This window comes from Balaenoptera borealis (genome assembly GCF_965194805.1).
Source record: "Balaenoptera borealis genome assembly, chromosome: 6".
NCBI classification, from domain to species: domain Eukaryota; kingdom Metazoa; phylum Chordata; class Mammalia; order Artiodactyla; family Balaenopteridae; genus Balaenoptera; species Balaenoptera borealis.
This window is the reverse complement of record NC_138863.1, coordinates 8,146,201-8,249,683: the sequence shown is the minus strand read 5'-3', so window position 1 is coordinate 8,249,683 and position 103,483 is coordinate 8,146,201. Positions and strand designations below refer to the sequence as shown.

At 46.3% G+C, this 103,483-nt stretch overlaps 3 protein-coding genes and 1 long non-coding RNA gene across 26 annotated transcripts; 1 reads left to right on the top strand and 3 right to left on the bottom strand.

Moving 5' to 3' along the window:
- Positions 1-5,776: 5,776 nt before the first annotated feature.
- Positions 5,777-15,276, bottom strand: LOC309630375 (nucleolin). 6 transcript variants are annotated; one of them, XM_082395549.1, is made up of 14 exons: positions 15,104-15,276; positions 13,897-14,013; positions 12,205-12,682; positions 11,629-11,835; positions 11,433-11,519; positions 11,107-11,248; positions 10,335-10,459; positions 9,292-9,415; positions 8,621-8,778; positions 8,002-8,125; positions 7,681-7,814; positions 7,024-7,150; positions 6,471-6,694; positions 5,777-6,289 (listed from the first exon to the last, which is right to left on the bottom strand). In XM_082395549.1, the coding sequence occupies exons 1-14, from the start codon at positions 15,119-15,121 to the stop codon at positions 6,213-6,215; spliced, it is 2,142 nt and encodes a 713-aa protein (XP_082251675.1). In that variant the 5' UTR covers positions 15,122-15,276; the 3' UTR covers positions 5,777-6,212. The 6 variants fall into 6 exon arrangements, with proteins under 6 accessions (XP_082251675.1, XP_082251676.1, XP_082251677.1 ...); XM_082395550.1 differs by having other exon boundaries at positions 12,205-12,667; positions 15,104-15,275; XM_082395551.1 differs by having other exon boundaries at positions 15,119-15,275.
- A 324-nt stretch (positions 15,277-15,600) lies between these two features.
- LOC309630403 lies at positions 15,601-21,585 on the top strand. Its single transcript, XR_014245644.1, has 2 exons — positions 15,601-15,995; positions 16,520-21,585. It is a non-coding gene; the product is annotated as an uncharacterized lncRNA (long non-coding RNA).
- A 10,787-nt stretch (positions 21,586-32,372) lies between these two features.
- On the bottom strand, positions 32,373-55,782 carry LOC309630384 (general transcription factor II-I repeat domain-containing protein 2-like). Of its 18 annotated transcripts, none has more exons than XM_082395584.1 (9): positions 55,400-55,782; positions 54,866-54,974; positions 52,344-52,440; positions 52,012-52,222; positions 51,840-51,920; positions 50,356-50,442; positions 46,175-46,298; positions 38,097-38,254; positions 32,373-36,880 (listed from the first exon to the last, which is right to left on the bottom strand). In XM_082395584.1, the coding sequence occupies exons 5-9, from the start codon at positions 51,886-51,888 to the stop codon at positions 35,982-35,984; spliced, it is 1,317 nt and encodes a 438-aa protein (XP_082251710.1). In that variant the 5' UTR covers positions 51,889-51,920; positions 52,012-52,222; positions 52,344-52,440; positions 54,866-54,974; positions 55,400-55,782; the 3' UTR covers positions 32,373-35,981. The 18 variants fall into 18 exon arrangements, 17 of the variants coding, with proteins under 17 accessions (XP_082251710.1, XP_082251714.1, XP_082251722.1 ...); XM_082395588.1 differs by lacking the exons at positions 52,344-52,440; positions 55,400-55,782 and adding an exon at positions 55,197-55,389 and having other exon boundaries at positions 32,373-36,355; positions 36,807-36,880; positions 52,012-52,033; XM_082395596.1 differs by lacking the exon at positions 52,344-52,440 and having other exon boundaries at positions 52,012-52,033; positions 55,396-55,782.
- Positions 55,783-60,495: 4,713 nt separating this feature from the next.
- On the bottom strand, positions 60,496-70,987 carry NMUR1 (neuromedin U receptor 1). Its single transcript, XM_082395602.1, is given in 4 exon segments — positions 60,496-63,983; positions 63,985-64,364; positions 67,016-67,901; positions 70,140-70,987. Coding segments are annotated over 4 exon segments (1,299 nt in total). The 5' UTR covers positions 70,143-70,987; the 3' UTR covers positions 60,496-63,953.
- Positions 70,988-103,483: the final 32,496 nt, after the last annotated feature.

Here is a 103,483-nt window from a genome sequence, read left to right as displayed (position 1 = left end):
TTCGGCATGAAAACCTTTCTTTAGCATTTTTTGAAATGCAAGTGTACTTACTGGTGATGAGTTCTCTCAGCTTCATTTGTTTGAAAATGACTTATTTCTCCTTTATTTTTGAAGAACACCTTATAGATTTAGAATTCTAGATTGATATTTTTCCTTTAGCACTCTAAAGATATCATCCATTGTCTTATAATTTTCCTGATGAGACTTAGCTATCATTTTTCTTTTTTTTTAAAGTATTTGCTTATTTATTTATTTATGGCTGTGTTGGGTCTTTGTTTCTGTGCGAGGGCTTTCTCTAGTTGTGGCAAGCGGGGGCCACTCCTCACCGCGGTGCGCGGGCCTCTTACTATCGCGGCCTCTCTTGTTGCGGAGCACAGGCTCCAGACGTGCAGGCTCAGTAATTGTGGCTCACGGGCCCAGCTGCCCCGCGGCACGTGGGATCTTCCCAGACCAGGGCTCGAACCCGTGTCCCCTGCATTGGCAGGCAGATTCTCAACCACGGCGCCACCAGGGACGCCCCCATCATTCTTACAGATGTTCCTTTGCACATAATGGGTCTTTCTTGCCTGGCTTTATCTTTGTTGTTCAGCAATTCAGTTATGATGTGCTGAGGTGTGTATGACTTTCTTCTTGGGTCTGTAGGTTGTTTTTCATCAATTTAGGTATTTTTAAGCCATTACTTTTCTAAGAGATTTATTTCTGCCCACTCATTCTTTCCTCTCCTTCTTGGACTCAATTACACATGATGGACAGTTTGGTATTGTCATTGAGGTTCTGTTCATTTTTCTCCCAACTTTTTCTCTTTGAGCTTCAGTTTGGATCATGTAGGGGAGGAAAAATATCTTTTCCCTCTACTCTTCTAAGTTCTTGGCTGGAGCTCTGTAACAAAAGACAGATTAAAAAGAGAGAAGCATACAAATTTATTTAATATAAGTCTTACATGACGTGGGAGCCTTCATAAGGAAATGAAGACCTGAAGAAGTGGCTGAACCTTAGTATTTTTATGTTAGATTTGAAGGGTGGAGAGTTGTGGAAAAATATGATAGAACCCCCAAAAAAGGGTATAAACTGAGTGTAGTAAACTGGGGGAAACAGCAAGGCCTGCTCCTTCAAATTCCCTCTTGGTGTCCCTCTGTCTTCAGAGATAAGGTCGATCCTTTCCTCCGGGTATAAGGTGGGCACCTCTCATATGAGGGTTCTATGACTTGCTTCAGGGGAAGCTCTGTAAGTCCTTCGTGCACCTGCTGTTTCTCAAATTCCTTCCACTTGAAATATTTAATATGCTATATCATATTTGGGGGTAGCATGTTTTGACCTCTATATTACTATTGGTCTATCTTCTAGTTTACTGATACTTCCTCCTGCTGCTAAGCCTTTCTAGTGAATTTTTTAATATATTGTTTTCAGTTCTAGGATTTCCATTTGGTTCTTAGAGTCTCCATTTCTCTCCAGAAATTCCCCATTTCTTCATTTATCTTTTCCTATAAATTCTTTAACATATTTACGACGATTAAAGTCCTTGCTTACAAATTTCAACATGAGTTGTTTGCTTTTTTTCTCAATCGTGGACATTTTCATACTTCATTGCACGTATAGTTAGTTACCTTTTTCTTACTGGACATTATGTATGACATATTGCAGTCTAGATTGTTACCTTCCCCGGAACACTGTTGGATTTTGTTCTAGCAGGCAATTAAATTCCCAACAGATTCCCCCATTGATTACATGGGGGCTTAGTTTTAGGCTTTAGGTTGTGTTAGGGTGAGTCTATTTTAGTTTTGCATTTTGCCCTTAGTCCTAGGGCTTAATCCATGGGCCTGGAACGTGCTGTTACTTCTAAAGTATGATTCTTCCGAGTTTCAAAGAAAAGTTTGGTGTTTATCAAACACCTCTAACTGGGCAGAACTTGAACTCCAAACTTCTCTCCAGCACCAGGTATTTGCTAGAATCTGTAGCCAGCTATTTCACCTTTCCATTGTTTTCCCCTGTGCTCATGAGACTCTTGCCCTGCTTATCAATTTAGGATTCAGCCAAGAATTTGAAGGCAACTAGTATGCATATTTTATGGCTTTCTCTTCTGTCTCCCTCATCTTCAGGAAAGTTTCCAGACTCAAACTCCAACCTGACTTCTCAGTTTAGCAAGACTCCCTTTCTGCTTAAACTCTATGCCCAAAAGTTCATGCTAATCGGGGTGCAGGGTGGGGTACCCTCGAGGGGAAAGCTGGTTAAACATGTATCTCCTCCCATGTCCTTACCTTCTTTCAAGGATGGGCTCTGCTCCAGTTTCTATCTGGTATTGTTTGGTCTTCAACACCTTCAAAAGTTGATTCTTGTATTTTGTCGAGTTTATAATTATCAACAGGAGGGTTAGCCTGTTATAAGCCAATCCATCATTACCAGAACCAAACTCCCTAACTGTATTTTAAATGTAAATACATCTTGTGGAGGGGGAGGTCCAAGAGGGAGGGGATATATGTATACATATAGCTGATTCACTTCATTGTACAATTGTAAAGCAACTACAAATTTTAAAAATGTAAATACATCTTACCTAATGTATTAGTGAACACATACACAATTCTATCACAAATAATGTACTTTAATATTTTAAAAACTTTTTTCAATATACTTGATTTCCCTTACGCTTTAAAAAAAAAAAAAGTATTTGAAAACATTACTCTGAAAAGGTTTCAGAAGCTTTACCAGACTCGAAAAGAACTCCCAACACAAAAATGTTAAGAACTTGAAAAATGTATGTTAAGAACTCCTGGCCTTAGAGTCCCTCCTGCTGCTGCCATAGGTTTCCTGCAGTTGGGGGAAGGAGTTTCTCCAGGATTCATTACCTACTGAATACCTACTGTGTGTCAGGGACTGTCCTAGGCCCATGGGACAGAACAGTAAATAAAACCAACACCCTCCACTCAGAGGTTGGCAGGAACACAAGTGTTCTTTTCACATTTCCATGTAGAAGGACCAGCAGGAGAGTCTTTCTCCTCCAATGACAGGGTTACCTGATGTGGAGGAACAGCCACTGGCTCATATAGATTAATTGGATAAAATCCTGTTGAGAGGCTCTACTCCAGCTTTATTCGTTCTCATCCCTCTTCATCCCGGCCTACTGTCACAGACCCTCCACCCCTTTCCTGTGGCAGAAGAGGACGTTGCAGGCGGGCAGGAGGAATGTCAGGTGCTGCGGGGAAGCCATAAACTAGGGGAAGACCAACGACTGGATTTGCAGCCTTTGGTCACCGGCACCCGTAACGAACTCAGTGCTGAGGTGGGGACAGAAGCCACGCTGCTGGAGGCAAAGTGGGAGGCAGGAGTGTGGTCCTTCTCGAAGTCTGGCAATAAAGGCTAGAGGGAACGGCTAGGCAGGGAGGTAGGCTCCGCAGACAAGCTCTTTTGGGATGAGAAAAGCTTTGGCACTTTTTAAGGCTGAGGGCAGACAAAGAGTGAGTTACAATGAAGTAATTAGTGGGCCAAGTATGGGTAAATGGGACAGCACTGAGATAAGAGCACGGGACAAGCATTCAACAAACTGTGGTTCTTGTACCCAACCGGAATCCACTTTTTTGGCGGGGAGTCCACACCATCTCTGTGTGCTGAGTGCACTTCCTGCAGAGTCCCAGACCCTATCACTACTTAAACTGAGTTTGGAGTTGAAGACCCATTGGCCTGAAACAATCTTCGGCTTCCTTCTTGACGCCTCTGTCAGGTGTCCACATCCTTGTGGATGTGCTGCCACCTGCTGGAAGAATGATGGAAGTGGCGACAACCATTTGCCGTAGGGAGCTGCTTTTCTAAAATGGCTGCAAAACCCTCACCCAATCCAAACCAGAAACCAGAGGAAGCAGGGAGGCCTAGGATTAAGAAGTCTGCAGGACTCCCTACGTGCAAGTCCTAGAGCTCCTCTGCCATCCGAAAGGGTAACCACTCTCCATCCTCATCTTCCTTCCACTGGAAGTCAGCATAATACCCCTGGCTGGAATAACTAGTAATACACAGGGCTGGACTGTTTCCTTCACTTGAGAGGAAAGAAAAACAGCAGTTCGGAAGAAAGAATCCTGTTTTTCTGCTCTTGTCTTGCCCCACAGCAAGTTACAGAGAGGCTGAGATAAAAGCCTGGCACACTATGGGTACAGTATCAGCACTGTTAGCTGCCAGTGCGTTTGCAAGGTGGGTTCAGACTTCTATCTCAATGCAGGCCCTACCCTAGGAGGCAAGAACTCCTGCAACTGCGCTGCTAGCAGGGTTAGGTTCAGCGCCCCCTGCCAAAGGGAACCCACCAACACCCCACTACCACAGGGTCTTAAAAGTTAATACAAGTACTGAATAAGCACTGGCTCTGCCAAGCTGGCAAATGCTAATTCATGTTCCTAGATGGCCAAAGAGTCTACTAGGCTTTCAGGTTTAAACCCAGAAAACAGCTGCAGCGTAATGAAGAAGGCCCTGCAGACCCAAAGACCAATCTCACAGGCCCCTTCTTCAAATTCCAGTTTGGGACAGACTGAGTTGCCATTAATGACATAACTTTTCACTTGCTCAGCTAATACTCTACTCAGCGTTGCTTTAAGACGTAACATACTTTAACTCATGAGTAGCCCTAATGGGCTCCAACTAATTAAACTTTTAATTCTAGAAAAATATAGGATGCCAAGGGTTCATTTTATTATTTTTTTAATTTTTATCAGAGTATAGTTGCTTTACAATGTTGTTAGTTTCTACTGTACAGCAAAGTGAATCAGCTATACGTATACATACATCCCCCCTTTTTTGGATTTCCTTCCCATTTAGGTCACCACAGAGCACTGAGTAGAGTTCCCTGAGCTATACAGTAGGCTCTCCAATGGTTCATTTTAGTTTTTAGGTTTGCCTGACCAGAGGATGTCCCTCTGCTGGCTTGATTTTTCTTCCCAGCAGCACCCAAACTTCCAATCTTCCCCCCCTTCAAACCAGGTTATCTGTCCTGGTCTGCGCCTTTAGTACTTACAACGGACTTGACTTGGTGAGTGGTGCATGATATGCGCAAGGTTTAGATTCCCTCATCCTGCCAGCAGCTCATAACCAGGACAAAACTAATTCAAATCCTTTAGTTTGCCCTCTAGTCTACCAGTACCATACTCTTGAGTTGGCACTTTCATTCTGTACCATCTTGCGCATCATTTTTCCACTAAATATATCATGTTAATCGCTTGACCTAGGCCTTTCATATGACCTTCAATTGGAAGTGGGGGGTGGGCAGGGAATGCTTAATAAGCCAGAATGTCTGCGTTCTCATCACAGTGCAAAACCAAAGGCCTTTCTTGTTGGTTTAACCCGAGGGTGCTGGGGGAATTACGAAAGATAGTAGGTCCACTGGCTAGACTGGTAGTTTCCTCTCCAGCCTCACAGTCCCAAAGCCTCCATTGTGGCCCATTCGTCCAGCAGGAATTACACTCATCAGTCATTGCTCTCGCATGCATATCTATAGGAGGCCAGACCAAAGTGCTCCTGGCCCTCTTTCCAAAGCACTTTTTCAGGACACCTGACCCCTCACGCCTGTTTCTAAGTGGGATAAGGCCACAGCGGATTTCCAATGAGCCTTTCACGTGACATACACAGGGCTGCAGAAAGTTGGTCACCTCACCAGCCATTTCACCAAAACTTATGGCTGGGATACTTGAAACCAAAGCGTAAGCATTTTCACAGGGGGGTGGAGGAGATCTGGAGCGACACAACTGATTTGCCATGCTCCACTCTCAGTGATATTCCAGGAGAAACTCTCTAGGACAGGAAGTACAAGTCTGGCACCAGAGTTTAGGACTTTTAATTTGTCCCAAAGTTGCTAAAGCAAAAATCATGATAAAACATTCTGCTTTCCTTTATAACCCACCAACGCAAAAAAAACAAAAACAAAAACAAAAAACCAAAACCAAAAAACTCCGTAGGAAAAAAATGGTTTTGTACATGGGAGGAAACAATATAAATTCAAAACTTACAGATAAGGGTTAGCTCTATCACTCATCTCTTTAAAAAGTTTTTACGAATATCCAGTCAACACCAACAGGGTTATCTCCCTTGAAATGTTATCTATACGGATTTCCAAGTAGACCACAGGGCTGTATACTGTCTTGGAATGTCCTCAGAAGGCTCCGTCATTGAGCAGGTAACAGAGTAAAAACCTCAGAGTCCTTTCTTTCAAATGGAAGAGGGAAAGACAGGGATAGAAGAAACTATTCAAATTTCGTCTTCTTTCCTTGTGGCTTGTGGTCTCCGCCTCCTCCTCTGCCTCCTCGGAAGCCTCCTCGCCCTGCAGGAAGGCAAGCCATCATTGAAGAGTGGCTGCAAAGCCGCCAGTTATCCCCTCCCCAGCAAGATGAGTGAGGACGTGGGGACTGATGCAGGAACCTGGACCTGCAGGCTCAGGCTCCGAAGTGCACAGCCACGTGCTACCCAGTGTACACAGCTGGGCAGGCCACCCTGCTCCTTACCTCCAAAGCCTCCCCGGCCTCTGCCACCAAATCCACCTCGGCCACCTCTGCCACCACCTCTGCCACCGAAGCCACCTCTGCCTCCTCCTCGGCCACCGAAGCCACCTTCACCCTTAGGCTTGGCCCAGTCCAAAGTAACTTTGTTTCCATCAATTTCACCATCTTCCATGGCCTCCTTGGCAGCTTTGGCCTCTTCCTCACTGTTGAAGTCTACAAAACCAAACCTAAAAACACCAAACGAAATTGCTCATTATAAAGCCAACACATGGAACAAATGCCAAGTTACTCTCACATGTTGGATGGTGATACTTAACTGGGAAAAGACCCAGGTGAGGGCAGTTCCCTATGGAAAACTGAAACAGAATGTCCCACAAAACAGCTGAATATACCTCTGTGAAAACAGAAGGCAACAATGCTAGCTCTGTGAATTGTCTCTTCTTCTCGTGCGAATCCTAAACTGTCACCGATCGACAGAAAGGAGCTCAAAGAGAAGACGTCTTAGGTGGGAGCTCTCCACCTGGTGGACGCCACACGTCCCCTGCATCTTACTTACCCCTTGGAGGATCCAGTCTCCCGGTCAGTGACTATCCTTGCACGAATAGAGCCATCAAACGACTCCTTTAATGTCTCTTCTGTAGTATCCTCAGACAGACCTTTGACAAACAGAGTTTTGGATGGCTCTGGGAAAGAAAAAATAAAAATTGTACTTTTTATTAAAGTCACAATTCATAACAACATGCTGGACTTGCATGTTGCAGTCTAGTATCTGACTACTGGCTAAGAATGCTCATCTTAGCAAAAGGTAGCCTTTCACCTTGAGTGTCTGAGGAAAAGCAGGTAAAAGCAACTTGGTCAACTAACGTTTAAAGCAAAGGGCTTAGACCAAATGCCATGTCAAGTTTACACTGATCACCAGAGCAGTTGAGAATCTTTTATGGAAAACAGGAGAAGCAGCAACCCAAGCAAGTGAAAGTAGTTCTAAACCAGGCAGCTACAAACACCATGTAAGACAGTAAACCCCTGGCAAATATGCTGCTCAGTGTTGACTTAGCTGGATCAGAACTTGACTATCTAGAGGACTTTTCTTGAGATTTCATCAGTTATTTCTCAGATAATCAATCATCATATCCAGTATCATTTACTCAGCAGCAACGGAAACGTTCTAGATCTGAGGACGCAACCACAGCATCTTGTTAATGAAGTAACTTACGGCTTCTTGCATTAGGTGATCCCCTGGGTCCTTGCAACTCCAGCCTGATGGCTCTGCCCTCAATTTCCCTTTTATTACATGAATTTAAAGCTTCTTTAGCATCTTCAAATGACGCAAATTCTATAAATGCATACCTGAGGATAAAGAGTCAACATTTAGAGTAAGTTACCAAGCGCACAGCTCCTCTGATGCCACCAAGCCTTTTTCTTGAAATACTTAAACGGTGCAGCTTCTACTAATGGCCAGGAGAACATGATTTTACCTCCACAAGATACTCTTAAAAGCCTGTAACTGACAACATAAAGATACTAATTATTTTACCCTTTAGATTTGCCATTCTGGTTCTGGGGCACTTTGATAAACGTTGCCTTCTCAAATACTTCCTGAAGAGTTTCTTCCGTTGCACTATAGGAGAGATTGCTTAAAACCAGGGTTTTTGATTCACCTACAAATAAAGACATGTCAAATTAAGACTGAAGCAGTAGTTCCCAACTACAGTCACAGCTATACATTGTTCTTAAAGAATTTCTGAGCTTGGGAGAGTTAACACACCAATGTTGATATAAGTGGAACCCTACCTGGTATTCAACATATCAAGTACCTACTATGTACTGTTAACATGCTGCTTCCTCCCACTCCTACTGTTCAGATGTAAGCTGACTGCAGCCCTGTGTCTTCCTAGCATATTCTAATTTTTAAATGCACACGATCTAAGTCCTTTACAGTATAAAACGTGCAAAGGAAGCTAGATTTATCTGTGTTCTAGTACAAAGATTTCATATAGCTCTCATTCAAGACACTCAATTACAAATACAGGTATAACTTGCTGATCTACATCTATATCCAATTTATCAGTCAACTTTATAAAGTACAAAGATGCAAAGGATTTCTTTTCCCTCCATCAATTCCAGAACCCCGCAGGAAGCCTATAAATTCTTACCACTCCAAGTGCTATTCTTTCCACCTCTATAGTCTTGACTTTGACCTTTCTCTCCGGTATAGTACAGGGAAATGGATCGCCCATCTATCTCTGTTCCCTGCTTTTCTTCCAAGGTTTTCTCTGCATCAGCTTCTGTCTTAAATTCAATATAAGCAATCCTACAAAAGGAAAAAACGTTAAGAACTCACTTGATTTTTAAAACCATATTAATTCTCTAACACAAATGTTTTTAATTTCAGCAATATGCCCCTAATTTCAGATGAGTACAATAAAAATGTCCTTTGTTTTATAGTAATTGAAATGTTCAAGGTTTCTGCCATCTTCCACTTTTCAATTTAAACTTTCCTCCCACTACAGAAAGTTTGCCAAACACTTCTAGAAAATTTGTTCACAGTAAGTCCACCTCACTACAATTAATTATTTCCAAAACATTTACTGTAAGCTAGGCACATACGTAGTATTTTATACATTAGCTCATCTTATAACAAAATCACTCTATTTTATCACTTAAAGTACATCATCCCCACTGTACAGATGGGTGACTGACGTAGGTTACAGAATAATTAATTTGCCCAAAATCACGAACACAGGAACATTAAATCAGCATTTCTTTTATAAATTAGTAAAGTTCATTGATTTTAACGAAACACTGCAGTAGACACGAAACATACCCTTTACTCTTCCCATCCTTGCTGACTAATCTGATCTCCACAGCATCTTCAAACACTTCTTTTAATTCTTCCTGAGTAACTTTATAAGGAAGATTTTTAGCCAAAAGTGTTCTCGCATCTCGATCTAGATTAAAAAACAAAAACACAAAAATGAACTGGATGGCTTAAAAGACCATTTTCCCCACAAAGATCACCAAAGACTGACCAATGTAAAAGTTCTGTTTAAGAAATAATTTTGAGGGACTTCCCTGGCCGTCCAGTGGATAAGACTGCGCTCCCAATGTAGGGGGCACGGGTTGGATCCCTGGTCAGGGAACTAAGATCCTGCGTGCCACACAGCACAGCCAAAGAAATAAAAATAAAAAGGTTAAAAATAAAAAAAAAGAGATTCTACAATGTAGGAGGCACTCTGCTATTATGGAGATATAGCAGTGGCAAAACAAATTGCTGTCACAGCTGACAACAAACTATGCACTGAATATTTAAAATACAGCTAAATATTATGTAGTATATAGAGAGGAGATGTTCAGTATTTTCCAGTTAAAAAGATCATAAAAAAAAAAAGTGTTGGGAATTCCCTGGCGGTCCAGTGGTTGGGACTCCGAGCTCCCACTGCAGGGGGCATACTTCGATCCCTGGTCGCAGAACTAGCATCCCGCAAGCTGCACGGCACGGCCAAAAAATTTTTTTTTACTTTAAAAAATTAAAAAATAAAAAGATCATAAAAACACACACTTGAAATGTGACAAGTGCATACAGAGAAGGGTAAAAGATGCAAAAGGAGTAGTTAGGGATCTGCTCTAGGTCCAGTGAGGAAAGGACTCTGTATTAATTTAGGTACATCTAACCAATTATTTTTTGATTAAGTCTAGCAAGCAGTGCCAGGCCCTGTTGTAAACATTTAACATTCTAATTCATTTAATCCTCACAACATTATGAGGAAGCCAAAGGAAAAAAAGTTAAACTACTTACCCTGGCTTGTCTACATTAGATTAAATACATAACCATTAACAAGTATCACCACTACCTAAAGCTTTACATACCTTTCTTACTGTCTTTTCCCTTTGGTTTTTCTAGTTTAATCTCATTGCCAAAGACTTTTAAACCAGTGAGTTCCAAGGCTTTTTCCAGATCTTCAGCAGATTCAAAATCCACATAGCCAAACTTCCTTTAAGGCAAAGAGGACAAAAAAAAGAAAAAAAGAAAAAAAAAAAAAGTTACAGGTGGGGGGAAAAAACAAAAAACAAAAAAACCCACCAAACAAGAGCCACGTAACACATATTCTGGGCAACAGTAACACTAATATGACAGTGCAAGCAACGATTAAAAAGCACCTATACAATTAACAAAATTGAGTCAGGCTCTTTTAAGCTGAGGCTACAGGGCAGGATCTAAGTACCAAGACCTGATGCAAGTTCACCTCTGAGATCTTCATTAGTTACACTGGCCTTAACAACTGATAGCAGATGACAAAAAAACCTGTTTAAGCACTAAGATAGGAAAATCCTGTCTGATTAAAAGCATTCACTATTATGGCTTCTCAGGTCTAATAGATACTTCTAGGATAAGCATCAAATCTCATTATTAGAAACTAGACCGTGCTATATCAAAAGTTAAGGAAGACTAGGGAAATTTCAATTTGGGGGTTTTACAATTTGATAGTCCAATGATTTAATTCATTAATGTCTAATCTTTGAAGACTTTAACATACTCACATTTAAGGATAATGGGCTATGGTTCTAAAAGGGGAAGGAAAAAGCATTAGCAGACCCACGAGTATCATGCAGAACTACGGCGTAGCTCCCCCATACTTACCTAGACACACCAATTCTGACATCAACAACTGCAAGATCATTTTTAGCAAAAAGGTCACTGATACCCGTTTTCAATTCAGGAGCAGATTTACTGAAGTTCAGGTTTCCAACAAAAAGATTGAAAGATGTAGTTGGTTCTGTGGCTGTACAAAAAATTTACTCAAATTAGTCTATTTTCCAGTATATTTGACTATTAGTCAAATTATTTCTGTACATAGCACATCAGCACATTGCAATATAACATCAGGTTTCAGTATTAAGTCCCTTTGTTGTTCATCACTTGTGCTATTACATGTTATTTCCCAACCTCCCAATTCTCTAAGTTACCTTCCACTTTCTGTTTCTTGGCTTCAGGAGCTGCTTTTTGTTTGGTCATTTCCTTCTTTCGTTTTCCAGGTGCTTCTTTGACAAGTTCTGGTCAAGATTGCAAACAATCTATGTCATCCACAAGTAGCCACACATACCCAAGCATCTCCTTTAAACAAAACTCATGCCAATGTACTTCAGAATCTAACTTGATTACCTTCCTCCTCCTCCTCCTCCTCTTCCTCCTCCTCCTCGTCATCCTCTTCCTCCTCCTCGTCTTCATCCTCCTCCTCCTCGTCATCCTCCTCATCCTCATCGTCATCCTCTTCATCTTCATCAGTGCTCTTTGCCTTCACAGGAGCAGCTTTTGCTGGAGCTTTCTTTCCTTTGGCTGGTGCAGTCTCCGTAGCTTCTTCTTCAGAGTCTGAAAGAGAAGCCACCTAGTCAAAAACTCAGAATTATCCCAGTTCTATTCCTAGTCCTAGGAAAAGCCAAAAGAAAATAAATGTAATCTTGTCCATGCCAGTGTGCTTAGTTAGTTGCTATAGGAAGAATTAACAAATCACTTGGAAGCAAAATTCTACACTGTGAAAAATACAGGATGAGCTGTTTGAAGCATGTTACTCAGGAGCAGGCAATCATGCATGGGTACCACACAGGCACCACTAGTGCACCACAATCAGCCCAGAGAATCCCTGGGATGATTCGTCAGGAGTATCGCATTACCACCCACAGCTCGCCCCTAATGTATCTTGCAAACAGGAGCCCAAGGACTCCCAATACAATGCCTTACCATCCTCGTCGTCCTCATCCTCCTCCTCGTCGTCTTCATCGTCATCTTCGTCCTCGTCATCCTCATCATCTGAGGCAGGAGCAGCAGCTGCTTTCATCACCGCTGGCTCGAATTCATCCTCCTCCTCCTCTTCATCATCCTCATCCTCCTCTTCACTGTCGTCTTCATCTTCCTCATCACTGTCTTCCTTCTTGGCATTCTTGCCGTTCTTTGCTCCCTTGGCTGGAGCGGCTGCTCCCTTCTTACCAGGGGTTGCTACCAATGCTTTGCCTGGTGTGGCTCCCTTTTTGCCAGGTGTTGCTACTGCTTTGGCAGGTGTAACCGTCTTCTTGGCTGGCGTAGCGGCTGTCTTTTTGCCAGGGGTGACAACTGCTTTCTTTGCCGGTGTGGCAACTGCAACCTTTTTTGTTGGGGAAACCATCATCTTCTTTGCTGGAGTTGTGGTAGCCTTTTTGCCTTTTTTCTGAGGAATAACAACCTTAAGAATAAATAAAAACCAACATAGGCCTGTTTCCAAACTCAGAGAGCCTTGGTCCCATAAATGAATGCTAAATTCTAGCACTGCCTCTAGTTGAAGACCACATGCACTAGAGGTTAGCAAGTTAAGCTACAGGGTCAAATAACATGTCCTTCTGTACGCTTGAAGCCACAGTCCTCATCCTGCAGCACACCCTAACACGGACTCTGAAAATAGACTGTCTGGATGCCACTGCGTGGGCTTAGGCAAAGTTTTAAAACTTAATCTTAAGCCTCAATAGTTTTCCCATCTGAAAATAACTCAACCTTATACATTGCTTTACGGATTGAGTTGATGTATGTAATTAAAAGCCTTACACATAGAAAGAACTACCTGTTAAGTATTATTAAGTTATTTGGGACTCTCACAGTGGGTGGAGGAATAAAGTTCACTGAATGCTCCTTCTTAGGACCAAAGAGAAAATGAACATCAAATAGTCAAGCTGTACAGTCAATCGCTGCAAAATTAATACAAAGAGTGAACACATTAGCTTGATAAAAAACTGTCATTTATCTACATTTAAGTCACACTCAAAACCACATTTTGTTGACTATTGGTTTTATCAGGTTATGTGTGTCAAAATAAAATCTTTATTAAATTCTAAATAAGAAATATGAGCAAATACAGCAATTAGTTGTCTTTACAGCGAGCCAACAGTAGCTGGGAGTGCTAACACAATGGGAGGTGGCAACCCTCAATCCACACATTGTAACAGTGTTTAGTATTATCAAGCCCATATAGGATAACAGAGACCAATTAATCCTACCTAGAGACTAGAAGACTCTGTTAAGGCTAACCTCAGACCTAAATATAATGCTCAGAGCTGCCACTCGCAGGACAGTTAACTGTCCAGGCTGTTTCTCCAGCTGGTACATGGGGCTAATGTGTTCAAAGTGGAAAACTAATAATATATTATTGCATTATATCACACCAAGCCCTGCAGAGGGCACATGAAAACTCCACACCTTTCCTCTCAAGTTCATTCAAACACTTACTCTTATGGTATCTTGACAGGTCAATAAAAACTTTGTGAAACGCTGGACCATTACAACAGGTCATATATGAATAAATATAATCCTATTTTTTGCCAGTATTTTCAGACATCCAATATCACGTGCTTTTAACTCTCCATTTTGTAGTTTAACACAATTCTGCGTTAAACTATATACCATTACCTCTTCTCCACTGCTATCATCCTCTTCATCTTCTGACATTTCCTCATCTTCACTATCTTCTTCTACCTCCTTTGGGGGAGGAGCCATTTTCTTGGGGTCACCTTGATTTTTACCGGCCTAAAACGGACACATTACACATTACACTTCCCACATTTCAGGCCATTCTTCAGAGTAAAACTGCAGTCATCTCCCTCAGAACCCGCTCTTCATACTGTTAAGTACAATTTACATAAAAACTACTCTTCATACCAATGTTAACACAGGTGAATTCTCAACTTCCCACATATTTCCTGTCAAGTTCTTCAAAAACCAACCTTACGATAAAAACGCAACTTCAAGAAAACGGTCTCTCTCTTCTTGCTACCTCCTTTAAGCACATCCATTTTAAAAACTATACATCCAGCCAGAATCGAACCTTGCATCGCGGCACAATTTTTCAATAGAGCCTACAATCGGACCACTGTAACAGCTAACAATCCACGGCCCTTCACCCAGGGAAAACCACCTTAAAAAAGCCTTTGGGGTAAGTTGTGGTACCTAATCCCACCACCCTCGTCTGAATTTGAATTAAGGCAATCTTAAAAAAAAAAAAAAAAATCCACGTCTTAACCTTTAGTCTTCCATTAAGTTTTCCTTTCCCAGGTTATCAACCCCGCCCCTTTCATCCCCGGCAGGGCCACGTGGGGGTAAGTCGCAGGCCACCATGTGCGCGCAGCCCGGCGCAAAAAGCACGCGGCAGGGCCTCCTTCCGGAGCCCACCTGCCGTCCGCCCGCCCGCCCGGAGCTGAGACCCCGTGGGCCGCCGCTCTCCGCCCCAGGGCCCTCAGCAGGCACCAGGACCCACGCGGCGCGGCCCACGTGGCGGGCCGCGAGCCGGGGCACGTGCGTCAGGAGGCGGGGCTCCGCTCGGGCCCGTCGCAGGAGTTTGGCCTCATCCGTGCGGGGCCCAGCGCCCCCTTCCCGCGCTCAGCCCCCAAGCCCTTCCCCGCCGCATCCACCATCCGCGGCACCTGCCGAAGCTCTTCACGTCGCTACCACACAGCCAAAACCCGCGAGACCTCCCAGCTAATCGCGCGAGACTTCGCGCACTATGGCGCCCTCGAAGGCGCCCGGGACGGCGCGCAGGCCCTCCTCCTGGCGGCGCCGCGCGCGCGCTCCTCGAAAAACAGGCCTTGACGTCCGTGCTCGCGCGGGCAAGGCCTCTTACCTTTGCAAGCTTTACCATGATAGCTGCTATGACTGCGGAGTGTGTGGCGAGCGAGTGGCGCAGATGAGCCCAGAGGAAACGAAGCAACGTCGATGGCGGCCGCTGATCGCAGAGCTCGTACGCTTGGCTGCCAGCTAGAGCTCGAGACTGAGGCGAAAGACTGAGCCTGCCCAGTAATCGCCTCTGGAAAGGCGACGACGGCGCCCTCGTGACTCCGCTGCGACCAACCAGAGTTCGCGTCCCTCCCATAAGCCAATCGCGAGCCTCTACCTGAGAACGGCGTGGGGCGGGGCACGGGCAGGAGTGGGCGGGCAGAGGAGGCCAGAGAAGGGGGGAGGGGATTCGTGGCGGCGGCCTGGGGGCGGGACTCGCTTTGTGCAAGGCCAGCGCTGATTGGGCCGTGGGCGCGCGGTTCCCGGAGTGCCCATCCACAGCCCGCGCTCGCGGCGCCTGCGCCTTGGGACGGACATTTTTGGCGCCGCGTGTTCCTAATTCCCGGGCGGTGGGTAGCGGTGGTTTCCGGCTCCCCAGTGTGTCCGGGTCTTGTCGACTGTGGAGGTCTTGAGTTTCCTGGGCGGCTTCACGCGCGACCCCGGCCCGCACTCCACGCAGAGCCTCCTGGAGGCAAGAAAGATAAGAGTTTGCCCCGTTTTCTAAGTAGCCCGAGACCGTCGGGAATTCAGGGTCCACCGCGTTGAGGGCCCACTTTCGTCCCGCCCGCTAACGAACCAGGAGCCAGAAAGTCCCCCTGTCTGCCGGTGACTCCCCCCGGGCCACGTGCCTGACGCTGCCTTCTGAGAGCTGCTGATATAGACAGTCGCGTATGTTTGTGAAGTTTACCGTGAGCAGCGCACAAACATAATATTTAATCTCAAGAAACCTCATGCACTAGGTAATTTTACCAGTGGGAAACACCCTGGTGGTCACTGGATGTTACAGCTGCGGGGTGGGGAGAAGAACTTGGTCAGGCCAACCACAGTGCAGGGCCTTTGACCCCTCAAAAGTTCCCTCTTTGTTATTTGGGACTAAAGCATCTATTTAAAAATGGCTGCTAAATCAATGTCACCAGATGGTCTAGGAGTCAATCAAAAGAGTGAAAGGAAGGTTTCCTTGTTGGCGGAAGCACAGAAAATTGCCTTTGCGTTGTGTTTTTGCCAATTATTCAGATGGGTCACTGTGGCAAAACTTAATTGGTGTCAAACTTAACCTAGAGCACTTTCTTCAGTTTTGAGCCTGCCCAGGTAGGATGGTTACATCATGGGCACCTGGTGCCTGGTACAAAACCAAGATACCTTTAGCTGTGATGATATTTCCCTAACTGAACTAATGTTCAGAATCACCTCTGGAGTTTCTAATTAAAGAGATGTGGGGGCTTCCCTGGTGGTGCAGTGGTTGACAATCTGCCTGCCAATGCAGGGGACACGGGTTCGAGCCCTGGTCTGGGAAGATCCCACATGCCACGGAGCGGCTGGGCCCGTGAGCCACAATTACTGAGCCTGCGCGTCTGGAGCCTGTGCTCCGCAACAAGAGAGGCCGCGATGGAGAGAGGCCCGCGCACCGCGATGAAGAGTGGTCCCCACTTGCCGCAACTAGAGAGAGCCCTCGCACAGAAACGAAGACTCAACACAGTCATAAATAAATAAATAAATAAATAAAAGAACGTGAATTTCTTTAAAAAAAAAAAAATGATGTGGCATTGGGCCCAGGATTTTGTATTTTAACAAGGGCTGGTGGGGATTCTGTGAGCAATCAAGTTATTTTGCAATTCTTCCTAGAAGGCTCCTGTGACTGAGTGAATAGGAAACTCACAGCTACCCACTGGGGCTCTCTGATCAGGGAGGAAGCTGGGGCCAGTTCTCTGGTCTGCACCCTGCTTTCTGATGATCTGTGGAGAGCACCCTGAGGAGGTTCTCATTTTGAACTCTGGGATGGGGACCAAGGGGACACTTACTGGGTGACGGGGGACAGAAAGAACAGCATAAGCCAAGGCATGGTGGTATAAGACCCCCGTGTTTGCAAGCAGTTTGGCACAGAGCAAGCTTGGGGCACTCATGGGAAGAGGCTGGAGAGAGCAGTGCATGATCAAGTGACAGGGATGAGTTACAGAAATACTGGCGTGGCTGGCTTGTCATTCAGATCTCAGTTTATATCACCTCTTAAGAGGCCTTTCCCCAACCCTCCAATGAAAAGTGCCACCCAGAGGCTCCTTAGCACATCACCCTAACTGAGTCCTCTGCAGGTACTTACACTACCTGGCATTTTTCTTGTCTGTTTACTGTCTGTTTGCTCCTTCCCCAGCCACGAGAACACAGACTTTGTTCTTTGCTATATTCCTGGCGCCTCAAGCATTGCCTGACATAAGTAGTGGTGAAAATTATTTGTTGAGTGAATGAAGTACTTAGGTAAAAGGAGCAGTGGAGAAAGCCAGTATAGCTTAGTGGTCAAGTGCCTTGCTTTGGAGTCAGCCTGGGATAGAAAAACAGTAATAGCTAATACCTATATAATACTTATGAAGTTCCAAGCACTATTCCAGTTCTTTATAGATAATATATATATAAATTCATTTACTCTTACAAAAAAGTTATCACTATTTTATAGAAACTGGGGCATAGATAAGTTAACTTATCTAGGGTCACATAGCTAGGAACTAGGATTTAAATTGAGACCCTGTTCTGTCATCCCAGTTTCTTTATAAAATGCGTATAATAATAGTACCTGACATTTGGGTTGTTCTGAGTATTAAGTGAGATGTGTAATAAGCCCTCAGTATTAGCTATTGTTATTATTGACAGACTTCGTGACTTGAATAGAGAGGGAGAACAGATCATTTATTTCCATTATCTGTTGAGTGTGTGTATGTACGTGGAGTGACACCAGCAGGGCTGCGGGTCTGGGGGTAAGCTCCTGAGTTCAATGTTGGACATGATACATGCATAAGAAATACCCATCGCTTTAGGCCAGGTGTCCCCAACCCGCAGGGGACCGATACTGGTCTGCGGCCTGTTGGGAACTGGGCCGCACAGCAGGAGGTGAGCGGCGGGTGAGTGAGCGAAGCTTCATCTGCCGCTGCCCGTCGCTTGCATCACCTCCTGAACCATCCCTTCTCCCCACCGCACCACCCATCAGTGGAAAAACTGTCTTCCACAAAGCCAGTGCCTGGTGCCAAAAAGGTTGGGGACCGCTGCTTTAGGCAGCTGGCTCTATGGAGGTGGTCACACAGCTGCAGACACAGATGGCATGAGGGACCAGCCTAGCACAGCAGCCAGAGTGAGGAGAGGAGAAGGCTGGGCAGACCCAGACCCAGTGGTGGGAGACATCTAGGGTGGGAGAAGGCCCAGAGGCAGAAGCCAAGCTAGAAAAGGGGAGTTTTGGAAGCCAAGGGAAGAAAGGGTTTCAAGAAAAAAGGAAGAAAACAGTATCCACTGCCACAAAAAAGTCAAATAAGGTGAGGCCTGAGAGGGTCTACTGGATTTGGTATTAAAAGATGTTGGAGATTTTGGCAAGTGTGATGGGGTAGAAGCCACACTGCTGCAGATGGAGAAGTGGCAGTGCTAAGTGTAGGGCCCCTGTAGGAAGCACTCCTGGGAGAGAGAGTGGTCGCAGCTCAAGCTTCCCCATACCTTATAGCCTATGGGGAAGGACCCAGTAGAGGGAGAGCTGGAAGCTTAGAAAAGAAACAAGAGGACAAGATTAAGTGAGTGAGAATTCCCAAATGAAGGGGCTACCCCTTGGTCCACACCGATTTGAGACTAAAGGTAAGCGTACCTGTATAACTAACACAGAAGAGTAAGCCAGAATGTAGGCTCTGGGGGGCGGAGCTTGCTGCCAGGATGGCTTAGTGCCTCTTAAGTGCCCAGACAGTGCCTGGTGCATAAAAGATGCTTAGGAAATGTCCATTCAATGAATGGAGTATCGTGTGACAATTACGATAATTCCTGTCTGCTGCTGTCTTCTTTTGGAAGAATAGGGCCCCCCGTGGCCTCAACTCCCTTCTGTACATAACCCCACCTCCTGCCCCTCTGCTTGGGGTACCCTCTCTGGTTTTGGTTCCACCTCCCGGGGACGACTGTCCTCTGACAGCGCCCAAATCAGGGTCTCTGCGCGAGCCTCTTTCCTCCAGGGCTCCAGGCAGCTCCCTTTGGTGTCCTATAGATCTTCAAATTCCAGGCGTCACAAACTGAATTCAGCTTCTTCCTCCGCTCTGAACCGCCATCTTTCATACCTTCGTAAACAAGACACAGCAACCGGCCCTCCCAGCCCAGGGCCGGACACAGTCTTAGACCCGACCGTCCCCCTCAGCCCCCACGGCAGGGGCTTCCCACAGCCTGGCCCTTGGGAGTCTTTGGAATCGCTCCCCTACTTTCCCCACAGCTTCCTTCTTCGAGCTTCGTCATGCTGCCTAGATTAAGGCAGCAATTCTGAATTGGCCTCCCTGACACCAGTCTTGCCCCTTATGTGTAGCCACATCAGTTTTTTTGTTTGTTTTTTTGGCTGCGCCACGCAGCTTGCAGGATCTTAGTTCCCTGATCAGGGATTGAACCCACACCCTCGGCAATGAAAGCACGGAGTCCTAACCACTGGACTGCCGGGGAATTCCTGCCACATCAGTTTGTTTTATCAACAGATACAAACACATTCTAATAAATAAAAGATTTCAATGACTTCTCCTACCTGGCAGGGTGAACCCCCAGTGCCGCAGCCCACCAATGAAAGCCCACTTCCTGCTGCAGAGAAGGGGACTAAGGTGAGGCGAGCGAGGCATTTGTCTCAGGAACAAGATCTAAGGGGCACCAGAAACTGAGTGATCAAGATGAGTAGTATTTCAGTGCAGTATTTATTCATTAACATGAAAAATACACAATGAACACAAAATCGAACTTTAAAAACCCACAGGATGAGAATTACTGATATTTCTTTGGCCTCAGGCTCCACTATGGCTTACACAACACTATTATTGATGCTGTGTTCATTTAAAACTTGATATTTGGGGCTTCCCTGGTGGTGCAATGGTTGAGAATCCGCCTGCCAATGCAGGGGACACGGGTTCGAGCCCTGGTCTGGGAAGATCCCACATGCCGCGGAGCAACTGGGCCCATGAGCCACAACTACTGAGCCTGCGCGTCTGGAGCCTGTGCTCCGCAACAGGAGAGGCCACGATAGTGAGAGGCCCACGCACCGCGATGAAGAGTGGCCCCCGCTCGCTGCAACTAGAGAAAGCCCTAGCACAGAAATGAAGACCCAACACAGCCAAAAATAAATAAATTAATTAATTTTAAAAAAAACAACTTGATATTTTGTTCATCATGAATTTCCTTGCACTACTTTTGGAAAGACTGACATTCTTACAATATTCAGTTTTCTCTACCGGAACATGTGTTTCATGTCTTGCATTAAAACATTGTATTGATTACTGAGTTTGTGGCCTTCAACTTTGTATACAAGTCAACTGCCTCACTTGTCTCACCCTAGTCCTGGTTCTGTGCCCAGCTGTGACCTCCAAGCTTCAGGCAACTGAACCACTGGCCTTCCCCCAATGGGCCCTCTGGCCTCTGTCCCACCTGCACCCTCTCCTGTGCTCCTTCCCCTGACTGAGACAACCTCCCCCCACCCCTGGCCTCCTGGTTGACCTTCCGACTCAGCCACCTCTTCCTGGAGACCCCCGTCATCTGCAGACTGGGTTGGAAACTCATTTCTACTGGTAAAGCACCAGCTGTCACAGTGCCTGTGGGTGAGTATGCTTCCATGTCTATTTTCCTACTCTGCAGTGAGCTTCCTGAGGTCATGTGGAATTCGTTCTTTTAATCCTGGGCTCTGCACAGTGTCAGCAAACAGGTGGTGCTCAATAAATGTTGATTCAGGGACTTCCCTGGTGGTCCAGTGGTTAAGAATATGCCTTCCAATGCAGGGGACGTGGGTTTGATCTCTGGTCAGGGAACTAAGATCCCACATGCCACGGGGCAACTAAGCCCACGCACCCTCAACTAATGAGCACTCGGGCCACAACTAGAGAGCCCATGTGCCACAACTACAGAGCTCACACACCACAACTACAGAGCACACATGCCACAACTAGAGAAGCCTGCACGCCACAGCAGAGGATCCTGTATGCCACAACTAAGACCCGGCACAGCCAAAAATAAAATAAATATTAAAAAGACATTTGCAGGCTTCCCTGGTGGCGCAGTGGTTGAGAATCTGCCTGCCAATGCAGGGGACACGGGTTCGAGCCCTGGTCTGGGAAGATCCCACATGCCGTGGAGCAACTAGGCCCGTGAGCCACAATTACTGAGCCTGCGCGTCTGGAGCCTGTGCTCCGCAACAAGAGAGGCTGCGATAGTGAGAGGTCTGCGCACCGCGATGAAGAGTGGCCCCCGCTTGCCGCAACTAGAGGAAGCCCTCGCACAGAAACGAAGACCCAACACAGCCATAAGATAAAAATAAATAAAATAAATAAGCAAATATGGTTAAGAAAAATATATTTTTTTTAAAAATTTGCATTTTATAAATAAATAAATAAATAAATTCTGATTCTGTGACTGATGCCCACGTGACTTACAGCTGTTGGAGGAACCCAGAATTAGCCACAGAGAGCTCAGGAATTCTGATGGGTTTCCAGAGACTGTGGAGAACAAGGCAGCCGCTTCCAGGTCCCCCAGTCTAACCCCAGCCCATGGCCACCTTGCCTGAGCTGGGACACCCTGCCTTTCATGAATCCCCACTGTCCCCCACTGGACCTCCTTCTCTGTTCCTGTCCATCCCTCCAGTTGTCCTCCTGGGTCTAGGAGGGTCAAAGCTGGGTCTAGGGCCCTGCCTTCATGGAATATTGAAAGAAGGTAAGATTAAAAGTAGTTGAGGGTCTGGACTTCAGCTCTGTAGATTCAGAAACCTGAACTTTTAAAAGATAATTTATACCTCACACCTATCAGGATGGCTGCTATTTAAAAAAAGCCAGGTGTTGGTAAGGATGTGGAGAAATTTAGAACCCTGTGCACTGCTGGTATAAATGCAAAATGGTGCAGCTATTATGGAAAACACTATAGTGGTTCCTCAAAAAATTAAAAACAGAACTACTGTACGATCCAGAAATACTTCTGGGTATATATCCAAAAGAATTGAAAGCAGGGTCTGAAAGACATTGCACACCCTTGTTCAACAGCCGTGTTTGGCTATTATTCACAATAGCCAAAGGTCCCAGATATCCATCAATGACTGAATGGATAAACACAGGAAAGGAAATTTTAACGCATGCTACGACATGGATGAACATTTAAGATATTATGCTAAGTGAAATAAGTGAGTCACAAAAAGACACATATTGTATGATTTCACTATATGAGGCACTTAAGAGTAGTCAAATGCATAGAGACAGGAAGTAGAATGGTGGTTGCTAGGGGCTGGGAGGAGGGGCAATGCGGAGTTGTTGTTTAATGGGTATAGAGTTTCAGTTTTGCAAGATGAAAAAGTTCTGGAGATTGCACAGCAATGTGAATATACTTAACACTACTGAGCTGTATGCTTAAAAATGTTTAATATGGTAAATTTTATATTATGCTTATGTTGCCACAATTTTCTAAAAGATAATTTCATTTTTGAATAAATACATCCAAGAAACCAAAAAATATAAAAGAATATACAGTAAAAAGTCTCTCTTGCACTCCTGTCTCCCATTCTCCTGGTTCCTATTCCTCTACCTGCACAGGTAACTGCTTTTAAAAATGTGTTAACTGGGGCTTCCCTTGTGGCACAGTGCTTAAGAATCCACCTGCCAATGCAGGCGACACGGGTTCGAGCCCTGGTCCGGGAGGATCCCACATGCTGCGGAGTAGCTAAGCCCGTGGGCCACGGCTGCTGAGCCTGCGCTCTAGAGCCCACAAGTCACTACTGAAGCCTGTGCGCCTAGAGCCCATGCTCCGCAACAGCAGAGGCCACCGCAATGAGAAGCCCGTGCACCGCAAGGAAGAGTGGCCCCCGCTCGCCTCAACTAGAGAAGGCCCGCACGCAGCAACGAAGACCCAACGCAGCCAAAAATGAAAGAAAAAAAAAAAAACATAGGCGGAAATCTTCCTGATCTTAGGGTAGGCAATGGTTTCCTAGATATAACACCACAGGCGTAAGCAACAAAAGAAAAAAGAGATACACTGGACTTCAGGAAAATAAAAAAACTTTTGTGTTGCAAAGTACACTATCAAGAAAGTGAAAAGATAATAATGTATAATGGGAGAAAGTATTTGTTAATTATACATCTGATAAGGGGTTAATATCCAGAATACACAAAGAACTCCTATAGCTCAACAACAAAAACAAAAACAAAACACCCAATTAAAAAATGGGCAAAGGATTTGAATAAACATTCTCCAAAGAAGATATAACAAATACTGAATAATGAAAAGATGCTCAACATCATTAGCCAACAAGGTAATGCAAATCAAAACCACAACGAGATACATCTTCACAACCCCTAGGATGGCAATAATCAAAAAGTCAGATAATAACAAGTGTTGGTGAGGATGTGGAGAAATTGGAAGCCTTGCACACTACTGGTGGGAGTGTAAAATGGGGCAGCTGCTTTGGAAAATTGTCTGGCAGTTCCTCAAAGGGTTAAACATAGAGTTACCATGTAATCCAACAAATCCACTCTTAGGTATACAGCCAAGAGAGATGAGAGCGTACGTCCATACAAAAACTCACACATGACAAAAAAACGTGCACATGAGTGTTCACAGTAGCATTATTCACAGTAGACAAAAAAGTGAAACAACCTAAATGTCTAACAACTGATGAATGGATAAACAAAATGTGGTCTCTCCATGCAATGCAGTATTATTCAACAATAAAAGGAAAGTACTTATCTGTGCTACATGGATGAACTTTGAAAATATGTTCAGTGAAGGAAGACAGATCCAAAATATCACGTATTTTATAATTCCAACATTAGCAAATCTTTAGAGACAGAAAGGAGATTAGTAGTTTCCAGGGACTAGGGGAAGAGGGAAATGGGGAGTGACTGCTGATGGGCGTAGGGTCTCTTTCTGAGGTCATGAAAATGTTCTAGAATTAGACAGCTGTGATGGTCGCACAACTTTGTGAAGATACCAAAAAAAAACCCCAAAACCCAGAATTGTACATTTTTTTTTTTTGTACATTTTAAAAGAGTATATATTATGGTATGTGAATTGTATCACAATTTTAAAATCCATATAAAAATATATTAACCTTCAGGGACAAATACAGCTCTCACTGGACCAGCACCAGCTTATTTGCAGACCTACAATGGAAGCTGAATCAGAAGGTAGCTTGGCAAACATGGAAGGCCAGTTGACTACCTTCACAATGTATCTAGCACCCTAACCCTCCTCACCACCTCCGTGCTCCTACGACAGAAAGATCCACTCCCAACTCCCTGACCCTGCTTTCCAGTCTCACTCGCTTTCTTTGAAATCCCCAGGTCATCCAGCCACACTCTCACTTCCAGGCCCAGGTCTCTTCTCTTCGTCTGAGGACATGAGTGTGACCCTTTGATTCATGTTGCTGCATCTCCAGAGCTCCCCATGAGGGGCGGGGGGGTGGGGGGGTAGAGGTGGGCCTGGCCTGGTGCCTGGCAGAGCAGGAGCTCAGCAAATGTTTCTGGAGCGAACCGGAATTAGGAAGAGCCTCGTTGAGGAGATGCCATCTAGGCTGAGACCATAATGGCCCATGGGATCTGTCAGCTAGATGGGGGAGGGGAGAGTGCCCTGGGCAGGCGCAACAGCCTGTGCAAAGGCCCTGGAGAGAGAGGCCTGGTGCCTTTGAACACTCAAGGGAGACTGAAGGGCTTGAGGACTTGTGATCATAACAGATGGGGCTAGAGACAGATGGAGGTTTGAGGAACTTTTGCATTAGACACCTTTCATCGCAAGCAGCTGCTCAAAACTATTTAAATACACAAAGGGATTCACTGGCTCTCAGCACTGCAAAGTGCTGGGTACCCTGACTCTCAGCTCTTCAGGGCTGGCTTGATCCAGCAGCTCAAAGATGTCATCCAGTACTTGCTTTTTTGTCTTTCTTTCCCCATTTCCCCATGTCAGTTTCATGCTCAGACCAGCTTTCATCCTGGTGGCAAAACCTCTTGCAGTTCAAGCAATGACCCTCATGTCTACACATCTTAGTGTCCAGAGGGAGCTAGAAAACGTCTTTTCCAGCAGCCCCAGCCAAAAAGAAGTCCCCTCCACTGTCCTTGGGTTATGGGCCCACTCTGCGGCCAGGTAATGAGGTTATGCTGCCTCTCCCAGCCCCAGGCCCAGGTGGGTCAGCACTTGGGCTAGTGGGTACCCAAAGAATCATCAGCGGAGTGCCTAGACAAGAGAAGGGTCATGGGAGGCAACCACAATAGCCAGAAAACTCGAATTGTTACTTTCCTTTCCTCATCTACATGGGAGTATCATCTCTACTTTGTGAGGTTGTAAAGAACAGAGAGGTTCAAGCGCGACAGTTATGGCCAGTGTGACCTCGGACAGAATGCCCCTTCAGGGGCTGTTTTCTCTTCAGTGAAAGGAAGGGTTGGGTCACCTGCAGATCACCAAGCCGCTTTTCGTGCTCCACCCAAGGTCCTTCTCTCCGAAGCGAGGTGCAGCGGCCTGACATGGCCAGCAGGTGGCAGCCCTGAGGCATGTCCTGGTTCTGGCGAAGCCTGGGAGTCCTAGTGGCAGAGAAGGAGGCTGGGCCTCCCCAGCGAGATCCTGTGGTCTACTGTGCTTTCTTGGGAACCCAACTCTCAGGTGGCAGCAGGGCCAGCTTCATAGGCATGCCATCCACACTTAGAAGGGCCCTGGGATTGGTTTAATGCTCTACTGTTGCCATCTTGAAACCTTAATAACTTGAACAGGAGCCCTGCATTTTCACTTTGCAGTCGGCCCTAAATTATGGTGCTGGTGGCAGGACTCACATTGCCTCGGGGATCCCCATCACTGCTATTTCCCAGAAATGTGCTGGGCCCTTCCCTTCACTGTGCTTTCGCTCAGCCTTCCTGGGGCTCCTTATCATGCTTGTCTCCTCAGCTCACTGTCTGCTGGGAAGCCTGGAAAGGATGGGGCCCTACATAGTGAGGGGGGGGAAGATGGGGACCCTAAATGGGGGAAAAAATCTGCTCTGGTCAAGGTCATCGGTGGCCTGGTTGTCACATCCAAGGGAAACCTTCCCTCACCAACAAATTGTTGGTGAGTAAACCTTCTAGGTCCCACCTTACTTGACCCCTTTGGTATTTGACACTCAATTCCTCTGTTCCAGAGCGTCTCAGGACTCAGCTCAGGGGCCCTCATTCTCCTCTGGACTCGCTCCTCACTGCCCCACAGCCATCAGTGTCCCCTAGGCTGCCTTCCATTTTTTTAAAGTCCCTTATTGAGGTGTAATTTACATACAGTAAAACTCACTACTTTTAGGTATACAGTTCAATGAGTTTTAGTAAACGTATGCAGTCATGATATAATCCAGAGTATTTCCACCCCTCCCAAAATTTCCCGCACGCCCTCTGTAGTCAGTTCCCTCCCTCCCTCCCCCAACACCCGCACCCTACTAACCACTGATCCACTTCCTGTCTCTCTGGTTTTGCCCTTTCCAGAGTGTCACATAAGTGGAATCATATAGCAGGTGGGCTTCGGAGTCTGGCGGCTTTCGCTTAACATCATGCCACACCCTTTTTTTTCATTTCTGGTCACGAGGCATGCGGGATCTTAGTTCCCCGAGAGCAGGGATCGAACCCGCATCCCCTGCGCATTGTCTTAACCACTGGACCACGAGGGAAATCCGCACACCCATTTTTGAATCTCATTTTTTGGCATTCCCTGCACAGCCATCATTTAAAGCACCATTCAGGAATTCCCTGGGAGTCCAGTGGTTAGGACTCTGCGCTTTCACTGCTGAGGGCCGGGTTCAATCCCTGGTGGGGAAACTGGGATCCCACAAGCCACATGGCGTGGCGAAAGAGAGGGAGGGAAGGAGGAAGGAAGGCAGGAAGGCAGGCAGGCAGGAAGGAAGGAAGGGAGGGAGGGAGGGCACCACCCTCTGCTGACGGCACACACCCCCTACTCCGGCCCTCTACTAAGCTCTGCCTGAAACTCAACCACTCACTCAGGTTCCCTCAGACCAGCTCCTCTGCCTTCATTCTCTCCCTCGGTCACCAAGCTAGAAATCTGGGAGGCATCTTTGCCTCTTTGTCTGCTGTCCCCCAGCTCCAGATGTTGCCCTCCCCAATCAGTCCCCTTCCCTCCAGCTCCTCTGTCCCTGCCTTGGTCCAGGCCGACGCCACGGCAGGCTCTCCTGGCCAGTCTCCCTGTCTCCTCACCCTGGCCTCATCCCCACCCATCCTGTACCAGTTCACTAGTGCAGCAAGCAATGGCCTTGGCCAAGATCTGACCTCTGCCTGCCTCTCCAGCCTGACCTCTCTCCACATCCCCTTCTAAGATGGGGACACTGTTGAAACAAACCGTTGGTGAGTAAGCACGGCCATAACATAATAGCCCAAAATGTTTACTAATGATTTCCAAGGAACTGTGAAGTGAAAAAAGCAAAGTGCAAAAGCTTTTCTAGCAGGCTACTTACCACGTAAACGAGAGGAACTAGAAAATACACACCGTGCAAAAGGAAAAAGAGTAATAAATACAGACAAACCAGAAACTAGTGAGACTGCTTACTTGCCGGGAGAGGCAGGGTGTGAAGGACAGGAGCGGGTAGAAGGCGTAGGGGACGTGACACTCCTCTGAGTATCTCTGTGTAGTTCCGACTTTTAGAATCATTACTGTTTCATAAAGTTTTTAAAAATTTTAATCAACAAGGAATTGGGAAAGGGGGAGTGGAGACAACCCAAAGTGGAATATAAACAGAAACAAATGAACCCAACTGTACTACAAATGAAGAGCATCACAACACTGAGGATGCCGGGGGACGCTCAGCTAAGTGACTTCAGGAAAGGGTATCTGACCATCTACTCTAAGACTAAAGAGAGGGCTTCCCTGGTGGCGCAGTGGTTGAGAATCCGCCTGCCAATGCGGGGGACACGGGTTCGAGCCCTGGTCCGGGAAGATCCCACATGCCGCGGAGCAACTAAGCCCGTGCGCCACAACTACTGAGCCTGTGCGTCTGGAGCCTGTGCTCCGCAACAAGAGAGGCCGCGATAGTGAGAGGCCCGCGCACCGCGATGAAGAGTGGCCCCCACTTGCCGCAACTAGAGAAAGCCCTCGCACAGAAACGAAGACCCAACACAGCCATAAATAAATAAGTAAATAAATAAAAATTAAAAAAAAAAAAGACTAAAGGGAAAAAACTGCACAGTATTGTACTCCAAGTAGTAGGTTTGTTTTTCAGAGCTGTGAGTTAGAAATTCAGAAACTGCTTATGTGTATTTTAGCACTAAGCAAATAAATATATGGTGACTAATGAGAGCCAGCTTTCTCACTGTCAGAAAAATGAATTAGAAATAAGGAAGGGGGGCTTCCCTGGTGGCGCAGTGGCTAAGAATCCACCTGCTGGGGTGGGATAGGGAGGATGGGAGGGAGACACAAGAGGGAGGAGATATGTGGATATATGTATATGTATAGCTGATTCACTTTGTTATAAAGCAGAAACTAACACACCATTGTAAAGCAATTATACTCCAATAAAGATGTTAAAAAAAAAAAAAAAAGAATCCGCCTGCCAATGCAGGGGACACAGGTTCGAGCCCTGGTCCGGGAAGATCCCACATGCCATGGAGCAACTAAGCCTGTGAGCCACAACTACTGAGCCCATGTGCCACAACTACTGAAGCCTGCATGCCTAGAGCCCGTGCTCCACAAGAGAAGCCACCGCAATGAGAAGCCTGTGCACTGCAACAAAGAGTAGTCCCCGCTCACCGCAACTAGAGAAAGCACACGTGCAGCAACAAAGACCCAACGCAGCCAAAATAAATAAATTAAAAAAAAAAAAAAAGAAAGAAGGAAGGGGGTAGGCCAAAATAAACACTGTGGTGTTGAACTGGAACTAGGGGCATCAGTGTGAACTCATGGTTTTCAAAATACGTATCAATAGATATAGAAATAGCTTTGGATGTGCATGTGTGTGCACATACGCTTCCTAACTGTCCACTGAGAGGGCCTGGAAGTTGTAATGCCCAACACCAGTGAACTCACCCAGCTCCTGGATCTTGGTATCCAAACCCATTCTCCAATAAAGGGCACCAAGACTCCTTGGAGAAATGGCTATTTCCAGGGCTGCAGCAAGGAAAGTATGAGGGGAGCCTCCAACATTTTATGGTGCCAAAAGGGAAGGAAGAGCTCAAACAGTAATGGGGACATATTGGGACATGTCAATAGATACAGGAGGCAATCTGAATGTCCCCATGCCAAATCAGGGACAATCTGACAGACAAAATAAGTAATGACAGTAATGGATGACAGTTCATAGAATAAGAACCTATAGAATAAAATAAGAATCTGTGAGTCCATATCAATATAAATACTTGAATGAATGAAGAAATAAAGGAGGAGGAATTCACTGGTAGTCCAGTGGTTAGGACTCCGTGCTTTCACTGCGAGGGCCCAGTTTCAATCCCTGGTTGGGGAACTAAGATTCCCACAAGCCACACAGTGCAGCCAAATAAATAAATAAATAAATAAGTAGGGGCTTCCCTGGTGGCGCAGTGCTTGAGAATCTGCCTGCCAATGCAGGGGACACGGGTTCGAGCCCTGGTCTGGGAAGATCCCACATGCCGCAGAGCAACTAGGCCCGTGAGCCACAACTACTGAGCCTGCGCGTCTGGAGCTTGTGCTCCGCAACAAGAGAGGCCGCGATAGTGAAAGGCCCGCGCACCGCGATGAAGAGTGGCCCCCGCTTGCCGCAAATAGAGAAAGCCCTCGCACAGAAACGAAGACCCAACACAGCCAAAATAAATAAATAGCGTTCCCTTAAAAAAAAAAAAAAAGGTTCCAGTTTCTCCACGTCCTCACCAACACTTGTTATTTTGTTTGTTGTTGTTGTTATAGTAGCCATCCTAATGAGTGTGGGGTGGTATCTCGTTGTAGTTTCGATTTGCATTTCCCTAATGATGAGTGATGTTGAGCATCTTTTCTTATGTTTATTGGCCATTTGGTACATCTTCTTTGGAGAAATGTCTATTGATGTCCTTTGCCCATTTTTGTTTTGTTGTTGTTGTTGCTGTTAAGAAGAGATTGGGTTTTATTATAAATGATTGAAGGAATCACTGGAGAATGTTAAGCAGCGGGGTAATGTGAGCTAATTTGGGTTTATTTTTTGATCACTCTGTTGGGTGGAGAATGTTTTGAAGGCAGAAAGATTAGAGATGGAGAGGCAGGGAGACCAGTTAGGGGGCTTTTGCAGAGAAGTTCAAGCAAGAGATGATGATGGTCCCAACAAGAGTGGTACTGTTCACTACCGATGAGATTGTAGAGAAGTGAAAGATTCAAAAGCTTAGTTAAGTAGTACAGTCAACAGGATTTAGCAACTAGATAGAAATGGGAAATGAGTAAGTAGAAGGAAGTACAAGACAACTCCCAAGATTCTGACTTGAGCCAGAAACTGGATGGATGGTGGTACCATTCACTAAAATAAAGCAAGCCAGGGGAGAATTGGTTTAGAAGCTGGGGAGAGAAATGATGAATTCAATTATCAACACCATACAGTGGCAGGGCCTGGAGGATCTCCTAATGGAGAGGTCCAGCACTTACAGGCTGGCATTTAGAAGGAAGTGCTTGGCTGGAGAGTCTACTCTGGAAGCCTCTGCACACAACGGAAGCTGTGGGAGTAGACAGAATCACCCAGGGGACACACAGAATAGAGGTTCTTAACCTGGATATCAAGGTAGGCTTCTGGGATCTGGGGACCTCCTGAAAGTGTAACAAAAACACACATGTAGGTGCACATGTGCATAATTCTTGGAAGAGGGTTGACATCTTTTAACTGATGCTCCAAGAGATCCCTGACTGCCCTCCCTTCTCCCCTTCCCCCAAAAGGTTAAAAGCCACTGATACGTTGTGAGAGGGAAAAGTCATCTGAGGAACATCAACATTTAAGGGACAGAGGAAGGGGACAGCCTGAGAAGAAGCATTCAGAGAGGAGGAGAAAAATGAAAAGAATGAGATTTCAAAGGGGGAGGAAGGGGTGGTCAGTGGTGTCAAACATTGCAGGGAGTAAGATATGAACCAAAAAGCATCTAGGAGCCTTTGCCGCAGAGGTCCTTGGTGTCCTTGGGAAGAGTCTCAGCACCATCACAGGTGCATGGAGGAATCAGAGAAGAACTGCAGGCAGCAAATTGGGAGACACTTTCAAGATACATTTAGCTGTAAAAGGAAGGAGAGCAGGACTTCGAAGGCAGATGTGGGATGAGGGAAAGGCTTTGTCTTGGATTCTGTGGAAACGAAGGCAGCATCAGCAGAAGACTAGTGGCAGCAGACTGGTGAGCTGCTCGCCCAACCCATTCCTTCTTCCTGGATGTGTAGCTGTGGTCCAGCTTTCCCTACCTCCCTTGGGACTAGAGGTACGGTCATTTGACCAAGATCTAGCCAAAGGTAGTGGTGAACACACACCTAGGCCCGCCATAAAAAGTCCCCACACTGGACCCTCCTTGTTCTTTCCTATCCACTTGCTGAATGAAGAGATTTCCAACGGCCCAGAACCAGGACAGAGGCACAAAGTGGAAGTAGCCTAGGTCCTTAAATGATCACATGGAAGGCCATGTGACCAAGAATACTCACTCCCTACTGTGTCATGAGTGAGAAATAAACGATTACTCTGTTGAGTTACTAAGAATTTGGAGTCCATCTGTTACGGGAGTGGAGCTAGAGTTAACCTAATACACTGGCAAATAAATCCTTGTACATCCATACAACACTAAAACTGTAAAAACAAACAATGCATCTCTTTGTTATTGATATGATCTCCAAGATACTTTAAATGAAAAAACAAAAGCAAGGTACTAATAGGTTACACTTGTATAACCTATTATACACCTGTATAACCTATCAGTTTTTTGTGTAAAAAAAAAAAAATAGGTGGGAAAAATAACGTAAACATGATTCCTTGACCATGCACAACAGTGGAAGGACACAAGAAACCAATAATGCTGGTTACTTCCATACAAAGGAGCTAGGTGGCTAAGGGATGGGGGAGAAGGCCTTTCAATTTACACCTGTTAAATTTTGAACTAGTAAATGTGTGTCCTAATTTTAACATTTTAATTAGAAAATTAAAAAGAGTGTGCCAGAGACATGGGCATGTTTAAATATTGGTGGAAACAGGGAGATCAGCTCGGTGCTTTGTGACCACCTAGAGGGGTGGGATAGGGAGGGTGGGAAGGAGGGAGAAGCAAGAGGGAAGAGATATGGGGATATATGTACATGTACAGCTGATTCACTTTGTTATAAAGCAGAAACTAACACACCATTGTAGAGCAATTATACTCCGATAAAGATGTTAAAAAAAAAAAAAGATAACACAAGAAACTAGTAAGATGGAGGACAGGTGAAGGGTGAACATGAGTGTGGGCTGGAAAGGAAGCAATAATTTTCACCATATACTTTTTTGTATTATTTTCAACTATGTGAATATTCAAAAATTATTCAATGTTTAAAAAATTCAGAAAACTAAAAATATATATATATATATATTGGTGAAAGAAGCCAGTACAAACAAAAATCCCAGAAGTACAGAAAGGTAGAGGATGGAGGAAAGCCCTACAGAGGCAGGGGATGGAGACGGGAGCACAGGGGGAGGGACTGGCCATGGGCAGGGAGAAGGCACCTTAGGAACGGAGGAGGCTGCAGATCCTGGCAAGCGTGTAAAGGTGAACAGGAGAGGAGGGGGTCCTTCTCAAATGGCTTTTATTTAGGAGGTGAAGTTACCGAATGAGAAGGAGAGAAGAGCGGTAAATTTGGTTTGACTTGTAGGAAGAAGAGGGGGTCATATGGACAATGGGACAAGGGAAACGGAAGACTTTCAGGAAGCACTGATGGCTCAGCCAAGACTGGAGCCATGGGTGAGACCCCGTCCTAAAGCCCCCATCTCCCTCTTTGCTCTGCTGTGGCTGTTCAGCTAAGCTTCTCCTCAGCAGTGGTCCCAGGACCTCTGCTAGAAGGCTGTCTTCAGGGTCAGCAGGTGGCATCTGCCTCTGCCTCCCTAGACAACAGCGTAGCTCTCTGGCCTTCGCAGAGCCTGGCAGAATGCAAGAGGAATCCCACCCCTGGAAATCAACCTTGTGGCTCACATGATGCTCAGAGAACTCACTCTGGCTGGCGAAGGCCCATCAGTGCACACCTGACACAATCAAATAAACTCAACCGTGAGCTTGGAAGAACTGACGTATGTTTAGAATTTACGAAGTGAGGGAGTGAGGGGGAAGGCAGCAGAATACATGATGTACTCAACCATATAAAATAATGCACAGAAAGTTGACAGAGAAAACATACCTAAATATTTATAGGCGTTACCTCTGGTTGTTGAGATTATAGGTTTTTCCCTTTATTTCTTTTCATTTATTTATTATTTTTGGCTGCGTTGGGTCTTCGTTGCTGCACGCGGGCTTTCTCTAGTTACAGCGAGTGGGGGCTACTCTTTGTTGCGGTGCGGTAGTTTCTCTTGTTGCGGAGCACGGGCACTAGGCACGCGGGCTTCAGCAGTTGTGGCACGCGGGCTCAGTAGTTGTGGCTCGCAGGCTATAGAGTGCAGGCTCAGTAGTCATGGTGCACAGGCTTAGTTGCTCTGCAGCATGTGGGATCTTCCCGGACCAGGGCTCGAACCCGTGTCCCCTGCATTGGCAGGCGGATTCTTAACCACTGTGCCACCAGGGAAGCCCTCCCTTTATTTCTTTAGAGTTTCCAAATGTTCTACAGTAAGTACATATCATTTCTATAATATGACTAATTTTTCAAGATATAGTTTCTGCAACAGTGAGCCGTCCTGTCCCAATTTCACAGTAGAAAAACACCTTTTGGATCACAGACCTCTTTAAGACTCTGAAGGCAGCTATGGGCCTTCTCCCTGGAATAATGCTCATAAGCTCTTAGACGTGTTGACACCCCATTCTGCATCCCCTTGGGGTGACCAGGATGCCAAAGGAATGCCCATCCCTGTCTGTAAGAGGTAGAATGGCTCCCAGGTCCAGACACAACTGACTGTGAGCTGACCAACAATATTGAAATTTCAAAAGAAATGTGTTTAAATGCAAAATGGAAGCACCAAAAAAGCAGCCCAGAGGCCAGAATTGGCTATGCTGCCCCAGCTCTGTCTAAGGAAGCGGGTTACTCTGGCCTGAGCCCCACGATCACTGTGGCACATCTGTCATCCTAGGCGACAGGGTTGCATGAGGCATCTAAACATTCCGTTCATCCAGCTGACTCCCTGGTTCACATCGCTGGCTCACAAGTGCCTTTTGGGAAAATGTGCTGCTTTTAGGGCACAGGTTTATAAACTTGAATAACCTAAGCGCCAGAAAAGCAAAGTATAGGAAAAATAAGCTGCCAGGATATAATCAAACATTATTTTATATGTTATAAGGTACAAACATACGACGTCAGAGATTATACTTTAAATCTGACATTGAAAAAAACATAATTTGGAAATAGAAATAATTATTCAAAGTTCCATAATTTATTACTCCTCAAATTTGAAATTCAAAATCTGACACACCTTTCTTATGCCCCAAGATGTCAATCAACGTCAGGCTGTGAATCCTGTGTTGCAACATTCATCTTTGAATCCTTTAACTGGGAGCAACATTTAGTTTTCTTTAGTTTCATAGCAGAAAATAGCTGCTCACAAACATAAATACTTCCAAACATGGACAGAATCTTTGCACAATGGTTTTTATATTTAGGGTAACCATTCCCAAGATATCTGTAGAATTCTGGGATCCAAACATCACCATATTTGGCTTTCAGTATAGTATTACACTGCAATTCAATAACTTCCATTTGTAGCTCTTCATTCACACTATTAATACTAATTGAGAAAGGGGAGCTGAACAAATATTAGTTCATTCTCATAAAGTTTTAATCAGAGAACCTTTTTTGGAATTCAGCGTTCAACTCTTTAATTTGGTGAATGTACTTCAGGCTGTCATTTTCATTTTCAGAAACTAATTTCAGTGTAGCAAAGTGGGCCAGATTGTTCCTTGCCAAACGAGTCTCCCAAAGACACAATTTCACTAGGAATGAGCCAACTGAATCATACGTTTGTGTCACCACTTGAGAACGCCTTTGCAGAGAAATATCCAACATGTTTAGATATGTCATAATGTCAACCAAAAAGGCTAAGTCTCTGACCCAATCTTTGCTTGTAAGCTGGGGCACAAATTTTCCTCTAGAAGACAGAAAGAAGTCAATTTCCTCCAACAATTCAAAAAACTGCCTTAGGACCACACCACGACTCAGCCACTTAAGTTCCATGGAGCAGAACATGCTTCCATATGGTGCATCTAACTCATTAAACAAAGCACCGAACTTTCTGTGGTCTGAGCCATGGGAGCGTATCTAGATTATGGTATAAACTACTATGTCCATGACACGGTAGTTTTTTAACTACCATTTTTAACCTTTTAGCACAAAGTGATTCCTGGAGAATGAGGCCGTGCACAGACTTAAGTTCTGTGTCTTGGCAAAGCTCTGACACTTTATTTTTTTATTTTTTATTTTTTTAATAAATTTATTTATTTTATTTATTTTTGGCTGCATTGGGTCTTCGTTGCTGCATGCGGGCTTTCTCTAGTTGCAGTGAGCGGGGGCTACTCTTCATTGCGGTGTGCAGGCTTCTCATTGCACTGGCTTCTCTTGTTGTGAAGCATGGGCTCTAAGCGTGCGTGCTTCAGTAGTTGTGGCACGCGGGCTCTAGAGCGCAGGCTCAGTAGTTGTGGCGCACGGGCTTAGTTGCTCCACGGCACATGGAATCTTCCTGGACCAGTGCTCGAACCCGTGTCCCCTGCATCGGCAGGCGGATTCTTAACCACTGTGCCACCAGGGAAGCCCAGCCCTGATACTTTAGATTTCAGTTTTGCAACTAGTTCTTTAACACCAACCATCGCAGAGTCACCATCTGTGCTAATACTCACCAATTTTGACCAGTCCACGTTAAATGTTTTAAGACTTTTCTCAACATGTAAAACTAATTCATTTCCTGATGTTGTGCCTGTTATGGGGACCATGTCCAGAAGAGCTTCGGTCACATCAAAAGTTTCATTGCCACCACGAATAAATACACCTACGTGGGGGTCGTTATTTCCATCCACTCCTTCCTGAGCTGCAATGGAAAAAGCCACAAATGATTCAGCTTTTTCTTGCAACTTGTCCTGCAAGTTCTCAGTCATGTTGTCAACATGCTGGGCAACAACACTACCAGTTAGTCTTATGTTGGCAAACGCTTGTCTCTGTTCAGGGCACATGATTTCTGCTGCACTCAACAGACAGCCCTTGATAAACTCACCACCTGCAAAAGGTTTGGCTGCCTGGGCAATTTTCTCACTTAATATGTAACTACATTTCATAGCAGCATCACTTATTTTATTCACATTCAAAAGCAAATCATGTTGAAATTTCAGTCTTTTTTTCAGTTCGTTGAATTTTCTATCACACATCTTTTCTGTAAATCCATCATGGTTCCTACGATGGTTGCTTTCATAACGGTGTCTTAGGTCACATTCTCTTGACACAGACAGACTTTGCATATTAAACATGCAGGAACGTTCTTTTACCTCCACAAAGAAATAAGCTCTCTCCCATTTTTCTTCAAGTGCATGGTTTTCTTGTTCTAACTTTCGTTTTCCCACTTTTGAAAGAGACAAATGCATAAGACATATAAAAATATCTTTACCAAGAAGACAAAAGTATGGCTTTGTGATAAAAAAAAAAAAAAGTATTAACTATTTTTTCAAAGTGTCAGCATGATGTTCACTCCTTCAGGGTTGGTAAGAACTTCCAGCCAGTAGAGCAAATGCCACAGCTGAGAGGAAGCAGCTGCCTCTCTCCAGACGCCTGTGGACGTGTAGGGACGCAGCCCCAGCGCCACCAGACTTTCTGATGTAGCAAAAGAAGCTGGAAATCCAGTTTTTTATGTGAAATCTCTTGATTTTTAAAAATATTCATGGTAAATTCTATTGTTTTATTTTTTTTTTCTGTATAAGCCACCACATCTAGAAATCAGATTAGGCAGATTAGGTTTGCGGTCTTTAAACCTGAGGAAGTTCCCTGGTGGTCTAGTGGTTAGGATTCGGCACTTTCACTGCCGTGGTCCGCAAGCCACGCAACAGAGCCAAAATTTTTTTAAAAACCAAAAAACAAAAAACACAACTTGAAGAGAATTAAATATCTAACTCTGAAACCACAGGTTTAAGAGCTTGTTGAAACAGAATCCTAGAAGATACCCCAAAAGGGGGAACTAAACTGATGTCTCTCAAAGTGCCATGCCTTCTGCAGTCATCAAGGTTACAGTTAACTAGGACAATACTTATTAGCTTGACAGAATTATGAGGATGACTTACACATTTTTGATAGAGTGAGAAACTGTATTTAAAAGTGCCAAGTGGGACTTCCCTGGTGGTGCAGTGGTTAAGAATCCACCTGCCAATGCAGGGGACATGGGTTCGAACCCTGGTCCAGGAAGATCCCACATGCCACAGAGCAAGTAAGCCCGCGCGCCACCACTACTGAGCCTGCACTCTACAGCCCACTAGCCACAACTACTGAGCCCACACGCTGCAACTACTGAAGCCCGCACATTCTAGGGCCCATGTGCTGCAACTACTGAAGCCCGTGCACCTAGAGCATGCTCTGCAGCAAGAGAAGACACCACAATGAGAAGCCCGCACACCGCAACAAAGAGAAGCCCCCGTCCGCCACAACTAGAAAAAGCCCGCGTGCAGCAGCGAAGACCCAACGCAGCCAAGAAAAACAAAAAAACAAAACAGTGCCAAGTGCCCCTAACCTCATACTAGCCCCTCCCTGGGAAACCTGGGTCTCCAGCTACAGAGCTGTCACACCCTTACTTCTCCAGTTGCACTTTTTTCTGTCTCTCTCATCTTGGCCTTGGATTTTTGCTCTGACAAGGTTCAGAACTACAGCAAGCCCACCAATCTCTGTTCCTTGCTTCTCTTCCAAGGCTCTCTCTGCATCGGCCTGTGACTTGAAGTCAATAGAGGCAATCCTGCAATTGTGGGGATAGGGTAGGGGAGAGAAGAAAGAAGAGTCAACATTTAGTACTCTTCTGTATTGTCTTTCGAATTAGTAATGCACATACAAGATTCGAAATGTAAAAGGTAGAAAGGATATAGTGAAGTCTTCCTTCTGCCCAATTTCTATCCTTAGAGGCAACATGCTGTATAAATAAAAGCAAACGTACACACATACACACACTGGTTTTTTTTTAAAAAGGTCTACTGAGATATAATTTCCAAATCATAAAATTCACCCATTTAAAGTGTACAAGGGTATATTTACAGAATTCTACAACCATCACCATAATCTAATTTTAGGACAATTAAGCACCCAGCCGCAGTCACTCCTCATCCCCCCCAACTCACTCCCATCCCCCAGCTGCAGGCAATCACTATGCTACATTCTGTCTCTGTAGATCTGTCTATTCTGGACATTTCACATAACTGGGATTATACAAATATGCCATCTTTTGTGTCTGGCTTCTTTCACTTAGCCTAATATTTTTGATATTCATCTGTGTTGTAGCATGTATCAGTACTTCATTCCTTTTCATGGCTGAGTAACATTACATTGCATGAAAATACTACATTTTGTTTATCCATTCATCAGCTGTTAAGACATTTTGGGTTGTTACCGGTTTGGGCTATTATGAATAAAGCTGATACAAACATTTGTAGAAATGTGTGGATATACGTTTTCACTGCTTTTGGATACATAACCTAATAGTAGAATTGCTGGACCGTACAGCAACTCTATGTTTAACATTTTGAGAAACTACCAAACCGTTTTCCAAAGCAACTGTGCTATTTTACATTCCCACCAGCAATGAATCAGGGTTCTGATTTCTCCACATCCTTGTCAACAATTGTTATTGTCTTTTTTATTACAGCCAATCTAACAAGTGTGCAGTGGTATCACATCATGGTTTTGTCTTGTTTTGGTTTTTTTAAATATCTTTATTGGAGTATAATTGCTTTACAATGTTGTGTTAGTTTCTGCTGTATAACAAAGTGAATCAGCTATATGCATACATATATCCCTATATACGCTCCCTCTTGCGTCTCCCTCCCACCCTCCCTATCCCACCCCTCTAGATGGTCACAAAGCACCAAGCTGATCTCCCTGTGCTATGCAGCTGCTTCCCACTAGCTATCTATGTTACATTTGGTAGTGTGTATATGTCAATGCTACTCTCTCACTTCATCCCAGCTTACCCTTCCCCCTCCCCACGTCCTCAAGTCCATCCTCTACATCTGCGTCTTTATTCCTGTTCTGTCCCTAGGTTCATCAGAACCATTTTTTTTTTAGATTCCATATATATGTGTTAGCATACGGTATTTGTTTATCTCTTTCTGACTTACTTCACTCTGCATGACAGACTCTAGGTCCATCCACCTCACTACAAATAACTCAATTTCGTTTCTTTTTATGGCTGAATAATATTCCATTGTATATATGTGCCACATCTTCTTTATCCATTCATCTGTCGATGGACATTTAGGTTGCTTCCATGTCCTGGCTATTGTAAATAGTGCTGCAATGAACATTGTGGTACATGACTCTTTCTGAATTATGGTTTTCTCACGGTATATGCCCAGTAGTGGGATTGTTGGGTCATATGGTAGTTCTATTTTTAGTTTTTTAAGGAACCTCCATACTGTTCTCCATAGTGGCTGTATCAATTTACATTCCCACCAACAGTGCAAGAGGGTTCCCTTTTCTCCACACCCTCTCCAGCATTTATTATTTGTAGATTTTTTGATGATGGCCATTCTGACTGGTATGAGGTGATACTTCATTGTAGTTTTTTTTTAATAAATTTATTTATTTAATGTATTTCATTTTTAGTTGCGTTGGGTCTTCGTTGCTGCACACGGGCATTTCTCTGGTTGTGGTGAGCGGGGGGCTACTCTTCGTTGTAGTGCGCAGGCTTCTCATTGTGGTGGCTTCTCTTGTTGGGAGCACTGGCTCTAGGCGCGTGGGCTTCAGTAGTTGTGGCTCGCAGGCTCTAGAGCGCAGCCTCAATAGTTGCGACACACGGGCTTAGTTGCTCCGCGGCATGTGGGATCTTCCTAGACCAGGTCTCGAACCTGTGTCCCCTGCATTGGCAGGCAGATTCTTAACCACTGCGCAACCAGGGAAGCCCCCTCGTTGTAGTTTTGATTTACATTTCTCTAATGATTAGTGATGTTGAGCATCCTTTCATGTGTTTGTTGGCAATCTGTATATCTTCTTTGGAGAAATGTCTATTTAGGTCTTCTCCCCATTATTGCATTGGATTGTTTGTTTTTTTTATATTGAGCTGCATAAGCTGCTTGTATATTTTGGAGATTAATTCTTCAATCAGTTGCTTCGTTTGCAAATATTTTCTCCCATTCTGAGAGTTGTCTTTTCGTCTTGTTTATGGTTTCCTTTGCTGTGCAAAAGCTTTTAAGTTTCATTAGGTCCCATTTGTTTATTTTTGTTTTCATTTCCATTTCTCTAGGAGATGGGTCAAAAAGGATCTTGCTGTGATTTATGTCATAGAGTGCTCTGCCTATGTTTTCCTCTAAGAGTTTTATAGTGTCTGGCCTTACTTTTAGGTCTTTAATGCATTTTGACTTTATTTTTGTGAATGGTGTTAGGAAGTGTTCTAATTTCATTCTTTTACATGTAGTTGTCCAGTTTTTCCAGCACCACTTATTGAAGAGGCTGTCTTTTCTCCACTGCATATTCTTGCCTCGTTTATCAAAGATAAGGTAACCATATGTGCATGGGTTTATCTCTGGGCTTTCTATCCTGTTCCATTGATCTACATTTCTGTTTCTGTGCCAGTACCATACTGTCTTGATTACTGTAGCTTTGTAGTATGGGAGTACATACTTCCATACTACAAAGTCAGGAAGCCTGATTCCTCCAGTTCCGGTTTTCTTTCTCAAGGTTGCTTTGGCTATTCGGGGTCTTTTGTGTTTCCATACAAATTGTGCAGTTTTTTTTTCTAGTTCTGTGAAAAATGCCATTGGTAGTTTGATAGGGATTGCACCGAATCTGTAGACTGCTTTGGGTAGCACAGTCATTTTCACAATGTTGATTCTTCCAATCCAAGAACATGGTATATCTCTCCATCTGTTTGTATCATCTTTAATTTCTTTCATCAGTGTCTTACAGTTTTCTGCATACAGGTCTTTTGTCTCCTTAGGTAGGTTTATTCCTAGGAATTTTATTCTTTTTATTGCAATGGTAAATAGGAGTGTTTCCTTAATTTCACTTTCAGACTTTTAATCATTAGTGTATAGGAATGCAAGAGATTTCTGTACATTAATTTTATAGCCTCCTACTCTACCAAGTTCATTGATTAGCTCTAGTAGTTTGCTGCTAGGATTCTCTATGTATAGTATCATGTCATCTGCAAACAGTGACAGTTTTACCTCTTCTTTTCCGATTTGGATTCCTTTTATTTCTTTTTCTTCTCTAACTGCTGTGGCTAAAACATCCAAAACTATGTTGAATAATAGTGGCTAGAGTGGGCACCCTTGTCTTGTTTCTGATCTTAGAGGAAATGGTTTGTTTTTCACCACTGAGAACGATGTTGGCTGTGGGTTTGTCATATATGGCCTTTATTAGGTTGAGGTAGGTTCCCTCTATGCCTACTTTCTAGAGAGTTTTTATCATAAATGGGTACTGAATTTTGTCAAAAGCTTTTTCTGCATCTACTGAGGTTATCATATGTTTTTTATCCTTCAGTTTCTTAATATGGTGTATCACATTGATTGATTTGCGTATATTGAAGAATCCTTGCATTCCTGGGATAAACCCCACTTGATCATGGTGTATGATCCTTTTAATGTGCTGTTGGATTCTGTTTGCTAGTATTTTGTTGAGGATTTTTACATCTATGTTCATCAGTGATATTGGCCTGTAGTTTTCTTTTTTTGTGACCTCTTTGTCTGATTTTGGTATCAGGATGATGGTGGCCTCATAGAATGAGTTTGGGAGTGTTCCTCCCTCTGCTATGCTTTGGAAGAGTTTGAGAAGGATAGGTGTTAGCTCTTCTCTAAATGTTTGAGAGAATTCGCCTGTGAAGCCATCTGGTCCTGGGCTTTTGTTTGTTGGAAGATTTTTAATCACAGTCTCAATTTCACTGTTTGTGATTGGTCTGTTTATATTCTCTATTTCTTCCTGGTTCTGTCTCAGAAGGCTGTGCTTTTCTAAGAATTTGTCCATTTCTTCCAAGTTGTCCATTTTATTGGCATATAGTTGCTTGTAGTAATATCTCATGATCCTTTGTATTTCTGCAGTGTCAGTTGTTACTTCTCCTTTTTCATTTCTAATTCTGTTGATTTGAGTCTTCTCCCTTTTTTTCTTGATGAGTCTGGCTAATGGTTTATCAATTTTGTTTACCTTCTCAAAGAACCAGCTTTTAGTTTTATTGATCTTTGCTATTGTTTCCTTCATTTCCTTTTCATTTATTTCTGATCTGATCTTTATGATTCCTTTCCTTCTGCTAACTTTGGGGTTTTTTTTGTTCCTTCTCTAGTTGCTTTAGGTGTAAGGTTAGGTTGTTTATTTGAGATTTTCTTGTTTCTTGAGGTAGGATTGTATTGCTATAAACTTCCCTCTTACAACTGCTTTTGCTGCATCCCATAGGATCGTCGTGTTTTGGGTCGTCGTGTTCTGTCATTTGTTTCTAGGTATTTTTTGATTTCCTCTTTGATTTCTTCAGTGACCTCTTGGTTATTTAGTAGCATATTGTTTAGCCTCCATGTGTTTGTATTTTTTTACAGTTTTTTTCCCGTAATTGATATCTAGTCTCATAGCATTGTGATCAGAAAAGATACTTGATATGATTTCAATTTTCTTAAATTTACCAAGCCTTGATTTGTGACCCAAGATATGGTCTATCCTGCAGAATGTTCCATGAGCACTTGAGAAGAAAGTGTATTCTGTTGTTTTTGGATGGAATGTCCTATAAATATCAATTAAGTCCATCTTGTTTAATGTGTCATTTAAAGCTTGTGTTTCCTTATTTATTTTCATTTTGGATGATCTGTCCATTGGTGTTAAAGTCCCCTGCTATTATTGTGTTACTGTCAATTTCCCATTTTATGGCTGTTAGCATTTTCCTTATGTATTGAGGTGCTCCTGTGTTGGGTGCATAAACATTTACAATTGTTGTATCTTCTGGATTGATCCCTTGATCATTATGTAGTGTCCTTCTTTGTCTCCTGTAATAGTCTTTATTTTAAAGTCTATTTTATCTGATATGAGAATTGCAACTCCAGCTTTGATTTCCATTTGCATGGAATATCTTTTTCAGTCTGTATACGTCCCTAGGTCTGAAGTGGGTCTCTTGTAGACAGCATATATATGGGTCTTGTTTTTGTATCCATTCAGCGAGCCTGTGCCTTTTGGTTGGAGCATTTAATCCATTTACATTTAAGGTAACTATCGATATGTATGTTCCTATTACCATTTTCTTAATTGTTTTGGGTTTGTTTTGTAGGTCTTTTCCTTCTCTTGTGTTCCCTGCCTAGAGAAGTTCCTTTAGCATTTGTTGTAAAGCTGGTTTGGTGGTGCTGAATTCTCTTAACTATGCTTGTCTGTAAAGGTTTTAATTTCTCCGTTCAATCTGAATGAGATCCTTGCTGGGTAGAGTAATCTTGGTTTTAAGTTTTTCCCTTTCATCACTTTAAATATGTCCTGCCACTCCCTTCTGGCTTGCAGAGTTTCTGCTCAAAGATCAGCTGTTAACCTTATGGGGATTCCCTTATATGTTATTTGTTGCTTTTAATATTTTTTCTTTGTATTTAATTTTTGATAGTTTGATTAATATGTGTCTCGGCGTGTTTCTCTTTGGGTTTATCCTGTATGGGACTCTCTGTGCTTCCTGGACTTGACTATTTCCTTTCTCATGTTAGGGAAGTTTTCGACTATAACCTCTTCAAATATTTTCTCATACCCTTTCTTTCTTCTTCTTCTGGGACCCCTATAATTCGAATGTTGGTGCGTTTAGTGTTGTCCCAGAGGTCTCTGAGACTGTCCTCAATTCTTGTCATTTTTTTTTCTTTATTCTGCTCCCTGGCAGTTATTTCCACCATTTTATCTTCCAGCTCACTTATCCATTCTTCTGCCTCAGTTATTCTGCTATTGATTCCTTCCAGGGTATTTTTAATTTCAGTTATTGTGTTGTTCATCACTGTTTGTTTGCTCTTTAGTTCTTCTAGATCCTTGTTAACTGTTTATTTTCTCCATTCTGTTTCTGAAATTTTGGATCATCTTTACTATCAGTACTCTGAATTCTTTTTCAGGTAGGTTGCCTATTTCATCTTCATTTATTTGGTTTTGTAGGTTTTTATCTTGCTCCTTCGTCTGTAACATATTTTTGTCGTTTCTTTTTTTCTTTTTTTTTTTTTTTTTTTGATGGGTGGGGCTGTATTCCTGTCTTGCTGGTTGTTTGGCCTGAGGCGTCCAGCACTGGAGTTTGCAAGCAGTTGGATAGAGCCAGGTCTTGGTGCTGAGATTAGGACCTATGGGAGGCCTCACTCCCGTTAATACTCCCTGGGGTCTGAGGTTCTCTGTTAGTCCAGCAGTTTGGACTCGGAGCTCCCACTACAGGAGCTCAGGCCCAACCTCCAGCCTGGGAACCAAGATCCCACAGGCCGGCTGCTAGTGGTTCCTCCCATCCCCTTAGGTGTCCATGATCCCCCAACGGTGCCTGGTAGGTTCCCTAGCTGTGCAGAGATGCGAATTCCACGTCCTCCTAGTCCACCATCTTGACTCAGCCTTCCTTCACATCATGGTTTTGATTTGCACTTCCTCAGTGACTAATGTTGAGCATCTTTCTACATGTTTACTGGCCATTTGTACACCTTGTTTGGAGAAACGGTCATTCAAGTCCTTTCCCCATTTTTTAATTGGGTTGTCTTTTAATTATTGAGCTGTGAGAGTTCTTTATGTATCTTTTATATATACAGGTCTCTTTCATATATACGATTTGCAATATTTTCTCCCAGGATGTAGAGTTTCTTTTGACTTTTTAGATAGTGTCCTTTGAAGTACAAATGTTTTTAATTTTGATAAAGCCCAACTTCTCAATCTTCTCTTTCATTGCTTGTGCAAGACTTTAATCCAAGGTCACAAAGATTTACTCCTGTGTTTTCTTCATAGTTTTCTATTTTAGCTCTTACATTTAGGTCTTTGATCTATTTTGAGTTAATTTTTGGGTATAGTATGCAAGCCCAGCAGAGTGCCCCCAAACCTCCTCACAGTAAACACTGCTAAAAATTTGGAATTTATCTTTTCAGACTTGTTTTCTAAATCTGTGGGATTCTTTTCCAGAGATTATGTTCATCAGAATACACTGGGATAGATTATTTTAGAGTTCACCTACACCAACAAATTTAGCTCAAATGTATCTGTAATCCTGATACCCAATTTTTACCACATTGTGAATCCCTTCAAAATACATTCTCTTCCACCCTTTCTAATTTCACCATATTCACCCTCTTAGGCTACCAAAGCCCAGATACATAGTGACAGTGTTTCATTAACTGGCTACAACATAATTCTAACAGACCAAGTTAATGTTCTCTTTTGGTATCTGTCCAGACAAGTCACCAAGGGTGTTATTTTCCTGTAGTCAGCCCTGGAGAGATAGGATGAAGATAACCTATGAGTGGATTATTCCAATCTTCAATCTTGTACTTGATAGAATAAAGTCTTCATTTCTCTGTGACAGCCCTACAGTCTTCTAGAAGCCTTTGGCTATCCATTTATGATGCTTTTTATGCCTGCTGGTAGAAAGGCTGGATAACTACTTTTTCCTTCTCTAAAATCCGGCATGAGTGATTTGGGAGAATACAATGAAATTCTGTTATGTTTGAATCCAGTAGACATATATTCTTTTTCAGTACAAGGTACAAAGACATACCTTTCACTCATCCCATCCTTGCTCACCAATCTGATTTGAAAAGTATCCTCAAACACTTCTATTAATTCATGCTGAGTGACTCTGTCAGGCAAGTTCTTGATCAAAAGTGTTTTGGCATTTCCATCTTCATAAACACAAAAGAGTATTTTTAGTCTGAGTTTAGATCTCATAAGCATCAAGAGTTCTCTAAAAGAGAAAAAATACTTCTCAAAGAGTTGGAGAGTAGTACATATTCCTTCATTTAACAATATCTGAGGACTTCCCTGGTGGTCCAGTGGTAAAGAATCCGCTTTCCAATGCAGGGGACGCAGGTTCAATCCCTGGTAGGGGGAACTAAGATCCCACATGCTGCAGGGCAACTAAGCCCACGCGCTGCAAACTACAGAGCCCACACGCCCTGGAGCCTGCACGCTGCAAGCAGAGAGAGAAAACCGGCACGCCACAACTAGAGAGAAGCCCGTGCGCGCCATGACAAAAAGATCTCGCATGCCTCAACAAAGATCCCATGTGCCATAACTAAGACCCGACGCAGCCAAAAAAATAATAATAATAAATAAGGAAGATAAATAAATATAATATTTTAAAAAAACCAAACATTTGCACACAGCGTCTGGGTGATGACGGCCTGTGCTACGTGCGGGCTGTGAAAATACAGACTTGGCCTCCACTCTTGAGAATGTAGTCTTGTTGGGGAAAAGGCTAGTAAACAAATAGTCACATAATTACAAACTGTGGTAAGTGCCAGGAAGGAAAAGTAAAAAGGGAAATGAGAACATCAAGTAGAGAAGACTTAACCTAGTCTGGGGGTAAGGGAAAATTTTTCTGATCTGTAGAGGTGACCTTTAAGCTGAGACTCTTGGATGGGTTGTCAGTAGCCAGGGGATGAGTCATGAACATTAGGACAGAGAAGGTGAGCCATGCGGCTAGAGCAGAAGGAGTGAGAGCACGGCAGAGAGAGTCTGTGCTGTGGAAGTAGGCAACTTGCTAGAAACTGAGGAGTGCTTGCACGGAGTAAGAAAGAATACGATATTCCTGCCTGATGCAGAGTCTTCTAGGTTCGCAGGTATCTCTGAACAAGTTACCCTGCTTGCACACCTTTCTTTGTTCCCTTTCCCTTTTCGGTTTCTTCCATTTAATTTCATATCCAAGGACGTTTGTCTCACTAAGTTCCAGGGCTTTTTCCTGGTCGTCAGCAGATTTAAAATTCACATAACCAAATCTCCTACAGAGATGCAGCCGAAAAGGAAAGAAGAACACAAGTAGAGTCAAAAGGCATATGCCTTCCAGCTGGCTACTTACACTGGTTGTGAGAGTGGAAATTAGCAATGAGTCAAACGCAGCTGTCAAATTTTACAAATTAAAACCAAGGCTCCAGGGCTTCCCTGGTGGCGCAGTGGTTGAGAATCTGCCTGCCAATGCAGGGGACACGGGTTCGAGCCCTAGTCTGGGAAGATCCCACATGCCGTGGAGTAACTGGGCCCGTGAGCCACAACTACTGAGCCTGCGCGTCTGAAGCCTGTGCTCCGCAACAGGAGAGGCCGCGATAGTGAGAGGCCCGCGCATCGTAATGAAGAGTGGCCCCCGCTTGCCGCAACTAGAGAAAGCCCTCGCACAGAAACGAAGACCCAACACAGCCAATAAATAAATAAATAAATTTTTAAAAATTTAAAAAATTAAAAAAATAAAAAAACCAAGGCTCCACCAACTGGCAATATCAGTGCCATGAAGTAACCGGAGAGCAGCAGTTCTCACCTGGGGTCAGTCTGACAATATCTGAAGACATCTTTGGCCGTCACAACTGGGGGACTACTTCTAGCATCTAGTGGGTAGAATCCAGGGATGCTGTTGAACAGCACCCCCCCACAACAAGGAATTAGCTGGTCCCAAATTTTAATAGTGCAAGAGTCGAGAAGCCCTCCTCTGGGGCAAGGACTGAGAGTCAGGGCAAACTCACCCACTGAAATCATTATTAGTTTTCTAACTGCTAGCCAGATTTAACCAAAAGCTATAAAAAATGAAACTTGAAATGACACGTTTTTGAATTTCTGTTTTAAGAAACAGCCATTGCACTTGTGAATTGAAACAAAAATATCTTTTTTTTTTCTTTTGGCCATGCCATGCGGCTTGTGGGATCTTTTTTTAAATAAATTTATTTATTTATTTATTTTTGGCTGCGTTGGGTCTTCATTGCTCTGTGCGGGCTTTCTCTAGTTGCGGCGAGCGGGGGCTACTCTTCGTTGCAGTGCACAGGCTTCTCATTGCGGTGGCTTCTCTTGCTGTGGAGCATGGACTCTAGGCACGCAGTCTTCAGGAGTTGTGGCACATGGGCTCAGTAGTTATGGCTCGCGGGCTTGCACAGGGTCAGTAGTTGTGACGCACTGCCTTAGTTGCTCTGCGGCACGTGGGATCTTCCCGGACCAGGCCTTGAACCTGTGTCCCCTGCATTGGCAGGCGGATTCTTAACCACTGCGCCACCAGGGAAGCTCTGGCTTGTGGGATCTTAGTTCCCTGACCAGGGATTGAACTCGTGCCCACGGCAGTGAAAGCACGGAGTCCTAACCACTGGAGCACCAGGGAATTCCCAAAAATATCATTCTTAAAATAGAACGTGTTGGCAAACTCAAAGGCTATTAGAGTAAGATTTTTTTTTTTTTTGGCTGTGCTGGGTCTTCGTTGCTGCCTGCGGGCATTCTTCTAGTTGCAGTGAGCGGGGACTACTCTTCGTTGCAGTGCGCAGACTTTTCATCGTGGTGGCTTCTCTTGTTGAGGAGCACGGGCTCTAGGTGCACAGGCTTCAGTAGCTGTGGCACACGGGCTCAGCAGTTGTGGCTTGTGGGCTCTAAAGTGCAGGCTCAGTAGTTGTGGCGCACTGCTTAGTTGCTCCGCAGCATGTGGGATCCTCCAGGACCAGGGCTCGAACCCGTGTCCCCTGCATTGGCGGGTGGATTCTTAACCACTGCGCCACCAGGGAAGTCCCAAGAATTTTTTTTTAATGCAAAAGGAATCTTTACTTACTACAAACACAACAATATTTCACGATATAGTTAATAAAAAGTGTAAGCAGAGCAATGTGTCAAAAGTTGTGGCATTACCTCTGGAGCCAGAATGCTGGGCTCAAATCCTGACCCTGCCACTTTCTAACTGTGTGATATTGGGTACATCACTTAACTTCTCTGTGCCTCAATTTCCTCCTTTGTAAAATGGGGATAATGACAATAATTACTGATGAGGATTGTCTTATGGATTCAATGAGTTAAATAAACAAGGAACAATGCCTGGTACAGTGAGTACTCAATGAATGTTTACTATTATTATTATCTTTTCATTTCTACCTAAGAAATTCTGAGTACCATAAAATAAGCATGCTCACACCCAAGACATATGCTTCTGATGAGAAAGAAGTAAGAAAGGATGAAATTCAACTCAGCAAAAAAGCAGAACTGATACAGAACCTATATTTGCCACCAAAGCTAGGGGTTTTGTGATTAAATCTGTGTTCGTTTAAAATAATTCTAGGCAAATAACACTGCTCACAGTTGGAAAATCATGAAAATATGTTTCTGTAAAGACTTGGAAGATCTTGTGATTAGTTTAGTATTTTGGTTGGAAAAATGGGATAGCAAAATTTAATATAATGGATTTATTAAACGAGCCACTGAAGGACTTTAAATACTCATTCTGAACTGCAAGAAGCTGAGGTAATATCTTATAAAGGGCGAAGAACAAGTAACAAAAGGATCTGACAAGAATAATAACTGTTGGGCTGATAAACTCTTAACAACACTCTTAATTTATCAGTATTTACCTGGACAAGCCAACTCTGACACCAACGACTGCGACGTCATTTTTAGCAAAAAGTTCACTAAGACCAGTTTTTAGTTCAGCAACAGTTTTGTTGAAGTTCAGGTTTCCAACAAATAGTTTGAAACTTACAGGTGGTTTAGCTGCCATACAAAAAGGCAAAAAAAAAAAAGAGAGAGAGAGAGAGAGAAAGAACTCAAAGAAACAGTTCAGAAAGAATGACGCTAAAAAAAATTTCCATTGAAGAATCTGGCATATTGTAACACCAGGCTGCAATTAAAATCCCTTTGTCCATCATTTGGGCTAACAGAGATTTGGTTTTCGCCAATATGAAATTCTCCATGTGTCTCTCGTGCTCTAAAACGCAGCAAAGAAGTTACCTTCTAATTTCTGATTTTTGGTTTCAGGGGAAGCCTTCTGTTTGGTCATTTCCTCCTTCTGTTTATCAGGTGCTTTCTTCATAGGCTCTGTGGGCAAAAGCCAGAATATAGTTTTTCTGTTTTGTTTTGTTTTTTCAGAATACAGTTTTTTGTTTCTTTGTGGGTTTTTTAATAAGTTTATTTATTTATTTATTTTTGGCTGCGTTGGGTCCTCGTTGCTGTGCACGGGCTTTCTCTAGTTGCTGCGTGCGGGGGCTACTCTTTGTTGCGGTGCGTGGGCTTCTCATTGCAGTGGCTTCTCTTGTTGTGGAGCACGGGCTCGAGGCACGCGGGCTTCAGTAGTTGTGGCACGCGAGCTCAGTAGTTGTGGCTCGCGGGCTCTAGAGTGCAGGCTCAGTAGTTATGGCACACGGGCTTAGCTGCTCCGCGGCATGTGGGATCCTCCCGGACCAGGGCTCGAACCCGTGTCCCCTGCGTTGGCAGGCGGATTCTTAACCACTGCGCCACCAGGGAAGTCCCCAGAATATAGTATTTTTAATGATCTGTCTGTGCCACTAATGAGTAAAGTGGAAGCTTTTACACTGTCCACAAATACCATACCTACACTGTGCCTATTCTCCACAAGACGCCTGGGTTAGGTCTGGTCAGAATACTTTTAAAAGCATTTATAAATTAATTAGGAAAAGTTCTTCAAGTTCATAAAAGAACTTCAACAGCCCTGCCCAAGGGCTTCGCTTATAACTCTAATTCCTTGATACTGGCCACCACTTAACAGAACTGGTTTAGGTCATTCTGACCTTCCTCTTCCTCACAGCCTTTGTCATCACCCTTTGATCCTGCCATCTTCCTCTGGCCCCAGGGGAAAGGCTTTTCTCCCCCTAGCCCATGTAGGATACAGGGCTTCTTTTTCAGAATCTAAATGAAAACCCACCTAATCAATTACTGCCACACAGACTTGTTAAGAATGAAAATGACAAGTTGTTCTTTCAGAGAAACTGCTCATAAGTCTGACTGTCTACACACATCTAAGAAAAAACTTCACTGTCATTTTAACCTTTTATTTGAAATAATTTAAAATGTATTATTGTATTTTCATAACAATGCTAAGAATTACTGCTTTGGAAGAAACACCATTTAAAAGGTTACACAGATGCCATCAGGACAAAAAAATCACTGAGAGTCAAATCTGGGGGACAATGAACCTGCCTGGCTCATAAGCACAAAGAGAGAAAGAGTGTACAATATTCAAAGAGAAAGAAAACTCTGATTCTGGTCATGTGGACAGCAGAAGTCAAATGTCCACTGGGACGCCTCAAGCCAAGCCTGGAGAATCGGCCAGGGATGCCAAGGGTGGTATTTCCACAGAACCCTTCCGAGAGCCATGTGCAATGGCATGTAGGGCTGACCCCTGACAGCCACCAGCAGGGATGTCCCCAGAGGGGACTCTTTATGTCCCTCATCCTGACACAACTCACAGTTCTTACCTTCATCCTCCTCAGGGTTCTCATGTCTCTTCTCATGGTTCTCGAGCATGGCACTCCTCCTGTCTTTCGGCAACTTGGCCCCTGCATGGTGATATTAATTTCTCAGCAAACGTGGGAGCCAGAAACTTTTTTTTCTCGATTTTATTTCCTGGAGCAGTAGTAATCTTCCTACCATTTTTCTGAGGGACATCAACCTAGAGGAGGAAGAACAACAATGAAGAGATGTCTCATCTGTGGCCAGAAGGTGACAGTCACACTGCACAGTCAGCAAGTGCAAGATCTGCTCAGGCCCACGTGTCAACAACTGTGCTGATTTCTCCAGGTCCAATTTCTCAGTGTGCAGTAAAAGAGCTCCCAGCAACAGAATTACCTGGCACACTTGCCTAAGAAAAAAAGAGAAAAAGAAAATTCTTGGCTTTCACTTGGAGCTTTGAAATCAGAATCTATATAGGGAAGGATCTAGGTTTCTAAAAGTATGCAAGCTACTGCCCTAGGAAAACATACCAAGTCAACTACTGTTTAGTTGGCTCAATGTGTCTGTAGAGTCCCAACTCTCTGCATTCAAGTAAAACACCAAAGGAGAGGACCCCCACACAGGCACCTGAAACATACACAGGAATTAGAGCCAGGCCCCCAAAATTGGACCTCATGCTTCCTAATTACACCATTGATTCCCATCCCAGAGCTACTAAAAATCGGGCACAGTATTATAAAACTAAATGACTAAAGATGAAAATTTTAGCAGAACACTGAATGAAGTCTCGCCACATACAAAAGGAGAAAATGAAGAACTATGGGCAGTGGATGACCATGTGAAAACACAGCAAGAAGGCAGACATCTACATGCCAAGGAGAGAGGCCTCAGAAGTAACCAAATTGGCAACAACTTAATCCGGCCTCCTGAAGTGAGAGAAAGTAAATTTCTGTTGTTTCAGCCACCCATACATCTGTGATATTTTATTATGGCAGCCCCAGCAAAAACACAACTGGTGTGTGTGTGTATGTATATGTATGTGTGTATATATACATACACACATACACACATACAGACCTCAACCCACATCACAGGAAGAGATGAGTCACTATAATATGATGTGATTAGCATTACTGGTTATGAACAATATTTACAGGCAAACAGATGAGGGACCAGTTCATCTGGCATAGGAAGGACATGGGATCAGGGAAGGCACGTGAAAGAGACTAGGGTTTGAATTAAATAATTTCAACGAGCCCACAGTAGGGTATGGTTAGCCTAGAAGTTAATCTAACTGTGATACTACCACTATATGCTGCACCAATCAGAGTAAACGGTCACAGGCATCACATTTTAAAGAGGAATGACCAAGGGCTGCCAGTGTGAACAGTCTAGAACCATACCACATGCATCTCAGTTTAAGGAAAATATAATGTAACTACTCCTATTTTCCTCTGAGCTAACACAGTCTGGGTTCCAAAACAAAAGTTGCACTCACCAAGAATGTTTTGGCTCTGATTGGTATAGTTAACGCACTGTGTTGAGGACATCACAGTACAGTAGGTGCTCTCCTAACTATGTCTACTCACTATGTCCACTTAACTATGTCACATTAAGCTAGTCTGTGGCTGGATTAAATGGCCATCTCAATTCCAAACAGGATTTACTAACTTGATGCCTATGAAAGGCATGGGAAAAGCACATGCGGCTAATGGGCTACTAAGTGGTACTCAGTACACCTGGAAATTTCTGATCCTATAAGCTGAACTGTATCCTTAGTAAGCCTCAGTCTTTTGTTCGCAAACCTATATATGACCGTTGTAGTTGCAGTTTCAATTACATAATAAATGTCATATAAACCAATCAGATTAATGCAAGAAGTTATTGAATCTAGTAAAACAAAGTTGAACGCTTTGGACATACTCAATAAAGCTCAAAAAGTGCAGTCAAATTAGGCGTGGGTGAGGAACCACAAAAGAATGGGGGAAAAAATGTAAAAATGTAGGCGTCTGTATTCGAATTGCTTTCCTAGGGTTTAAGTTTTGCTTTGTTTTAAAGAAACAAATTTTAAATTGCAAAAGATACACAATGGGTATACTTTATACAGAGAAGATAAGCTACTGCAACAGTGAACTCAAAGTCACAGACAAAGCCTTAGCCCCATATCAGAAGATTGGCAATTGAATACCTATCTGTCTCTCCAAAAGAGCTGCTTGGGCGAAGACTGAGCAATGAACCAGGAAAGAGCAGGGGCTTTGGATTCGGCAGAACCAAATGCATAACGCTGGTTCTGTCACTTATTATTTGTCACTTATTAGCTCATGAAACCATGAGCAAGTTAGTCAATGACTAAATCTCTTTTCCTGTCTATGAAATGGAGCTAAGGATCCCTACCTAACATGGTCACTGTGAGGATGAAATGAGATAGTGCATCAAGTCCTAGCACAGTGGCTACACAGATGAAGCATTCAATATTCATTAACTGTGTACCCACTCACCCACCTCAATTCTTTTAGGGCCCAACTTAAACCTATCTATATTGGAATACTAATGCAGAGGCTCCCAGCCAGAAACAGAACATACTAGGGACCTAAATATTTGCCGAAAGGATAAATATGGAAACATATGTTTGGTGGACACACAAATTAATGGAATTTAAGGAAGCAATTTTAAGAATCAAGAGATTTTCTTTCAAACTGGTATTTCCAGGCAATCAAAATCACTTTTCAAACAAAGAACACTTTTGTATTCCCCAAGTAAACTGCACTTTAGTCACAATGTATTTTTCTTTTTGCATAACACTAATATTCAGTTTGCTAATATTTTTTTTGGAATTTTTACATCTATGCTCATGAGAGTGGTCTGTAATGTTCTTTTCTAAAAATGACCTTGTCAGATTTTGGTATTGAGTTTAGGGTGAGCTTGTGAAACTAGTCGGAAAATGTTCACAAAACCACTTTTCAGGTCAAATAATGCAGTTTAACTGCTTTCCTCTGGATTTTGATTGTTGACATTAGTAAGTTACTCTTCTGCCCACTGTACATATAGTTACCTCACCTCTACTGCCATTGTCCTTATCTTCTGACGTCTCATCTTCCCCATCTTCTATCTCCTCTGGGGAAAGACTCATTTTCTTCAGTTCACCTTGATTTGTTTTCCTGCTTCAAATGCACAAGATTATTAGGCACATCACAGGGACTTCAACATTCCAGGCTATGCACCTTTTGCCTCTAGTATTTGCGTTAAGTTTCCATTTGCAATAAGTCCGTGTTAGGCCTCATCCTAGTTATTTTCATTGGGAATCTTTTACTCTCACCAGCTAATATCAAAATATATTACACAGATAATTTTTGGTATATATTTGTAGGTTAGGTCTCCCATACCTTCTCTTTTGCCACGATCTAGAAATGAAACTCCTCGAGGTAAAAAAGGAATTCCTCCCTTTTCCTCTCATTCTGCTCCCTTCACCACCGTTTTCAAATAACTCTGATGCTCTTAAAAATTAGTAATTCCACCACCGACTGCTCAAACGGAAGCACACGGGACCAAAATAAAGCCCCCATAGCGGAACCAAATCAGTACCTACAATTCAAGTGTCTTTACCTCTCCAGACAGAACTCAGTGTTAACTGGAGCAGCTTCCATCTCTACCCCCATCCAAATTAACAACACAAATGAGTCTCAAGCCAGGACCTTTAACCATCACTTCCCAAATTAACCCGCACAGTGTTGTCCCTGACGAGTACTCCTCCCCTTAAAGCTATCGCTGGTGTAGGGCCCCGCCCGCTCAAAGCCCCGCGGGCCACCACGCGCGGCCACCTGGACTACACGCCCGGCCACCTGGACTACACGCCCGGGAAGAGCCTGCAGCAGCCCGCAGGCGCCGACAAGCTAGGACGTCCCTCCCAGCCAGCCTCCCAGCCAGCCTCCCAGAACTCTAGACCCAGTCAGAATACAGCCCGGAAGAGAGTGGCGCCCTCGTGACTCCGCCTCGCCCAATCAGAGCCCGCGCTGCCTTTAGGCCAATCCCGAGCCGCAATCCTGGGTGGGGCGGGCAGTGCGCGAGCCTGGGGGCGGGGTCTCGAGCCGGGGCAGCACGTGTTGCGCCTGCGCGCAGGGCGGACATTTTGGTTTGGGCGGGCCCGGGAGGCCCCTGAGTGGGTCAGGTGGGCGCCGGGCGTGAGCGCACTGTTTCCGTGGAAGGAGGCACGGGTTCCGCTACATGCGGGGACCTGGCGGGCGGTCACACACCTCGGCGCTTACCTACTAGTGGACTTGTAGGAAGTAAACAGGGGTCATAAAAACAGCCACTCATTGCGGGCTGGTAAACCAGGGTCGGTTCCAGGCTTTCACATCCATTAATCCGGTTAGGCAGGCACCCCCTCATCACCCCCTGTGATAGTACTCTCGACATTTTCAGCCTAGAAGGAGGCACAGACCTTACAGCGCGAGGTGGAGCGGAGACCAGAACCCGGCAGTCGGCCTCTTGACCCCGGGGAACCTTCCCTCGCTGCCAACCCGCGTCTGAAGCTGCCCTCAAAGCAGTTAGTGATAGTAGTAATGGTCACAGCTAAAACATTAATATCTGTTTTGTGCCAGGTCTTATACTGGTTGCTTTTCATACATTTTAATATGGGCTTTTCAAAACAAATCTGTGACTTAGAATCAGTTACTGGTTTCACAGGCTCACAGAGTGAGGTTAAGGAACTCGTCCGAGGCCATTGATTTGCATCCTCAATGACTTAATATGGTCTCTTAGTTTCTTTGAATTAAGCCATCTTTAATATGTGCTCTCTCAACGACCATTAGCACCATTAGGCCCTGTAGTAGGATCAAAATTCTAGGAATAATACCCACATTGGGATTTGAAAATGAGCACTTTGGGTCATGTGTGTGTTTTTGGGGGGTGGGGAAGGGTGGCCCTGAGTAAGGGGCCCTGCTTTTGTCCTAGCTTCAGAAAGTCCCAAATTGGGAAGGAAGAAGAGTAAGAAGAACGATTTGCCTACATATTTTAGATTTGGTACTTGACTGAATATAGTAAAAGAATATTGACCAATAGGATTTATCTCTGGAATGCAAGATGTCGCAAGGTAAGTTAATAATGTCAAACTAAGAGATTAAAGGAAGAAAAATACATATCTTTTAGATAAACCTTATCTGAAAATGTAGAATAAACATTTGATGGCAAAAATTAAGCATTCTTATTAAAATCTGTAATAAGAACTTGGCATAGGAATGTCACTCTTAAGACACAGCAGGATTATGACAGAGCAAAAAAATTATGACAGATTTGGCCATGTTACAATTTAAAACCTTTGGATGCAAGAGTGTCTATAAACAAATTTAAAATATAAGGAACAAATTGGGAAGAAATATTTGTAACATATAAAAAGTTAGTATCAGAATATGAAAAACTACAATAAGAAAAAGGCAAACAGGGACTTACCTGGTGGTCCAGTGGTTAAGATGCTGTGCTTCCAATGCTGGCAGGGGGGGGGGGGGGGAGAGGGGGGGGCGGCTGATTCCATCCCTGGTTGGGGAACTAAGATCCCACATGCCATGGGGTGTGGCCAAAAGTTTAAAAAAAAAAAAGGCAAACAAATATGGGCAAAGGATATGAAAAGTAGTTTTCAGAAGAAATTTAAGTGGCACAAAAAGATAAGAGATGCTCAGCTATACAACCACCAGGGAAAATATCATTGAAAACAATAATACAATACTATTTTGTATCATCAGATTAACAGAAATTAAAACATCAAACAAGTGTTTGGGGATTGTGGGGAAACTGGTGAGAAGGCAAATTGTTACTGTAGAGGTGGAAAAATATCTTTTTCCTCTACCTGTCTAAATTGTTAGCTGGGGCCCTGTAACAAAAGGCAGATTAACAAGCGAAAAGCATACTGTTTGATGTGACACAGGAGCCTTCATAAGGAAATGAAGACCTGAAGAATGGGTTAAACCTGAGTGTTTTGCTAGATTTGATGAAGAGTAGAGGGTGTCACAAAATGTGATAGGCTGGAAAGGAGTATGAGGTAAGTGTGGTCTTGGTGTCCTCAGTCTTGGAGAAAAGAATGCTTTCCTCTGGGTAGAGGGAGAGCACCTCTCACGTGAGGGTCTTATGACCTGCTTCAGGGGAAGGTCAGAGAGTCCTCTCTGCACATGCTGTATCACCAATGCATTTGGCTTAAAATATTCAGTATGCTAAGGTGCTGTATTTTGGAGTAGCATATTCCTGAACCCCCTCATTACAAACACCTGGAGAGAAATTTGGTGACTTCCTGTTGAGGTAAAAATTCTCCTTCCTTAAATTTAGGAATTCCACTTTTCTCACCTAGAGATAAGGGATCACGCTGATGAAGATACAAATATGTGAATCTTTATTGCAAACTTAAAATTTATTATGGACATTTTCAAACATACATTACTAATTAGAATATAATGAATCCCTTTTTACCCATCACCCCAATCACTTCAATATTTTTGCAGTTCTTTTTTCAGCTATTCCCTGCCCCACTTTTTTTTCCTCTCCCTCTCTCCCTGTTTTTTTTTGGGCTTGAGTATTTTAATGTGAATCCCAGGCATCCTATTATTTCGCCAGTAAACACTTTATTAAGTACTGATACAGGCTATCAGGATTAATATCATCTAATATCTAGTCTGTGTTCAGTTTTCTGTCTCAAAAATGCCTTTTTGCTGTTGGCATGTTTGAATTAGGATTCAAACATTTCCATGCATTACATTTGGTTGATACATCTTTTAAATCTTTTTTACTCTGTAATAGAAACCCCCTTTTAAATACCATTTATCTGTTGAAGAAACCAAGCCGTTGTCTTACAGAATTTGTCCTTATACTAGATTTGGCTTTGCCCGTTGAGGTGTCTTGAACATGCTCCATCCGCAGTGATCTTGTAAACTGCCACTTAGATCTGGAGGCTTCCTTACATTCAGCTTCAATTTTTTTTTTTGCAGGACTTATGGTTGGTTTTGTGTACTTGTTACATCCTTCTAGAAGGCACTTAATGTCTGGTTAAGTCACCACTTTTAGTGATGGTAAAATTGATCTCACAGTTTGGGTATTGTCAGCTTCATCCATCCATCGTAACCATGGACATTGTACCGGACGGTTCAAGGCAGTTCTCTCATAAAGCAAATGATTGAAAACAATCTATTATTCATTAATGAGGGGAGGGTATATGTGTGGGAAATGACAGGGATCAAATTGCCAGAATGTTAATAGTGGTTAATTTAGGTGTTGGGAATAAAAGTAATTATTTTTGTACTTCATTTTTTTTTTTTCAAATTTACGAAAATGGAAAGAAATCCTGCCTATGCATGAAGGCCAGACAGACAAGGAAAAAGACTGGAGGGAAGGTTCCAAGTCCAAATTCCAGGAAGAGCAACCAGGGAAGTCCAGAGAATGAGAGCAAAGAACTTGGACCACAGTCTGCTTTGCTATTGTTTTTGCCTGTCCAGTGTCCATTCCTCCTCCTGACAGCCCCTGTTTCCTTTAGGGTCTCCCCCTCCTCCCCTGGATTCAGTTTTGGTGGAACTGTCATTATAGCTGCTCCACCCTTCCCTGGCCAAAGCTCAGGGGCCAGTCCAACCCCTTCTCCCAGGACTTTGAGCAACATCGCCTCCTCCTGGAAACCTTCCCTCCACTGGGGCAGCTGCCTCTCTTCTGTGCCCCCAGACTTCCAGCTGTCAGAACACTTGTATGCCCCCGCTCCCAGCCTTGTACAGTCCCTGGCACGTGGTACTCAATACATGTTAGCTGAATGAATGGTGCCCACACTGCTTAGAGCTGATGAAGGTACTTGAATATTAGATTAAAAGACCCCAGGTACTCTTGTAGATGTTCCAGAGAATGCGGCAGCAGCTTTCAGGCCCTCCAGCCTAGCCCTAGCCTGTGGCCACCTCTCCTGAGCCAGGGCACTCTTACCCAGCCAGGTACGGCCTTCCCTGAATCCCCACTGTCCCTCACCTGGGCCGTGGCCTCTATTCCTAAACAGCCCCCCAGTTGTCCTGCCCTGCCTTGTGCAGAAGCTTGAAAGAAGGTGAAGTTGGGGTGTTGCCTTTAAAGAGGCCACACAAAGGGACATTTACCTTAGTAACTACCATCCTCAAACTAAACCTCGTAGGAACCTGGACACTGTTTGAAAGGATGCGGCGGTCAGTGTTGGCCTCTGAGTCTCTTATTTGTGCGCAGGCAGGTTGCTCATCCTTTGTTTAGAAATGTCAGTACCTTTCAGTCCAGTCTGACTTTGGCCTAAGGCCAGTCTGACTTTGGAGTCAGGATTTGAACCCAGGCAGCCTGACTAGAGTCCCTGCTCACCATATTTATATCTACTGCTTTGTCAGAAGAAACATACTAAAGTTCTTGTGCTGAAGAGGATTAGACTGTTGTTAGAAAAATGTAAATGTGTTTCTAGGATCAAATTCCTTATGTCTGTCCTCATCGTTCTTGCCTCTTAAAAAAAGTTTTAAAAACAGAGTGAGAGAGGAGAATGATTAAGTATTACAGACTGTAGTTTGGGGTTTCGAAACAGTGATAATATCTGCTCATCTTAGAAATATGTAAAGACAACCACTAGTAGAACAGACAGAATGTGTAACCTTCACAGCAGTGGTAGATGGATCTGTTAAGGTTCTTGGTTGCAAACAGCAGCAAACAACTCTGGCCAACTTAAGCAAAAAAGGAATTTATTGAAAGGCTCTTAGTAGCTTAGAACAACAAGAAGGTTGAAAAACCGGCAGAGAAAATGGGCAGAAGCCAAGGCGGGCTGGGCAGCAGGAGCCCCGGGAGCAGCCTGGGTGGGATGCCGCCGTTAGCACTGCTGCCCTGGACGTGTCGGCCCCTGTTGTCATGGGTCTTAGTGTCACTCCCAGTGCAAGTCCCAGGTCAGATCATCCAGCTGCCTGAGTGCCAGTCCTGGGTCACACAGTGATGTCAGTGATGCAGGGTCCAGAACCCTTTCAGCTTCTGTAGTAGGAGCCTGGGCTTGGTCTCACAACAAGAGTCACACACACAGGGATTCCCCTCAATGGGAAGGGAGTGCAAATACTAGGAAGCCCTCCAAAAAGGCAACTCCTCTCTACAGGGAAGACATGGAACAAAGAAGACTTGGTGGATCGACTAGAAGACAAGGATGGGGAAGAGGGAGACACCAAGAAGTGTGCAAAATGAGATGGGCTCCCAGATGTCAGGACTGATTTGGAGACGCCATCTGACTATGTAAGAATAGATGTGAAGTGTTGCACACTTTATATTTCCTGAGCAGGTACTTCACAGAAGGAAGGGTGGGCAGATGCAGCTTTGTTGATGAGACTCGTCTTGGCGAGTTCCCAAAGAAAACCTTTTTTCTGAGAAGGAAAGGGTGATCCCAGTATGTTCACCTTGGCCCTCAGAAATACTGGCAGAGAGGGTTGTGTGTGATAGACCATGGGATCTAGGACCCATCAGAAAGGAAGTGTACATGAGAGGAAGCTGATGGATGGGGAGAAAGCAGAGTGGTCGAGAACTGGGAAGGTTAGATGAGGTTAAAGAATAAATGTATCATTTATAGAGCAGCAGAGCAGGAAGGAGGCAATCATGGTCAAGAGCTCACACTTCCAGAAATGGAAAAACGCCGGAGGTCCTGGGAGTCAGGATATTACCAAGGGGCCAAAAGGCCAGGGTGGAGGAGAGTCTCCAGAGCTGCAGGAAAGACCAGGAGCTGATACCAGGGCAGCAGTGGGCCAACCACGGGGACTTCAGCATCACCCAGGATAATGGCAGGAGTGGAGCAGACGGGAAGTAGAGCGGGCCCAAACTCTCGAACATGGGAGGAGGAGGGATCTGTGTGGCTGCAGCCAGAGCCAGGACGGGAGGTGACTCGAGCCCCAGATGAGCCAGGACTCCTGTCCTGGGAGTAGCACGGGGCACTCGGGAATGCTGCTGTCCCCCTGACCAGTGCAGAAGAGCAAGCGGCAGGGGATGCTGCTTCCAGGAGAGAGTGGGATCTTGCTGGCTGGCCTTTCCACCTCCATCCTTTTTTCTCCAGGGCTGAGCCCAGAGCTGCTGCTTCCGCTCTCCGTGGTAACCAGTGACTCATGACAAGTGGGACCTATCCACTGACATGCCGTGGAGACACCTGAGAGACATCAAATTTACAGAGCCCAGGCCTTCCGATAACTCACATGCCCCGCCTTCCCCAACCTGCCCAGTGCCTCTCTGCCCATAGTAGTCCCTTCATAAATACTGACCAGAGCTTCAGGAGCATGTCATCTCTGTCACTTAAGAGAGGCCCTGGGGAGTCCAGTTTGGGAACAACGGCAGGTTCCAGCCTGAAGTCTGGCCTCAGCTGCTTCCCCCGACGACACCCCAAGGCCACCTGGGAGCTCATTTCAGAGGTGACGTTGGGCACTCATAGCTCTGCACAGCCTCTTTTCACAAGCTCCTTTCTCAAATCCCCCCATCCTGTCCTATATGTGGTGCTTACCCCTGGAAAGTAAAGCTATGGGTGGCTTTTTAATTTTTTCTTTTTCTTTAGACTTAATCCTTTCTTTAAAAAAAACTGTAGTAAAATACATATAAAATTTAAATCTTAACCATTTAAGTGTACAATTCAATATTGTTCAAGCATATTCACATTGTTTTGCCACCAATCTCCAGAACTTTTTCATCTTAAAAACTGAAACTCTGTACCCATTAAACAACTTTCTATTTCCCCCTCCCCCCATCCCCTAGCAAGGGTGGTTTTTAATTATTTTAAATTGTTCTCATTTTTGCTCATTTGTACTTTCCAATTTTTCTAAAATGAGTATTTATTATTTTTTCAACTGAATTTCAAAAACTCCAGGACATTTTTGTACAATCTTCTCCACTTTGCAGTCAGGGGACCTGGGGCCTGAGCTGCAGAGAGTCTGCAGGGAGAACCTGTAGCTCCCTGGGCGCCCTGCAGCTGCCCGCAAGGGAGGCCAGGGCTCCTTCTGCTGCAGTCCCCTCTTAGGAGGAGGACAGGTCAGGGACTGCAGCAGGACAAGTTCTGGCCATTAACTGGGTCCTGACTGAGCACCCAGTTACCCACAGGGATTCGGGATGGAGCTTCGTTTCAGGACTCACGTGTCTCTCTTCTCACCTCACTGAGCCCCAAGCAGTTCTCACAGAGTCACTCGTTGCCCTTGGTTGGCCCATGTCTCTTGCCCCCAGAGATTCTCTGGCCAGTCAGGCCCAATGCTCTGCTTATCTCAGGCCCCCAAGCCAGCCTGGGAGGAGGTGAAGACAGAGGTAGGCAGGGGCCTCTGCTCACACACAGACCCTCGGTCGGTGCCAAGCCTCACTTGCTCTAGGACAAGCAAAGAATGTTCCCTGAGTGGCTCTCGAGGGGGTGGGGTGGGGGGCTCGTAGAGGTCAGGGAGGGAGTAAGGGTTGGGGTTAGTGAGGATGTAAAGAGTAATTTCCGCCTTGCTAATCTGAGGGTATCTGTTTTGTTGAAAGCAGGGACTCAGGCACGCACACAGAAAACCACAGCTGAAGTGCCAAAGCGCGACACTCCAGAACGTCACAGCCCCTTTCATTTTGCAAACATGGCCCGAGGCTTGTAAGGCGAGGCAGTTTGCCTGATGCCGGGACAAGGTGGTGGTGGCTCAGCTGAGACCCGAGCCAGGTCTCCTGGATCCCTGACACACCTGCCGCCTAGTGGCTCCACCAGGTGGAGCTCCCAGAGCAAAACAAGCCGACGGGGTGCCAGGGAGGGGGTCGGGTCAGAATCCCAGGTGCAGGCCAAGAGCTAGAGAGGGACAGAATGGGCCAGGACTTGCAGAAGCTCGGCAAGAAATGGGAAGGAAAGGTAGGGCGCCACGGAAACACTTCAGAAACGGGCTGGGGGTGGGGGGGTCCCCAGATGGAGTCTTGCCGTGCGCGGTTATCCGACCACGATGTTCCCCTTCCAGGGGAAGGGCTGTAACTGGGGACCTGAGAGTCTGGAGGACAGACAGCAACCTTACAGTCCTTCAGATCCATGGGTGGGGCAGGAATCACTGAGGTGCTGGTCAGGGTTTCTAGGCTGAAGTGGGGACGGGGCACGAAGGGGGACAGGCTGCAAAGACACGCTGCAGAGGAGGCAGGTGTGGCCCCCAAAGCTGGCGTGGCCCGCTGGGCCCTCAGGGTGAAGCTGCCTGAGGGCTCCTCTCAGGAGGGGTCCGTCTCTTGCTGCCCCTCTGGGCCACCATTCTCAGCCAGGGGCTGGGCCCTGCTGCCGGGGGAGCCCATGTCACACACGGTGCTGCCCGTGGTCACCCTGCTGAGGCTGTGGGAGCTGCGGCGGGGTCCGTGGCAGCGACACCGGGTCCCCAGGCACAGGGCCTCCCGGAAGGTGTCCCGGAAGCGGCTGGACATGAGGCTGTAGAGCATAGGGTTGGCGGCCGAGCTAAAGTAGAAGAAGACGCCGGAGACGACGTGCACGTACTGGAAGGACAGGTGCAGGCCCTCGGTCCAGCGGGACACGAGGCTCCACATGAGGCGGTCGATGTGGAACGGGGCCCAGCAGATCCCAAACACCACGACCAGGACAACTGTGGGCAGAAAGGGAACCTGTTCTCTCCTCTCCTCTCCCACCAGCCACCCACACCCACTGTCCATCTGGAGGTTTCTGGAAGTTTGCCTGCCCTGGCCGCACCCCTATAGGAGAGGCTGCTCTCGCCCCTGTCACCGACTGGGCAGTGGGCGTGTGCCCTGGACCAGGTGTGGACACCCGGGCCAAGCTGGCCTGGTCCGCTTCTCTCACCGTGGAACTGGAACTAAGAGACAGCTGTGGATGCTGAGTCCCAGCATGACCCAGTGCGGCTAAGGCCCACTCTGGGTGCCACTCGGGGGCCGTGCCTGCTTATGCATAAGCAGAGAGAAGCAGGAGGATGCGGCCTGTGGTCAGACAGCAGTAGCCAGGGAGTAACAGGGAGAGCGAGACAAACACACCCCCCCACGCACTTGCCTGTCTTGGCCCTAGAAGCCTTCCCAGCCCCAGCCCCCAGCTCTCCTGGGCGGCCCTGAATATCGTGCCCTGCATTACCTCCCCTTTCCTCGACAGCCCCACCCCAAGCCCCAGTAAAAGGCAGGACAGGCCAGCCAATCCTTCACTCTTTCTCCGGAGCTTCCCTCCAGCCCTGGTTTTCACCCTACCCTTCCTGGGTCTTTGCTATCAGGTCTGCATTGATTTTTGTTTCTTGTTTCTCATGTTTGCGTCTCCAGCTCACAATCCTTCCCCTGCAGTGTCTTCCCCCTTACATTCCAGCGTGGTTTTCCTCATAATCCCGGATTTCAATCAGAACATTGCTTACATCCCCAGCACACAGCCTGGTGCACAGTAGGCCCTCAGAAAGAGAAGACAGGAGAAGGAGGGAGAGAAGAAAGCCAGAGCCCCGGGCCAGCCAGCAAGGCAGCCTTAAGGAAACACCCCACTTTCCCAGGGCGAGAGCCATCCCAGATGAGCAGACTCGGCCCGGCTAGGCAGGGCAGTAGGAGGCAGCAGACGCAGACAGGGGCAGGTGGTCTGTAGTGCAGGAGGCAAGCACAAGGCTCCAGGTCAGTCCCATCTTAGGGGGCTGTACAAGTGACCATGGGCTCTGGGACACTGTTCTGGGGGGCGAGAGGAGTGAGTCTGTCTCTGGGAATGGGGCAGTCCCCAGTTAGCTGGCCATAATCCCATGGCTTTGACCAAGGTCTTACCAGCCCTGTCCTGCCCTGGCTCACCCCATCTACCTGATTCAGGCTCTGTGGGGCCGGGCAGGATGGGGAGGGAATCAATGACTGGCTTAGCATCAGTTTGCCTGGTTTCCCCAGGGCCACTGTTTTTGAAAAAGCACCAGGCCTAGGCCACAGTAAGATCCAGAGCCTCAAGCCATCTGGGCGTGCCCTGGCCGGCCCCAATCCACACTTCTGCCCTGATTCTCCTGTGCTCTGCACACAGACCTTCACAAACATGCCTCCAACGACCTCTTTTAGATCATGATCCCTCCTCTGGTCCCCAGGGAACTGCAGACATGGTGTGCAGGAAATTCACCATCTTGCCTTTCCAGCACCCTGCTCCCCTTCTTTTGGGAGCTTTGCTCCCCACGGATCCCACCATGTGGGTCTGTGGGGGCTGCTCACCTCAGCATCCTGCCACTCTGGCCCGGTGGCAGGCCATGGCCCAAGCCCACCAATCAGAATCCTTCCCTGGGATTTTCCATAGCCACTAAGGGAAGAGGACAGTTAGTTCCTCAGGAAAGGGGAACTCTGTGCCCGTGGTCCTGCCTCCCAGGCTACTTAGGGAAGGACAGAACCAACATATTTAGGAGCAAAGATGAGAGACCTGGAGGGTTCAGAGCCCATGAACAGCTGTGTCATCCTGGAGCCCAGCCGCAGGCCTCTGCCCTGTCTGTGGTTGGCTCCATGAGCAAGGGCTGGCTTCATGGGTGCCACCTGTGCATTTGCACAGAGCCCTGACCTTCGAACCTTCAAGACAGCAGCTCTGGGATTTCCCTGGTGGCACAGTGGTTAAGAATCAGCCTGCCAATGCAGGGGACATGGATTCAAGCCCTGGTCTGGGAAGATCCCACATGCCGTGGAGCACCTAAGCCCATGCGCCACAACTTCTGAGCCTGCACTCTAGAGCCCGAGAACCACAACTACTGAGCCCGTGTGCTGCAGCTTACTGAAGCCCATGTGCCTAGAGGCCATGTTCCGCAACAAGAGAAGCCACCGCAATGAGAAGCCCGCGCACCACAACGAGGAGTAGCCCCCGCTCGCCGCAACTAGAGAAAGCCTGCGTGCAGCAATGAAGACCCAGCCAAAACGCAGCCAAAGATAAATATAATTAATTAATTAATTATTTTTTGAAAAGACAGCTGCTCTACTATTGCTGTCTTGACATTCTTAATGATTTTTTAACAGGGGACCCTGAATTTTCATTTTGCATTGGGCCCCACAAATTATGTAGCTGATCCTGCCATGAACCATTAGCATTTACCTTTGGTGTCACTTTCTCAAGGGTAATCTAGAAGAGTAGACACACATGCAGTGCATGCACACACACACGGGGGAGTGGGGGGTGGGGGGGGTTACTCCACACCTCACACTCAGCCTCCATCCTAAACCGAAACACCCGGCCCCTTCCCCCAGGCCCCTGGAAGCCCCAGCCCCATACCCAGTGCCTGGCTCCGCCCCTCTTCCCAGCAGCAACACTTACACAACATCTTGGTCACCTGTGTCCGACTCCTATCCTGCAGCGGCTGGAGCCTGCGGCCGTCGCTAGTCCTGGCCCTGCCCTTGGCCTCCTGCCTGAGAATCAGCAGCCTGTCACGCCGCAGCCGCAGCCCGATGAGCAGGTAGAGCACGCTGATGGTGGCCATGGGCAGGCAGAAGAAGAGCAGAGCGGTGGCCTGCACGACCAGGTTGTAGAGGGCTCTCCGGCGGACCAGGGTGCACACGGCCGAGTTGGGCACCGTGCCCCGGCAGGGCACGTCCAGCTGCCGAATGCCGTGCAGGCTGGTGTTGGGCAGAGAGCAGAGCAGGGCCAGGCCCCAGATGGCCCCAAGCACGCGGCGCACGTGGGCATGCGTCACTACGGACCTGGCCTGCAGCGGGTGCACCACGGCCACGTAGCGCTCTATGCTCAGGGCGGTGACGTTGAGCACTGAGGCCAGGCAGACAGTCTCGAAGAGCAGCGTGCGGAAGTAGCAGCCACCGGCGCCCAACAGGAAAGGGTAGTTGCGCCACATCTCGTAGAGCTCCAGGGGCAGACCCAGGAGCAGCACCAGCAGGTCCGACACGGCCAGGCTGAAGAGGTAGTAGTTGGTGGGCGTGCGCATGGCCCTGTGGCGCAGGATGACCACGCAGGTCAGCGCGTTGCCCACGGCGCCCACCACGAAGATCAACAGGTACGTGACACAGATGGGCACGAACAGCTCCGTCTGCTGGGGCCCCAGGTACTTGAGCCTGAGCTCCTCATCAGTCAGGTTCAAGTCCTGGGGGTCAAAGGGCCCCAGGGCCCTGCTGCCATTGCAGGGCACCGGGCTCCTTGCACCCAGGGACCTGTCTCCAGGGAGGGTGGAGCAATTGAGGCAGAGAGGAGCCTGTGGAACAGAAGAGAGAGAGACACCCAGAAAAGTCACTCAGGGAATCTGGTTCTGTTGTTATTCGTCAAACCAAAGATGCCATCGACACCAGGAAGGCCGATATATCATGTGCCGCTGAGAAGGAAAAACTCCGCCATCCATTGTAAGATGCATCACAATTTCATCTTAAAAATGTACATCTTAGGGACTTCCCTGGCAGTCCAGTGGTTAAGACCGTGTGCTTCCACTGCAGGGGGCACGGGTTCAATCCCTGGTTGGGGAAATAAGATCCCGCATGCCGCGTGGTGTGGCCAAAAAAAACAAAAACAAGTATATCTTTTTTTTTTTAATTAATTAATTTATTTATTTTTGGCTGTGTTGGGTCTTCGTTTCTGTGCGAAGGCTTTCTCCAGTTGTGGCGAGTGGGGGCCACTCTTCATCCCAGTGCCCGGGCCTCTCACTGTCGCGGCCTCTCCCGTTGCGGAGCACAGGCTCCAGATGCGCAGGCTCAGTTGTTGTGGCTCACGGGCTTAGTTGCTCCGCGGTATGTGGGATCTTCCCAGACCAGGGCTCGAACCCGTGTCCCCTGCATTGGCAGGCAGATCCCCAACCACTGCACCACCAGGGAAGCCCCAAAAACAAGTATATCTTTAAAATGATAAAAAGTGGGACTTCAATTTTAAATTTCACGATCTACTGAAACCTTTGAACAGAGATGGAGACTCTCAAGCATGGGCTATGCCATCAGCAGTCACCCTTTGGGTCTCTCCCCTTTCAAGTCATGGACTTTGGGAGAGACACTCAGTTTGGGCATCTGTAAAATGGGCACAATGCACAGTATCACATGGTCTTTAAGAGCAAGGTCTCTGGAAACAGCTGCCTGGATTCAAATCCAGCCTCCCCAATTTCGAGCTGTGGGACTATTTGCATGGTAACCTCTCTGTGGCTGTTCCCATATTACAAGGATCCAGGAATTTAAGACATGAAAGGTATTAACACAGGGCCTGCCTGACATACAGAAGGGCCTGATTACATCACCTCACTGTGAGGACTGAGTCACTGTGGGGATCAAGCAAGGCAGTGAAAGGGCCAAAAACTATAATGCTGATCCAAAAGTTGGTTCTTGTTTCTGTTTTCTATCACCTGAACTGTTTGAAGTAGAAATATTTGACACCCTTGATACTGCCAGCTCTGGGGTTCCCTCTCCTTTCTCCAGCTCCCATCTCTTTGCCAGTCCACCAGATATAGTAGTTAAGGATCCAGGCCATGGAACTAAACAGACTGGCCTGGGGTCAAATGCTAGCTCTGCTATCCTCTTCTGTGACATGCCCTCACTGTGCCTCAGTCTCCTCGCCTGTAAAATGAGTAAGTAGAGCCTACCTCATAGTTTCTGGGAAGATTAAATGAAAGAATAAAGTTCTCAGGAGTGTGCCTGACACATTTCAGGTGCTCAACTTCAATGCATAGTGACATGATCCTTATTCCCCACCTGGCAAGGGAAGGACAGTCTAAGGGATATGCGGCAGGGGGTGAACGGGATTCCACTGGGCATGTGTCTTCGCGCGAAAGATCGGGAGCTGCCCTTCTGAGCCTATTCCCCAAGCTCGCCACCACCACCTCCCCTCCCTTCTGAGCAACCGCGGATTTTCAGGCTCGGTTCCTGGATCCTCTCCCTAGATTCTCTTTTCAGCTCCATTTCCTGTCCTCAGATGGGGGTTTGGGGCTCCCGTGGCCCACGCACGTACCTCCGCACCTACCACTCGACTTTCTTTTTCAGGTCGGTCTCCCTCCTAGATCCCAAGTATTCTTAATCCCGAGTATCTTTCTCCTCACCGAAGCCTCCACCCAGAAGCCTCCCCCAGCCTCCCTGCCTCTCTTACACCTAATCCCCGCATTTTGGAATCGAAGGGCATCTTCATCCACTCAAACGTTCCGCCCGCGCCCGCCGCACCCTCACTCCCTACCCCGGCTGTTGCGGGAGCCGAGCGGGGACCGAGGAGATGAGCCGGGAATGCGCAGGCGCCAACCCAGGTTCGAGAGAGGTTCCCTACGCCCCCGAGAAAGGTCGCTGCACCGGAGCCCCCAGCCCCGCGGCGTGCGTGGCCGACAGAAAGACAGAAATACCCCAGGAGGCTGCGAGTCCCCGGGGAGGGGGGCGTCCCGACGGGCCCCTCCGATCCCTACAGCCCTGGGGAGACCCTGCCCGCGCGCTCTTCCCGCCGCGCCCGTGCCCACGCCGGCACCCCGTTCACCTACCATGCAGTCTGCGCCCCGCGAGATCCAGGGGCCAGGAGCCCACCCGCCGAGCGTGGGGCGGGCGTCCGCGGATCGATCGACGGACAGACGCGGCGCCAGAGCAAGCCGACGGGCAGACTGAGGGCGGCCGGCGCACTAGCATCCCGCCGGGTCGCCCCGCCTGTCAGAGGCCGGGGACGCTCGGGCCAAGACCGCCAACAGGGGGCAGTGGTGCCCCTGCAGCCCACCCGGCCGCTGAACCCAGACACGCTCGTCTGGGGCCCCCACAGCCACCCAAACCGTAGCGATTGTGTTTCCAAGTGTCTGATGGGGCGCTTCCAGGAACACCCTTACCTCATGGAGCCCTCACAACAACCCATTTTACAGATGAGAAAACTGAACCTCAGGGAGATGAAGTTCAAATGATCTGGGTCTCACACCCTGTCCCTGCGCTCCAGCGTGCTGACTCTTAGCTTAATCTCTTATTACGGTGTCCCTCCAGATCCCACCTCCTCCTGCCCCACGTTTCAAATGCACCTCCAAGGACGTCCCACCAGCCCCTCCAAGTCAACAAGCCCCAAAAGGTCTCATCCCCCCTCCTAGGCTTCACATGGGATTCCTCCCCCTCTATCTCAGTCCCAGGACAGCAGTCTCCACGCCCTCTCCCTTAATGCTCTCTCCCTTCGGGTCCTCCAGCCCCTGAGTCCAGTCCTCACCCCCCCACAGGACTGCTGCCGGAACCTCCATTCTCCCTCTGGTCTGGGCTCCCCCAGCCCAGTCATCTTCCTGAACCCCCAACGATGGCACTCCTCTTCTTGAAAACCTTCTGTAGGGCCCCCCACTCCCTTCTGAAAAAGAACACCAAAGTCTAGCCTGGTTTCGGACCTCCCCACCCCACTTGCCTTCCTGCTCCCCTGTCACTATGTTCTCCCACCCCAAATACCCCAAATACCTCTCAGCCATTCAAATGTTCCCCCTGCTCCTCTCTCCCTACCACAGCGTGTCCACAGGAGGGAGGAAACTGTAGAGACGGAAGAGGCCTCCTCCTGCTCCCCCAAACTGTGCACTTGTTCACCCCAGCAGGGAGCACCTTCCCTGCTTGGCCCGCCTCCTCCAACCAGCTCCTTAGCTGAAGTTATTTCATCAGGAACTTGCTAGGGAGCTTAGAAGCGTGGATCTCACAGGCTGAAATGCTGGCTCCTGGGCCTCTTCCCAAAGTTTGATTTACTTAGTCTGGGCGAGATCCAGAAATCCTCGTTTTTGACACACACACCCTCCAGAGAGCCCCAGGCCCCAGAATCACACTGTGACAAGCACCAGGAAGCGTTAAGTATAAAGCCCCAGGCCCCAGGAAGGCTGCTGTGAGCTGTGTAGAGGGAAAAGACTCAGCCCCTCTGTGCCTTGTAGAACGTGTAACCATCCTTACCACTATTGTGTGCACGCTGTGAGACGAGGACTGCAAAGATTCAGCCCAGGGCTGGCACAGGGCCAGCACTCAAGAACATCAGGTGGGATTCGGGTGGGATTATCTCTATTTAATGACAACTGGAGGCAAAACCTTCTTCCCTCAGACTCTCTCTGCCCCACCCCCTCCCCATGAGTCACTGCCTGGCCTTGGAGACTGGAAGTTAGACCCTGCCCGCCTCGCTGCCTTCCCAGGAACTCCACATGTAAACACAGCCCCAGGCACAGAGAGGTTGCAGGCAGCGCAGGGACACACGGTGCCCATGTGCCTGGGGGAAAGGATTCTGGGGTGTCCCTGAGACTTAACTACTCAACCTCAGATGCGTGAGACTGGCTGGATGGAAACTTCAAGATCGGGGCTGCCATCACGTCAGATGAGCAGTGAGGGGAAGACAGCCCACCATGGGGTCACAGACCGCACTTGGCACGTGATGAGCCTTGTCGACCCCTACCCCCCCTCACTGGAACACACTCACGCACCCCACTGTGACCACTTCGTACAGACTCTGAGCGGCCTGAAACCCACTGTGGACCCTTTGGAGGCGCTCAGAGCCCAGGAAAGGATGGGGAAGGACCTTATCTCTGTCTTACAGAGGGAGAATGGCTCCCGCCTGTTAGGATTTCCTACAGCTGGCTGCATCATTCACAGCATTAGCAGCCATCAAAGACCATGTCATGGGCTTCCCTGGTGGCGCAGTGGTTAAGAATCCGCCTGCCAATGCAGGGGACACGGGTTCGAGCCCTGGTCTGGGAAGATCCCACATGCTGCGGAGCAACTGGGCCCATAAGCCACAACTACTGAGCCTGCGCATCTGGAGCCTGTGCTCCGCAACAAGAGAGGCCACGATAGTGAGAGGCTCGCGCACCGCGATGAAGAGTGGCCCCCGCTTGCCGTAACTAGAGAAAGCCTTCCCACAGAAACGAAGACCCAACACAGCCATAAATAAATAAATAAAATTTAAAAAAAAAAAAAGACCATGTCAGGCTAAAAGGGTAGCCTCCCAAAAGGAGAGGCCCAGTGGCCATCATGGCTGTAGCACTGTCCAGAGGGCCCTGGGTGTCCCAGCCCCTGGGCTGGAGCTTGAGAGCACCACGGCAGCAAGTCCCATCAGAACCCCATGACATCTACTGCCTCCCTCTCCATCCTGAGGTGGCTTCCCCAGGGCCATGTCCATCCGGGGACTCCCACAAGGCTGAGGCCTGGACTAGATGGGTGCCAGGTTTCCTGGGTATATACCTCAGTCTCCTGAGCTTAGCCGGTGGACATCTACCCAGACTTGGGTGCTAGGGGCCCAACTCCACACGACAGCAAATCTGCCAAGCGTGTGCCACTGGGACCTCCAGGAGCCGGTGGGCTCACCTCCCAGGTCCTGGAGCGTGTACAGGGCTCACTGGGCCTGAGGCATGTGATGAGTCCCATAGCCCTCCCCACCCTGCTGACTCCTGGGAGGTCCAGAAACCCCACCCCACCCTGCTTTACTGCCCCCGGGGATGAGACAAGGAGGGTGAGGTGAGCTTGGGGACACTGAGGCGCTGGATGGGACGGAGGGGGGCAGCCCGGGACGCACCAGGAATCGGGCTCAGCAAACACGGAGAGCTGCGAACGGCAAACGTCCGAGCAGGAGAGCCGCTGTGCTCACCTGGGCACTTTCCCAGGTCAGAGCCCTTTCAACCCGGCTCTGCTCAGCTGGCTCTGAGCCAGGCCATGGCCAGGAGAGAGGAGGAAAGTTCTGGGTCCCACAAGGTGGTGGGGGGATGCGGCTTGTGTGGTCATCCGTACTGCCGAGCCCCCATACCTGGTTCCGCTCACAGAAACTGGCCTACTCCCAAGAAGAGAGACAGTAAAGGAAGGCAGGGGACAGCGGGGCCTGGATGAGAACCCCCACTCTGCCAGAGACTGCATGCCAGACCCCAGCTTCCTGGTCTGTAAACCAGCAAGAACAGCACCTGTCTGTCAGGGTGCTGTGAGGATTCAGCGGGATAACATGGGTTAAAACACTTAGGGCTGACACACTCAAGAAATGGTGGGCATAACTCTGCTCAGAATTCTCTGGGAGATACCAGAAAACTGCCAGGAGTCAGGGCTGGTGTGGGAGCCGGAAGACAGGAGAACTTCACTCAGCAGGTTGGAGGGGAAGGTCCCCAGCAAGCTGGGGCGGGAGAGCTGTCCCCAGTGGGAGGGAAGGAGAACACAAAGCTGTGGGGAGCATGGGCAGGCCAGGCCCTGCAGCTGGACCTCGGAGACCTCCGCCTCTCCTGCCCATGAAGAGGCCCACTTGGGACCGTCCGGCCCCTTGCTGCCAAAGGGCCATGAGCTGGTTCTGAGCTACCCCAGTCTCTCAGCTTTTTATATTGGCACAATTTCACACTTCCAGAAAAGTTGAAAGAATACAACCAAGAATTCCTATACACCCTTGACACTGATTCATCAAGTGTTAAAATTTTACATTTCTTGAATCCTTTTCTGTGTGTATGTATACGTGTGTATGCAATTCTTCTGGACTGTAGGAGAGTCAGTTGCAAACATAATGCCCCTTTACCACTTAATACTTCAGTTCTGGTTTAGTTTCAAAGTGTTCCATGAATATTATTAATTCTACCTTCCCACAGGCAGTGGCGTACCAAGGGGTGAGGGTGGAAGGAACAGTCAGCCTGGCAGGAATAATATCTTTCCACTCAGCACTTTGTGATTATAGAGAGCAGACCACTTCCAGCTGGTCTGATTACCACTTTACCTTTCTTCCCAATTATTGCCATTCCCGAGGCAGACTGCTTTCAAGCCAATAGATACAAAAGCAGTATTCAAAGTGCTAGCAAAAAGAGGCTCAGGATTACAAAGGAAATAACATTAAATTGCAGGAAATAAATTAAAGAACCTAAAAGCAGTGAAAAAGTGACAGCTCTTTGTGCATGTGCGTGAGTCTTTCTAGGGTTATCGCAAGGTAAGTGAAAAGTGCTGGCTGTATCCACCAGCAATCGTTAGACATGGCGAAGGGCACAAAACACAGGGACACGGAGAGTGTGTGCTGGGGGTTAGGCATCAGTGTGGGTACAGTTGGCCCAAAGTTAAAGAAGGCCAGGAGTCTGAGGGCTTGAAGGCAGCGTGCCAGAAATACTGCTGCTGAAATTCTTGTCGCAGGTGATGGTGGGCTCCTGTGCCAGATGAGGATCTTGGTTTGCAAATATCAAAACTGGCTCTGGCTAATTTAGGCACGGTTTCCTGAAGACCATCAGGTAGCTGAAGACCCCTTGCAGCTGAAAGGGCTGGTGGTGTGGCCCTGTGTCCCCTGGACATGAGCCCCAGTCCAGGACCATGTCCCTACTTCTTTGAGACACTTGATGGACCCCTGCCCCGGGGTGACGTTCCAGATGCTGTGAAGTTGGATCCTACCCCAGCACTCTCACTGTTTGGGACAGGTGAGCCTTCAGGACTTCTGGAGTGGAAGAAGGCAGATGCCCTGCCCAGAGGGGCATCCACAGCCCCTGGCAGACAGGGCAGCTGCCAAGCAGCCAAAACAAAGCACACAAGTCTCTGCCACCCAGGGGTTCAAGGCCTCTTCAAATGCACCAGCATCAGAGAGAGGCGCTGGCGCTCACATGGGCACAGGGGAGCCTGGCATTGGGGGTGAGGTGGCTTGTCCCAACAGGCTCACAAGTGTCAACAAAACCTTTTTGGAAAACTACGCCCAGGAGAACACGTGTCTGCAAAGAAGATAAGAGATTCCAGTTATGCAAAGTTGGAAGGACCAGTTCACACTCCTATTTGAGGGAACCACATCCAGGAACTGAAAGTTTAAACCCTTTTTGGTCCATTTGGACTAAAAAATGGCACACTTATAAACAGCCTGTCCTCAAGTAGACAATGTCAGTTCTCCTCCCAGCTGCCTTGAGACGGATATTATAACCCAGCAGCCCTCAGTTCTGAAGTTGACAGTGGTTATCTCTGGGGAGTGGATTAGGGTAAGAGGAGGGGAGGTAATTCTTTTTGTTTTCCGTTAAACAGATTTTTTTCAACAGTCAACATTTGTTTTTCTTATTATAATTATATATGTAGATACATATATATTTTTTTATTTTAAAAGGCAGTTCCTTGCTTAATCCTGGTAGCTTGTCTCTGCCCAAGCCCTTCATTGGGGTCAGGCCTAGCCTGGTCAGAAGCCTTCCAAGGGCAGGTGGGGAAAACTTGGACACAGAGATGCACTCCAGCTGGTCACATGCCCTGGTGCCCCCAAGGCCCCCTCCGTATCGCTGCTATTTTGTCATCCCCAACTGTCACCCCCTCCACTGTGTCAGCCCTACCATGCACCCAGGATCCCCAGGCCCTGTGTGAGGAGCCAGGAGCCACAACACCAGCCTGCTCTGCTCCCCTCTCCTCGCCCCCAGGTACAGGGCCTCCTGCCCTATGGTCCCCCACTCCTGGTCCTGGTGCAGGGGCCGGGATGGAAGGGCAACCTCTGCCCAGGCCCAGCATGGGCACTTCCTGGCCACCAGGGGCACACAGGAGCTTCTGGCCAGGAGCCTGGACCCAGATCCCATCCCCTATGTGGTCCCTGTGTCGGGGTGGGACCCATCATGCCTAACAGCGTGGGCCTGTGAGCACTTACAGGCTTTAGTATTGTTTCCGTGGGGAGGGCACCATCCTCTCTATTTCTCCCTACTTCTCACTCCCAGTGCAAAGCCCTGATCTTGACCAACCACATCCCTCATTGAATGACCTAAAAGGACAGCACAGGCCTGGCTGAAACCCCGGCTTCCCCGACTGCCTGTGTGAGCTGCAGGGCCTCGTTAACCATCTTTCCCCAGCTGCTGTGAGGATGAAATAATTCTTACAGACTCCGGGGTACATGTGGCACTTTTAATGACGAAATACATTCCAGAAAAATTTTGCAAGAATAGTACGAAAAGGGAATTCCCTGGCTGTCCAGTGGTTAGGGCTCCACGCTTTCACTGCTGAGGTTGCGGGTTCGATCCCTGGTCGGGGAACTAGGATCCTGCAAGCTGCACGGTGCAGCTGGGGTAAAATTTAAAAAAAAAAACAGTACAAAGAACTTTTTGTCCTCAACCTTTTGAGAGTAAGTTGTTGGCCTGAAGCTCAGTCTCCCTAAATACTTTAGTACATATTTCCTGCAAACGGGGACCCTCTCCTGCATCACCACAACACAGCCATCAACCTCAGGAACTGCATTGAGGCATTACTGCCGGCTAATCCACAAACCCTTTCAAGTTCTGCCAGGTGTCCCAGTCTGGAACAGTTCCTCAATCATCCCTTGACTTCGTGACCTTGACATTTTTTAAGATTACAAGCCAGTTATTTAGTAGGACTTCTCTCAATTAGGGCTTGCTGATGTCTCCTTACGATACATTCAGGTTATACATTTTGGGCGGGAATATCACAGAAAGGGAGATCTGCCCTTTTCATCGCATCCTATGAGGTAGCACCCAGTTTTGATTGGCCCTGTTACTGAAAATGGTAATTTTATTCCCTTGATTGAGGTGGTACCTGCCAGGTTTCTCCTCTGGAAAGCTAGTACGTTTCCTTTTGGAATTAGTTTGTATTTTGTGGAGGGTACTTTGAGATTGTGTAAATATCCCATTTCTCATCAAACTCTTACCCACTAATTTTAGCATTTATTTATGATTCTTAGATGAATTAATTATTGGTTACCAAATGGTATTTCTAATTCTATCATTCCTTCATTGATTAGTTGGCATTGTACTGTAAGATAAAAAATTTTCCTCTCACTATTTATATCCTTGTGGACTCAAGATTTCTTATTGTATTCAATGAATAATAATCCATTATCATTATTTATCATGTTTAAATTGTCCCAGATTTGGCCAGTGGGAACCTCTTCAAGTTGCCTGCTATATCCTTTTCACATGTCTTCATCATAAATATTTCTGTGTTTTCTGGCCCAATCAGATATTCCAGGCTCATCATGTATTTCCCTGCACCAGTCTGGAATCAGCCATTTTCCAAGGAGCTCTGGTTCTTTTTAGCAGAGACTGGAGTTTAGAAACCAAGATCTGGGTGCCATGTGTGCTCATTACTACTAGGGTGTTGCTGCCCCCAGGCCGTCTCAGGAAGCCCAACTAGGGAATACATGTATAAACATGAATATACATGTAGGTAAACATAACACGCATGTATGCACACATCAATATTTATTTGTATATCTAGCCATAAACATTGAAAAACATGAACTGACGTCAGTACCCCTAATTCCAACCCAACGCCACAGCATTCATCCTTTACTATCCCTCCCTGACAGTGAGAAATGTGCCTTCTGTTATTTTCAGCATATTTACTTACCAGGTGGACCCCCCTCAGTATGTAACCAATCTTGCTGACGCCGCCTCACCCACTCAAGTCTAGCTCTGAGCTGTCCCTGCGCTCTCCCCTCCTCTAGCTGAGAGGGGTGCAGGACACCCTCCTCACTGCACTCAGCCTCCCAGATAGAGGGAAACAGGCTCCCTCACCATGGATGAGTATTGCAACATTTCTGGAGGACAAATTGGCAATAGCTACCAAAATATTGAGATTTATCCCTTTGGCCCTGCAACTTTACCTCCAAAAATTTATGGGAAAGAATAGTAGCTAAAATACTGAGATAAGTGTAAGAGGGTATGAGTTATAACTTTGTCTGTAATAATGAAAAATTGGAGACAACCTAAATTTTCTTTATCTTAGCTCCTGAAAGCAGAGTGCCCTGCGTGCCTCCCAGAGTCATCTGCCTGAAGGACCAGACAACTGGTTTCTAATTGACTTCCTCCAGAGCCCTTAGCTCCCCCTGTACTTCCTGACTGTGTTTGTACAAGAGTCCAGAGGGCTCCTGTGTGCCAGAGAAGGTCTTGGAGCAGAAAGAGGAAGATGCAAAGCATGTGCCTGAGCAGGGACCCTCCCTCCCCAGCTGAGGCTGAAATCAGAGTCAGGCCAAGGGGAGGAGACAGGAGACCCCAAAGACATCTGCTATCTCTGTCAATAGGGAATGGGCACAATAAATGGTGGAACACGCATATTAATTGGCACTGTGCATGCATGTGAAAGATGGAAGCTGATCTACACATGTTGCCCTAGAAAGGCACTCAGGCAAGATATGTTGCCAAGAGGAGCCTGTAAGAAACATAGCAGCAGGAAGGGTTGGATCCCAGGCATGTATATTACTTGGTTGTTGTTTTTTTAAAAAAAAAACTAGGGTAGGTTTTTATGCCCAGGAAATTGTTGAAGAACATACATCAATCAGGCAACAGTGATCGTTTCTAGAGAGTGGGATTATAAGGGACTTCTACTTCCTAAGTAATATATTTTTGTGTTGTTTGTATTTTCAGCAATGTGTATTGCTTGTATAATCATAAAACAAACAAACAAAAATCAAGTAAATAGTCAAAGAAGTCTGTGGAATCTGCTGAAACAGCTGTTGACCAAGTAAGGGAGGAACAGATAAGAACGCACAGGCAGGGGAGGGGAGGGATGTTAGCATGAGGGCAAGTGTTGGGTGGTGGTGGGCCTTTCGGCAAGGAAGGAGGACACAAGAGACCTGACGTGGGATGGGTCTGATCACTATAACAGGTGAAGTCAGCACCCTGCCCTTATCTCCTGTAAACATCTGCAAATACAGCTCATACACAGTGACAATTTCCTGAATCTCTCTCTCTGCCTGAGGGTGTTCTTTAGCATGATAGTGTCTTCAGGGTGTTCTGGTTTAGGCCAAAAGTGCCAGGGACTTAACTCCCCAGAAACGACCCTCCTATGGAGGGATGGGAATGGATGGATAAATGCCCCACATGGTAGGCAGCTTCCAAGATGGCCCCCAATGAGCCTTGCTTCCTGGTATTCACACCCCATGTAGTTCCCTCCCACACTGAATAGGGTTGAACTATGCAACTGCAGAAATGACGGTGTGTGACATCCAAGGCTAGATCATAAAAGCATTGAGGCTTCTGCCCTTCTCTCTTTTGGATCACTTGCTCTTGGTGGAAGCCACCTGCCATGTTATGAGGATGCTGAAGCAGCTCAGGGGAGGGTGTATGTGGTGAGGAACTAAGGACTCCTGCCAACAACCAGCACTAACTTGTCAGGCAAGCGAGCGAGCCCCCTTGGAAGGGGATCCTCCAGTCCCAGTCAAACCTTCAGATAATTCCAGTCTCATGAGAGACAGTAGCTAGCACCCTGAGCCAGAACCTCCAGTTCAGCTGCTCCTGGATTCCTGACCCTTGAAAAAAGTGTGTTATGTAAATGTTTGTTTTTTTAAGCTGCTAAGTTCTGGAGTAATTTGTTATGCAGCAGTAGCTAACTAATAGTCTCATACACTCCTGGTAGGAATGTAAAACAGAACAGCCATTTTGGAAAACAGTTTGGTGGTTCCTCAAATGATTGAATATAGAGTTACATATGATTCAGCAATACCACTCCTAGGTATATACCCAAGAGAAATGAAAACATTTGTTTACACAAAAACTTGTACACAAATGTTTATAGCAGCATTATTCATGATAGTCAAAAGGTGGAAACAACCCAGATGTCCATCAATGGACAAATGGAGAAACAAAATGTGGTATATTCATACAATGGAATATTATTCAGCCATAAAAAGGAAAGAAGTACAGATACATGCTATAGCTTGACTGAACCTTGAAAAGTGAAAGAAGCCGGTCACAAAAATCCATGTATTATATGATCCTATTCATATGAAATGGCCAGAGTAGGCAAATCTATAGATACAGAAAGTAGATTAGTGGCTGCTTAGGTTGAGGTGTGGTGGTGGTGGATAGGGGTGACGGTTAAACGTGTGGAATTTCTCTTTGAGGCTATGAAAATCTTCTAAAATTGACTATGGTTGGTGATGGTTGCACATGTCTGTAAATATACAAAAAACCCATTGAATTGTATACTTTTAATAAGTGAATTGTATGGTATGGCAGTTATATCTTTTTTAAAATTTATTTATTTATTTATTTATTTATATTTTTGGCTGCGTTGGGTCTTCATTGCTGCGTGCAGGCTTTCTCTAGCTGTGGCGAGCAGGGGCTACTCTTCGTTGTGGTGTGCGGGCTTCTCATTGCGGTGACTTCTCTTGTTGCGGAGCACGGGCTCTAGGCGCGTGGGCTTCAGTAGTTATAGCACACAGGCTCAGTAGTTGTGCCTCAAGGGCTCTAGAGTGCAGGCTCAGTAGTTGTGGTGCACGGGCTTTGTTGCTCCACGGCATGTGGGATCTTCCCAACCCAGGACTTGAACCCGTGTCCCCTGCATTGGCAGGCGGATTCTTAACCACTGCGCCACCAGGGAAGTCCTGGCAGTTATATCTTAATAAAACTTATTTTTAAAAAAAACAGATAACGAATACACCACAGCTTCCTTTCCTCCTGGTGGAACAACTCTGAGGCATGTTCCACAGAGTCTCTCAGAGGGTCCCCAGTAGGACTGAACACTAGTTGCCCAAAGCCAGAGCTGGTCTGTTAATAAACACTTGATTTTCTTTCCTCTCGTCATTGTCTCACTCCTCCACCCCACGCTTTTTGGGATCACATCTCAAACTACTTCACCCAATTCTTGTCTCAAGGTTCGCTTTTGAGGGAACCCAAATGAAAGCTATCATGTTCTTCAGGTTGAGGGTCAAGGTCCCCCGGGGTGGGGCTGATTCTGAGCCCCATCCTTACGGATCTCAGCTGGGGGGACTGCCCACTGGCTGACTGTCCAGGGCAAAGGCTTGAACCAAAGTCCAAAATAGTCACAGAGCTGGCCTTCATCCCCCCAGCATGCGTGGCATGAGCCTGGTGTGATTTGCACACATGCTAACATACACACACACACACACACACACACACACACTTTCAGGCCTGGGAACAGTGGTGGGACCATTAAACAACCAGGGCCTGCCTCTGCCCTTTACCCGAGATGGGATATGTAGGACGTGTTCATTTCCCCTTGGGCTTATTTTTCCTGTCTCTGTGGCTGGGCGTCATCTGACCACACAAACCACCAAGACAGAGAAGCAGGAGGTTATGAAGGGCTGTGGGGTCAGAGTTCAGCAGATTCTGTGGGAAGGGTCAGACCCTTCGAGTGTGATCTTGAGGTATCTGATTAAGAAAAAGCAAAGATTGCACAGTCAAGACTTGCAATTAGGGAGACAGGAACACCACTTGAGGTCCCCCAGGCAAAGGGACCAGTGTGGTGAGGCATCTCCTGCCCAGCGAGTCCCAGGTCACTTTGGCAGTGAACCTCACCAACAGTCACTGAGCAAAGGCTGAGAGTCAAACAGCAGAGGGGAGAGGTTTGGGCTCAACCAGGCTTCTCACACCAGCGTCCAGGCTCAGATTGGGAACCAGGTGCCCGGAACTTTATTCCTTCCCAAATTCAGACCTGCTCAGCCTCAGTCAAATGCCTTCATCTTCAAGCAAAAGATAGTTGGTGGATGTTAATACTCCCAACATACACTGAGTTGCCCAGAGCAACAGAGCCAAAGAGCCCAGGTTGGCTCAAAGGTTTCATTATCCATCTATCTATCCATCCATCCATCCATCTATCTACTTACCTACCTATCTATTTATCTATCACCTATCTCCTATTGGTTCTGTTTTTCTAGAGAGCCCTGATTGATGCATCTACTCTCAGTGGAAGGCAAGTCGGAGAGGTGCTGAGTGGCAGGATGTCAAGGATAAGGGTGCCCCATTCAGGAGGCGTGAGTGTCACTCCTGGGGAGACAACCCCCAAGGTCATAGAAAAGCAGGTAGGAGATTTGCTGAGACTCGCACTGCTGCTCTGCACTCATAAAATGCATCCTGCTGTTGGTTTAACCAAGATGGCCAGAAAACCAAAAATAACCCCCATAATGCTATCCCAAGACAGCGCTGCAAATGGAAAATTACAGAAACCACTCAAAGGACTCATGAAGTTCAGGTCCCATAGCCAGCTTCCTCATAGATTAAACCAGATCATGCCACTGTCCTCCTGAAAATCCTCCCAAGCCTCCTAGAATAAACCCCAGCTTAAGTCAGCCTGCAGCTCAGCCTTGCCCAACTCTGTTCACCTTCTGCTTCCCTGTGCTTGGCCAGACCACTCTCTGCCACCTCAGGGCCTTTGCACGTGCTGCTTGCTCTGCTAGGACTCCCTTTCCCTGGCTCTTTCCCTGGCATCTTCTTATCCTCAGGGCTCTGAGTTGGCTTCCCTGATCACACATTCTGGCATGCCCTCCTCCACTCCCAAACCTTCTGCTACATCCCCTGTTTATGCCCTTCATGGAACTTATTGCAGCCTGGAACGATCTTATTTGTTCATTTTCTTGTTTATTGCGTCTCCTCGATCTGGTCTGGAGGTTCCAGGAGAACATGCCCGTCTCATTCTCTTATATCTTCCCGATACCAGGTCATAGGAGAGAACACCTGATACGTATTCTTTTTTTTTTTTTTTAATTTTTTTTTTTTTGGCCATGCCACACAGCTTATAGGATCTTAGTTCCCTGACCAGAGATCGAACCCATGCCCCTTGCAGTGGAAGCACTGGGTCCTAACAACTGGACCACCAGGGAATTCCCCCGATACATATTCAATAAATGAATGATCCCTCAGCTCCTAAGCTCATCCATGTTTGGTCAGGAGCCCTGCCCCGCTTCCCACAGTGCCCTGGACCAGCCCCATCATGTCCCTTGGTTGTTGACAGTACAGCCATGGAATTCAGCTGTGCAGGGGTTTGGGCCCCTCACTGGAGGGTACAGGACTTGGATACCTTGAACAGGGTTGGACCTAAAGAGAAAAACTTGCTGCCGAACAAGATGGAACTGAAATGAGCCCTGAAGAGTGTTCCAGGCAGAGAGAACAGCAGGGGAAGGGCTGTGGGGCAGTGCCCTCAGTAACTGACTGAAAGCCAGAGGACCTCCCCCTATAAGCCAGGAGGAGAGCTGTGTGAGCTGAGGGCAGAAAGGAGGGCAGGGCCTGAGAGCAGACTCTGGGATCCAGGGAAGGGTCTTCAGTAGGAAAATGCTATGGTCTGGTTCACGTGTTGAAAATTCAGAGATTGTTTCTGGACTGAGGGAGTGGGGAGTAGGGGTGAGAGAGGGACATTTTTTACTATAGTATCAGCTACACTGCTAGATTTCTTTTTTCCACTCTGTAAAGGTACTGCCTTAAAATTTAAGCAAACAAACAATAGCTCTGACTGCTAGGTGGAGGCCAGACTGTAAGAGATAGAGGGGATTTGGGTTGGGACCTGCAACAGAGACGCAAGCTGCCCACCTAATATCCATTTTCCTTTCTCGCTCTTTCCTCACTCCCAGATCCTAGTTTCTTTGCTTTTCCAAGTGACCATTTATACAGCATGTATCCAGCTAAATAATTGCATTTCCCAAACAGGAGATACTGTTCAGTAGAAATTGTTGAGTGGGACTTATGAGAAAATTCTTTTTTTTTTTTTTTTTTGGCCATGCCATGCAGCATGCAGGATCTTTTTTTTTGTATTTAATTTAATTTATTTATTTATACAGCAGGTTCTTATTAGTTATCTATTTTATACATATTAGTGTATATATGTCAGTCACAATCTCCCAATTCATCCCACCACCACCCCCCGACCCACCACTTTCCCCCCTTGGTGTCCATATGTTTGTTCTTTACATCTGTGTCTCTATTTCTGCCCTGCAAACTGGTTCATCTGTACCATTTTTCTAGGTTCCACATATATGCGTTAATATAGGATATTTGTTTTTCTATTTCTGACTTACCTCACTCTGTATGACAGTCTCTAGATCCATCCACATCTCTACAAATGACCCAATTTCATTCCTTTTTATGGCTGAGTAAAATTCCATTGTATATATGTACCACATCTTCTTTATCCATTCATCTGTTGATGGGCATTTAGGTTGCTTCCATGACCTGGCTATTGTAAATAGTGCTGCAATGAACATTGGGGTGCGTGTGTCTTTTTGAATTATGGTTTTCTCTGGGTAAATGCCCAGTAGTGGGATTGCTGGGTCATATGGTAATTCTATTTTAGTTTTTGAAGGATCCTCCATACTGTTCTCCATAGTGGCTGTATCAATTTACACTCCCACCAACAGTGCAAGAGGGTTCCCTTTTCTCCACACCCTCTCCAGCATTTGTTGCTTGTAGATTTTTTGATGATGGTCATTGTGACTGGTGTGAGGTGATACCTCATTGTAGTTTTGATTTGCATTTCTCTAATAATTAGTGATGTTGAGCAGCTTTTCATGTGCTTCTTGGCCATCTGTATGTCTTCTTTGGAGAAATGTCTATTTAGGCCTTCTGCCCATTTTTTGATTAGGTTGTTTGTCTTTTTAATATTGAGCTGCATGAGCTGTTTGTATATTTGGAGATTAATCCTTTGTCTGTTTATTCGTTTGCAAATATTTTCTCCCATTCTGAGGATTGTCTTTTCATCTTGTTTGTAGTTTCCTTTGCTTTGCAAAAGATTTTAAGTTTCATTAGGTCCCATTTGTTTATTTTTGTTTTTATTTCCATTACTCTAGGAAGTGGGTCAAAAAAGATCTTGCTGTGATTTATGTCAAAGAGTGATCTTCCTATGTTTTCCTCTGAGAGTTTTATAGTGTCCAGTCTTACATTTAGGTCTCTAATCCATTTTGAGTTTATTTTTGTGTATGGTGTTAGGGAGTGTTCTAATTTCATTCTTTTACATGTAGCTGTCCAGTTTTCCCAGCACCACTTATTGAAGAGACTGTCTTTTCTCCATTGTATATCCTTGCCTCCTTTGTCATAGATTAGCTGACCATAGGTGTGTGGGTTTGTCTCTGGGCTTTCAATCCTGTTCCACTGATCTATATTTCTATTTTTGTGCCAGTACCATATTGTCTTGATTACTGTAGCTTTGTAGCATAGTCTGAAGTCAGGGAGTCTGATTCCTCCAGCTCTGTTTTTTTCCCTCAAGACTGCTTTAACTTGGACCTTAGCGGTGGCACAGTGGTTAAAAATCCACCTGCCAATGCAGGGGACACGGGTTTGAGCCCTGGTCTGGGAAGATCCCACATGCTGTGGAGTGACTAAGCCTGTGTGCCAAAACTACTGAGCCTGTGCTCTAGAGCCCACTGAGCCACAACTACTGAGCCTGTGTGCCACTGAAGCCCACGTGTCTAGAGCCTGTGCTCTGCAACAAGAGAAGCCACCATAATGAGAAGCCCGTGCACCGCAACAAAGAGTAGCCTCTGCTCACTGCAACTAGAGAAAGCCTGCGTGCAGCAACAAAGACCCAACACAGCCAAAAATAAATAAATAAAATAATTAATTTTAAAAAAAGATTGTTTTGGTTATTCAGGGTCTTTTATGTCTCCATACAAATTATAAGGTTTTTTGTTCTAGTTCTGTGGAAAATGCCATTGGTAGTTTGATAGGGATTGCACTGAATCTGTAGATTGCTTTGGGTAGCAAAGTCATTTTCACAATGTTGATTCTTCCAATCCAAGAACATGGTGTATCTCTCCATCTGTTTGTATCATCTTTAATTTCTTTCATCAGTGTCTTACAGTTTTCTGCATACAGGTCTTTTGTCTCCTCAGATAGGTTTATTCCTAGGAATTTTATTCTTTTTATTGCAATGGTAAATGGGAGTGTTTCCTTAATTTCACTTTCAGACTTTTAATCATTAGTGTATAGGAATGCAAGAGATTTCTGTGCATTAATTTTGTATCGTGCAACTTTACCAGATTCACTGATTAGCTCTAGTAGTTTTCTGGTAGAATCTTTAGGATTCTCTATGTATAGTATCATGTCATCTGCAAACAGTGACCGTTTTGCCTCTTCAGAATGATGTTTGCTGTGGGTTTGTCATATATGGCCTTTATTATGTTGAGGTAGGTTCCCTCTATGCCCACTTTCTGGAGAGTTTTTATCATAAATGGGTGTTGAATTTTGTCAAAAGCTTTTTCTGCATCTATTGAGATGATCATATGGTTTTTCTTCTTCAATTTGTTAATACTGTGTATCACATTGATTGATTTGCGTATATTAAAGAATCCTTGCATCCCTGGGATAAATCCCACTTGATCGTGGTGTATGGTCCTTTTAATGTGCTGTTGGATTCTGTTTGCTAGTATTTTGTTGAGGATTTTTGCATCTATATTCTTCAGTGATATTGGTCTGTAATTTTCTTTTTCTGTAGTATCTTTGTCTGGTTTTGGTATCAGGGTGATGGTGGCCTCATAGAATGAGTTTGGGAGTGTTCCTTCCTCTGCAATTTCTTGGAAGAGTTTGAGAAGGATGGGTGTTAGCTCTTCTCTAAATGTTTGATAGAATTCACCTGTGAAGCCATCTGGTCCTAGACTTTTGTCTGTTGGAAGATTTTTAATCACAGTTTCAATTTCATTACTTGTGATTGGTCTGTTCATATTTTCTATTTCTTCCTGGTTGTCTTGGAAGGGTTTACCTTTCTAAGAATTTGTCCATTTCTTCCAGGTTGTCCGTTTTATTGGCATAGAGTTGCTTGTAGTAGTCTCTTAGGATGCTTTGTATTTCTGCAGTGTCTGTTGTAACTTCTCCTTTTTCATTTCTAATTTTATTGATTTGAGTCCTCTCCCTCTTTTTCTTGATGAGTCTGGCTAATGGTTTATCAATTTTGTTTATCTTCTCAAAGAACCAGCTTTTAGTTTTATTGATCTTTTTATTGTCTTCTTTGTTTCTATTTCATTTATTTCTGCTCTGATCTTTATGATTTCTTTCCTTCTACTAACTTTGGGTTTTGTTTGTTCTTCTTTCTCTAGTTCCTTTAGGTGTAAGATTAGGTTGTTTATTTGAGATGTTTGTTGTTTCTTGAGGTAGGATTGTATTGCTATAAACTTCCCTCTTAGAACTGCTTTTGCTGCATCCCATAGGTTTTGGATCGTCGTGTTTTCATTGTCATTTGTCTCTAGGTATTTTTTGATTTCCTCTTTGATTTCTTCAGTGATCTCTTGGTTTTTTAGTAACGTATTGTTTAGCCTCCATGTGTTTGTGTTTTTTACGTTTTTTCCTCTGTAATTCATTTCTAATCTCATAGCGTTGTGGTCAGAAAAGATGCTTGATATGACTTCAATTTTCTTAAATTTACTGAGGCTTGATTTGGACCCAAGATGTGATCTATCCTTGAGAATGTTCTGTGCACACTTGAGAAGAAAGTGTAACCTGCTGTTTTTGGATGGAATGTCCTATAAATATCAATTAAATCTATCTGGTCTATTGTGTCATTTAAAGCTTCTGTTTCCTTATTTATTTTCATTTTGGATGATCTGTCCATTGGTGTAAGTGAGGTGTTAAAGTCCCCCACTATTATTGTGTTACTGTTGATTTCCTCTTTTATAGCTGTTAGCTGTTGCCTTATGTATTGAGGTGCTCTTATGTTGGGTGCATATATATTTATAATTGTTATATCTTCTTCTTGGATTGATCCCTTGATCATTATGTAGTGTCCTTCTTTGTCTCTTGTAACAGTCTTTGTTTTAAAGTCTATTTTATCTGATATGAGTATTGCTACTCCAGCTTTCTTTTGATTTCCATTTGCATGGAATATCTTTTTCCATCCCCTCACTTTCAGTCTGTATGTGTCCTTACATCTGAAGTGGGTCTCTTGTAGACAGCATATAGATGGGTCTTGTTTTTGTATCCACTCAGCAAGCCTGTGTCTTTTGGTTGGAGCATTTAATCTATTCACGTTTAAGGTACTTATCTATATGTATGTTCCTATGACCATTTTCTTAATTGTTATGGGTTTGTTTTTGTAGGTCCTTTTCTTCTCTTGTATTTCCCACTTAGAGAAGGTCCTTTAGCATTTGCTGTAGAGCTGGTTTGGTGGTGCTGTATTCTTTTAGCTTTTGCTTGTCTTTAAACTGTTGATTTCTCCATCGAATCTGAATGAGATCCTTGCCGGGTAGAGTAATCTTGGTTGTAGGTTCTTCCCTTTCATCACTTTAAATATGTCATGCCACTCCCTTCTGGCTTGTAGAGTTTCTGCTGAGAAATGAGCTGTTAACCTTATGGGGATTCCCTTGTATGTTATTTGTCTTTTCCCTTGCTTTTAATAATTTTTCTTTGCCTTTAATTTTTGCCAATTTGATTACTATGTGTCTCGGCATGTTTCTCCTTGGGTTTATTTATCCTGTATGGGACTCTCTGCGCTTCCTGGACTTGGGTGGTTATTTCCTTTCCCATATTAGGGAAGTTTTCGACTATAATCTCTTCAAATATTTTCTCGGGTTCTTTCTCTCTCTCTTCACCTTCTGGGACCCCTATAATGCGAATGTTGTTGCGTTTAATGTTGTCCCAGAGCTCTCTTAGGCTGTCTTCATTTCTTTTCATTCTTTTTTCTTTATTCTGTTCCACAGCAGTGAATTCCACCATTCTGTCTTCCAGGTCACTTATCCGTTCTTCTGCCTCAGTTATTCTGCTACTGATTCCTTCTAGTGTAGTTTTCATTTCAGTTATTGTATTGTTCATCTCTGTTTGTTTGTTCTTTAATTCTTCCAGGTCTTTGTTAAACATTTCTTGCATCTTCTCGATCTTTGCCTCCATTGTTTTTCCGAGGTCCTGGATCATCTTCACTGTCATTATTCTGAATTCTTTTTCTGGAAGGTTTCCTATCTCCACTTCATTTTGTTGTTTTTCTGGGGTTTTATCTTGTTCCTTCATCTGGTACATAGCCCTCTGCCTTTTCATCTTGTCTATCTTTCTGTGAATGTAGTTTTTGTTCCACAGGCTGCAGGATTGTAGTTCTTCTTGCTTCTGCTCTCTGCCATCTGGTGGATGAGGCTATCTAAGAGGCTTGTGCAAGTTTCCTGATAGGAGGGACTGGTGGTGGGTAGAGCTGGCTGTTGCTCTGGTGGGCAGAGCTCAGTAAAACTTTAATCTGCTTGTCTGCTGATGGGCGGGGGTGGGGGATGGGGGGCTGGGTTCCCTCCCTGTTGGTTGTTTGGCCTGAGGCAACCCAACACTGGAGCCTACCCCGGCTATTTGGTGGGGCTAATGGCGGACTCTGGGAGGGCTCACACCAAGGAGTACTTCCCAGAACTTCTGCTGCCAGTGTCCTTGTCCTCACGGTGAGACACAGCCACCCCCTGCCTCTGCAGGAGACCCTCCAACACTAGCAGGTAGGTCTGCTTCAGTCTCCTATGGGGTCACTGCTTCTTCCCCTGGGTCCCAATGTGCACACTACTTTGTGTATGCCCTTCAAGAGTGGAGTCTCTGTTTCCCCTAGTCCTGTCAAAGTCCTGCAATCAAATCCCGCTAGACTTCAAAGTCTGATTCTCTAGGAATTCCTCCTCCCATTGCTGGACTCCCAGGTTGGGAAGCCTGACATGGGGCTCAGAACCTTCACTCCAGTGGGTGGACTTCTGTGGTATAAGTGTTCTCCAGTTTGTGAATCACCCACCCAGCAGTTATGGGATTTGATTTTATTGTGATTGCGCTCCTCCTACCATCTCATTGTGGCTTCTCCTTTGTCTTTGGATGTGGGGTATCTTTTTTGGTGAGTTCCAGTGTCTTCCTGTCGATGATTGTTCAGCAGTTAGTTGCGATTCTTGTGCTCTTGCAAGAGGGAGTCGGTTCTCTAGAACTTTTAGTCATTTCTTATATATAGTCTTATTTTCTTGTTCCTTTCTAGCACACAATTTAACAATTAATTGTGCACCATTTTGTCCCTTACTTCAGTGTGTATATTTTGTCTCCCCAACTATATGTAGTTGCTCCCTGTTACAGACTGAATGGTATCCCCACAAAATTCATATGTTGAAATCCTAACCTCCAGTTAGCATGACTATATATGGAGATAGGCTCCTTAAAGACATAATTAAGGTTAAATGAGATCACTGGGGTGGGCCCTAATCCAATATGACTGGTGTCCTTATAAGAAGATGAGATTAGGACACAGAGGGAAGACCGTGCAAAAGACACAGTAAGAAGATGGCCCTCTACAAGCCAAGGGGAGAGGCCTCAGAAGAAACCAACCCTGATGACACTTTGATCTTGTGCTTCCAGACCTCAGAACTGTGAGAAATTTAATTTCTGTTGTTTAAGCCACCCAGCCTGTGGTACTTTGTTATGGCAGCCGCAGGAAACTAATACACTCCAGTCCTGCATTTGTTCCTTACAGTCAGAAACACACGTATTGAGCACCTACTATGCACCAGGCTCATTGGATACACTGATGCCTGATTCTCAGGCCTGCCTGCTTCCCTTTCCTGCTGACTGCTTGGCCTGTGGTGGGGCTGTGGGCCAGCTGGTCCCCATTAGCTGTTTGTAAACATTCCATCCTCCTTGCCTGCTTCTCCTCTGCCTCAGTCCCTAAATAAAGCCATCTCCACCTTGCGGCCTGATCCTCTGCCCTCCCTCTGCATGATCACCACCTCACTCCCCAGCAGTGGTCCTCACCAAGGTCTCCCATGTCCTCCATGAACAGCATCCAGGCTCAGCCCTTCCAAATGGCCTTCTGGACCTGTCCACTGTCTGGTCCCCCCATCATCTTTAACATGAACAAATTTGTCACATCTCCATCTCTGGGGACTAGGCCTGTTCTCCCAGCGTGGCTGGGCTTTGACTTCTCCCTGTCCTCACCATCCATCAGCCACCAGATCCTGTTGATTCAGCCTTCAAACTATCTCCCATGTCTGCCCTTCCACTCCACCCCTGGGGACCCACTCGGGCAGGGCCCTTTCTCCCCAAAGGTCCTTCTTAGGAGAACTTGGAGGGTTTGCTGAGGAAGTAAAGGGAAGAAGGGCAGAGTAACAGCTAGAAGGAGGGCAAGGTTTCCCCCTCCCCCGAGTAGAGGACGGGAGGGAGAGATAGGCAGAGAGGGGAGGGGAGAGAGGAGGTCAGTGGGTCTGAGGGCAGAGGGGGCCCCATCTCCTGCGTCCTGGCAGTGCCCCTGGGGAGCGGCAGGACCGAGAGAGGGATGCCACTAGCCAGGTGCCCCCAGGACGAGGGCCCCGGGGCAGCATCAGGTAAGAGGCCAAGCCCAAGGGCAGCCCCAAGCTGTGGGGCGCAGCCACCCTCCAGGGTTCGACAGAGAGACAAAAGGAGTCTTGCAGCCACAGGGTGGGTTCTTGACCCTCTGCCCTCCCACCCTGGCCTCAGCTCTGTGGAATGGTGTGTGGAGGCGTGGAGTGATAGAGGGTGCCCCTGCAAAGGGCTGAGGTGAAACCCATCAGCATGGGGGCTGGGGGCTGAAACTAAGCAAGCCGACTGAGCTTTATATGCTCTAAAGCTCAGCGACGAACTTGTTTTGGAGATTTCTGACATGTGTAGGCTTGTTTTTTTGGGGTTTTTTTCCACTTATTTCCTAGGTGAAAAGCGCAAAGACGCCTCTGTCCGGTTCCAGACCAGACATCAGGCAGCTCTGAGTCCGGGTTAGGGCTGCAGAGGCCTCCCTGAGCAACCAGCCGGGCCCCCAAGCCACACATGCACACCTTCGCCCCTCAAAGGGCAAAGCGGAGCAGCCTCTTCACTCGGCTCTGCGTCTGGCTGGAGGTGGAGGTGTGGGTGGGCGGTGGGGAAGGGGGCGCAGTGGGGAGGACCACGGACCGCCAGGGGCTCCTAAGTCTGCCTGCAAAGTAACGTTTTTAATAGCCCCAAATGACTGAAGCCGGCGTGGGGAGGATCCGGGTGGAACCCAGCTGGCAGTCTTCTGTGTCCATCAGGGTCACCGAACTGTTGATTGTAACCCCAGAGTTTCTGAGCCAGCAGGGGTGCGGTGGGGCCCAAGAAATGTGCATTTCTAACAAGGTCGCAGGAGAGGCGGATGCTGCGGGTGAGGACCGCGCGTTGAGAACCGCTAATGCGGAAGTCTGGCTGCCCGGGTTCTGGCGTCTCGGGCAACCTGGGTTCCAATCGCAGATCTGCCCGCTGCTGGCAAGCGGCCCCTTAGGCCAAAGAAATTGCTTCTTCAGCCTAAATTTCTTCTCTACTAGAGAGATAAATAAATATAATATTTACCTCCTGAGGTGGTTGTATGGATCAAGTTGAGATAACCTGGGTAAATTATTATTTAGCACAATTCCTGGCACATAATAAGACTAGGGAAAAGTTCTCTTTCAATTTGTTGAGGTGTGGGAATTTGGCTGGAAGGAAGCTGCTATTTGGGGGGGGGGTTGTTTTTTGTAAGCCTTAAAGAATTATTTGACTTTTAAAAACATGTACATGTGCAACCTTGGTTAAAGTGAAAATTTAACTTTTAAAATTGCATTAAAAATTGCATATCTTTTTTAATATCATTAAAAAAGAGAGCCCAAAACACTTTAATAGTTTAAAAATGGAAACATCTGTAAACAATTGTATTATTATTTCCAGTTATTCACTCTCCCTTCCTGAAAGAGTATTATACAACCCCACCCACTGCCGTGTGACCTGTGGTGCCTCCTGGAGAAGAACTATTCGCCCAGCCCCACTGACTTTGGCCTTGACCCCATGACTGCGTTTGCAAACGGCCTGTGTGTAGACAGGACCTGTGGCACATCAGAGCAGAGACTTTAAGAGCCGTTGCTTTTTTCCACCCGCTCACTTGCTCTTGTCCTCTGCCACAAGGTTGACATGTCCCCCCTGGGAGCTGTTCCTTCAGCTTGAATAAAGGAGAATTACAGCCACAGCTGACCCACAGCCAAAAGGTGCCAAGCCACAGCCAAGCTGTGAAGGATATGTAAGAGGGTCAAGAAATGAGCCTTGATGGCCATGAGCTACTGAGATGTGGGGATACGTTGTTACTGCAGCTACACCTAGTGAAAACTGACTAAAACCATCCTACAAGGGGGTGCCTGGCTAGGGACTTCCCTGGTGGCACAGTGGTTAAGAATCAGCCTGCCAATGCAGGGCACACGGGTTCAATCCCTGGTCCAGGAAGATCCCACATGCCGCAGAGCAACTAAGCCTGTGCGCCACAACTACTGAGCGTGCGCTCTAGACCCCGCGAGCTGCAACTACTGAAGCCTGTGCCCTAGAGCCTGTGCTCCACAACAAGAGAAGCCACCACAAGTGAGAGGCCCGCACACCGCAATAAAGAGTAGCCCCCACTTGCCACAACTAGAGAAAGCCTGCGCGCAGCAATGAAGACCCAACGCAGCCAAAAATAAATAAATAAAAATAAATTAAAAAAAAAAAAAAGAGGTGCCTGGCTAAATAAAGTATGGTGTGTCTAAATGATGGGAATGCAGCTATTAAATGTAGTCATATTTTCAATTAAAATTTATATTTAAATATATTCAGCTATTAATATTAAATTTAAGAATATAGGAAATTTCTCAAAGTATCTTTTTTTTTTTTTTAATAATTACAGTGCTTTAAATTTATTTATTTATTTATTTATTTATTCCTGGCTGTGTTGGGTCTTCGTTTCTGTGCTAGGGCTTTCTCTAGTTGCGGCAAGCGGGGGCCACTCTTCATCGCGGTGCGCGGGCCTCTCACTATCGCGGCCTCTCTTGTTGCGGAGCACAGGCTCCAGACGCGCAGGCTCAGTAGTTGTGGCTCACGGGCCCAGTTGCTCCGCGGCATGTGGGATCTTCCCAGACCAGGGCTCGAACCCGTGCCCCCTGCATTGTCAGGTGGACTCTCAACCACTGCACCACCAGGGAAGCCCTCAAAATATCATTTTTAATAAGGGAACAAAGGCAAAGTTTCAAACTGAAAGTACAGGATCCCAATTTTGTAAATAAAAGTATATGTTGTATATATTGCTTGAGGTAAGTTGGGTGGTAATTTTGCCTAGAAACAAAAGGATTGGGGGGGAAAAGATACCTAAATGTTAACAGTGGTTATCTCAAGGTGGTAGAATTAGAAAGGGTGGGTATTCTCCTTTATGCTCATCTGCATTTTCCAACTCATCCATAATGACGTGTCACGCTTTTATAATTTAGATAAATAGTACAGGTATGTTTAAAAGAATCCATAGCCAACGGCAGTATAGAGGGCAGGGAGCCCTGGGAAGGCAGCAGGGCCCAGGGTCCCAGTAGGTCCTGGAGGGGCACAGAGGTGGGAGTGGAGGGAGACTTCTCATGGTCTCCTTATACCCAGGCACCCCATGCACAGGCTTAAACCTAGCAGCTTTTAATGTCCTATGAGAATATGTGCAACTTTTTAAAAAAAGATAAATTGGCTCCAAATATAAAAATAAAAGTGTGATTTCTGGGTTAGTAGATGTTAATAATAAAAGTTAATAAATGTTTAAATGTCTAAAAATTGTAACCACGCATCAAAAAGTTCAATGCAGTGACTGCTTAATGGGTACAAGTTGCCATTTGAGGTGATGAAAAAGTTCTGGAACTGGATTGTGGTGATAGTCATATTATGTTGTGAATGTACTTAATGCCACTAAATTGTACACTTTCAAATGGTTAAAATGGTAAATTTTATGTTATGTGTATTTGACCACTGGGGGGAAAGAAACCCTCAACTTCAATGAAAGTCAAGTCTTCTGTGATTATATGGAACTCACATTTGATGTGGAATTTGGATGGCCTTCAGTGTATCTAATATAACGTGAGTGGGACCCCAAAATAAAATTGCCCCAGAAGAGGCAGTGGTTGGTAATGATCCATATTCTCCTGTCACTGGACACCTTGTGGAGTAACAGTGAATGTGTAGCTTTTAGAATGGGGGTAGGAGTGAGGTGTGGACCACAAACCTCTTCCTCATGCTGTCACATGGCTGGGTGGGGTGTCACCTGCAGAGCCAGGGGCCTGAATAAGGGATGGGCAGCCTCCTGCAATGCCAGAGAACCAGCACTGGGTGGCAGCACAGAGCCAGGTCAAGAAGAGATGGCTCCTGGGAGCTGCCCCACATCCACTGCTTTCTCGCCCGCATTCCCCTGCCCCTGACTCTCCCAAGACACCAAGACTAACCAAGACAGTCGTTTCAGCTTGATTTTCAGAAGATGGTGCCATTTCTCAAGAGGAAATTGCTTTGCAAGCAAACCTATGTTTTTCACCGGCTCCTTCCAGTGGGATATTCAAGAATATTCAAGATAGGTCAGTTTTTACATGTTTGATGCATTCCATCGTTTGAAACATGTTTCCGATTTCTCTGTAGCCAGTCTATGGCTAATTTCAGGGACTGAACTAATAAAACTCGCATCCTGTTTTTGTGGTGTATCAGTTTAAGATTTTTCACCTGATATTCATCATGCTGATCTTTAAAAGACTAGAAAACTTTAATAGCAAGACTGGTGGCAAAGATGTTTCCCCACAGTACTGAGAAGGTTAACTTGGTACAGAGAGCAGTATCCTGAGAAGACTTCCATATAAAGCAGTGACAGTCATATGTCTTTTCTAAGGTGGCTTTACTGCTATGAAAGAAAACACCTCAAAACCAAGAAGTTTAAAGAAAATGTTATTGTTGTTGTTGTTGTTGTTATTTTTTATTATTATTATTTGGGCTGGGCTCAGCTGGGTAGTTCTTTGGGGGGGGTTTTGGTTTATTTATTTATTTATTTGTCTTTGGCTGTGTTGGGTCTTCGTTGCTGCGCTTGGGCTTGCTCTAGTTGCGGTGAGCAGGAGCTACTCTTTGTTGCGGTGCATGGGCTTCTCATTGCAGTGGCTTCTCTTGTTGCGGAGCACGGGCTCTAGGCTCACGGCCTTTAGTAGTTGTCACACGTGGGCTCAGTAGTTGTGGCGTACGGGCTTAGTTGCTCCGCGGCATGTGGGATCTTCCCGGACCAGGGCTCGAACCCGTGTCCCCTGCATTGGCAGGCGGATTCTTAACCACTGTGCCACCAGGGAAGTCCCCTGGGTAGTTCTTCTGCTGTTCTCACCTGGGTACACTACGTGGCTGCAGTCAGTAGGTAGGTGGGCTGGGGGCTGAAGGGTCCAGATCCCAGACAGCCCCACTCACATGTCTGGCATTTGGCTGGGGTGATGAAGGCACCTGGGCCACATGAATCTCATTGTCGAGCCGACCAGACTTCTTCGCTTGGCAGCTGGGCTCCAAAAGGAGTAAGAGAAGCCAAGCCCCAGTGCACAAACACTGCTAAAGCTTCTGCTTGTGTCATGTTTCCTACTGTCCCCTTGACTAATGCAAGTCACATGGCCAAGCCCTGATTAAGGGGCTAGAGAAAATAGACTCCTTCTTTTGACAGGAGGAGCTGCAAAATGTTGTGACCTTCAGAAAATATCTACCACATCTTCTTTCTCCTCTCCTGTCATACCAAGGACATCCTTATACAGGCAGGGATGAATGACAGCCACCTGCCAACTAACAGTGCCCCCTGCCACCCTATATCCCTGGGATCAAGTTCAAGGCAATTAAATCCGCATCTCCCCAGATCTGGGGGGAAACCAGTCTCACGAGGTAAGATGTTTGGACTAAATTGTGTCCCCTCCACTCTCGGAAATTCATATATTGAAGCTCTAATGTGACTGTACTTAGACATACCTTTAAAGAGGTAATCAAGGTTAAATGAGGTCAAAAGCATAGGACCCTAGTCCATTAGGACTCATGTCCTTACAAGAAAAGGAAGAGACACTACAGCACTCTCTCTCTCTCTCTGCGTGTGTGCACAGAGAGGAGGCCATGTGAGGACACAGTGGGAAGGCAGCCATCAGCAAGTCAGGAAAAGAGGCCTCACCAGAGCCAACCTTGCTGACACCTTGATCTTGGACTTGGAGCCTCCAGACTGTAGAAAACAAATGTCTGTTGTTTAAGCCACTCACTCTGTGGTATTCTGACAGCCCAAGCTGACTAATACACAAGTGTTCCTTGGTTGAATAAGTTTGGGAAACGTGTGTTCAATACTGATCCCCCTCCTTGAAAATTCAGAGGGCTCTGTAGCCTATTAAAGGCTCTGAGAAGTTCCTCAGCAAAGAAACTTCTAGTTTAACACAGTGTTTCCCAAATTTATTTAAACATGAGATCCTTTCCCAACACCTATGATCACCATGGGAAGCTGTATTTATTTCTAGCATTGTCAGAACAAACTACCACAAACTTGATGAACTTATTCTCTCACAGTTCTAGAAACCTAAAGTTAGAAATCAAGGCGTCAGCAGGAATGGGTTCCTTCTAGAGGCCCTGAGGGAGAATCTGTTCCATGCCTCTCTCCTAGCCTCTGCTCACTGCTGGGGACCCTTAGTGTTGTCTCCCATCTCCCCTCCACCTTCACATGGCCTCCCCCTCTATGTCTTGTTCTTTGTCTCCCATCTCCCCTCCATCTTCACACGGCCTCCCCCTCTGTGTCTTGTTCTTAACATCTTCCACTTGCTCTTATAAGGACCCAGTCTTTGGATTTAGGGTGGGCCCTAAATGATCTCATCAAGAGATCCTTAACTTAATTATATCTGCAAATTCTAAATAAGGTAACATTCTGAGGTTGCAAGTGGACATGTCTGTTGGGGGCCACAGTTCAATCCACTACAGAAGCTAAGGGACACCCAAGGTAGCCGGCTGAGCGTGGACGTGGAGTCAGGGCGAGTGGGACCCGTCTAGGTACCTGCAAGCTGGCGGTCCCTCCCCTCCAGGGGATACGCTAGGTACATCACCCTCTCCCCTGGATAACGCTGGCACACCAAATCCTCGTTTCCTAAACTCCTTGCTGACCATCCTCCCTAAACTCCTTGCTGACCGTCCTCCATGAATACATTCCTGTCTGGGACAGGTGGAGACTTTCTGTTCTGTTGTTTAAGCACAAACCTGACTGGCCCTCCTGCCCTGCTCTTCCTGCTTTGTTCTGGAAGACAGAGGCTGTCTTTCTGGGGAATGTTTGCAAAATGCAGTGCTCATTCACGCAGCAATGTGGCAAGCAGGATCTTACAGGACTGTGCTTCTAGAGGCTTCCTCCCCAAACCTTCCCAAAGCCCACTTCCTCCATGCCTGTCTCCTGCCCAGAACCCACCACCACTCCCTCGGCCTCTGGGAGAAAGTGACACCTTCTGCCTCCAGGGACGGCCTTCCTTCCGGGATCAGCCAGGGTGTTCCCACTGTTTCCCCACAGGGCGCCCTCTTGCCGCCTTGGTGTCTTCCACCTGGATTGCACCCCTGACCACCCTCCCCTCCACTTGTGCACAACTCTGGACCTACAAGCCACTTGGCAGGTGAATTTTAGGGGTCTGCTGGTCCCTGGAATGCAAAAACCAGACACGGCTCCAATCTTAGAGGTGGGGCTCAGGGCATCTGTGCATGTGCAGTTTTCTGGGGAGGGGCCCAAACCTTTCATCACTTCTCCGAATTGTTCCTTCCTGACTAAGGACGCTAAAACCACTAGTTCAGAGCTAAGGCTCAGTGAGTAACTTCCGTAGAGCAATAACTTTCTGGAAGCCCACCTGAGGTGGAAGAACCCCTCTCCCCACTCTTTCTTGTGTTGAGGGGGCTCTGGTGGGAGGAGAGAAGGAGCAGCTGTGAGTCCCAGCCCTGGGACGCACAGACCATCCAAGCGGGTCAACCATCCGCAGGACGCCCCAGGGATGGAGCAAAGCTGGCTCCGTGCAGAGTCACAGCTGGGAGCAGGAGGTGGCCCAAGGCCCTGCACCCACCCCAGCGCCCACCCTACCACCGCCCCCCACCCACACCATAGGTGACTAGCAGATCTCTGGAGCTGGGAGGGAGCTGGGGAACCTGAGGGCAAAACCCTGTGACCCCACCGCCATGATTTGGCCTCTAGCGGCCCTGTTAAGTCCTTCCAAATCCTGGAAACTCACACACTTTGGGGAATGTGCATTGGGCCCACTAGGCCACGTTGTGACAGCAGATTTGTGACTTGTCTCTCATATTGGATGGTAAATGTTTTGCAGGTAGACACCTATCTTTAACCTCTTTGTGATTCTATTCGAGGGTCTAATCCTGTGCTCAAGAGCACTGTATCCAGCCGCTCAGGCTGCCAGAACACAGTACACAGATTCGGGGGTGCTTAAACAACAGAAGTGTGTTTTCTCACGGTTCTGGAGGCAAAAGTCAGAAATCAGGATGTTGGCAGTGTTTACTCCTTCTGAGGGTTGTGAAGGAAGGCGCTGTCCCCAGCTGCTCTCCTTGGCTTATGGACGGCTGTCTTCACATTCACGTGGCGTTCTCCCAGTATGTGTGTCTGGGTCCACATTTCCTCTTCTTAAAAGGACACCCGTCATGTTGAGTTAAGGCTCACCCTAATGATCCCCTGCTAACTTAGTGACCTCTTTAGAGGCCCAATCTCCTTATATAGTCACATTCTGAAGTACAGACACCCAGGCGTAATATAAGAAGGATGGATGGAAGGACGCATGGGCAGAGGGATAATGGTTTGACTTACGGCCTCTCAAAGCTGGTCTGCCCCAGAGTCCCTTCAGGGCCCCCTCAGGCCACTGCACTGCCACCAACCAGGCCTCTGAGGGACTTGAGTCCTCTCATAGCAGCCGACAGGCCAAACCCGGGGGTGGGGAGACACCAGGGTGGACCCTGAAGATGAGGGCTGGACTAGAAAAGGCATCCAAAGGGCTGGGGCGGTCCAAGGGGGGAGTGTGTGGTGTGTGGAGGGCTGAAGCACCCCTTTGTTTTGGAGATGGAGGTGGGAGAGATGGCCTCTCAGTTCAATTGCCTTCCCACTCAGAGTGGGTGTTTGGGTGGCCCCAGGAATCCTATTTGCATACAGGGCCCAGGCTTCTGGAAGGTTAGGGAGAAGGAATTTATTTTAACTTGCAAATTTGTTCTAATGCGTCAAGTAATATTTACTCATTGTTGAAAGGTCAAATGAATTGTATACATTTTAAAATGCACAAAAGCTTGAAAGAAAAAACTTGCTCATGATCCACCACAACTGAAAGTCTCTGATACTGGCTACTCATTTGTTATTTAACCGAACCGTGTGCTTTTAACTTTTAGAATCTTTTCTTAATGCAAGTACTAAATGTTACTAGAGAAACATCAGAAAATGCAGTTGGCCAAAAAAAAAAAAAAGATAAATTTAAGTCACTTATAATCCCACTACCAAAAGATACCTTGTTTGTTTGGTTTTTTAAAATATTTATTTATTTATTTGGCTGCGTCGGGTTTTGTTGCGGCAGGCAGGATCTTAGTTGCCACGTGCAGGATCTTTAGTTGTGGCATGCGGGATCTAGTTCCCTGACCAGGGATCGAACGTGGGCCCCCTGCATTGGGAGCATGGAGTCTTAACCACTGGACCACCAGGGAAGTCCCTATCTTGTTTTTTTTATCTTGTATTTCTTTGACCACTAGTACTTTTTAATATTGTCCCATGGTTATTAGTTATTTACATTTCTTTGATGAATGGTCTGTTCTCATTCTTTGCATATTGTGTTATTTGGAATATAATGGTGTCTTATCAATCTGTTCGGGATCTTTATATAGTATAGATATTAACCCTCTGTGGTATCTGTAGCAAACTTTTTTTCCATTTGTGGTTTGTTCTTAAAAGTTTTAGATTGTTTTTTGGCCTACGTTGATTTTTCCACCTTGGCATTTCTTTACTGGCTTTTATATTTAGAAAGTACTTCTTGGGACTTCCCTGGTGGTGCAGTGGTTAAGAATCCGCCTGCCAGTGCAGGGAACACAGGTTCGATCCCTGGTCCGAGAAGATCCCATATGCTGTGGAGCGACTAAGCCCGTGAGCCACAACTACTGGGCCTGCGCGCTAGAGCCCGCGAGCCACAACTACTGAAGCTCGTGCACCTAGAGCCCACGCTCCACAACAAGAGAAGCCACCGCAATGAGAAGCCCGCGCACCGCAACCAAGAGTAGCCCCTGCTCGCCGCAACTAGAGAAAGCCTGGTGCAGCAATGAAGACCCAACACAGCCAAAAATAAATAAATTAATTAAATTAAGAAAGTACTTCTTCCCAAAATCAAGTATTTTCAGTTTACTTATGACCTCTCTCTCTTTCTTTCTTTGTATTTACCTGTTTAAGTGAAACTAACCCAACGTTTTTCCAACAGTTAACCAATTGTCCCAGCACCATTTTGTACCTCAGCCCTCCACAGTCCCTGCTCTGTGTCCCCAGGGCAGTCGGCTCCAAGTCAACCTACAGGAGAAAACCCTCCCCCAGGCCGGCAGTTCCCTGGCTGCCAGAATTCACACAAAACCACTTGCAAACAAGGTGTGATTTTTGATGTGGAGGAGAGGGGTTTACCGTGGAGACCTCAACACAAACAATTTAAAGAGTCCCCCTAGATATTTCTGTTCACCCCACGCCTCATCCGCTCCATCCCCAGAGAGACCTGACCTTCCTCCCCTTCTCACTGCAGCGAGGAACCTCAAACCCCTTACCCCTTCTCTCCTGCAGAACAGCTGGGCTGTAGGGCCCCGGCCCAAACCCAGCTCTCTCCAGACTCAGGCTCTCCTCTCTGGGTAACAGCGTCCATCTCCTAGAAAGCGGGGCAGCAACGTCCTCTGTCATTTGAGAATGCCTTTGGGGTCTCAGCCCCCACCCCATGGGCCTTATTAACCTGCTTCTCCCAAGCGAATCCAGTGTAGCTTCTAAGTAGAATCCCATGCCACCTGCTAATGGAGCCCAGGTTGCTCTGAGTCCTTAAGTGTCTTGAATGGAGGAAGCCGGAGTTCTGGGAAGACACAGAATCTGGAGTCTCCCCTTAGAGCGCTGATATTCAGAGGGGCTGCCTTGGGAGCAAGAGCTGGGACGGAGCACCCCGCCCGAGGAGCAGCCCAAGTGGTCTCACTGGCGGGCAGAGGCCACGTGCACCACCCTCATCCTGCACAGGGCTCCGGGGGAGATGCGTCCGCAGGGCTGCAGGGCTCCGGAAGACTCCCGGCACACGCTCCCGGGAGCAGCTGCGGAAGGCTGGGGAGCGGCCCAATCCCAGTGGCCACCACAAGGTGGCAGCAGCTAGAGCAGTGACCATGCTAACGCGGGCTCATCACCGCAGGTGTAGGAAGCCAGTAGGGGATGTCCCTGGGGGTCCAGACTGAGCGCTCCCAATGCAGGGGGCCTGAGTTCCATCTCTGGTCAGGGAACTAGAGCCCGCCTGCCACAACTAAGACCCGGTGCAGCCAAATAAATAAAGATGATTTTTAAAAAAGCAAGCAAGAAAGCCAGTGGCAACAGCAGGTACAGGGGCAGTGGGTGAGGGGTGTGCTGCCCCAGATATGATCACACAGGTTTGTGGGAACAAAGTTCTGACCTGCCTCTGGGCAGAGCAGACCGGGGCGCTGGTTCCTCAACGTCACGATCGTGCAGCGGTTAAGAGCGCGAGCTTGGGCCAGAAAGCCTGGCTCACACCCAGCTCTTCCCCTGTCTGAGCTGCAGTTTCCTCCATCTGTATAATGGGGTGACAGTACTGGGTGCCTGACAACCACAGAGAGTTATCCTCTCACAGTTTCGGAGGCCCCAAGTCTGAAATCAAGGTGTCAGCAGGGCCGCGCTCCCCCCGAAGGCTCCGGGCGAGGGCCTCTTCCAGCTTCTGGGGTCACCAGGCCTTCCTTGACTTTCATCACTCTGGTCTCTGCCTCTGTCTTCACGTGGCCCTCTTCCCTGTATCTGTGTCCTCTCCCTTCTCCTTCTCCCTTATTGTGTCATTCATACCCACAGGATTTTAATTTATGGAGGTGACTGAATGGTGACACCGAGAGGTCCACGTCATTGAAAGAAGAATGTATTACATGTCCTGAGGGAAGGGGCATGCCCCACCACACAGGACACACTGGACACGTCAGCGTGGTCGGCACACAGAAGACAAGGAGTGAGGGGAAGGCACAGGCAGAGCCTATACTGGAGTTTCTGTGGGGAAGGCGAGGCAGAGTTAACAGTTTGGATTGGCTGGTGTGAATAATTCCAGCAGGCTTTGGGCTACAGGGGTGGTCTCTAGCTGCCTGGTACCTGGCCCTGGGATGACTTAGGGCAGGGGCAGCATGGGCTTGCTGTGTGGGAGTCAGATAAGAAGGTGGGTGCTGTGTGAGAGTCAGATAAGAAGCTTTGGATCAGCCCGCCTGCCAGGAGAGGAGAGTTCCAGGCAAGCTGACTTGCAGGAGAGAGGTAAATTCTTTGGTCGATAGTTTGG

What these genes read in the sequence shown, in the direction of transcription:
- LOC309630375 (XM_082395553.1), bottom strand. Translation starts at nt 14,279, where the DNA reads ATGGATGTGCTTAAAGGAGGTAGCAAGAAGAGAGAGACCGTTTTCTTG. An exon ending in AAGGATGGGAAGAGTAAAGG is followed by an intron (nt 8,779 to 9,291) that starts GTATGTTTCGTG and finishes TTCCTTTTGTAG; the next exon opens with GATTGCTTATATTGAATTTA. An exon ending in ATCACCTAATGCAAGAAGCC is followed by an intron (nt 7,151 to 7,680) that starts GTAAGTTACTTC and finishes TTTCTTTCCCAG; the next exon opens with AGCCATCCAAAACTCTGTTT.
- LOC309630384 (XM_082395580.1), bottom strand. Translation starts at nt 55,267, where the DNA reads ATGAGAGGAAAAGGGAGGAATTCCTTTTTTACCTCGAGGAGTTTCATT. An exon ending in GAACCCTGAGGAGGATGAAG is followed by an intron (nt 50,443 to 51,839) that starts GTAAGAACTGTG and finishes TTTTGCCCACAG; the next exon opens with AGCCTATGAAGAAAGCACCT. An exon ending in CAAAAATCAGAAATTAGAAG is followed by an intron (nt 46,299 to 50,355) that starts GTAACTTCTTTG and finishes GTGTTTATGAAG; the next exon opens with ATGGAAATGCCAAAACACTT.